At 45.6% G+C, this 128,102-nt stretch overlaps 1 protein-coding gene across 3 annotated transcripts; it reads right to left on the bottom strand.

The window, feature by feature from the left end:
* Window positions 1–18,017: 18,017 nt before the first annotated feature.
* Window positions 18,018–90,541, bottom strand: TNC (tenascin C). 3 transcript variants are annotated; one of them, XM_027750325.2, is made up of 24 exons: window positions 90,243–90,541; window positions 64,479–65,071; window positions 61,442–62,662; window positions 59,396–59,659; window positions 58,241–58,356; window positions 57,992–58,148; window positions 57,136–57,405; window positions 55,963–56,148; window positions 55,045–55,134; window positions 54,108–54,371; window positions 45,957–46,229; window positions 43,753–44,022; window positions 35,760–36,032; window positions 31,240–31,362; window positions 29,870–30,013; window positions 28,656–28,775; window positions 27,905–28,048; window positions 26,610–26,740; window positions 25,494–25,626; window positions 23,334–23,485; window positions 22,390–22,486; window positions 21,015–21,176; window positions 19,388–19,551; window positions 18,018–18,184 (listed from the first exon to the last, which is right to left on the bottom strand). In XM_027750325.2, the coding sequence occupies exons 2-24, from the start codon at window positions 64,939–64,941 to the stop codon at window positions 18,074–18,076; spliced, it is 5,328 nt and encodes a 1,775-aa protein (XP_027606126.2). In that variant the 5' UTR covers window positions 64,942–65,071; window positions 90,243–90,541; the 3' UTR covers window positions 18,018–18,073. The 3 variants fall into 3 exon arrangements, with proteins under 3 accessions (XP_027606126.2, XP_027606139.2, XP_027606147.2); XM_027750338.2 differs by lacking the exons at window positions 43,753–44,022; window positions 45,957–46,229 and having other exon boundaries at window positions 90,243–90,537; XM_027750346.2 differs by lacking the exons at window positions 35,760–36,032; window positions 43,753–44,022; window positions 45,957–46,229 and having other exon boundaries at window positions 90,243–90,535.
* Between the last annotated feature and the right edge of the window lie 37,561 nt (window positions 90,542–128,102).

Raw genomic sequence — 128,102 nt, 5'->3', positions numbered from 1 at the left:
CTCAAAAATGCCGTTACATTAAAAGCAAAACCGGATTTTGGAAAGACGGCGCTTCTGATAAAACTTTCCAGAAGATTAAAAAAATAACTTTACACCTTAATAAGAAAGACACAAGTTCAGCACTTCGGGAATCGAATCATTTCATATTTCTCTAAAAATGACGTTTTGTTTTGGAACACTGCACTTGTTATTATTTTATTTATTCGATGTATTTATTCAGCTCGAAACTGTGGGAAAAATTAAACCCTTTGATCTCCGTGTGCTACGTTGTAGTGACAGAGAAAGGGACTTTTTCTTTGTGATCCATTTCTAGGATATTTTTTTTTCTCTAAGTTATTCTGAAGTTTGCAGCATTATGACCCAAATACAGAAGCTAATTCCTGATGACATATTTGCATGTCTGGTGGTTTTCCAGCGATAGCAAGCTCTGTCAGCACTTCCGTTCATTAATTTGGGAAAATTCCCTCACTGCCAGTCTTACGGATTTCATAACACATTGAAAAAGGATCAGTTTGCTTTGTTTTCTGGAAAAGCCAAGAATTCCTCAGTGCAATAAGGATTGCATGATGATGCACAAGAGGGGGCAGGTGGAAAAAGTAGGTGGAATGTAGGAAGAGCTGGACAAGTGAGGAGTTGTAGCAATAGGGGAGGGATTTGGTGGCTAAAAGATTAAGTTTTCCAAGGGAATGGGGAGGATGTTTGTCATGAAGACAACTCTGCCATGACAAGGCTTAGAGCCAGGGCTCCTACTTCTGCCATGGCTACATCTCACTTGGGAACATTGCCATGGCACAGAGCCACAGGATACTCTGAGCTGGAAGGGACCCCCAGGGATCATCCAGTCCAACCCTCAGCCCTGCATAGGACCATCCCCAAGGGTCACACCCTGTGCCCCAGAGGATCAGCCAAACCCTCCTGGAGCTCTGGCAGCCTTGGGGCTGTGCCCACTGCCCTGGGGAGCCTGGGCAGTGCCCAACCACCCTCTGGGGGAAGAACCTTTTGCTGAGATCCAACCTGACCCTGCCCTGGCACAGCTCCAGCCATTCCCTGGGTGCTGTCCCTGGAGCACAGGGCCCCTAAAGGGATGGCTCAGGATGCACCACACATCCCATATGATCTGCTGCACCACCAGGGACTCTGCTAAGGCAACAGGGGGCTGGGCTGCCTGGCTGGAGAGGGAAGAGCTTGTGCCCTTTGTGAGGCAGCACTTGAGAGTGGCAGAGGGCTGGAGGAGGGAGCTGGGGCATGGCATAGCCACGGGGTGCCTGGGATGAGAGTCCAGGTAGGAATGTGGGGGGCAAACCAAGGATGAAGGGACTGTATGGAAATGGTCCAGAACTGGACAGGATGTAGCAGGGGACTGAAGAGGAACAGGGCATGAGGGTTTTGGGGGTAAAGGCGGCACAGTGGGCACAGCAGGGGCTGTGATCTGAACAGACACTGGCACTGGACAGTAAATCATGTGAGTCATTGTGTTGCCAGAGGATGAAGTTGGAGATGTGGAGAAGACCCAGTCCAGCACTGCTGCTCACCCTCCTGCTTTGGAGCAGCAGCAAGGAGGGATGAACTCTGGCACAGCTCGGACAGTTCCATGGGATTTGGGTATGAGAAGCAGAGCCCATCCTTGCAGGACCCTTCCCCAGGGCATGGAGACAGGCAGAGTCAGGCAGCTCCTCTGGTGAGTACCCCAGCAAAGCAGCAAACAGACGCTGTATTTCTTTGAGAAATTATTTTGGGGACCATTTTTCTGACTAAAACCAGCGGCTGGGATGGTGGTTCTCCGCACAAGGGGGAATTTTCTACGGGCAGCCTTTGAGACTGTTATGTCTCTATTTTTGTAGTGTCAAAATCTAAATATTTAGCCTGACCTACAGCTGACTGTGCAGCAGAAAGGAAAGGAAACCAGCCAGGTGGAAAGCAAAGTGACAGAGCACATGATGGTGGTGAAAATCAAAGCCCATCCCAATTATAAGGAGAGTGCAGAGTCTGCTGAGTTTAACCCTGGTGAATAGTTCACTGGGTGCAGCCACTGAATGGCAATAAATCTGTTGGATTAATTTAGGTGGAGGAGGAGGAGGAGGCACCACAACTGCTCAGGTTACCACAGGATACAGTCCTAGACACAGCCCACAGCCTGTGCTTTCAACACTCCCACGGGGGAATGGGCTGTGATAGCCATCTCTGAGCACACAACTGCCTTCCATGAAGGGCTGGGGCTCTAAAACCGGGACCAAGTGGTTCCATGAATCATCAATTCATTGGAAAAGGCACTTTCAGGTTGACCAAACCTGTTAATGGGTTTGAGCTGGATTTTGCTGAATGGTTGAGGTGAAACCACAAGTGCTGAAAAGCTTTGGAAGTTCTGAAACACCAGAATTAGGCGAAATTAAACAGTGGTTGATGTGCAAGATTAATCAGGTTTATACTTCTGAAAGCTTTTTGATCTTGCCAAAACCTGAGACACGTGAGGGAGACATTGTTCCTCATCCATTAACTGGCTGATTAAGTTACCAAAGTACACCATAATAACTGCAGATATGATCTCCCTCTCTGACTAATTCCAACCACAGTTTTGAGCAATCTTCCCCCATCCTCGAGAAATCATTACTCTTAAATAGCATGCACAAACCAGAATACCATAAACTGAATGAAAGTGGAGGAAAATACCCGATAACAATTCCCTGAAAACTGCAGGTAAAAATTCCCTGTCTGGGACTCACTTTTACAGAATGAGTACAAATTAGAGAAGTCTGTGAATTCAAACCCTTCTGGCCTGGACTCAACAGGAGATCAGCGACCCTTTCAATATTACTTGGGTAAAGATAAGGGTATAACTTTTATTTTATGCCAGGAGCAGCAGCAGCAGCACAGATTTGTTAGATAACGAGCTGGATTCATCTCTGGCTCCACAGCAACTGGGGCTGTTCAGCTGGAGAAGAGAAGGTTGTGTGGAGACCCCACAGCACCTTCCAGTGTCTGAAGGGGCTACAGGGGAGCTGGAGAGGGACCTTTATCAGGAACTGGAGTGACAGAGAAGGGGGAATGGCTTCAGACTGAAAGAAGGGAAATTTGGGGTTGATATATGGAAGAAATTCCTCCCTGTGAGGGTGGGGAGGCCCTGGCACAGGTTGTCCAGAGAAGCTGTGGCTGCCCCATCCCTGGAAGTGTCCAAGGCCAGGTTGGACAGGGCTTGGAGCAACCTGGGCTGGTGGGAGGTGTCCCTGCCCATGGCAGGGGGTGGGATGAGATGAGCTTTAAGGTCTTTTCCAACTCAAACCGACCTGTGATTCTATTACTCTTTCTTTTTTTTCAGGATTTAAAACAGTAAACAGCCCTAAGCCTAGAAACCTGTGGGGGAGGCCAAAGGGGGCAGGAAGAGCTCTCCCTTCAGCTGCTGTGACCTCACCTGTGACTTTGGGAGCCTTCATGTCCACTTGGCCAAGGTGAGACATTTCAAGGCCTTTTTCTTCAGCCAGTCTTGGCTGCTGGACCTTCCCTTTGACATCCAGCGTGGCTGAAGGGACTCAGCACATCCTTATGAAGCTGATCAAGCTGGACTTCGAAAAGCAGGAAACCTAGAGCTGTGGTCCAAATCTGGTCATTTTTGGCCACTTTTCACGTCTGGCAGCTCTTATTTCACTGCTGGCACTGCTCCAGGTGAGTGCACAGTGATAACAGGCACTGGGGTTATTCCTGATTTACTAAGTTGAAGGCTACACACTTTGTCCTTGTAAGACCCACAAGATTATTTTTCATGTCTTTATCTTTCCAAGAGGAACACCATGGTGTTTCAAAGCTTCTTATCCATCTATCAAGAGAAAGAAGAGAATTACACACAAGTGCCTTTCCTGGGAAGAGCCCCAGTCCCTTCCTGCAGTCTGAGGTACAGAAACATCAGCTCAAAGCACCTGATCCTCAGGATGGGGATGTTTGGGAGGCCTCTGGGAGAAGGTGAAAACCCATTGTGTGATGTTGTGGTTGGGACAAGAGAGATGGTTTGGTTCACTGATCATTCAGTGTCATTGGTTCTTTCTCTCTTTCTTTCTTTCCTTCTTTCCTTCTTTCTTTCTTTCTTTCCTTCTTTCATTCTTTCCTTCTTTCATTCTTTCCTTCTTTCATTCTTTCCTTCTTTCTTTCTTTCCTTCTTTCATTCTTTCCTTCATTCTTTCCTTCTTTCTTTCCTTCTTTCATTCTTCTTTCTTTTCTTCTTTCATTCTTTCCTTCTTTCTTTCCTTCTTTCATTCTTTTCTTCTTTCTTTTCTTCTTTCCTTCTTTCTTTCCTTCTTTCATTCTTTCCTTCTTTCTTTCTTTCTTTCTTTCTTTCTCCCTTTTTTCTCTCTCTCTCTCTCCCTCTTCTTTCTCTCTCTCTTTCTCTCTCTCTTTCTTTCTTCTTGCTTTCTTCCACATATGGAAGAAGGTTTTCTTTAAGGAAGAAGCCTTTCCTTATGGAAGAAGCCTTTCCTTATGGAAGAAGCCTTTCCTTATATCTTTGCTTGAATAATTACAGAACAGCAGAACCAGGTACAGGTGTTTTCCATGTGGGCAAGGGGGAACAGTGCAAAATAAGTGTTCCTAATCTTTCCTCTTCCACTAAATGTTTCTTCTCATAGAGAAATCTAGAAATCCCTTCCAATTGGAACCTCTCAGACACACCAAGAGAGCAGGCCCACAATGGAATTCTGTGCCCCTGGGGATTTCCAGCTAACCTGTGTCAAAACCCAAGCACAAGGCACGAAACACCCAGTTGAATTCAGACAGCAAATCACTGCCAGAGCCAAAATCATCATCACCTTCCCCCCCATTGCTTCATGTCCTCAGCTCTCTGCTCCTCCAGGCACAGGGATGGGGATGAGCTCAGCAGGCACACGGGGGCTGCCTGGCTCTGCTGTAAGAATTTCCACGGAATGAAAGAAAAACAACAACAACAACAACAAAAACAACAAAAAAGTACCTCTAAAGGTTTGTTGTTTTTCTTTTTATTTCAAAAATAAAACCTCGAGCCCCAGGGGAACATATGACACAACCATCTCCCTCCTCCTGCTCTTTTCTGCATCATCTTGCACAGCACACGCTGCCCTGTGGGAGGATCTTGAGAGGAATTTGCCACAGGTGCTTGTAAAGTTAACCACATTCTTCTTGCATCCTCCTCATCCACACACCCCAGAACTTCAGGGGTCTCACTGCCCCCCCCCAGGACCCTCAGGGGGGGTTTGTTCCCTGAGCTGACCACGGCAGTGCCACAGTTCTCTGTCCCTGGGTAACCTTTCAGCGCTCAGAGCTGTTTATTGGGGCTCCAAAAGCACTCAGGCAACACTTGTGGGTTTCTGTGAAACGGCAAAACAAGAAATGTCCCCTGGTTCTCAGGAAACCATAGCAAACCACACCAGAAATCTATCAGCTTGAGGTGAGTTCTCACTGCGGCTGCATCTCTGGAGGGGGGGGAACCAACACAGATCAAAGTCAAAACTGACCTGGCAACAGCTGACATGAAAACAAACCCTTAAAGCTGCCTCAGCTCTTTTAGCGAGTAAATGGTGTTTCATTTTGGTTTTTCTTAGTAATTTGGGAACTTTCTGCTCTTGGATAAACCTCCTGCCAAGGCCAAGCAGAGCTGCTCAGTGCCTCCCAGCCGGGGTGCTCCTAGGAAGGGCTGCATCCCTCCTGGTCTCTGGTGCTCCAGGGGGAGGGTGCTCCCGACCCCTTACCAGCTTTGTGGCCTCCTTGGGACTTGCTCCAGCTCCACGAGGGAACTGGAAGGGTTTGGTGCCCAGCCTGCACTCGTGGCCGCTGGCACGTGCGTGTGCTTCGGAAGGATGTTTGCAACAATCTCAATAAAATAATCTGTGGCAGTTTGAGGGGAGGAATTTCTCTTTCCAGCGAAGTCCACTGGGCAGTTTAACCACAAACCCAGCTGTGCCTTTGGGGCCACGGTGCCAGCTCAGAGCCCTGCTGAGCTGCGAAACCTTCGTTAGAAAGAGATGAAAGTGCGGATTTTTTTAATGATTTTAAGAATGTTTGTTTTCTGTGCTTTAATTTTTTCCAGGAAGAGATAACTGAATCTCAGAACTGATGAGCTCCAAACCCTTAAATGCTGGCACTGCTTATTAGCTGCTTGCTCAGTGGAGAATATTCTTCCTTATATAGGTCTTTCAGAAACTAGGTCAGAGGATTAACGTGAGTACCGGGTGCTAAAAATCCTCTTTGACAGCCTGCCTTCCTTTATTATTTTCTCACTTTGCCCACTGCAGACCTGCCACCTCCTCTGTTGATTCCTCCCGGGGTCAGCAGCAATGACCACAAAAGGTACCTCCACTCAGCCCCTGCAAACACCCTTGGCTGGCCTGTCCAAGTGATTGATCCCTTGTCTTCGAGGAAGGAGAGGTTGTTTTTCCCAGCAACGTGGCAGTGCCACACCAGCCCTGGCATTTGGGTGATTTGTCAGTGCAATAACGCCTCAGCAGAGATGCCCTGGTCCCCTGAAGGCTGGCACACAGCGCCCACATTTTCGGGAGGTGCTGTTCCGAGAACAGGGCAGTGGGCTGGGTGCCAGGCCAGGGGTGAGGTGCTCACACAGCCCTCCTGCTGAAGAGCTGCACCTCCTCAGTGGGAGTTTCTGGGAAGCCCTGCAGGACAAATAACAATCACACCAGCTAAAGCCTTCTGTGAAATTGCCCTCCAGGCAGCACCTTTTTTTCACTGCGCTGTTGATGCCTCACACCTTTGTGCTGATGGGGCGTTTCTCACCTCATTGTTTACAGGAGATGGAGAAAAACTGCCTCTGAGACCCTCTGAATCACACAATGGCCTGGGTTGGGAGGGACCTTAAAGAACATCTCATTCCAACCCCTTGCCATGGGCAGGGACACCTTCCACTAGCCCAGGTTGCTCCAACCTGGTCTTGGACACTCCCAGGGATGGGGCAGCCACAGCTTCTCTGGGCAACCTGTACCAGGGCCTCCCCACCCTCCCAGGGAAGGATTTCTTTGGTATAACACCTACATTTCCTCTCTTTCATTGTGAAACCATCCCCCTTGTCCTGTCACTGAATGCTCTTATAAAGAGTCTCTCTCCAGTATCTAGATCTAGATCTACATCCATATACCTACACATACCCACACGTGCAGGCCATCACTAAAAGATCGAAAAACTATCATTATAAACCCATTTGCCTGAAATAGAAGTGATCTACTAGAAGGAAAAACACACTCTATTATCTTGTATTCACTTTATATACACTCGTAATCTGATTCCTCATGTGAGTGCACATGAACACCTATCCCAGGAGATGTCTGAGACAAATCCATGTCTGCCAGTGTGTGCAGACATGGGAGGGCAGAGGATGGACCAGGGGGTGCCCAGCAATGGGGCAAGAGGCAACAGCAGCAAGTGATGCCCAGGAAGTTCCACCTGGACATGTGGAAGAACTTCTTTGCTGTGCAGTGACTGAACAGAGACCAGAGAGTGTGGGGAGTCTCCTCACTGGGGGTATTCCAGGACCTGGACACAACCCTGTGCCATGTGCTGTGGGATGACCCTGCTGGAGCAGGGAGGTGAGACCACATGAACCACTGTGGTCCCTTCCAACCTGTCCCAGTCTGTGATTCTGTGATCTAACACAAAGTGAGATTCTCAGGGAGGGTTTAGAATCTCCAGATGGCCACTCAGTGAGCAGATCTTTGCTGCAGAAACGCAGAACAGCCCCCAAAAATCCGCTGCACCTTCAGCACTTTGCAAATCTGACCACCTGAGAGGGAGCAAAGCCCTCCACACGAGTTGGGCTTGCATCTCACCATGGAGCCTGAAAATGAAACCCAGAGCAGCTGATGTCCCTTCAGCCAGCAACAAATGCAAAGCCCAGAGCTTTTTTTTGCTACAGAAATGTCAGACTCTCTTCATGTGCTGTTTGCTTTGCAGTTGGAATAAAAGCCCCTTGCCAGCCACGTGTTTCCTTTCTGCTGTTCCTTCTCCAGCCCTGTGGTCTAACAAGGTGTACACACAATTTACCCACTTTTCATCTGGGCACTTGCTGTTCAGCCAGCTGAGTGTGCCCAGGATTTACTCCCTGTTTGTTCTGGCTCCAAACAGCCCAGCAGTGGCAGCTGCCTGGTTTTGTTGCCTTTGTGGTGGAGCTGAGGGAAAATCCTCATTTTTCCTGCCTCCCATTTAGAGGCAAAAGTTACTGCCTTGCCTCAGTGTGTCTCCTTTTTGGCTGTGCTGTGACATTCCCTGGGTACCCACACAGGGAACCTGATCAGGTGGTGTTTGTTCAGTGTTCAACCAAGACAAAGAAAACAGATTCTCCAGCAGTCAGGGTGTCCCCAAAGCCTCCCAAAGAATTGCTCTATCGAGATGGGAAGTTTGTTGAGAATTACCAAACTGTAGCAAGGAAAAAAGCTCCCAGGGCACAAATTGTTAAAATTCTTCTGTGGGTGATGCAAAACTTTCCAGCCGGGAGTTTTAAAGCTGGAAATACACAATTACTGCTCCTTTACTTTAATTATGTTCACCACCTGCTCAGGCCTGAGGCATCTGATGGATGGATCCCCCCCAGCACAGACACCTCCCTGCTTCTCCCTTTTTTGCCTTTCCTTAATGTGCTTTGAAGCACTTACAACAGTGAAGGAGCAGGTTGCTACAGAAATCAGAGCACTCCTACTCAGAAACACGCCATAACTAGAAAGAAAATCATGCTTTTGTCACACACTGGCAGAGGAGTGGAAGTTAAACCCTTTTAAAAATATTTGGGAGTGCTGATGATGCCTGTCTACAGTGTGGGGCTGAGGAGGCAGCAATTCCTGTGAGATCCCAGTGCCTGCTGCCACCTGAAACCTCCGTGGTTTCCTCTCACTTTCTAAGCTGCAAAAAAACATTGATATTTATGCTGAGCTGGCAGAACTTTGAGATCTGTGCACCAGTGGTGCTCCAGCCTTGAAACTATCATAATGTTATATAAATATATATGTATTTGTATGTATGTGCTCATCTGCACAATGAACACACCACGTGACAGATGGATGTTGGTCACGGTCCCAAGGCTGCCAGAGCTCAAGGAGCATTTGGATGAAGCTCTCAGGGGCAGGGTGGGATTTTTGGGGTGTCCTGGGCAGGGCCAGGAGTTGGACTGGATGATCCTGATGGGTCTCTTCCAACTAAGCACATTCTATGATCCTATGAACACATAGAGACAGAGATAGTTTTTACATATACACAGGTGCACACAGCTATGCATCCATTCCATCCATCCATCCATATTTCCCACCTGTTGAAGTCCAGCTGACCCACTAAAGGATAAAATTATTTGCACCCCCTGCCCTCAGAGCATAATTTAACCCAAAAGGCAGAAGGCTGGCAGGGTGCAGGATGTTAAACCAGCCCCCAAAGCTGCCGGGGAGAGGCTTTGCCCTGGCAGAGCCACAGCCCAAGGGCTTCTCCAGACCCCCAACCTCTCTCCCAAGGCTGTGCAAGGCAGACAGGAAAGCAAACAGGCTGAAGGGGCTGAGCTCTGCAGAGTGACCAGGGCTGTGTCACCTGCAGGGAGCTGTCACCCCTCCAGCACACAGGATTTCACCAGAGGAGTTTCCAGCCTGAATTCTCCCCTCTCTCTGCTGGCACAGCTGGAGGCACTTGCCCAGTTGTGCCCAGGCACACACACACTTGTGCCAGCTCTGCTGTGGGTGGGAGCTGCACTCAGGGCAATCCTGTTTCCTTTCCTCCCCTGCTACGGTGGGGAAGCAGCACCACAGCCAAGAGCTGCTTCTCACTCCACGGGCAAGTGAGATGAGAAGGTTTGGGAAGGTTTGAGATGAGATGCTGGGATGGGTTGGGGTGCAGCAGGACTCAGAACTGAGGTTTTGCTCAGGGACACTGAAATTTTGGTGGCTCAGAGACCTTTATCCATGTCAGTGAGGAGAGTTCAGAGCACAGGCTGGAGCTGGGAGGGCTTGGAAAGCTTTTTTGGAGAGCAAAGATCAGGTTGGTTGGATGCAAACAGAGCTGTGAAATCAGGGTATCCTCTCCTTAACCCCCCCCAACAATCCATGTTTCCAAATACAACACCAATATTCCCCCAAAAGGCTTTAGAGGAGAATCCTTGGGGCTGATGTGACACTGCCCAAACACAGAACTGCCACCTGCATCATTGGTCCAATGAACTTCTTATTATAAAAAATTGCAATTATTTTGGCTGCTGTGCCAGTGCTGCAGAGTGTGTGTGTGTGTGTGTGTGTGTGTGTTATTTCCAGGCAGTCTGGTTACTAAAAAGTAGAGGATGCACAAACCTTACACTAAAAACTTATAAAAACTGTCATCCCAGGGGTCTATTTTAATTTTTACTAGTTATTTCCTAGGGAAATGAAATGAGCCAACTCAGAATGCGATGCATTTTTAGTTCTGTTTTCAGTTTATCTCACTTCTTGGGTTGGTCATAATGGAGTTGAAACACCTCTGGGGGGGGCTACTTCAAAATGTTCCTTTTAAACCTTTTTCTAGGGAAGGCAGCTTTTATTTTTGTGCCAAGTAACTGCTTTGCAAGCAGCATCCTATTTGCATGATAGCCTAGAACATGTTGTTAATAAAAAAGTCCCGACTCTTCCTAAAGCTGAGACTTTCACAATTGGTGTGATGACAAAGTGGAAATTATCTGAGACCAAACCTGAATGCTTGTGCTCTCTAGTGACACAGCCAGGCATTTTTTCTTTCACTTGCACCAAAACCCAACCTTTTTTCACATTATTTCTCCTCTCACTTTCACAGAATCACAGAAATAGAAGGACAAGGCACTAAGTAAAGTAAAAGTAAAGAGGCAGAGAAAGGGTGGGGAGGAAACGAGTCCTGAAAGTACTTTCAGTTTAAGCAGTGGACAAAATTTCAGCTTAGCTGTTGGTTTTAACAGCTCTCTAGAAGTATAAAGAAGGAAGATTTTTTGGCAAAAGGAGCCACAAAAGTGGGAGTGAAAGGAATGATCTGCAGTGAAACCATCCCGTGCTGGTTTTTTCCCTCCTAATCTGTCGATCTGTGCTGGTCTCTGTCTCTCTTTCCTCTTTGCAGCACAGAATTTACAGTAAAAGCACAGGAAGCTGAATGATTTCCTCTGAGGAAAGTACCTGACAATGAAGAGGTGAAGGAGCAAAATCATCAGGCCCTTTGACTTCATCAATCCCCTCTCAGGCAGAGATGTTATCTCGGAGTGAGACACCCTTGAAGTGGTTTTGACAGGAGGTTTGGATTTTTCCCTGTGGCAATTCAAGTCTGGAGAGTCTTGAATTTGGGAATAACAGCAGCTGTTTGTGATGTTGCTCGTTGTACACCACAAAAACCCTCTTCACCACCAGGAGATGTTGTCCTTCTGCCCACAGAGTGTGTGATTTGGAGGCTCCTCTCTGTCTCCAGAGGCTGCCAGGTTGGTTTTGGGGAGCTGCAATGAGGGGACTGAGGAGGGGGAAGCAGTTTTTTAGCTCCTGTCTCTGGGTCAAAGCTGCCATTTCTCAAATCTAACCCTTCTCCACACCTCAGAAGCCAAAGCTGGGAAAGCCAAACATCAGCACTAAGGAATGTGACTGGGCCTCCTACATTACAAGACCCCTTTTAAAAGCTCAGCCCAGATTTGTGCAGTTTCAGGGGTTTTGAAGAGGGACTTTTACCCTAAAAAAACAAACAAACAAACAAAACCCATCCTTATCCTCAAGGTCACCTGAAAGGGCACAAGTGAGTAACTTTGCAGATGCCATCTCAGTGAGACCATGAGCTCCCCACACTTTTAAAGTGACTAAAGCTAAAGTGGTTGGTTTGTTTGTTTGTTTGTTTTTGGCATGTGTGTGTCTAAATGTAAGTAGGAGTGGAAGGGATGAAGGACAGATGGGTACAACATCAGCCTCTTTATAGTGTAATAACTTCCTCTCCTGCCACCTCCAGGAAACTTTCCTTCAGCTGACAGAGCTGTTGAAATGCAGGTGTGTGGTGATATTTTCCTGCTCTCCTCCGCTTGGGATGTCATTTCCACCTGCAAAAAGCAGCAGGACTGATTCATTTTGCAGAAGGAACAGGATTGATTCAAGCCTGGATGGAGACTCATTCTCAGCCTTGTGGAAATTCCTCACCAAGGCTGCAAGTCAAGTGAAAACTTCTCTGTACAGTCATCAGGCTCTGTGGCTACTCCTAAACTCCTTGGGATGGAGCCAGGAACAGCTTGTGAGCAGCCAAGGATGACCCAGAAAAGCAGAGAGGTTCTTACATCATCTTTCGTTCTGGTTTTTGTTGGCTTTTTTTTTTTTTTCCTGAGAATTGTCTTTCCCCCTCCCCTAAAGCAGCTCCCTCACCTCCAGATTTAAGGTGTGATTAAGATGTGTTTTCACAGGGAGGTTTTCAGCCCTCCCAGAGCAAAGCCCTTCCCTGCAGCTTTGGCTGATATTTTCTCCCAGTCTCTTGCTGACAAAACACACCTTGTTGAGCAGGGCTAACACAGGTTGTACCCACTCAGAGCTGCTGCAGCACTGCAGGCTGAGATTCCTGGGCCTGAAATCACCGAGAAAAAGGCACCTGAATAAAGGAATAAAGGAATAAAGGCTGGAGGCAGGAGGGCTTTGGGGCAGATGTTTTTCAAAGCAAATACTGAACAGGCGCTGTCCCCACCAAGCAGCTTTGGTTTAATTTTTCTTCTTTGGTTTAATTTTACATTATTTTTCCCCACTTCCCATGCAATACATTTTACCTGATCATTTCTGTCAAGTCTCTGTATTTTTAACACGCTGTGAAGGTGTCTCCATCTGCTCCTGAGTTCCAGTCTGCCTGTAGCTCCTGAGAGTGCAGAGACCCAGCAGCACAATCCAAGCACCATCAGAGCAATCCCAGCTCTGTTCCAGAGCCCTGGGATGTTTGTCCACATCCCTGGAAGGCAGAAGGCAGAAGTGGCAAGGTACCCACGAGGCTGATGCCACCACCTTGTCATTTCTGGGTGGGGGATGAAGCTGCTGCTTACTGATGACACCTAAATATTTCTATTCAGCTTTCTACTAATCAGGGGGGGATAGAGAAAGTTCATTAGATTAAGCCTAAAGAGTGCTAAGAAAGAGAAAGAAGAAAAAAAGAAGAAAAGAAGAAGAGAAGAAAAGAAAACGAGAAGAGAAAGAAAAGAAGAAAAGAAAATGAGAAGGGAAGGGATGGGAGAGGAGGAAAGAAAAACAGGAAGAGAAGAGAAGAGAAGAGAAGAGAAGAGAAGAGAAGAGAAGAGAAGAGAAGAGAAGAGAAGAGAAGAGAAGAGAAGAGAAGAGAAGAGAAGAGAAGAGAAGAGAAGAGAAGAGAAGAGAAGAGAAGAGAAGAGAAGAGAAGAGAAAAGAAGAGAAAAGAAAAGAAAAGAAAAGAAAAGAAAAGAAAAGAAAAGAAAAGAAAAGAAAAGAAAAGAAAAGAAAAGAAAAGAAAAGAAAAGAAAAGAAAAGAAAAGAAAAGAAAGAGTACTGTTCCTGCAGAGTTTAACAGCCCTCAGAGTTAATGTGGCAGCCACAAGCTGGTTTTTCAAGGCTGCAATTTTGGAGTCAGGTAGTGGACTGAGACCAAATGGGTGGCAGGGGCAGCCAGCTGGTCACTCCATACTCAATTTCTTGGTTTTCATGCTATTTAACCCCCAATTATGTCCACCTGCTCTTAAAGTAAAGCAAGTCAAACTTGGAATTTTGAATGAAGTGACATCCCTGTACAGGGAAGGTGTTTTTTGTCACAAATCACTGCAATACTTGGGCTTATTCACCAGTGCAGGCTCAGGCAATGTTCCCTGGGTTTGTGGTTACATTTAGCCCAGAAATAGGTGAGATCAGTTCCCACGAATGGCTTTGCAGGGAGGTGAGGGAGCTGCACCCAGAGGTGGTGCAGCAGGGGAGGGTCTTCTCCTGGGGTCAAACTGAGATGATATCAAGGTGTTACTCTGGCAGATGGAGGAATTTGAAGTATCTGTCATCTCCAACAACACACCAGATGTCACTCACTCAGTGTGACCTCACACTTGTGCCTGGATTCAGGAAAAAACACATCACTTAACAGTCCAAGTCTCACAAAAAGCCAGAGGATTTCCTAACTTAAATGCTGCCATCAGCTTCAGCCTCAGTGCCCCAAATTTATCCATCCAGCTGACTTTTTCCCAACTGGTTTAAGCACTCACCTCACCCAAACTTAAGAAATTCAGGCCTTATATCTTGCTGAGACTGCAGTAAGAGCAGGACAGTGACACTGGAGAAGATGCTTTGTCCCAAAAATACCTTATGGACACAGTCCTAACCCTATAAATCCCCCTCATGTTCCCAAATACCTCCTTCAGTGCCTCTGAGACCTCGAATCTCACTGCTTAAATGTTTTTAAAGCCCTTCCTCTCCTGCCCCCTCAAGGCTCCCAAACTGCTTGGTCATGTTAAGGATTAAAACCAGCACTAAGGTTGGGCAGGTTTATAAATGGATTTCAAAACTGAGGGTGTTTTAAAACTAATTCTCACAAGTTACAATCAGGAGAGAGAAAGCAGACAGGGAATATCCATCCATCCCTCCCAGTAGCCCCTGGTGGAGCTGTTGGTACCAAACCAAGCTCGTGGCAGCTCTGAGGGGTGTCTTGGTGTGTTTTACTCCCAGGATGTGCCAGTCCCTCTCTCGCAGTGGTAATTATAAAAAAAATACCAAACGGGGCATCTGTCAGTGAGTAATTACAGGAAATATCATCCTGCTCCTGTGCTGAGTCTGTTCTGGAGAGAGGAACAAACCTGAGCCGTCTCCAGCAGCTCTTGTGGAGCTGCCAAGGTGAATGACACCAGAGCCAGGGACAGGCAGCTCTGGGCTGGGACTGGGAATGAGGAAATCATTTCATAAATGTCAGCTCTTGTCCTGGATGTCTGCAAACAGACTGCAAGAGCTTCCAAGGGCCCAGTTACACGGATTTGGTGCCATTTCCCAGTAACTTGGAAAGCATTCCGAGAGAGGAGCCTGTCTCTTCATTATTGGATTTGTTCTTTTTTATGCTGCCTATCATTTACTGTAATAAACACCAAAGGAGGGCTATTAATCATAGAGAATGAATTTAATACAGTGCTGCAGCTCACACCCTTGCCAGTGCTCTGAAAGGTCAAAGGAGACTTGTGTTCCCTGTGCAAAACAAACAATATTCAGTAGTGCAAATTAAATTGGGAGGAAGGGATGGAAGAAAGAAATTCAAATTACCTGGAATAATATTAATGAAGGAAGTCTCTCTTCGATATTTGCTTTTGCTGTGACTCAGATCCTACTCCTGCAAGCCAAAAATTAACTTCATCTTATGGGTATGCTTGCAAAGCTCCTGCTGTGTGGCCATGGGGCGATGGTTTACAAAATACAGATAGTTTTTCTAACAAAACCACTGTTGCAGAGACACCAAGAGCAGGGAGGGAGCTCAGAGTGCTGGATGTCAGCACGGGGGGAGGCAGCAGCGAGGAGTGGCATTGTCTGGAGCGATGCTGGGTATCCACAGGATTCCCAGGTGCTGCCAGAGCAGGCACAGTCCACACGGACCCCTCGTGCCATCTGCTGGCAGCCGGGCTTAGGATGGAGCAGGAGAGAGCAGGGTTGCCCAGGGATGCTGGAATACTCACTGGATGAGTGAATTCTCCCACTCCCCCAGCCGGGCAGTGCCTGTTCCTAGAGGGTAAATCCCCTGCACCACCCCTGCGTGCCTCAGTCCGGGCTCCCAAAGCCCTGCCCGGCAAAGGAGAGCTGGGCCCGGTGTGAGACACTTCCTGGGAAATGAGCTGTAAATACCTAAAGAAATCAGACATTTCTGAAATGTAGAATCATAGAATCATCCAGGCTGGAAAACACCTTCGTGATCATCAAGTCAAACAAGCATCATCCTGTTCCTTGTTAAATCTTGTCCTCGACTGCCACATTCAAATGGGTTTTGAACATGAATCCGTTGCTGAGATTGATTATTAATAAAGCAAAACACCCAGGTTTTGGGGCTCCTGTTGGCAGCACCTTGTGTGTCCCCACCCAGCAACTCCTGCTGTCCCAGGGCTCTCTCATAGTGAAGAGGGTCCCAGTTACACCCTGGCACTGGGGGAGCACCCACCAGGCTCTTCCCACTGGGGCACTGCCAAGCTTTCAGTCAAGACTGTGAACAGCAGGAGGGTCTTGGGACATGAGCATGGAATCCTGGAATGGTTTGGGTTGGAAGGGACATGAAAGATCATCCAGTCCCACCCCCTGCCATGGGCAGGGACACCTTCCACTAGCCCAGGTTGCTCCAACCTGCCCTTGGAACTTCCAGGGATCCAGGGGCAGCCACAGCTTCTCTGGGCAACCTGTGCCAGGGCCTCCCCACCCTCACAGGGAAGAATTTCTTCCCAATATCCCACCTAAACCTTTCCTTCATTTTAAAGCAATTCCCCTTTGTCCTGTCCCTCCATCCCTTGTCCCAGGTCCCTCTCCAGCTCTCCTGGAGCCCCTTTGGGCCCTGGAAGGGGCTCTGAGGTGTCCCTGGATCCTTCTCTTGTCCAGGTGAGCACTCCCAGCTCTCCCAGTCTGGCTCCAGAGCAGAGGGGCTCCAGCTCCTGGAGCATCTCCATGGCCTTCTCTGGATTCATTCCAACATCCCCAAGATGCTCGGTTACAGCTCAGAAATGTAATGAGGGAAGGACTGCAATTAAAAATAACAACAATATTACAATGAAATATATATACATACATATATATATATATATATAAATTAGGAAGACTGGACCTAAGAGTGAAGGGAAATGATTCCTTCCCTCCTTTGTTTCCTCCCTCCTGATTCTGAATGTTTTTAGTGATATTTTACACAGCACTGAGGAGGAGACAGAAACACTTGTTCTGTTTGAAAAATGCAACCTTGAAGTAGGGCAGAGAGACTGGTTTAAAACAAAAGATCTTTTATTGTCTTCAACTGAAGAGGGTGATACAGAGGAACTACACTTATTTTCATCATATAAAAAAAAAAAAGAGAGCCCTTTATTTACACAAAGTGTTCAAAGCTGCCAATGGTTCCTAACAACAACTCTGTATTTTCCTTGTATTTGTTAGTTATTCCCACCTGGATGGAGCAAACATTGGTCAGTAACACTTAGGAAAACATGTAAGAAGCTTTTGGGCAGGAAAAATAAGGATGATGTTTGGAAAGCAACGGGCATTTCACTGTAACAAACCCACCAAAATACTTACAACCAGTCACTGACTAAAGGAACAGTTTTCAGTAGGGGCTCAGCAGCCTTATCATTCTCAGCCTGTCTTTTATGTCCCCATCTAAATATATCCTGGACATGCACAAACTCAACATGGATGAAAAAAAAAAAAGGTAGAAATTTATTTAAAAGTAATTGTGCTTTTATTTATAAAAAAAAAATTTACAATCAGACACTGTCCTGCTGTGTTTCCCAAAGCATGGTTCTCTTCAAAATGACAAAAATGTAGCTTATTATTATTATCATTATTATTATTATTACTCTGTCTTTATATTAATAATATTAATCTTATGCTTTAGTTTAAAATCATACTGTTTTCCCCTTCCCATCCCCTCCTCTGTGGTACTTGATATATATATATATAAAAAAAGGCTTTCAAACGACCGACGAATTTCCATTATAACTAATAACAATAATAATAATAATAATAATAATTATTAATCTTACACCTTTCTGTGTGTAAAATATGGCTGGTTCTAAAACAAACTACCAACGTACAAAGCTGTTCTCCCTCCCCTCCCCCTGGGCCACCCGAGAGATACTCAGAGAACATGGAAGAACTTTGATCCCAGAGCCTTTCTGGGGGGGGGGAAAAAAAAATAAAAAATAAAAATAAAAAATGAATGACCCCAACATCCAACCCTTGAGATGGTTGTCTTTGGTGTGGAGGACGTCACCGGCGGGCAGCTGGAATGTCGGAGCCGGGAGATTTAAGGCCTGGCGTCGGGAACGCCGCGAAGCCTCCGCGGGGCCGCGGGTCAGCCGTGCCTGGGGACGCTCCTTGGAGCCCCCCCAGCCGTGCCAGAGGATGTCCCCACACCCCCCTGTCCGTCCGTCCGTCCGTCCCCCCCGCCCCCTGCCCTCCCCGGGGCTCTACGCTCGCTTCCGTCGGCCTTCCAGGTTCCGGAAGCTGGAGGGTCTCAGCTTCATCTCTGCAAACTCGATGGAGTACTCGTGGCCCTTCCAGTGGAACCAGTTCACGCCCTGGGGAGGAGAGGATGAAGAGTGGGAGGTCACACGTTCACTGCTGTTGTCGGGTTTGGTGCTTTCCCTTCAGACTGAGGTTGTTTTCTGGTTTGGGCACAACAAGGAGGGGCTTTGGGGAGCCCAGGGAATGTACAACCTGTCCAGACCCACCCACAGGCTGTTATAGAATGGTTGGGGTTGGAAGGGACCTTAAAGGTCATCTTATTCCACCCACTACCATGGGCAGGGACACCTTCCACCAGCCCAGGTTGCTCCAAGCCCCGTCCAACCTGGCCTTGGACACTCCCAGGGATCCAGGGGCAGCCACAGCTTCTCTGGGCAACCTGTGCCAGGGCCTCCCCACCCTCACAGGGAACAATTTCTTCCTAATATCTGCTCTAAACCTCCTCTCTGTCAGTGGGAAGCCATTCCCCCTTGTCCTGTCACTCCAGCACTTGGAAATAGTCTCCCTCCATCTTTCCTGTAGCTCCTTCATGTCCAGAAAGGCCACACTTAGATCACTGCAAAGCTTCTCCTCTCCACGCTGAACAATCCCAGCTCTCCCAGCCTTTCCTCCCAGCAGAGCTGCTCCAGCCCTCTGATCATCCTGGTGCCTCCTCTGGACTCTCTCCAGCAGCTCCATGTCCTCTCTGTGCTGTTCCCCAGGGCTGGAGCAGCTCTGCAGGGGGGTCTCACCTGAGGGGCAGAGGGGCAGAATCCCCCCCTGCCCTGCTGCCCACACTGGGGGATCAGCCCAGGGCATGGAGGGTTCTGGGCTGGGCCATGTCCAGCCTCTCCCTCACCAGCACCCCCAGGTCCTTCTCCCAGGGCTGCTCCATCTGCTCATCCCCAGCCTGGATTAACCCAGGGGTTACCCTGGACCAGGTGCAGCACCTTGAGCTTGGTCTTGTTAAACCTCTGCCCCCCAGAGCTGTCCCTCCTTGCCTGGCTTTCAGGGCAGGAAGAACATTTTGTTTCACATGTTGAAAACTCGAATTGTTCCCTGCACATTGGGATATTCCCTTGGGAAATCAGACAAAAACCATCAATATTTCAACAGCTGATGTTAAATCCTTATTTTGTGAGCAACTGCCCGTATATTTCTCTATGATCCTGGAGAATGGGTTGGTGCTCTGATATCTGGCTGAACCATCAGACAGATCCATTATTGCAATTCTCCTTTTTCTCACGGATTACAGAAGCTTCCAACCCCAGACTCACCTGACTGTGGCTGTTGTCCCCGTATCTGCCCATCAGATTGACCCGGTGGCAGTTCTTGTACCAGAAAGCACCTTTGTATGACAAAGCACAGTTGGTGATGGCAGAATCATGGTCCTTGTCAAAGGTGGAGAAGGACCTCCCGTTGTGGTAGGTCATGGAGTCACCTGGATGGGAGAGGTGAAAGAGCAAGGTCAGTGTTTTGCCTGGTTTTTCATGGGAATGCCCAATCTGGAGCAAATGTTTGGACTGTGCCATGCACTGCCTAAATCATGAACGTGTATTTAAGTTTTTAAAACTGGCCTTGTTTTAATACAGAAGGAAATACACAATTTTTGTCGTCGCAGGCAAATCAAAATATTTTTCCAGGTGGTTTCCAATCCCAAACATATCAAGTGGGTTTTTGTTTTTATGCAGCTCAGTTGGAAGTTGGATTTTGGCCCCGTACAGTGTGGACAGAGCAAGTCACAAGGAGGGAATCAAGACCAAAGGAGTCTCCACATTGATCAAACCCTACTAGCTGTAGCAGCTACTACCAACCTGCACCAGTGTATTTGCCTTAAATCAGAGAATCTTGGAATGGTTTGGGTTGGAAGGGACATGAAAGATCATCCAGTCCCACCCCCTGCCATGGGCAGGGACACCTTCCACTAGCCCAGGTTGCTCCAACCTGGACATTTGCAGGGATGGGGCAGCCACAGCTTCTCTGGGCAACCTGTGCCAGGGCCTCCCCCCCCTCCCAGGGAAGGAGTTCTTCCCAATATCCCACCTAAACTAAACAGACATTAATTCTCCTGCTGCATATCCTTTGTATCTCTACAGTCTGTGCATGAAGTTCCTGTGCTGGTCACAGGGCAGAGCCCACACACATCCCTGCACCAGCAGCGTGAAATTATCTCCTTTTAAGACAGGTTGTGAAACTGGATTTATCTCTTAATCCTCTGAAGCCCTGAAGAGGACTCAGTAAGGGCTGCAGGGTTTGCCCCAGCATGATTACAAAAGGCAGCTGATTTGTTCAGCAAAATTATAAATCATGTTATAGCAGGACTTTGCTGCAAATTCTACTGACAAGGAATGAGGCTGTGCCAAGCTATTATTGGCTGTATAAACGACAGTCAAGATTGGCCAAATGAGATATACTGTGGTTTAATATACTTGTTTAAATGCTGTCACAAGCATGGCATGAAATGTGGCATTGAAATGACTGGAGGATTTAAAATGGAAACATAAAATATACTGATATTTTGGAACACCTAACACAGAGGAGGTACCTGCTGTGATGGTGATTATCATACACACAGTTACCATGAGCCAATGGGGAGAAAATCATAAAGGAGAAGTAAAACAATCAATATCATAGAGGAGAGTCAAGATTGGCCAGATGAGATACATACTGTGGTTTAATATACTTGTTTAAATCCTGTCACAAGCATGGCATGAAATGTGGCACCAAAATGACTGGAGGGTTTAAAATGGAAACATAAAACACATTGATACATCCCCATTTTCAAACACCTCACACAGAGAAAAGGTACCTGCTGTGAACTGATCAACACACCCATAATTACACTGAGTCAGTGGGGGAGAAATCATAAAATGAGAAGGGAAAAAGATCAATATTTGCTCTCACCTGCTGTGCCACTGTACCCATCCACTCTGAGGCGGTACCTGCTCTTGGCATCCCCCACACTGAACCTGTCATAGACAGCATAGGCTGTGTCCCCCTTGTCCCTCAGGTCCACACGCAGCTCGTACTGCCCCTGAGAAGTGATTTTGTGCAGGTTCTCCAGGCCTGTGGACAAAAAGGAGCAGTTTGCTTGTCTCCCTGTGTTTGTTTCTCTGCCATCCTGTCGTCCCACAAACGGGCTGCACAAAGAAGGCAGGGCACAAACACTGGGGAGGGAAGTTCAGCTGGAGGGTGTGGTGTCAGCACAAAAGCAAATAAATAAATCCAGGCTGACTGAGAGACCCCTTCCCTTTCAATAAACAATTCCCTTTCAATAAACAACTCCAGGCTGACTGAGAGACCTCTTAACTTGCAATCACAGGAGCAGGAAGCTCGTTGGGAAAAGCATCCAAAGTCGTGCTGTGCGATCATCGTTGTCTTTCATCGACAATCAAATAAAATGCAGCACAACCTTCAGAAATGTGTTTTTTTTTTTCACTTCTATTTTCCAAAATGTTGGTTTTCTACCTCTGTTTTCTCTGCTTGGCTTCTCTGAATCAGAAGCACAGTTTGTTTGTCCTTCTGTGTTTGTGTCTCTGCCATCCCATAAACGGGAACAGAGTGGGCTGTAGAAATAAAGCAGGTGAGGACTGAACTTTCAACACTGGGGAGGAAAGTTCAGCTGGAGGGGGGTGCCAGCACAAAAGCAAATAAATAAACCCAGGCTGACTGAGAAAGCTCTTAACTTGCAACCAGAGAAGCAGGAAGACCATTGGGAAAAGCAACCAAAATTGTGCTGTCTGATCATCATTGTCTTTCACTGACAACCAAACAAAATGCAGCACAACCTTTGAAATGTGGGGGTTTTACTTCTATTTTCCCAAAATGTAGGGTTTTTACTTCTATTTTCCAAAATGTGGGGGGTTTTTACTTCTATTTTCCCAAATGTGGGGGTTTCACTTCTATTTTCCAAAACCTTGGTTTTCCACATCTATTTTCCGTGCTTGGCTCCTCTGAATCACAGGGTTTTGCTGCTGGGGGTGTCCCAGGAGCACAGGAAGAAGGTGGTTTGCAGTTGCTTCTCAGGTCACCTGTGATTTCTTCCAGAGCACCAGTGGGCACTGGGTGGGTACCTCTGGTGACCCAAACATGACATCTCTGAACTGCAGGGACAGGTTTGGACCTCAGTCCACCTCACAGAGGATCTCCCTGCCCTCCTTCCCCCAGACCATATTCCCCTTTACAAAGACTCTTGCCAGCTAAATGGAAGCTTCTAAGTGGTTCCTAATCTTTGGGGCTTTTTTTAATTAAAAAAAAGAGACAAATGCTTGCCACTCACCTATCCAGAATTCATCCTTGGGATCTCCAAAACCTGCCACATAAGTCTTCCAGTTCTTGTAGAAATCTTCCTTCCCATTCTGACGCCTCAGGAACACCTACAACCCCACATGGAACGAGTGTCATGGACAGACTGCCCTGGGCAGAGAGGGGACAAGCCCTGGGGCTTTTACAAACACAGAACTTCACCCTCCTTCCCCCCTTCTTATGCCAGCCAAAGCAGAGTCTCACTGAAATTACTGAATTATACCCAGACTGTTGGATGTTCCTTGGGTTTTTTAAGTCTCTGGTTTCTCCGTTGGGTTTCTCTGATGGCTTCCCAGGCTCCCATATATGATGTTGCCTTTCAGTTCCTGCTCTCTGCCCTTTTAACAACCTCTTGCAGTTCTGTGTTCCTCAGCCAAGGATTTCTCCATTCCCTCTCTCCTAGCCATGCATTTCTCCAGCTCCTTTTTCCTTTCTGTGCCCTGGGTCCCTCTGGCAGGTTCAGGTTTGAGGATATCAGTATATTTTTAATGCCATTCATTTACTGTCCCTTGTACAGTGGTCTGGGAAGACTTGTTGGCCACCACTCCACGTGCTGAACAAATGTTCCTCCGGCTTGTGCTTTAACCTCCTTCACTCTGTCTCTCATCTAAATAGAGTCAGTTCACCCCCCCCTCACCTTGTTAATTATTTAGAAGGTGTGTATCAATCTAAGATGGTCATTCCAGCAGCCCCTGTAGCCAGTGGAGAGGGATCAGTGCCTTTCCAAGGTGCTGAAAGCACTGATGTGACCCATCCTTTGGAGACACCTCTCTCTCCTCCAACTACAGAAAGAGCTAGTAACCTTGTTTTAGGATAAAATTCCCCAGATTTAGAGACAAGTGAGCCCTACTCTGATCAAATAAACACTCTGAGGGATGCCCCAGATGAGCAGGGTGGGATCTGCTGCCCAATACTCACGATCCATCCGCCCCCGTCCTCGCCCATGTCACAGAAGACCTGCAGAGGTTGAGCCTTGTCCCCGTTCACATAAATTGTGTAGAGCCCAGAGGTGGCTTCTCCATTCAGGAGGGCCTGGGAGCAGTCCTTGGGGTAAGGGTAGAGCAGCCCAGCTGCACACACAAGAAAAGACAGAGCAGTGTTTAAAAAAAATCAGCAGTTACGAGGAATTTCTAATACAGATGAGTCAGGAAAATCCACTGTGGGTCAATGGCACAGCCAGGAACAGAACCTGGACACAGGTTTATGATTACATCCTATAAAACATTCACAGGAAACAGCAGATGATGTAAATTTTTCTTTTGGATGTTCTTTTGCCCATCTGTCTGCACTTTGGGAAGTGCTGGGGATGCCAGGTGAGTCCCTACGAGGAGGGAGTGCATCTCCAGCTAAATCCTGAAATGTCCTCAGCTCTGGTACAGCAACTTCTGGGTTAAACCAAACCCACCAATCCCTGATCACGGGACAGAAAAGGGAGGGGGAATATAAAGACAAGCTTTCAACCAAAAATAAATTAATTGGGAGTATTTTGCTAGCAAGCACAGTACTAAATATGATATAAAACTGAGCTTTAAAAACCCAAGTAAGAGTTGAAATCACAGGGAAATGTTAAGCATTTCTTTCTGACAACGAGCCAAGAGCATCATTGCAGTCAGAACGATTTCTAAACCACAAAAAAGCTTTTGTTTTTTTTCTTTTTCAATTCTCTCAGGCCATTAACTGTCTCAGCCAATGGTTCCATTAAGTGATGTTACACAGAAGAGGTTTTAACTGTGGCTGCTCACACAGTGGCTGTTGGTCCTTTCCAGTGTGTTGCCCTTCCCTGCCTGTTCCTCAGCTACAGAGAATTTCAGAGAATCATAGAATTGTTAAGGTTGGAAAAGACCTTTAAGATCATTAAGTCCAATTGTCAACCCAGAACCACCACTGTGTTCACCACTAACCCACGGCCCCAAGTGCCACATTCACACATTTTCTGAACACTTCCAGGGATGGTGACTCCACCACTTCCCTGGGCAGGCTGGTCCAAAGCTTTACAACCCTTTCCATGAAGAAATTTTTCCTAATAGTGAATCCAAACCTCCCCTGGTGCGACTTGAGGCTGTGCAAGTTCCCATCACTGCTGGGATTTGGAGGGAAGTGGCTCTGCAGGGAGCTGCTTCAGTGCTTCCCTCTCACTAATTAGCACACAAATGCACGTTTAGAGTTTAGGCCAGGCTTAAGCACCTGCCTAAACGAGGCTGACACTGGGTGACATGGGTGAAGTCACCCTGGTCAGTCCCTGCTTGTGGTCAATTTACCAAACATCAGCTAAATAGCCCCAGATTTAATTCTCCTCCTATTTCTGTGGACTGGGGGCTCTTGGTGGAGCTCCTCCTGCTCTACACAAGCAGTGACTGAGCACACTTGGGCTGTGTGACTTTTAGCAGCACTTCATCAGTCCTTGGGCTGAGGTTGGTACAAGCAGGAGGAGGGGGAATGGGGATGGCTGAAGGTCCTGCAGGGCCTGGAAGGCTGGAAACTGTGAAAAGTGAGACAAATGACAGGCAGAGTGTCACAGCTAATACAGAACAACTCCTTTTTCTCAATGTCAGCTGGGAAGTGACCTTCAGAGAAACCAATTTATTCCTGCATCCAGCTCCCTGGAGAGCTGTCCTGTTAGGGCTGGAGCAGTGTGGCTTTGAGACAACCCATCCCAGAAAGAGGAGGACAAACTGCCCAGAAATTCATCTCCTCAGATCACTGAACTCACTTGTGTTCGTGGTTTGCTTCATTTCAGCTCAAAACTCTGATTTGTTTTCACAGCTCAGAGGCAAATCAGGGTGTCAGCTGGATTTTAAAGAGTTCCTTTTGATATTTTCCATGGGAAAGGCAGGATGTTTCATCAGAGAGAGGTGATGAGGGTGAATATTAGTAAAGAATTTCATCCTGCCAGTCTGGGGAAAGCAGATGACAACTCAGGGGGAACTTTAGAGACTTTGCACCAACACTACAAGTGCATAATAAAAATAGGATTGAACTCTTTTAAGAGGTCTGTTTGTCCTTATTGCAGAGCTCAGCTCTGTCCTGAGAGCAGTAATTTAGATTATTTCAGTTGTGTATGTGCTCTAAAGCCCTTACTTGTGGTGAAAACAGTCTGGATTGTTTTGCTCCTCAGGGATCCACTTAAGGCCTGGAGCTTCACTGTGTACTGGGTGGATGGGCTCAGCTCTGCCAGGCTGTAGGAAGTTGTATCAGGATTTAGGATGACTTCCTAGGGAGAGGAAAAATAATACAGAGAGATCTCAGAGAATGAAAAGAAAAGCATAATGACCAGGATAGTTACATATTTTAGGCTGTCACATCATTTTTTGTGGCAATTAGTTATGGTATTTTTAACCATCTAGGTTAATTAGCACAAATCTATCAACACAAAACTATTAATACAAACTTACTCCTCTTAGATTTTTATCAAGCTGACTTTCCCTAAAAGTTCAATAGAAGTTGCCTGGAAATGAGCCTTTTCCATCATAACACACGAGCTGTGTGGTTTAAAAGCAAGGCAGCAGGAATGTTTACATGCCTTGAACGTGCACATTGTGAAAGTCATAAAAAATGGGGAAGAATCATCCTTTAGGACAAGGAAATGTCACACTCCAGTCCTCCAAAGGCTGCTTTTCACTCACAGTAAAAGACTGATGTGCAGTGTGCTTAGGGAATTTGCCTTCCTGGAATTCAGAACTGTCTCTGATGCACCAGGCTGGGCATCCAAAACTGGGTGTTTTTTTCCTTGGAATTCACCTGGTTCATATTTAAGACTTGGTGTAATCTAATTATGTAGAAACAGAATAAAATCATTGGAGAACAAGAGGCACTTCCAAAGGTGATTCATCCTGCCTTAGAAGACCCCAGGGATGGATCCTCCTGAGTTTAGAAGGGGAATGCCATCCTCTGGGGTGTGTGAGTTTATTCCATGACACAGGTTTGGAATGAGGGAAAACCCTTGTTTGTGCTTTTATCTGCATTGTGGAGAGATGAGTGTCAAAATTCAGCTCCTGTTCCAGGGAATAATGTAGGAAAGTATTTAAGCAGGTTCTAAATGCATTTGTGTTCAGTCTGGCCCTGAAAGAGATAATTAACATTTTACTGTATTTAATTTAAGGCACGTGGTTATGGCTCATTGCTGGACACTTCAGAGCATTTCTGCTGCCCAGGTTTGAGGCTAAAACCCCTCTGGTTTGGTTGCCAGTGCTGTACCTTGACTCTGCCATCAATGGACTCGTAAATCAGGAGATACCCAGTGACTGGAGCACGTGGAGGCCTCCAAGACATCAGAGCTGTTTCTGACTGAACCTCAGTGGCACTTAAATCCCTTGGAGCATCCAGTCCTGAGGGAGACACCAGAGCAATCACAGTCACATCTCTAAGGAACTAAACACACTGACTATCTTATGGGCAGCATATTCAAACAGACCAGGAAAGCAAACCTTTCCTCCCCGGAAATTTGAAATTAAAAAAAAACATTTCAACCTAAATTTGGTGATTAAAAAGCGATTTTACCACTGGGGGGTTAAACATAAAGGTATTTGCTGTATCTAAGTTAAAATATTGGCTTGTCCCAGGCCTTTTAGTTTATAAGCACTTGCACTGAAGTGTTCTTGGAAACACAGAGGTGCATGTCATTATTTCACACAAGAAGATAGATTGGTATTGATATATAAATAAATATGTATGTACTTATATAAATTATATACAAATATATATTTATATAGTATATACTCTATATATTATATTCTATAATATTATATATCATGTAATATATAAATATTATGTATTTATATAGTATATACTATAAATATACAATATACACATATACATTATGTATGTGTATATATTATACATATACATATACATTATATATGTATACATTATATGTATATATTATATACATATAATTATGTACATACATACATATATATTATATATTTATATATAATATATTTGTACAATATATATACAATATATTATATATATTTATATAAAGAATATATAAATAAAATAAAATAAAATGAAATTAAATAAAACTTTGGTACTAATGATGACTTTTGAAGAGGAAAACTTTTCATACTTGGTCTGGCTACACATTCCCTTCTCCACTGTGATTATAACTCTAGACTGGGGTGGTTCAGCTCTTGGCTCTCGAGTTAATGCCCTGGGACAAGCCAAGTACAGTCAGGAAAATGAAGAATATCCATGATTTCATTGATGCTCATGGAAAACCAACTGGGCCCCTTCAACACTGGCACCCCAACATCAGCCCCCAGAGAAAAGCTCCTGCTTTGTGTGAGAGTCTCTCGAGTTGGTGACACAAAACCACCTCTGGGCTTCCACCAGAGCAAACGAGACGCAAACGCTGCCAACACCCAGGTTTGCAGTGAAAAAAGCACAGTGTGCTGCCTGACTTGAGGCAGGCAGAGGCAGGTGGGGCTGGCAGAGGTGGCAGGTGGGGCTGGCAGAGGTGGCAGCTGTCCCTGCAGGGGGGTGGGACACACCCGTGGTGAACTGCGTGGAGAGGGTCTCGCTCCTCTGCGCGTCCTTCAGCGCGTGGACGCTCAGCGTGTACTCGGTGGCAGGCTGCAGGCCCTTCAGGTCATACTCCACAGTGTTCCCTGACACCATCTGCGTGACTTCTGGCTCTGAGAAGAAAACACAGAAGAGATGAAGAGAAGAAAATGAGAGGAGAAGCATCATTCAGACATTCATGCCACGCTCAACTCCGCTGGTTTATTCACCGATTTGTTTTTTTACTGGCTGGGTGCAGTTGCAAAATAGTAAAAGCCCAGAGCCCAGCTCTGTGCTGACACCTCTGCTGGCTCTGAATTAACACCAGAGACCTTTATCCAAAAGTATGAGCACTCTCTAGTGTTCACAGGAATTATAACACCACCTTTACTTTGCAGGAATCTCAGTTCTCTCTGTTCGTGGCTAAATTGAAAGTGCTCAACTAAAATGACCGTTTTTAAAATGCTCCCAGCAAGGCACCTCCTTTAAATAACAGCCCCCTGTCATCTGGTTGTGGCCCCAAGGCTGCCAGAGCTTAAGAAGTGTTTGAACAACACTCTCAGGGACAGAGTGGCGTTGTTGGGGTGTCCTGGGCAGGGCCAGGAGTTGGACTGGATGATCCTGGAGGATCCCTTCCAACTCAGGATATTGTGTGATTCTCTGATCTTCCTGGCACCTACTCCTGAGCACACTTTGAGAGCTGTAACCCCCATCTCCCCAGCCACCCCTGACTCTTCTCACCTTCCTCAGAAGCATAGGACACCACATAATTATCCACAGCAGCAATTGCTGGCTGCCAGGTTGCCAGAGCCTCAGAGTCGGTGATGTTCACCACTACCAGGCCTGAGGGGCTGTCCAGAGCTGGAAAAAAAAAACCAGATTGAAGAAATTCGACAAATATTCTTGACTCTGTTGTAAATATATGGTAGAAAATGCCTTGGTGCAGCTTTTATGATCCCCTTTGGAATTGTGGAGCTCCTCGGGGAAGACGTCAGTGCCTATAAAGAGACACCAAAAGCCTCCACTGGAAAGGGAGGTCGATGCTTGGGGAGATGAAACACTGGGAACAGAGAGAACTAACCATGTTCTCAGATCAGCCTCAATACCATCAATCTTAACAGCTCTGTCAGAGCTGACGTATTTCTCTCCACACTCTCAAATCTGGGCTGTTTTTGGAGCAAACTCAGGAGACAGAGCTGGGAAAAATAACTGAAGTGACAATAACTGATGGCCACTGTGACCTTCCAGTAGCTTGCTCTGCAAGTTTGAAATAAATCAATCCCACAGCCTGCCAACCACCCAAAATGCCCCCATGTCCTTCCCTGACTCTTTGTGGGACTCTATTTTTCACATGGGTTTATGCTTTCCCAGAATTAGGATGGATCTCTGCCTCCAGTACACCTGGAATGGGCTACAAATCTCCTGTTACTATCCAGTACTCATAATCTTGCTCCTTGCCTCAGTTCTCCGGATGCTTGTTAAACCCCCAAAAATAAAGAATGAAGGGTGCAGGGAGGGATCAGCAGGAGCAGAGTGGAGCCTCATTTCCTGCAGGGATATTTAAAGCTTCATTGAAGAAAAAAAAAAACCAGGAGAGAGAATGTTTTTATGCTTAAAACAGGCTGGAACATGGGAGATGTGGAGTTTGACTCCACAGCAGAAACTGGTCTCATCGTTGCTCCCTCATCTCAAAAATGGTATTAATTAAACTCCTGGGTTTTTTTCTGCTGAATTAGGACTGTAAATACATGAATTATATTCAAACAAGTTGGTTTAGCACTCAGGAAGTGGAAGCTTGATCAAACTTACAGGTTCTACGCCCATCTAAAATGCAAAGGCACAAGGAAGGAGCAGGCAAGAAGCTTCTCAGGGTTTGTGTGGGCAGCAAAAATGGGATCTCAGTGGGTCTGCAGGTGAGACATTTGAAAACCTGCTCTTTCCTCCTTCTGGATTACCTGTTTTCAGGATGCCAGAGATGGGTTCACTCTCCTCAAAGCCTTTCACAGAGATGATGCTGACATTGTAATCCACACCCGGGACCAGCTTCACCAGCTTGGTCCTTGTCTTGCTTCCATCGACTGTAACAACGTTTGGAGTTCCTGGGAAGAGGCCAAATGCCACGGGATTAGTGACACAACACTCCAGGAAAAGCTTGAAGGATGTGTTTCTAGGTAAAGACTATGCCCTTGTACAGGAAGAGGAGACTTTTCCCAGTTAATTACAATCACTGATGTCCAAGAGCAGCCTCAGAGCAAAATACTGATGCAATAACACCCAAATCTAAGAAATTGGTTTGTGTTCAGGAAGAAAAAAGTGACATTTCTAGTGGAAGTCTCTGCCCATGGCAGGGAGTTGAATGAAATGAGCTTTAAGGTCCCTTCCAGCCCAAACCAGTTTGTGATTTCAGGATTTCTGTTCAGAAAAATCTAATTTCAAAAACAAGGTGTAAGAAGAAAACACAGCACTCTCCACATGGAAGTTCAAGCACCTGCAAGGACAGGACTCGAAGTTTAGACCTGCTTTGTTTCTGGTAAGGGTTGGACATTCCCCCTTTACCCAATTCATTTTGAATAAGGATATATCATATTTTAAGAGGTGCTGTATGTGTGGTGAAGACTCTAGGACACATATTTATTTCAAATTCTGGGTTTATTCCAGGGAAGCACTTAGACAAGTGCCTAACTCTATGACTGTGGATTCCTTTTCTTCTGTGGAACCACTATATATTTAAGATTAAACATGTGATTATAGTTTGTATTGTCTGAAGGCATAAATCTTTAATTGTCTCTGTCAGCAGCATGACTATTTTTTTCCTGACATCTCTAGTGTTTGTTCTTTAGCTGTTTCCCTTTAGAGATGTCCCTAAATTATGCTAAAAATCGGTTTAAGTTTAGGAAGTTTTTAAAGTTGAACACTAAACCAGAGCTATAATGGGTGGGATGAGACAACCCTGAGGAGCACTAAGTAAAATCACTGCGCTGGAAAACTCTTATAACCATGGATTATGATTTCCAAGGGCCATCTTTTCCAATCTGCTCAGCTCATAAAGTGCCTGAAAAGTAATGAGACAGTTTGGAACCAGGAGGAGGCTCAGACAGAGACATTTTAGGAGTACAACCATTCCAGCACCTCCCTCTGAGCTCCCTCACCAGCCCTGTCCATGGGATGTGGGCGCTGTTGGTTACACACCCACCCTCCTGGGGTGCAGGGAAAAGAGGTGATCTGTGTAAAATCCCTTGGGATGTGCACTGAGAGGGGGATGGCAGCACAGCAAACCCTTTCTGCTCCCCCTCTTGCCCCGCTGTCCCTCCTCAGGGTCACTCACCTCCCGTGACAGGGACGTAGGAGATCCTGAAGGTGTCCACGCGGGAGCGGGGGGGGGTCCAGCTCACTGTGGCAGCGTTTTCCGTGATGTCCGAGAAAGAAATTCCCTTGGGAGACCCCACAACTGCCAGAGGAGAACACACCACACACAAAGAGAAGGTAAAACGTTTGTTCATCACTCCTTACTGCTGGAATACTGATTTGTCTCATCCATCTATCCCAAGAGCTGGTGTTACCAACATTCTGTCCTAAACCACCCTAATGCAGGGAGCACCAAACTGCTCGTGGTTTTATCACAGCAACAACTTGTTTGGTCTAAATTCTCCTGTTTTCAGGACCATTGCAGTACTACAGAACTTAAAAATACAACTTTATTACAGCAACAACTTGTTTGGTCTAAATTCTCCTGTTTTCAGGACCATTGCAGCAGTACAGAACTTCAAAATACAACATGTACCTATGTAAAAGTAACAGAGATTTCAGTGTTAGAACAAAACATGGAGGAACATGTACAGAAATGCCATTCTATCACCCAGGAAATACTGTATTTAGTGTTTTTTCTACCTCCGTTTCACTTGGATGGTTTTTAGACTTTCCGTTGAGTCCCAGAGCCGAAATTTTACCAAAGTGACCCAAACTTAAGATGAAAGCAACACATATCTGAAATATTCCACTTTGAGGCTTAATTAAGCTCCTCTAAAACAAGCATGGAAAGGGCTTCTGGAAGGACGTGGCGGAGGGACCTGACACTTCCAAACTTTCCAGCTTTTTTGGCTGTAATCAAAACAACTCTGATGTGTTAAAAAAATTAAATAGCACACACAGAGCAGCACAAAGAGGAGAGATACCAAACATCAGCTACGTTAAGAGGAGTGGAGACAGGCTGAGGGCAGGGGAAGGGGGGCAAGAGGAGGGGAAAAAAAGGGACTGTGCTGGAAATAGCTTGGAAAGAACGTGTCTGAGGGAAAGAGTCAGAGGGCTGTTTGTTCCATGTGTCCCCAAAGCTCCAGCAGCCTTGCACTAAATCAGCTGGAAGGCAAGGAAAGAAAAACAACTGAGCTCTGCAGAGAAATGTAAATTATTCCTCTGGAGCTCACCAGACATGTTGTGTTTGTGGGGTTTGCTCACGTGGAAAAGCCAAGGGAAGAAAAGAATTAAAGATAACAAAGCAAGGTGGGGCTGGAAAGGCTACAGGGCACACAAGGGTGTTCCTGTTTGAAGGGCAGTCTGAAGGAAGCTGAAGAGCACAAAGAAAAACTGGGCAAGAGAGAGAAGTGAAAATCATATTGATTTGGCTTCACATTAGAGGTGCCCTGAGTGGCTGAAGAAAAGTGCTCTTTGGAGACCAAAGAGATGGACCAGCACTCCATTTTCACACACACAGGGAATTCCAGCCTTTCCCAGGAAATGAAATAACCAATCCATCCCACTTGGACTCTGCTGGGCACAGTTCCACGGAGCTCATGAGTGTTTTCTGTACCAGGTGCATAACAAACAGTGGTAAGAAGAGCTTTGACTACGTGAGTTTTCCACAAACAGCAGCAACTTTCCTGGGAGAGAACCTGGCAAAAAAAAGTCCATTGATGGACCATCAGAGCATCAGTCTTGGAATGAGTCCCAGAGATGTGAGAGAGTAATACCTTTGAGCACAGGGAAATTAAAAAGAAGCAAAGAAAATCATCTTCTTGAGCTACCTGAAAGCCAAAATGAAGCAGGCAGAGAAAATGGCCAGTGTGCTTCTGGCTTGTCACTCATAGAGGACCTCAGCTCATCTCTTGGGCAAGTACAGGTAATTAATTACCTTTATCCTCCAGCATCATTCTCCAAGAGCTGTATGAGAGACAGAACCTTCCTGGGAGTCTGCTAAAGCCCCCACGGCTGTTATTCATTAGGGATGGGTTTTGTTAATTGTTATCTCATTCCCAACAAACTAGAGTTTCCTGTTCACTGGCTTTCTTCTCCTAAGCAGCAGGAAGCAGCAGGTTGCATTTATCACATATAAAGAGCATGTGAAGTGTTCTGGGATCACCTCAGATGAAAAATGCTGTCACAGTGTGGCAAACCATCATCAGGAGAAGAGGAAGGTAGCAGCATGGAACCCATATTTCCTACAGAGGATATGAAGTGGCCCACAGCTGGGCTGTGGCCCCAGGGTGGGGGCTGAAATGCACTTTAACTGACATTTTACAGAGGGATTTCTGAAAGACACCAACTGAGAGCAGCAGTGGGCAAATCCCCCTGTGCCACCTTGGTCAGACCCTGCAGGTCTGTGTGCTGCTGCCTTGCACTGCAGTGGTTTTACAATGTTTTACATCACAGGACTGATGAAGGTAAAATGCCAGGCTGCTGCAGAGGGCAGGGACAGTGGGTGTCATCAGCACCCTAAAGAGGATTATTGTCAGCAGCTCTGGGGGGAAACTGCTGCTGTTCATTTTTACACGCGAGTCAATTATGGAGGAAGAACTCCTTGTGATGGGTGTGGGAAGATATTTATTGTCACCTCCCATTCCTAGTGGTTTCCCATCACATTCCTGGTGTGATGGGAGGAAGGCAGATCACCTCAGCCTCCAAGCAAGGTACCAGCTGCAGGACCAACACAAGAAACATAGAAAAATGCTATTTTCTATCTCCTCCACTAAAGCTAAAGATTTTCTAGCTGATTTATTCCTTGTTCACTTCTACAAAGGCCAGAATCAAGCATGGCTGAATACAAGCCTGTTTGAATTACCCCTTCAGGGATGGAAATATTTCTTTGCAACCACACTGGAAATGCTATAAATATACATATGTTCGTGCAATAATCAACTCCTAAAAAAGAAATTAGTTAGATGCCTTGGCAGCCCAACCACCCAAATGTGGTGTAACCTGCAATGTGAATTATTGAGCTGGATTTTTGTGGCTCCAGCTCTATTGTCAATTATCCACGGGCTGTTTCCAGCTGACAAACATCTTTTGGGCTATTGGCTTCAGGAGGTGCCATAAATCTCCCTGAAAGAAGTGAATAAGAATGTAGCCATGAGGAAAATGATAACTCTTGGTGGTTTGCCATAAATATCCTGGAAGTCAGGGAACATGGGGACATGCTGCTCCCAAGTGCAGTGGACTTTAAACATCCCTCTCCATTAAGAGTCCAACTGCAGGAGCCCAGAGAGCAGAGGTTTGTGAGGGATGCAGGTCCTGCTTCCTGTAAATGTCTGGGTGAGTGAGTGTGTGCCCTGGCTGTTTATCTGAGGGATGTGATGGCACTCAGAGGAGCTGGGCACAAATGTGCCTTTCTGTGCTGGCCCCAGAATCAGGGGGAAGCAGGAGGCTGTTTTAGGAAAGGCTGCTCAATACTGAGCTGTTGCTGCCCTTTCCCTGGGTGCTGCCTGGAGTTCTGCTACAGCTGGGAAAATACCCCTTTTAGGGATTCCTGTTGGCTTCCTCACACACTGAACTTTGGACTTAGAACCACATCCTGAGTTGGAAGGGACTCACCAGGATCATCCAGCCCAGCTCCTGACCCTGCACAGACACCCCAACAATCCCACCCTGGCCCTCAGAGCGTTGTCCAAACCCTCCTGGAGCTCTGGCAGCCTTGGGGCTGTGCCCACTGCCCTGGGGAGCCTGGGCAGTGCCAACCACCCTCTGGGGGAAGAACCTTTTCCTGAGATCCAACCTGACCCTGCCCTGACACAGCTCCAGCCATTCCCTGGGTGCTGTCCCTGCTCACCCAGAGCAGAGCTCAGAGCTGCCCCTCATGAGGACGTTGCAGACCCTGATGAGGTCTCCCCTCAGAGACTTGTCCCCTTCCTGTTCCCCTCCTCCTGGAATGAAGCAGATTTGAAATAACCACTTTTTCGTATCAGCAAGCTCAGAATTTTTAAAAGAGTGAATTTGGCTCATGGGACACGGATTCATTTGCCTTAGGTTTAAATATGTTTCAAAATGAAACCATGACTTTGGTGGGGAAAAAAACTGAAGCACTTCATTCTTATGTGCCAAAATGAAATGTTTCAATTATGAACCCAAATCTGACCTTTGATATTGCCAGAAACTCAAGTCAATTTGAATTATTGAGCACACGTTGCTCCCAGTAAGATCAGTCTAAGTTAATGGTGCTTAGGCCTTTGCTGATAAAGGCATAAATAAAACTTCTCAGTGGCTCTGGTAAATTCATTTTGTCATAATTCTTTTCTAGGGAGGTAAATTGTTGTGCAGTGCTGAGATGTAATTAGCCACAAGAAATCCCTGAAAAAGGCTGATGCAGAGACAATATTACTTGGCCCTCAAAGACAACGCTTTAACTGCCAGACTCTGCTGCCTAATTCCAGATCATGAAAGTAATTCAATTAAACCCTGTTAAACAGACAGTGATGAAGCTGCAGAATCTGAGACTGGTTATAAACAACCACATTGAGCCAGTGGATAAGGGGTATGCAGGAGACAGCTCAGGAACAGCACGAGCTGGCTGTGAAAATGAGAGGTGCTGAAAAGAACAGCAATTAATGGGTTACACTTTTCCTACTGCAGAGACAATACCTGTGGTTGCTACTGCATTTACAGGCTGGGAACGTTGTCCACTGCTAAGTCCATAGAGCTCAATCTCGTACTCAGTACCCTCTTTGAGCCCTGTTATGTCCTGGGTGCGCTCGTGGCCTGGGATTATCAGCTCCAGTGGGTCGGATTTCCTCTTGGTATCCCTGATTTTTAGAACAAAACTGTTGAAAACCCCGTCATCTGCAGTCCAGGAGAGGCGGAATCCATCCGGGGTGGCATCTGAAACCAGGAGGTTGTCGACCTCGGGTTCTGCTTCTAAAAAAAGGAGGAGATAGCAGCAGGGAGAAGAAATGGGGGTTTAATGAGTTGATCAGAGACCTGCCTGAGGCCTGGCTATAGCACACTGCAAGAATCCAACCACAGTTCAAAGCAAGGGAAACAATCTGCCAGCTAGTGAAAAAAAAAAAAATAAAAGAGATTATTAGTGTTATAAACATACCAAAGGGGATAAATGTGAGTGTGTGCAGGCCCATTCCAGCTTTCACTCTCCAACAGCAGATCCACTGCATGGACATACAACCTTTGCCTCCAACATGCAAAGTTACACATGCTAATGGTGCATTTTTCCCTCCCTACCTATGTGACACCTTCATGTACAATAAAAACAAGCTTGTTATAGAACTGCAGGCATGCCTGGAACACTGTCAGGCCTCTCTCTGTTAGAACAACACAGAAGCCACTGGAAAGAGTCTTTTTCTCCATGCAAACCCCTTTTGTCATGCACTTCTGGCATCCTTGATGCTTCTGGTCAGATGAGTCCTTTGCTGTTAAACAACTGCTGAAGCAGCAAAGGGGAATCATGAAAATCCACATCCCTCACACAGCACACTTCAATCCAAATGCAAGACCTACTGTCTTAAGTGAATGAACCCACTCAAAAGGATCCCAGGAGCCGTAAAATATTAATTACCTGCAAAGCATCTTTAACTCAATGTGCTCAGGCCTCATTACCTACAGAAATGCTGCTGGAGCTGCTACTGTCTTACAGCATCTCCAGTGCAATTCCTCCTTCCACAGACAGACATTCCTCTTTATTTTCTCACAAACCTCCAACCAGATAACCCCCAGCTTTACTGCTGCACGTGCAGATGAGAACTGATGGTTGTGGGGCCAGAGGATCTGCAAGGATTTTCCGAGGAAGCTCAAGTGCTGCTGGAGAACAGCAGCTCTGATGTGGCTGGAAATGAGCTGCTGTGTGGAGAGAGATGCCAACTTTACAGGTGGCAATGACCACACTCGACAGGCTGTGGGTGGAACCCACACAGAGAGGGAAAGGAAGGAGGCCATGGCAAGAGATCCATGACCTCCTGAAGGTCCTGATGGTTGGTAGGTTGGAGGATGCTGATGTTGTTGGAGAATGCTGATGTGCCCAGCAGCTGCTAACAAGAGGAGCTCCCGTTCTTGTTAACGAGACATGCAGCCATTCTTCTTGAAAGACTTTGGTTAGAAGGATCTGCAAGACCAGACACTTTCACCCCTCGAGCCCCAACATGCTCCTCTGCAGGATCCCTCATCAAACCAAAAGGAAAACAAGTTAAAAGGACCAGAGTTCCCCTGGTGCCCCTGCCAGTCCCGAGGGGTTACGTGGAGCCACGATGCAGAGAAGGATGCAAAAGCCAAGGTTTGCTTTGCAAATGGATGGCACAAAACGTCTCCCACGGGAGAAGGAAAGCAAGAGAGGGTGGAGGAGAACAATTTGTTCACATCAAAATACCTGTGACAGCCAGAGCGCTCAGGGGCTTTGTTTGGTGCCCCTTGGCAAAGCCATAAAGCACAACCTCATAGCCAATGCCAGTTATGAGGCCTTTAAGCTTCAGTTGGCGCTGGGCTCCCGAAAGGAGGAACTCCTGGGGGTCCAGCAGCTTGCCAGAGTCCACCACGACCACCAGAAAGCTGTCAAAGGCATTCTCCGATGCCATCCATGACACTGTGAACCCATAGGGGTTAATGTCAGACACAGTGAGGTTTCCCAGTGGGGGCATGGCCTCTGAAAGAAGGGAAGGTGCAAAAACACACACACACACACACAAAAAAAAAAAAAAAGTGAAAAATATCATGAATTAGAAAGTGTCACAGGTTCCACCAAGTAAAAAACCACATTTTCCCTCAAAGCATGGATTGAATAGAAGTGCAGAGCCAGGACCACAGGATGAGGATTTTCAATGGAGTCTCCACTTAGATGCTCAATTTTTAATTTTCATCAAGGGTGTCTCAGCACCTCAACTCAAGCTCCATTGAAATTCCTTCCAAGCTCGTTTCTCCTGTTAACATGCACTGGGAGACAGTTATGACCAAAACTGCCTTAGAAATGCTGTACAAAAACTTTCATTTCCTTCCAGTTATCTCCACCATCAGTGCTTCAGGGACAAGCCTCAACTTTGGCACTCACAGCTCCTGTATTTACCTCTCTACTTCATATAAATATCCCCAGCTTTCATTTTCAGTGGTGGAGGGGTCAGAGATGCCAGAAGCAGGACATTAATCTGTCAGAGTCATACCTAGCGGGGCATGTTGACAACTTAAAGAAATTCCAGGGAGGGTTTTTTTTAATTTTCACATCAGCATGACTTTAGTCAAAGGTAAAAGACAGGGATCAACTCTTCAAAACTTATCCACCAAGACTCAGGGAAAAAAAAAAAAGGCTGAAATTTCACAAGATTCTCGGTGTATTTTTCTCACTCAAAATCTGACAGGTCAAACAGGAAGATCAACTTGCTCTGCTAAGCCCTGGCCTTGATCCTGCAGCCCAGGCATTGCTTGTGTTTCTCTGCACTGTTTGTCAAACCTGCTCTGCTGGCTCAGGACCTGACTCATCCCATCTTCCAGCCACTCAAATTCCACTCACTTAAGAAAATACCAGTCAGTTAAAGACAGAACCTTCTCCTGAAAAGGGCTTTGGGTTTGGTTTTCACGTTTCACAACCACTGAAACTGATGTCGTTGGAATTTGGCATAAAAATTCCCTCCTGAAGTGTTATAATTTGGAACTCCTCATGTTTTAATATTTACACATTTGGATGCCAGAGATTCAGCTCGAATTCACTCTGTTTTGAGATGGTTTTGCATTTTAATCACTTATAATCGAGCAATCCCAAAGACTCACAGTTTGGGTTTGTCTCTGGGAGGGTGAGTAAACAAATACTGAGCCCACACTGCTGAAATGATTTTCCTGGGGTGGGTGTTGGGTGACACCAACACCCTGAACCAGCAGGTTTCTGTGAGCCACTGGCACATCCTCCTGCTGAGCAGGGTGTCCCATGTTTCCCTTGCTTCCCTTGTGGGAAGCCTCCTCTCTCAATCCCAATTTCCAAATCAGTCTGTGTTTCTATGATTCTTTTCCAGTGGCACACACTGGCCACATGATTCATAGAAGGTGAACTCTGTGATGTTTATTCAATCATTTAGGAGGCTGATCCCAGTCAAAACTCAGGCAAAAATACTCAGACATAAGGGATGTGCTGAGGGGACACCATGGGATAGAAGATCTTCTAAAATCCAAGTCTCTCTGGGATCCTTCAGGTGCAACTACAGATGCAAATTTTCCCCTCAAACCTCAGGCATTAAAAATATTATTAGAGATGTGAGAAAGACTCCAGAGGGCTCTTAATCCAGAATGTTTTGGGTTGGAAGGGACCTTAAAGCTCATCTCATCCCACCCCCTGCCATGGGCAGGGACACCTTCCACTAGCCCAGGTTGCTCCAAGCCCCATCCAACCTGGCCTTGGACACTTCCAGGGATGGGGCAGCCACAGTTTCTCTGGGCAACCTGTGCCAGGGCCTCCCCACCCTCCCAGGGAGGAATTCCTTCCATATATCCCATCTAAAACATTCTCCCTTGTCCTGTCGCTCCAGGCCTTTACTCCAAGCCCCATCCAACCTGACATTTTAACTCCCTTTACCCTAGTACCGCTCCTAGGAATTTTTTTAAGGTCAACATGCCTGGTCTGACCCCTCCTTGCCCTAAGTTTGCAAAGAAACTGGACGGGATGCTCAGCTCTGCAGAGTCCTTTTCATCATCCACAGTGGGATATTCATTTCCTCGAGCTAACAAACAGACTCCAAAGCTTTAAGCAGGTACCTGTCAGGACAAGAGCAGTGAGGGGCTGTGTGTGAACACCCGCCCTGGTGGTGCCTTTAATGTTCATGTCACAGCCAGTGTAATTTAGGGGGCCTGAGATGTGGGTGCTGCGGGTGCCCCCCGACACCGTGAGCTCCCGGGGCTCCTGAGCTGCCTGGGAAACTCTAATGGGAATAACAAACTTGGCAAAGGGCCCATCTCTGGTGGTCCAGGAGAGGTTGAAGCTGTCAGGGGTAACGTTTGTGAGGGTGAGGGTGCCCAGCTGTGGCTCAGCCTCTGAGGGAGAAAGGAACACAGGTGAAGAGACAGTTACGCTGTGAGGGGCTGGGGGAATCAGCACAGGAGGTTCAGAGATGCTCAGAACCTTTTAGCCTTGCTTTGCAGTGGTTGAATAATAATAATAATAATAATAATAATAATAATAATAATAAGCATTGCAAGAGCTGCTTTGTCAGGTTTTGGAAAGAAGCCACTGAAATTAGTGCTGGCTTTAAAATTATATTTTCATTCAATTTTCTTAAATCAACTCAATTTACCTAATGAACTGTGGGCTTGATTTACAGAAGCACCAACAGAGCACAGCTCTGTGGTTAAACCTTACAAATTACAGGAATTCCACACTGGGGATTTGATGGGAATACAAACCCTCAACAATTCCAAAATAGATAAAGTAGATTTCAGGCAGGAATCCTTGAAATCCCAGTTCAGCTTCTGTTTAGTGTTTCTGTTGCCTGGAGTTGTAAATACTTCTATTTTTGGACCCTGAAGTTTATGAAGGGTTTCAGTCCTAACAGTGATTATCTCAGCACTAATCTCAGACCAAAACCTCCCTGGGCTCCACAGATAAGGTGTTCCTCATCCTCTGATCAGGCACAATCAGGGAATATCTGATAGACTGAAAAATAAACAGCCCTGCTGTTGCTCTCCTTTCTGATTCTTCAGTGGTCGCTTCCTTAAGAAGCCAAGACTTTGCTGCAGGAGGAAAGTCAAAATCACATCTCTCCCCTGCCAGGGGAAGAATTTGTCCTCCAGGAGTGAGAGAGCTCCTTACCCATTCTGTTTTACAGCATAAAATCATTAAAGATGCATTAAAGCACAGAGAGAGCACAAACACGACCCAGCAGTCAGATGGTCAGAGAATCCTGTGGCTGCTCTCTGGGCTGAGTTACTGTTTTTTCTCTTGCCAATTGAGTACAAACCAAGAACACCTTGGGAAATGCAGCCAGTGAGACACAGAAAAACAACTATTTAAGTGATTCATGCTGGGAGAAAAGCCAGAAAGATGCATCCCACCAACAGAGAGAATGAGGAAAGAATGAAATCTTCTTCTTGACTAAAACATGAACTGCTGCAAGATGTTCCAACTTTTACTCCTGTCCCTCATGGCAAGACTTTTAAATAATAGTCCTCCTTCTTCCCTGGAGTTTTGTAGGAAGAGGTGAGTGCAAGTGGCCCCGATTAAGGACACATGCAGAGGTCATGCTACCAACCAGTGACCATCAGTGCCTTCATGGCTGACAGGAAGGTGTCACCATGGAAGCCTGGTACTCCTGAAGACAGAGGGGATGAGAATATCCACAAGGCAAACAGGGTTGGGTGGAGAATCCATGGAAACCGGGCACGGAGCCCTCACATGCAGGTCAGAGAGGGCAAACAGAACCTTTCCAAACTCATCCTGGCACGGCCACATTCCTTCACATGCCACTTGCATCCGGTCAGGCACGTTCCCATCATGGCAACCTGACTCCAGAGAGTGCTACATGCAACACAAATGGAAGTTATCTCTTCAGGCAAGTCTTAGTGATCTCCTGCCATGTGGAATCACCACGGGAAAAGCTGTGACATCCAGTGGGACAAGACAGGTCACAGAGATTCAAAGGCAGCAATGCAAGTGAGAGTGGTGGGATGACCATCAGGAAAGGGAGACCTTGCTTTTTGAGCCCTGCTCTCTTCTGGGAACACACAAAAATACTGGGCAGAGAAGAACATGAGAACCAGAACCACTCCATGCAGTTTTGGTTGGTCATCTCACATGCTGCATGAAACTCCCACAAGAGATGCAAATGTCTTGGGAGACATTTGGTTTCAAGAAAGAACAAAAATGACATGCAGGTGCCTCTCCAGGCTGAGAAAGACATGAAGGCCTCCCACCCACAGCAAGGCAAGTGAGGGTGGGATGAACAGCAACTTCATTCAGGATCAAGTGCAAAGATGCTCCATGAAAAACATCAACTGCCTGGAGCAGGTCAATTATATATACACAGGACTTGCAGAGAAGTGTATATATAAGGAAACCAATCATGATTTACCACTCTCTTAATGCTGGGGGCACTTTTTCAGCCTTTTCCATTGCCTCAGATCTCTTTTTCTGAGCATTCTCAGTGTATTTCAGAGCGGTCTCCCTACAATTTACCACAGGAACGATGACGAGTTGGAGCCACGTTTTAGAGCAGTTCGGTGGACAGCGAAAGAAAGAAGAATGAAAAGCAAACCTGGAAGGTGAAACAGTGAAATACCTGTGGTTGCCAGTGCTGTCAGGGTCTGCCCACCTTGCCCATCAATTACACCATGGAGCTGGACAGTGTAATTAGTGGCAGCTTTGAGGTTGGTCACCACATAGCGCCGGGAGGCCCCCGGCACTGTGAGCACCAGGGAGTCCAAAGGGAAGTCAGAGTTCCTGACCTCTAGGATAAAATGGTCAAAGGCATTGTCCTGTGCTTCCCACGTGAGTGACAGGCTGTCTGAGGTAGCATTTGATACAGTGAGTTTGCTAAGGAGAGGTTCCTCTACTACGGGAAGAAAAACAAACGGAAATGTATCGCAGTTATTAAAAGCCAAAGCAACAAAATAAATTCATATAGAAGCTTGAATTTACATGACCAGTGGTCACAAAGGTCAGCTAGCCTTGAGTTTCTCCATGTTTTTTATATCATCACCCCTGCAGTCACCCTGAACATGCCACCCATCATTCAGTGAGGATGTTCCCAGTCTGCTGACGCTGGAAACTCAAACTGCCTTACCTGATAGCTGAGATGTGATATTCTGCTTTCATCTACCACATTAACCTATTGCTGTGACAAATTGCCATGGTAACTTTTCCTAAGATCATGTCAGCAGGCAAAACTTGGCACAGATATGAAATGATCCCAGCATGAGCTCTTATCTGCCTATACAGTGAGAATGCACCTTCTGTTCCTGCAGTCCAGCCTCTCACACTGTCCTTGGCTAAAGCACACTGAACGTTTGACTTCCCTGTCTTTTCTGGAAAAACTGTCAGCTGTAAAGCCTCGAGCTGTGCAGTGTGCCAACAACTAAATGCCTGCCTATTCCAGTCACTGACATCAAGTCAAATGGACTTTTTCAATCTCTCCTCCAATGTAAACGGAACACTGAAGCTGAATTCAAGCAGTGAATGTGCCTTGCAGGATCCTGCTGGCACAGACTGAAACGTGCCTGACATCTATTTAGAGACTCAGGATAAAAACTGTGTGCAGAAATCAGCTTATTTGAGACAAATAGTGTCTGCTCTGGGCTGTGTGACAGATGCAAACATGTGTTGAAGGGTGAATATAATGAATCATCTCCCTCTTGGTTCTTGGGAAATGTGTTTTGCTTCTCATCTGCCTCGGAGGTTGCCCCAACCTCAATGTTTGAACAACCTTATCGTGTGACTCAAATCACAGCACAGCGTGACTGACTGACTTTGCTGGATGGATTTTGGTGGGTTAACATTCAAAAAATTCAAAAGGTCCCAGGCTGGTCTTCCTTAGAAGGTGTCAATCAATGAGGTAGAGAGTTTGGCAGTGGATTGGTGGGGGAGCTGAGGGCAGGGAAAGGGGCACAACCTGTAAGGAAGAGTTAGAAAAAATGAAGTTAGCAGCGAGGGAGGTTCATGTACCTGTTGTAGCTGCAGCACTTATTGCCTGTGTGCGGAAACCACGAGAGATCCCAGAGAGGTAGACAATGAAATCAGTGCTGGGAGAAAGCCCTGAGATATGAGCAGTCCTTGAATTGCCTGAGAGGTTGAACTCCATGGGCTCCAGCAACCTGTTAGAATCAATAATTTCAATAGTAAAGGCGTCGAAGGCCCCGCTGGTTGTCCAGGAAAGGTTGAAGCTTTCGGGAGTAATGTCGGAAACCATGAGCTCACCAACTTCGGGGTGCTCTCCTGAGGAGGGAAACAACACTGGTCAGAAGGGACAGCCCTGCACCTCCTCCTGCTGCTCACAAATGCTCCTCTCTGCCCATGCTGGCAGCACTCCAAGCTGGACAACGGGGGGTGTGAGTAAAAGCTTGCTACAAGCAGATGGGTACTAAGGGGAAGAAATCAAATGAAAGCAGCACAAACTGTTAAATAAGACTAAAAAATAAAGTAAGCTTTAAAGCCATGGCTGTTCCCCCTATCTGCAGGAGCAGCCATACATCTTTGAGGTCTGAGCACGAAAGCAGATGCAAAAAAACTTCTCTGAATCCATTTAGAAAAGTCAGTTTTAGGAGAAGGTAAAACTGGAGGTACTGCTTTATCCAAAGGAAAAGGTTGGGGTTTGTTTGCCACTTCCCCTTTCAGGTTAAGCCAGTAAAAGCTGGTTTGTAATTTTGGAGCTGGAGACAAAATGCAAAACAGGGATAGCTGCCTTGGGGTTTCCTCCTCTCTGTGGACATCCCTGTAAAGCCACAGGAAGGGGCAGAAAATTCTGATAATTGGAAGCCCCTAGAAGGGAAAATTCTGAAAAGCCTGGTGCTGAGCAGACCCAGAAAGGGAAGGGAAAACCTCAGCAGGGCATCCTCTGCTGTTTTCACTGGTTTAAGAGAAAGAGAGCACTTTGCAGATTTAAGCAGGACACCCATGATGTCTGTTCCTTTGTTTTTCCAGCCAGGCTGGTCTGTTTTCAGTGGGAATCTGCCACCAGCTCCCACTCAGGACCCTCAAAGCACAACACTTCTAGTGGGACACAGCCCAAGGCAAGAGCCTGGTGCCAGACACATCTCTGCCTAAAGCACTGTTGGAACCATCCAGCTCTGCTGCATCTCATGTTTTAATTCTGATTAGTTCTTACATGGACTTTCATCCCCTTCTGGGCTGGGTAATATGTGCTTGGAAATCAAGCATGAGCCAGCTCTGGCTGTCTCACAATGACAGGAGGTTGCCAAGGTCTGTAAGGAAGCCCAGAGGCAGAAGATGTTGTCTACAAGAAATTATCTGAAGGAAGAGCCACTGGTGCTCCTTTAGTGCCAATTAATTCATGCTCTGTTCATTAACCATGATCAGAACACCAGGAAGGAGCAGTGAGCCACGAGGATAAATGGAAGTAGATATTTACCTCTCACAGTCCAAGTTCTCATTTAAAACTGCTGCCTTTCACAGGAACAGCCAGGAAATTATTTTTGTGGCTCTTGGTGAGCTTCAGGCAACATTCTGATAATGAAAGGATGGCCTTCCTTCTTTCAAGTCACTTTTATACCAGGGTAGTTCTGAATTTGATCTTCTTGCATTATATTTGTTTCAGCCCAATCAGACTGTTTAATGACCTTAGATGACTTAATATATGATACTACTCTTAGTAATAATTAATTTGTGTTCTTTTCTATATGAGAACACATAGAAGATGTTTGTCCCTGCCCTTGAGGCAGATACACACACTATGCCCCCCTGAGTTCAAATTTACACAGAAGCTACTGCAAAATTTCAGAGGAAGCTTCTGAAGGGAAAAAAAACTAAACACACTCCCTGGCTTTGATAATCTGGGCTGTAGAGAAAGGATTTTTATAATTTTACCAGGCAACCTGGGCTTTTCCAAGCATGTACAACAGCCAGCTGGGTTTGGTGTTAGTGCCAACCAGCAGGTGAGTGAGCAAAGGGAACAAAACAAGCCATTCTGAGCTGGGAAGAGGGAAAGCATTCCTACAGGGGAAGGGCTGCACGAGGGCACTGACACTCTCGCTGGAAAGTCTGACCTTGAGACCTTTCCACGCCAGAGATGTTCAGCCAGGCTTTAAGGAGCTCAGTGCCCCCATGCAGAGCCAGCCAGCAGCTGGAATAGCTCTGGCTCCCATCCCTGGCTGGGAAGAACACGGGGCTGGAGGAGCGACTCGGAGAGATACCTGTGGTGGTCTCAACAGAAAGGGGGGTGGTCCTGCGGCCTCTGATCACCCCGTGGAGTGTGATGTTATAGGGGGTGTTGGCCCTGAGGCCTGTGACATTCCCAGAGCGCAGCCCCCCCGGGACTGTGACATTCCGGCTCTCCTCGGGGTTCCCAGCCTCCTGCACCTGGATGACAAAGCTCTCATAGGCCCCGTCGTCTGCTGTCCAGGTGAGCTGGAAACCATCCCAGCCAGCCTTGGAGACTGACAGCTTCCCAAGCTCGGGTTCCTCCTCTGGATAAGGACAGAGAGTCAATCTGTTACTCGGGTTACAGGGCAGGGGTGATGTCGGACTGTTTAATGATGTTCTGGGTTACTGCATTTCACAGAGATGCCCTCACACACATTTACATTCTCAGCTGCCCCAGATAACTGTGAGTAAAGTCTCTCTGGAGAGAACTACAAGTAAAGTCTCTTTAGAGACATGGTAAAATAGAAAAGTAAGAAAAGAACTGCAATAATTAATATTACCCACATTAATACTAAAAGACTGCTCACAGAAACCACCTTACACCTGCCAGTGTTTTGCCAACAACTCCCTATGAGACAAATATTACTGTAATCACTCTGCTACACTCCTAACAACTCAATGTTTGCCATTCTGAAGTAACTGTGGTGTCAGGACAGGAAGACACTGAGTTTAGAGCAGTTGGGATTCAGATGTTTATGTTTTTAATTGTGTCCACATGAATGATGCTGTTTATGCTTCCAAACTATTTCTATTACAAAACAATAAAGAGGAGGAAAATTCCCCCGTGTTTGCACGTCTATAAATGGATTTGTCTTCCTTATATCACATTATTCTGTGCACAAAACACTTCCTGCAGGCACAGGAGGTTGGATTTTCAGAGTTCCTGCTATTAATCTAAAATTGAAATGTGCATTCACAGCGATGAACATTCTCAGAAGCCACCACGGGGGTGGCCAAGGAAGTTGGGAACCATCAGAGCTCTTAAATCTCTGATGCTGTTAAATCTGAAAGCTGAGCTCATTTTCTCAGCAAGAATAGAAAGTCCTTTGTTCCAAAGGAAATACAACTGACTTCTTAACATCAGCAGTGACATGGGGCAATGACAGAGTTATATCTGTTTTTTTCTACTTGAGCTATCACTGACCTGAGGGTTACAAAGACTTTCTAGCACATTTCTTATTTATTTGCATTGTTGACACATAAACACTATAATAAGAACAGAGTCTCTCTGAATAATCCCATTTTGCTTGACTAAGAATTTCAAGAAGTGCTGCATGAAGGGGAGTGGATCTGATTTGCCAATTGTAAACTTCAACTTAAGCTTTCTGCATATTTTATGACAGGAGTTAAAGGAGCTCTGGAATAAATGAAAATCAGGCTCAGCAGCATCACTCAGCTAAATTTGCTCCTTGTAAAAACAAAGTGATTATTGTCTGACTGCTCAGAGGCAGCTGGGGTTGGATTTTCAGAAGTTGAGCAGTCATGTATCACAGTTATATTCAGTGAGATTCATTAATAAATCAGTAAATTGCTACGACTCAGGAACATAGAAGTTTTGATGAGTTTTTCCCATCCTGCTAGAAGGAAAGAGATTGTTTATGAAAGAACAATGATGTTCAGCAACAAAAAAATGCATTAATCCAGAGCTGTCTGGCTTTACAAGGAACAGAAAGAAGATTCACTGAGGTAAAATATGAATCCTGTCAAAATATCACTGTTATCTGGAAAAGAGAAAGCAGGGCAACAAAGGAACTGGTTATCAGAAATAATGATCTGTTGGTGGCAACAGAAACAAAGAAAACAAACACATTCCCTTAAAATGAAAATGAAACAAAAGTTACAGTAAGGCTAAATCTTGATGTTGATTATAATGAGTATATTATCAGTATATTATCAGCACAGGTTAAAACAATTCAGGTTTCTCTGAAGAATGCTCATTCTTCTTCAAGATGCAGAGTCCCTTTTCCTCCCATTTGTTCCTCATGCACATCTGAGACAGAAGCAACATGACCCCCTCATGCTCTCTAGGCACCAAGAGATTCTCACATGAAATCATGAACCAATCTGGAGACCTCCAAAAGCCTCATTAATTACAGCATCCATTAGAGATGACAAAACACCCACTGTCACAAGAAATAGCGAGGGATGATGTTTCTTACTTCAATAAAAAAAAAAGAGAGAACAAACCATTGAGAGATGAGGCTGTTGTGGCCTTGTAGTTGGTGGGAAATGATCTGTGTGTTTCCATGTAAATATTTTACCTCCTGTTGGCAGTTTGGGTTTGAGAGATGGACAAAGGCAGTCATTAGTCTCCAGATCTGAACTTACACACTGGTACTTTGATGATTATTGATCTCAGCCCTGTGTCTATAGGTTTAATTCCTCATGAAATTCACATAATGAGGTAAGAGGTGGAAAAAACGTTTTCAGAAAGGTAACTCCCAATGTGTTACAATCTTTTTTTTTTCTTCTCTGACATCGCCACTTCCATGCCAACGCTGCAAACTGCTTGTAATCTTTCTTGTACTTGAACCACATCCCAGACAAACACCTGCAGCATTTTGCTATTCTCACATGCCTTACCAATAGCAAATGCATCAAAATCTCTCTTTACATGCAATTTGAAGAGAGATTTGATGCTACATCACCTTAAAAGCTGAATGGGGCATTTTCTGCATCACTCAAGGCTCTCATTCCATAACAAGAAGAGTTTTATCCCATGCAAAAGGAAGAATAAACCAACTAAGAGGAAATGCATCACTCACAAAGCCCAGAATCTCTGCAGTGGAACAGCCACATGGAAATGAAGGTCTGTATTTTAAAGCAGCAAAGGAACACATGGCTCATGAATCCATGGAAAATACCTGTAGTAGCTATGGCTTCCAGGGACTGAGAGAGCTGGCCTTGAGTGCTTCCATGGAGGTTAATCTGGAATTTGTGCCAGCTGGGAGACTGGGGATTTCTGTTTCCTTGATGGTTTCCCAGCAAAAATATTCCTGTGTTCTGTTCAAACTGCTCAGGTCTTTCAGAGTGATAAAGAACTGATCAAATCCCTCACACCCTTTCAGGGGGAAACTTCTGAAGGTCTTGGGAGTTATATTGAGGTAATGAAGAGCTCAGTGACTTCTGAGCTGGGCAGGTCAAAGGACACCAAAACCAGAGCAGGAGAATCAGTGCTGAGGGTGCTTAAATAACTGAGAGGATTAAATGAGGTTGCACTGATAGATTCTCCAGGTGTGACTAGAAGGTAAAACACAAGTTGAAATTTGCTGATGATAAACACCCAAATAAACCAAACTACATCTGCTTCAGCACAGTTTGTGTGCTTTGCATTGAGGAGCTCCAAGAGCAGAGAAAAAGGAGGAGTTCTCCTTTTCTTGGAGACTGAATCCAGGCCAAAAGCAGAGGCAGCATCACCAAGCACACCATGGTTCTCCCAGAACCACAATAACAGCAGGTCCAGAGCAACAACCAGAGCTGAGCTCAAATGCTTCCAGCAGAGAAAGGGCACATCCTCAGTTGATGTAAATCAGTTCTCTTTGATGAGAGCAAAGAGCTTTGCTAATTTACATCGGTGAGGATTTGAACCCTCAGCCTCAAACATGCCTTTTGTCTGTACTGCAGCCCATCAGTCACTGCTTCTGCCACAAACCAGGAGTGAATCCATGCCAACTATCACAAACACAGCCAAAGGCAGAAATCAGCCACAGCAGAACCCTGTTAAAGATCAGTTAAAAACAGGCATTGGGATACATGCAGAAAAAAGTGGAGGGGGACACACAACCTTAGTTAAACACTAGGGCAGAAAGAACTTGAGCAATCTTTCTTTACAGAGATCCCAAGGAAGGGAAAGGGAAAAGCCTTGGCCTTCAACATGCTGAATGATCCCTGACTTATCCTGTAGCACAGCCAGATTCTGAAAATCTGAGGAGTGTGGAGTCACAGAGAACGTGTTTGTGATCACAGCCCCAAGGCAAGAGGCAGGTGACTTCTTTGACATGCAGAATTATCTCCTCATTAGTGGAAACCCACATCATTTCACACCTCAGTGACTTCCTTGCTTTCATGCTCCACTTGCATTCAATTAAGAGAGAGCAAGTCATCCAGCACCATCAATCAGCTCAGCACAAATATGTACTCAGGATTCATTATCTGTCTCCAAATGAACACATTTATCAGAAAGAAATATATTTTCAGAGGAGTAAAATCAACTAGAAATGTTCTCAAATAAAAGGAGAAATGTTATCTTGAAAATATACTTTCAGGGCAAGCACAGATGTAAAAACATTGTTTTCTGCTCACCCCAGGAAGGAGAGAAGCCTGTAAGGCAAACAGGGATTTATGTTCACATGTATCATTGATATTCTTGAATCAGGAAAGGACTGTCCTTAAATCACCCCAGACATGATTAGAATCAGGCTGCAACCTGGAGACAACCATGTTCTCATCACACCACCACACATGTGACACATGATGGTATTTGCATTCTTTTCAGACTCCTTTGTTAAACCACTTTCCCCTCTCTCAAGTAATTAAAGTGGGCTAACAGTGCCTGTGCACCTCTGAATTTCATGAATAGGCCACTGCAGCACCAGAAACCAGAAATACCACAGCAGCTACCACGAAAATCCTCCTATGGGAATCAGGTTCCAGGTACTCTCAGCTGAGAAAATGGACCTTCTTCCCCGGCAGATTTAGTTTCCCAGTGGTCAGCACTGCAGTTTCCCGTGGGGCTGGTTCACCTAATCACTCTTCCTAATGTTTCCCTGAGTTTGTATAGAAAAGGGTGGTGCAATCTAAGAGCAGAGGAGCCAGGAGAGGAAGAGGGACTGACGCACAACACAGACAAGGGCCTCTGGTAAACAGCATAAATCTGCCTGAAAACATTCAGCAGAATGGAAAAGTTGCTTCTCCAAGCCATGCTCGGCTGTGCAAACCCACTTCCAGAGGCAGGAGAGTATCACATCCACGATCCATCAACAGTTGCTGCACAATCTGGGTCCCTCAGCAGAGGAATTCGAGCTTGGCTCTTGGTTTCTCTCATGTTCACTCATTTGTCTCCCTGGGCCTCTCATGCCTGATGGATTACCATCCCTCCTGCCCCAGGCCCCACATTGTGCTCTGCAGGCAGAGCTCCAGAACCAGAGCAGGGGAGAACAAAGCTGCAGTCTGGCTGCTCAGCTTCCTCCGAGCTGGGTGACGTGCTCACCCTGCAGATTAGCTGGAGACCTGATGGAACATTCTCAAGATGTGCTGCCACAAAGGGCCTTCCAACGAGTAAAAAAGCTCATTTCTGAGTCAGGTCTTAGTGCTGGGTGGGGCCTTTGTGATACCTTCATTAAGAACAGGAAGGAGGTACCCGTTGGAGCCACAGCTCCAGAGAACAGCTCTGTTCTCCAGCCAACCCATACACCTTGATTTTATGGGAAGTGTTAGCTTGGAGGCCAGGGATTCCCTGGGCAGGAAGGTCTCTGCAGTGGGCACAGCTCCAAAACTCCACCCCAAAACCAGTGCAGACTCCTGTATTCACACAGCACGAGGCACTAAAGCTGTGGTCTCTTAGCCTCGAGACCTCGAGGTCCTTCAGCACATCTCCTGAATCCCAGATGCCTCTGGAGCAGGAAAACTCCCAGAGAAAGGAAGCTCCTCTTGGTCAGGACTCACTGCCTGAATTAGGGTTACACTATATAGAGCTACAGGAGACAAACAAGCAAGTGGCAGAGTGAAAGGTTTAGTCTTTCCTTTCCAACAAAATAAAATGACATTTTGCCATCCCTTGAATGCAGAATCATGGATATCAGTTAAAAAAAAATATTTGTCACTTGAGCTGCACTTCATCCACATGAAGAGGCAGAAGCAACAGACATCTGCCATCCTACAGTATAGAAGATTTTGTGACATGTCCTCTGCTAGAGGTTCATGAGTCCTGAACATTTCAGCTGCCTGTGAGGGGAGAGCTGATGTTCACAAGTAGGTAACAGGGAGAATGTGAGAGGAGAGAGAAGTCTCCAAGAGAAGATTTTCAGCTCTGGAGTTGAAAGAAGCTTTAAAACGCTATAAAATCCACTGTGCAAGCAAATAAAAATAAGATGTGGGAAGCTCCTGGATACCTGCTGGCAGGGAAGCCTGACTGAACCATCCAGAGGATGGGAAGAATATGAGGTGAAAACCTGGCAATTTGCAGGAGCAAAGGAAACCCAAAAGAAAAACTGAGCCCTTTTGCAGCTGCTGGCTCCCTTGTTCAGCAGGGGTGGCACAGACCCTATAAACAGCAGGATTGCCTCCTCCACCCATGGGGAAGAGCCAATCCAGCCCTAGCTGTGCTGCTGGCATTGCCCACTTCAATCATCCCTCTCTCTCTCTCCCCCTGGTTGCTCCAAGGACTTTCCTCAGCAGTGCAAAGGATCTGAGGTCCCCCAGGGCTCTGCAAGAGAAACAAGTTTGTTTGGCTCAGCCTGAGGACTCCAGGACCTCCCAAGCGCTGGAAAAAGAGGACTGACTTGAAGGAAGATGGAAAAGCAAACTGAAGAGCCCACTTGTGTTGTACTGCTCAGGCTTCCAGAGCACTTCTGCTCCCCGTGCTCGTGTTTGCATTTGTCCATTCCTACGTAGGAGGGAGGTCACAGAGACAGGTTATTCAACTGCTGCTCCGTTGCAGGGAGCTCTGTGTTTACTGGCTGCTCTGAGCAAAGACATAAAACAAATGCACTGGCCAGATGAAGGGATTTCTAAAGAAAAATAAGAAAAAAAATAAAAAGCCAAACCGGGGAAAAGCAGCCACCTTGTGAAGCTTTGCAAGCTCCTGGTGGAAAGAGCAGACTGTGAAATTCCACAGCAGGTTGTTGCTGCCTTTTCACCATCTGTGCAGAATTCTTTTGAGACCTCTGAGCCTTCAGACAGACAGGGAAACAGAGAACTTTGGGAAAACTGCAGCCTGCTCACTCCTGCCACATAAACCTTCAGATCCTTTTGTATGTTGTGCCTCAAGACTTCCTAATTTTTCCCTGCCTTGGACTGGATTTCCCTGCCTGCCTGAGGCATCAAACGACTAATTCAGTGCTGATGGTCTCCTGTAGTTTACACCACACCATACAACCCTCTGCTGTGCTGGATTACTGTCTCTATAAAGCATCAGAGGTAGTGCTGGCATGAACTACCAGGGAATATGAGCCTAGTTTTGATCAGTTCAAATAGTTATTATATTTATATATAGTTTATTTATTTATAATAATAGTAATTGTGTATAGTATAGTTAATTAATTTGTAAAATCCACAATGTCTGGCATGTGTTTACCTCATAGATGGTGTTTGGGAAGAAAAGGATAAACACCTTGATATCTGCTAAAGACAATAATTGTAGCCCAGCTGATTCTGATTTTAGTTAGTCTCTGCTCACTTAGAGCAGTTCAAGCTTTGCCTCACAGAGTTTGAGGTGAAGGCACATAAAGATTCAGGATTTATTTGTGTTCTGCACCGAGGTGTAATTCTGTGTGCAACAAACTTTGGGTCAAAATGCTTCACAAAGAATAAAACCTTGTTCAGTGAGTCCACTGCCACTGGTCAGTTGGAGTGGTTTGGACAAAGAGAGATGGTAGAAATGGACCTCTTTTTAAAGATAAGTCACAGTATCCAGTGGAAATGGTGGCTGGAACCAGATTTAGGGCAGTCACCTTTCCCACTTTTGGATGAGAAAACTGAAAAAGGGCAACATCAGAGCCCTGCTGACCCTGCTGAAGCATGATGGGTGGAGGGATGCTGTGAAGAGAATTCATTAGGCAGGAACAAGCAGTGTTAAACACATTCTGGTTGCTCTTCCTCTCAGATTTTGGCTGTAGAAAACAAAGCAAGTTATAACACACAAAAAACCCCAGCCTCATGTAAAACAAAGTAGGAGCTCTGCATTTCATGCAGGACCAGTGGCTGTCCTTTGTGAAACCTCTCAAAAAATAAGCAAGAAATCCTTGAGAACATGAAGCTAAACACAGTAGGCAGGGAAATGCACAGTTATCCCTCAGTGTGGCATGTTAAGCAGAGTTAAGTCTGAGGCAGATTTTCTAAGCCTCAGACACGGCTTAGAAAATCAGGTGAGGTTGTCCTTGGGCTGGTCCTGTGCAGGGCACCCACCAAAAGCTGTTACTCACCAGTGGAACCCTTGACAGTCGTGGGTTTGCTTTTGTGCCTGCCCTTCTCTGCCACCAGGCTGATGGTGTACTCTGTGCCTGCATCCAGCCCTCTGAGGATGAAGGAGGTGCTGTCCACCGGGATCTCCACTTCGCCCCTCTTGCCAGAGGGACTGGTGTAAGCGAGGCGGTAGCGGTCGAACTTGGCCACCGGTCTCCTCCAGCGAAGGGCCAAGGTGGTTTCAGTGGGGTCACTGACTTCCAAATCCTTGGGGTTATCAAGATCTACGAGTTGAAAAAAAGCACAGCTGAGATGTCTCTGAACTGCCCTGGGACAGGCACAGAGAGAATAACATCCCCACTGGGTGTCTGGGCACAGCTCAGGGTCTTATCCACCTTCTGGAGTTTGTGAAGCCCATGTGGGTAGAGGGTGATGAAGTTCTCTTTTACAAACAAACCACACTAGGGCAGATTTCCCCCACTGACACTCACTTCACATGCAGGAGAGGAAGAATTAAAGCCTTCAGAGAACTTACCTGGGAAAAGGGGGGAGTTGTGAAAAAAATTATGGATTTGAAGGTCAGTCAGGACTTGCAACCACCAAGGCTGCACTCATGGCCAGATCAACATTTTGGCCATCACTACCTGCCAGAAATCCTCACAACTAGAGGATGGCCAAATCAGTGTAAGCATAATTACCACCGAGGAGCTCACCTGGAGATGAAAATCCCAGACCACTGAGAAATCCTCGTACAGGAAAAAGAAGCCACACTCAGAGGTCAAGATCTTTAGGGGAAAGATTTTTCCCTTGAGGGAAAATGCCCCATTGGGAGCAAACTGAAATAAAGAACTTTCTAAAATAGTTTTTACTGCATCATTTGGAAATGAAAGAGTGGCCCCACAGGACTTGGTGCTTCCTCCAGAGCAGAAAGGGGGGTCAGGTAGGTCAGGTACTCACCAGTGCCAGCGTTGATGGTAGCGGGGGCACTTTCCCTGTCGTTCCTCACTGCTGTCACTCCAATGCCATATTCAGTTCCAGGCCTCAAACCTAAGAGGTGAGGAAAAGGAATATGAGTTCCTGTGCATGGAATACACCTACAGGCATTTGTTTTAACAAGGAAGGCTCAATGTGTGCCAGGTAAGATGGATGCTTTCCTGAGTATGCAGGGAATCGAGGTTTCAGCTAACCCTGAACTGATGTTAATAAATCTTTATTCCACTTATATATCAAAGGATAAAGATTATGGCTGACTGACATTGCATTTTGGACACTGCAAGTGCACAATCAGAGGCAGCCTCTACTTTCCAGAGCTCACAGTGGGAGTAGCTCTGCCAAAGAAAAGCAGGTTGGCACCCACACAACATGGAGGAAGAACCACGACTGGGAAAGCAACTTGCAGGTACACAGAGAAGCTGCAGACTGGCACCAGTAAATACCATCCCTGGCACATGCAAACACCTTTGGAACTCAGGGTGTGAAGCCCCCTCCACAGAGATGTGGAGCTGCCCAGAACTCAGGGAACTGCCTGGTGGGATTGAGGGATGCACGTGGAAGGGAAATGGCTACAAACCCTTCTGCTGGCTGGTTATCCACCTGCAGGCATGGACAGACACATCCCAGGGATTTTAATTTAACTGGGTGCACTTAAAAATCAGAGAATCACAGAATGGTTTGGGTTGGAAGGGACCTTAAAGATCATCCAACCCCCTGCCATGGGCAGGGACACCTTCCACTAGCCCAGGTTGCTCCAACCTGGCCTTGGACACTCCCAGGGATGGGGCAGCCACAGCTTCTCTGGGCAACCTGTGCCAGGGCCTCCCCACTCTCACAGGGAACAATTCCTTCAGTACATCTAATCTAAACTGTGTGACCCACCTGTGAGTGTAGCTCTGGTTGTGGCTTGGTTGCCCTTTGGCACCGTGATCTCCACGTGGTCTCCACCAGAGATGGGGGCAAACTTGATTCTGTAGTTGTCGACGTTGGCGTGGCTGTTCCTCCACTCCAGGGTGATGCTGTTGTCTGTCTGGGACACTGGCTTCAGGTTTCTGGGAGCATCCAAGTCTGTAATCCATCAAGCAATAAATAAATAAATAGGAATATTTCTCTTATGACAACAGTCTCTTCTAATAATACTTTTTAAAAGGTGAAATGACCCACAACACTGAAGTTAAGTTTCTCTTCACCTGATACGACTTAACTACACCAAGCAGATTTCTTTTGGCATAAAATGGAGAGTTCAGCAGCTTTGGAGAAAACATCACTTCAAGAAATTAAACTTTTATCTCCTCAGACTAAAATAACATTTTCAATAGTAATAAATATTTTTTATTACAAAATAGGCTTGTGGAAAAATGTATTTGGATGAAAACACTATTTTCCTTTTTAAATGCCTCAGCTTTCAAAAGGAAAAATGCTGCTAAGAACAAAGAACTGATCATTTCTAGAGTTTCTGTTCAGTAAATATCTTGCATTTGTGGCTGAAACTCTGAGTCTCAAAAAAAAGGTGAATATTATGTAGAAATTCAATGGGCTCTTCACTGTTCACACTTCAAATCCTGCTCTGAAGGAACAACTGTATTTTAGGATGAAAAAAGAGGTAATTCTCTCTGTACCATTTTCTCCCTTAATGCATCAAACCTTGATAACATGCTACAGGACCCACACTTTCATAAAACATTCCCAGGAGCACTGAGGAGCAAAGTCAATTTATAAAAGCACAACAGAAAACATTTGCAGAACTGGAGAAGGAAAAAAACCCAGTTCTTTGTTAATCTGATACATATTTAGACAAGAAACAAGGCCTTAGATGGAACAGGAGCCATGGAAGACCTTTAGCTCAGCAGACAGAAAAATAATCCAGAGGAACTTGTTTCTGAGAGATTAAGGGTACGAGACACAATAACCTAAATCCCATTTTCAAAATATATTTAGATTTTCAATATTTTGTCGAGCCAGGAAAGCATATGAGGCACAGACAAAAAAAAACATTCTCCACTTTCATGTCCCTCTCTAAACGTGCTGATTCCATGCTGGTCTCCAGCCTCCTACCTGTGACAAACACTTCTTTCACAGGGTCACTTTCCATGTCCCCTCGACGAGAGACAAGTGTCACTTCATACTCTGTGTGCGGCCTCAGGTTTCCAATGGAATATTGATTTTCATCTTCAGAGAGCTCAATGGTTGTCCTGTCCCCTGGGATGTCCTTGGGGCCATAGGTGAGCTCTATGTCTTCAACTTCAGCCAGGGGTTTGGACCATGTGATGAGGGCTGTGGTGTCCGTGACGTCTTTTGCCTCGACCTGGCTGGGGGCATCAAGCTCTGTTATAAAAAAAAAAAGAGAGAAGAAAAAGGTGTTTTTTGAAAGAAATCTTGCCATAAAAAACACAGACATTCTTATGCTTTTAATTGCTGATTCAGAGCAAAATTGAAATTAGTGACTTTGACCAAGTTTTATTATTTTTGTTTACTCTCTTCCAACAGGTTTAGACTCCAAATGGAATAATTCCATCAGAAGCAAATTCATCAACATTCATTCACATCGGAAGCTGCCAGAGGAAAGGCAAGCAAGAACCCTGAGAGCTTCTCCAGCTCCATACAAACATCACCAGGATGAAAAAAATTTTAGTTCCTGTTGATGTACATTTTGAAAAAGAGTAAAAGTGCATTCTGCCTGCTCCCTTCTAGCTGAACATAAATTTCCTTTCCTCTGTAGGTAATTTGGAAAGGAATTAAATCTCCTTCACGAATTAATTTTTCATTAGCAGCTCCACTACTTCCTTTTCACCCCTATGAATTCACAGGATAGAGCTTGGGTTTCTCTCTGTTTAAAAGTTTGGTTTTAAAAAAAAACAACAATGTTTGCTGTTGGCCAACAAAATACAGGCCAAATACAGGTTGTCCTTACTTGTTGTTATCACTTTGGACAGTCCAGGTCCTCTGGTGTTGTTTTTCACTACATGAATGGACACATTGTACTGTTGCCCAGGTGCCAAACCTGGCTGCATGTAAGATGTCTCTGGCCTTTTCAAGCTGCTGGTTATATCTCCATTATCATCCTTTTTCTGCAACACATGGAACAATAATCTGTCAGTATAACAGAAAAAAAGCCAGGATTTTTCACTCCACATGAACACACAGGAAGCTGCTTCCTCACCATGTTGTGGAAGACCAGCTCCCAGCCATCAAAGGAAAAGTTCAGAGGGTCCCACTCCACCTGGACGGACGTTTCTCGAACAGATTTGAACCTCAAACCCTCTGGAGCAGGGAGATCTGGGGCAGAAAAAAGGGAAATCCTCACATGAGCAACAAGTTCCCATAAATAGGGCACGGGGTGGGACATCTTTCCACCACTAGAAGTATCTGCCGTGTAGGGAAGTGCAGCTGAGCTGGTCAAACCACCTCCCAACCAGTTATTCTGTCTTTGGAGAGGCTTTCCTCTGAGCTGGTTTGGATGTCACCCTAAAGTAAAATGAATTTTGACCTAGAAACCTCTTTTTTGTGCCCTCTTGACTGTCCCTGGTGTGGACATTTGCAGGCAGGTGAGCTGAATCCTGCCCCAGGTCTCTAAAAACGAGCTCAGGGACAGAAGTCAAAGAGCACCTTTTGAGGCTGTTTAGATATGACTGTGATGTGCACAAAATATAGAGGAAGATGAACAACAAAAGGACAGACAGGCAGATAAAAGTCTAGTTGTGGTAAAACTAAAGATGCAAAAAAAATATAACCTCCTTTTAACCAAACCAGTTTGAATTCAAGTGATTTCATATTGCTTTTCACACACTGTACATTTTTTATCAGGTTTTTTTCAGGAATAATGACCAGAATTTTAAAATGTACATAATAATAGAGAAGCCAAGGTTCTTAATTTGCAAAGACCCCATGGTGTTAATTGGGAGGCACAGCAAAGAGCAGAAGAGCCTGTGAACTGTGTTTTTAACACAGTCATTGGCACTGGAAAAGAATAGAAAATGAAAGTGCAAAAGGCTGTCTCTGTCCAGAACAGATGAACTGAAACTAGAAAATACAAAAGAAATAATATCTCCAAGAGAAGGAGGCAAATCAATACAAATAAATTGCAAATAGAAGTTAAAAAGAAATAAAGTTCCCAAAAAGGGAGGCAAATCAACATAAATGAATTGAAAATAGAAAATAAAAAATAAACAATGTCCCACAAGATGGATGTGAATCAATACAAATGATTTGAAAATAGAAAACACAAAATGCATAATAATACCCCAAAATAAGGGGTGCAAATCAATGCATGCCATGGAATGGACAAAAGGATGGATCGAGGGAATGTTAAACTCACATGTGGCTACCCTGGCACTGACTGGGATACTCTTCTTGTTTTTAAGGATGGCAAAGACCCGGATAAAATATTCCACCCCCGGCTCCAGCTCGTGGATGGTGGCAGCTGTCTGGTTTCCTGGCACAGTGAACTGCATGTCCAAGCCCCCGGTGCTGGTGGGGACGTAGGTGACCAGGTACTCATTGACAGGATTCTCGTGTTTCCATTCCAGGTTGACAGTTTTATCCGTCACGTTGGTCACCGTCAGCTCGGTTGGAGGAGACACTGGGAGCAAGGGGGGGGGAAAGAAAATAAAGTTATAAGAAGTTTTCATGGCTCGGAAAATAACGACTTCCCCAGTTTTCCCATTTTCCCAGGGATTTCATGAGAATTATCTAACAGGGGCTGGGGAAGCCACGGCCCACAAATTGACTGCTGAGGAGAGGAATGTTCGGCTGATGGAGACCACAGACATTTCCAAAATCACGGGGCCAATTCCTACCCTCACACTCGCACACAACCTCTGGCTGACTGTGTTCCAGCTCCTCCTCTCGTGGCTGCAGCACAAGACTGTTATAGCTGCGTCCCCAGGGGCTCAGATGGTTCATTCAACTGCCAGCAACACGTGATTGTAGAGCTGCAAGTCCTGGGATTTGCGCAGATTTTCCAAAGTAAAACCAAACATTGTTATTTTAGTAAATACTGCCAATAGATCTCCACGTGCAAGAGCACAAAATGGAGCTTAGGCCTCTTCTGGAAGGAGGAGATGAAAGATGGGAAATTTCTTTTTAAGGGTATTCATTGTCTTTTATGGTGTTCTCAACCCCAAAGCATTCTTTGATTACCCTACAAAAATTTAGTTTCCAAATTTCTCCCCTGGGATCTACTAAAGAAAACTACCTCATTTATAGTGTAAAGCCTGTCATTATCCAACTGCCAAAATTCTCTATCAATTTCCATGGAGTAAGTGGTAGTGGGAAACTCAGCATGGGACTTTAGAGCTGAGTTTCCATTCCAGCCTACTCCATGATTTTCCTCTAAGCTTCTGTCAGCTCTAATACACACTCCTCCATATAAATATAGAAATGTATATATAAAACCTCCATATAAAAATAATAAATAAATTATATATATAGAAATAAATAAATATAAATATAGGTATAAAACAAATATATGTTATATATAAATCTATATGTATAAATAATTACAGGTATAAACAAATATATATATATATATATATATATATATATAAAATACACACACATCTGTGTATTAAGAAGACTCTGGATACATCTCCCTCTCCTCCATAGCTAAAACAGTTTCTTTCAGATGCCCTTTTTTTTAGCATCAAGAGGTACTATGAGAAGGTGAAATATCATGGTGACAAATCCCAGGCAGGGCTGGTTACAGCTCCAGTGACATTGTGGTGGGAGCAGAATCACAGAATCAGCCAGGTTGGAAAAGACCTCCGAGATCATGGAGTCCAACCTGTGACCCAACCCCACCTTGTCACCCAGACCATGGCACTGATGCCACATCCAGGCTCTGCTCAAACCCCTCCAGGGACGGGGACTCCACCCCCTCCCTGGGCAGCCCATTCCAAGGGCTGATCCCTCTCTCTGCAAACAACTTCTGCCCAATGGCCAACCTAAACCTGCCCTGGGGCAGCTCAAGGCTGTGCCCTCTTGTCCTGCTGCTGGTTCCTGGCAGCAGAGCCCGACCCCCCCCGGCTCCCCCCTCCTGGCAGGGAGTTGCAGAGAGTGAGAAGGTCAGAAATGAATGATAAAGTCTCCAGAAATGGAGATAACAATTGCACAGCAACACCATTATCATTCTGTTGTCTTCTGACCACCTGAAGTCGCCACAAACTACCACACTGTGTAACCCTGACAATTAAAGGGTGTCATGATGTTGTTACAACCCTGAGTCAAGTGTCTGGACTACACTGAAGAAAAGCAGCAACAGGGCCCGGCTTTATGGAGAAGATTCACAGAACCTCCAAAGCTGCTGGATGGACACAGGGAGTGTGTGCATCCGAGGGGAAGTGGTTCTGACATCGCCACCTACCATCAGCGCAGTCCTCGCCCATGTACCCGTCCTCGCAGACACACCGCCCGTCCACGCAGCGCCCGGCGTTGCTGCAGTCGCTGGGACAGGCCCGTTCCCGGCAGTCCTCGCCCACGAAGCCCTCCTGGCACACGCAGCGCCCGTCCACGCAGAGCCCGCGCTGGTGGCAGTCGTTGGGACAGGCCAGCTCGCCGCAGTCCTCCCCGGTGAAGCCGTTGTCGCACTCACAACGCCCCTCCACGCAGCGCCCGCGGTGGTGGCAGTCCTGGGGGCACCGCAGCTCCGCGCAGTCCTCGCCGGTGAAGCCCTCGTCGCACACGCACTGCCCGTTCGCGCACAGCCCGCGGCCCTGGCAGTCGTTGGGGCACCGCAGCTGCCCGCAGTCGTCCCCGGTGAAGCCCTCGTGGCACTGGCACTGCCCGTTCACGCAGAGCCCGCGGTTGCTGCAGTCCTGGGGGCACCGCAGCTCCCCGCAGTCCTCCCCGACGAAGCCCTCGTCGCACACGCACTGCCCGTCCACGCAGCGCCCGCGGCCGTGGCAGTCGCTGGGGCAGCGCAGCTCGGCGCAGTCCTCGCCCAGGTACCCCTCGTGGCACTGGCACTGCCCGCCCACGCAGCGCCCGCGGTGGTGGCAGTCGTTGGGGCACCTCTTCTCGCCGCAGTCGTCGCCCACGAAGCCCTCGTGGCACACGCACAGCCCGTTCTCGCAGCGCCCGTGGCCGTGGCAGTCGCTGGGGCAGGCGAGCTCCCCGCAGTCGTCCCCGGTGAAGCCCTCCTCGCACAGGCACGTCCCGTTGAGGCAGCGCCCGCGGTCGAAGCAGTCGTTGGGGCAGATGAGCTCCCCGCAGTCCTCCCCGGTGTAGCCCTCCTCGCACACGCACTCGCTGTCCACGCAGCGCCCGCGGCCGTGGCAGTTGTGGGGGCACAGGGGCTCGCCGCAGTCCTCGCCGGTGAACCCCTCGTGGCACAGGCAGCGCCCGCCCACGCAGCGCCCGTGGGCGCCGCACCCCCAGGGGCAGAGCTCCTCGCCGCAGGCCGGGCCCGTGTAGCCCTCGAAGCACACGCAGAGCCCGTCCACGCACTTGCCCTGGTCGTTGCAGTCGGAGGGACACGAGGCCTGGCTGCAGTTGGGGCCCTTCCAGCCCGGCTCGCACACGCAGCCGCAGATCTCCACGCTCCAGTTGCCGTGCCCGCTGCAGTAGGGGGTGGTGTCCAGGCGACCTGTAGAACGAGCCAGAAAACCCATGTGGGGTGAGGTGCACGTGGGTACCCCCCAGAAATGCCCGAGGCAGCGGAAGGAATCCCGAAAAGGTTTGTTCTGAAGACGAGAACGGTAAAAGCTTCCAAAGGAAAAGCTGCACCGGGCTGCAAAGCAGCACCGGGCCTGAGCAACACTCACCTGCTGGTCCCTCTTCCCCCCCCAGCTCTCCCCACTGGCTTCAGAGTCCTGCAACATCTGCTTATCTCTCTGCATGCCAGAGACACAGAGCTTTTCAACTGTCTCTGGAATACAGAAGGGAAAGGAAATAAAACCCATCTAATTCCTTTGAGAAAGGCACTCTCCAGGTAGGGAAGACTTCCTAGGTGACACCTGCCTCCTTGAAGTGAATTCTTCTGGCAAAAAGGGTGTTTACCCTCACAACCCATTATTCTCTTGGCCCTGGGATGCCTTAGGCCGGCGTGGCACACAGGACCTAAAAAGGCTCTGATTTTCCTGACTCCTGATGGGAAAAACTGAAACTTCATTCACAGTAGCCTGGAATGGCCAAATAAGGAACAATACAATCTTAGAGAAGTCCTCGAGAATTAGATAAGGGATGTAACTCAAACAGACAGGATGTAAACTAAGCTCTGTGTGCCCAGATCAAGAACAAATGTTACAATTTTGGTGAAGAAGCACAATGATGCTGTGGTTGCTCAAGAACTGAGGTCAAGACAAGGAAGATGACCAGGAAGGACTAAAGAAGGACTTCCAATAGGGGTGTGACTGTGTAAACAAACTAATGAAAATGTATAAAGCAAGGAAGAATATCTAATGACCATGTAAAGAGTATGTGTAATAAAAAGCCCTGTCCATCTGTCATTTGGCAGCTTTGATCAGAGGAGCTCTCCTCTGAACGTCCAGCGTGCTGAATAAAGGATGCCCTTTTTAACCCCTGCAAATTGGTGTTAAGAAGTTTGTTTCTGCTGCTTTTTTCTCTCCCCACAGGACATAATTTCCAGAATCACCAAAGTTTTTGAAAGAGACTATCTCTTTTTTTCTCCAGCAAGATTTGTTTTACCGGGAATCCCTTAATGCCAGGGAAGAGCCCCTGCCAACTGCTTGGTAAATGAGCGTGCTGGATTCCTCCTCCTGCCTCAAAATCCTCTTCCACTGACTGAGCAGCTTTCCTGACCACTTCATTAGGGAATACACCATGAAATGTTACTCATCCATTCACTCCAGAACATAAAAAGCCAGGCAACCGTCAGTATCAGCAGCTGTGAGAGCAGCTCTGTGCTCAGAGCGACATCACTCCTGAGAAGACCTGTGTTTCCTCTCTTGTATGACCAGACTTTTCCCTCAGTTTAAAAACCAGTTGGACAGACACCTTTTTTCCTGCTTCTCTAACTATTTGTGCTTGTCTGCTGCCTTATGTCCTGCCGTATTTTTATTGGTCTCTAATAAAGAAAACTTGGAAAGGAAGATGGTTACATTGGCAGCTTCCTCAAGGGGACAAAACCTGGAGCCAAGAGCTTGGACTGTGTGAGTTTTAATCTCGACTCAGGCTGTCACCGTGCCCAAGTGCTGTCCATGCTCAGTGCCACAGCTACAAAGTGTCCCAGGCCAACTTCTGACCCACAGATCCACAAACCCGTGAAACTGTGAATGAATGTTCCCTGCACGCGGGCCAAACACATTCCCAGTTTTGATCATGTTTCAAATTTAACAGGTTGACTTGTGCTCATTCTTTAAACAGATTTGAGTGTCTACTCTAAACAACTTGGACAGCCAGCACGAGAGTTTCCCCAAGAGCAGCTCCCCGGCCTGCCTTACCTTCTGCTGCCTGGGAATTGGGACAGCATCCAGCGCCGCTGGCACACTGCTCCCGTAGGGAGGATACCAGCCCCTCCAGCTCCTCTAGTCTGCTCAGCAGATCCTTAATGTCTGGGGCAGCTGCACAGCCACAGGCCCGCCGGGGAATGTTAATCCGGTGCGTGAAGACGATCTGGTTCCCCTCGTTCACCGTGTGCTCCTCGGAATTCCTGACCGGCTCGATTTCCGCCTTCAGGTCCGCGTCACCGCTCGCCGCGTCCAGGTCCACGGAGCAGAGGGAGCCCATGGGCAGCTTGATGTTGTAGACGTGGTTAAAAACCACGGGCTGGTTGTCCTCCGGCAGGGTCACGTTGAGCCCGGTCTCCCGCTTGTGCCGGATGATTCTCTTGATGAGCCCCCCCCTGACGTGCTGGCACAGCAGAGCGAGGATGGCACAGGCCAAAACCCGGCTGGGCAGTGCCATGGCGCTGCTCGGGTCCTGTTTCCAGCTGGGAGAGTCTTATGTCTGTTTGGCCTTTGTAATCTGGAGCAGAAATTGGAGAGCCACTTCAAGCCAAGCTGGGTATCCTTTTCTTTGCTGGCACACTTGGTCCCTAAAAGAAGAAGGAAGAGTGTAAGGGGTGAACCACAGCTACACCACCCAACCTGTGACACTGCTCATGTGCTGCACCCTTGGAGAACAGGGCTGAGGTGCTGTCCAGAGTACCACCCAAGCTCCCCAAAGCTGCTGAGCTTGCTCTTATATATAATAACAGCAGTTTATATATAGTAACCTGGTTTTCCAGCATCTCAGTGTGGTTGTGAACAAAACATCACCAGACATGGAGAAAACTACTGTTATATCAGGTTTAGAACATATTGAGTGGATTACAGAAGGTTTAACTGCCTCAAGCAGAAGACCAAGGTGAAGAAGCCTGCTGAGCCTCATCTCCATTCAAAATACTACTGTCAGACTGTGGTAGGTAAAATAAATATATGTTCTGTTAAGATACAACTGATGACAAATCCTGCATTTGTTTCACCCATCAGTTCACTGCTTGAAGGCTGCTGGAGGCTGGATCATGTAAGAAACTCAAGTCGTTGTCAAAAGGTTTATCAACACCACAAAGCTCATTCCATCCCTTTTTAATGTGCTTTAAAGACAGCAATTGCTTGGGAATCTGAACTCCAGGCCTTGTAGCCCAATAATAACTTTTGCTGTCCTGATTATTTATGTACAGCATGAAGGCAAATGGATCTCTCTGGAGAGCTCTGCAGGCTGAAGGTTCTGGTGTCAGTGTTGTATCACAGCAACGTTTTAGCAGACAGGTAGTGAGACATAAGAAGAAGAGACTCCACCAAGGGAGACACACAACAGAAACAGCAATAAAAATGCATGTGTGGAAATGTCTTTTCAGCAGCCAACACACCTTTTCTCTAGGCAACATTTCCCACTGTCTGATCTTTCCTCAGCTGTACCACAACCTGCTTATGGTCACAAGCTGGCTGGGCTGTACAGCTCTTCCTGAAACCCATTCCTTTCATTAGCTTCAATCTTTCCTCTTCCTCCTCAGCCTGTACGTGTTCCTTTTAAATGGAATGAGCCAAGGGAGCAGAAATACAGCCACTGACTTCCATGCAGGATCAGTCCTTCAGCACGTAGAGCGAGAACCCCGAGCAGCAAACGGACTGACTGAACAAGCACACCTAATAAATGTCATCCCAGCATTTGTTTTCCTTCCTATTCCCAGCAAAACTTGGTTAAATGGTCAGGCCAGTGACTGTAAGGTAGTGAAATGCCAGTAATGGGGGAAACAGCAGTTTATTCTCTATACAGCCCTGATTTGATGATAATTCATTTGTCAGATGAGAGACCAGCTTCTCCCACCCTTCTGCTTCCTCCAAAGCATAGAGATCATTTTTCCCATGCTGCCCCAGCTGCTTTTGTGGGAGAATGACAACAATACATCAGACACTTCACTGAAATCGGTGTTTTTTGTAGACAGTGCTGAGCTCACAAAAAGCAAACTTCACCCCTTTTTACTGGGGAATAAATCAGAAGTAAACAAGCAGCAGGGAAGGCTTTTTTCTTGTCATGGAAAAGTATTCAGCTTTAAGCTATTTCTAACACTTACCCCATTTGCTCAGATATGTCTGCAAGCCCTGTCTGCACCAGAAGAGATCACAAGGTTGTTAATAAAGAATAATAGAGACAGACATGGCCCAGGTCTCGTTTGCGACTCAGGCCAATCTCTAAATTGGGTTGCCAGCTCATGAAATATGTTCAGGGCTATATTTGAAGTGGGATTTTATTCTCAAATGCTCCCACTTGGGGTTTGCAGATTGATTGCCATGAAATGGGATTCCATGAGCTCAAGACAAGGTCATAGAGCAAAAATGGTCATACAGCCTAACCCCCGAGCAGGGGACAGGCTGCTTGGCAGATGGATCACCAGTGGAAAGTGGAACAAACTGGAAGCAGCTCTGCATCTAATTCTCACTGAATTTTAGTGAGAGTTGAGCATCGATTTCCTTATGGCTTTTGTAAATCCCAACCTACAAGAATATGGGCCTTGCCCAAACCAAGAAAATGGATTGCACTTTTTCCTGCTGACCGGTGTGTTTACAGATCACTTAATGGTGGCACAAACTGTTATTTCAGCCTGGAAAATGAAGAAACTGCTTCATGCAAGTCATGCCCTGCCACTGTTACCTTTGCTACTGATGAAAGCCACAGGAACACCAGGATTTTTCCTGGATACTCCCTACATTAGAAACAGCCAAACCTCTCAGCTTACAGATGATACTGGAAGAATTAATGTCTCTTGGCTGACATCCTTTTGGAGTTTATGAAGAAGCATTGTGGTGGTCTAGAGGCAGCATTCATGTCTGCCCTGTGACCCCTGTGTTGTGACACCTCCTGTGATGTCTGAGCTAATCCATCCAGATCAGGTGTTTCTCATCTGACCTGCCAAGGACCCAGCAGGATCAGCTGAGCTCCGCTCCTGGATCTGACATCTACAAAACAAGACAGCTTCAGGCAATTATTTATACATTAGCCATAATTTTGGCTGGAAGAACAAAGATGACAACCTTCTTTCCAACCCCAATTCCTCAAACAACATCTAAACAACAGCTCAGGCCACAATGGACCACCCTGGAGCAGGTCCTGGAGAGAAATGGAAGCCACAGCAACTGTCAGGCTCTGTTATTCCTTCATTTTCCCTCACCTTCCTTTCAGAACAGCCCATGTAGATTGTATTTTAAACCTCTCTATATTTTCTTTGTAGACATCAGCTGCTGGATAATTTACAGGCACATAAAAGCCTTTGAGCAAGGGTTTGCAAAAGATGACCCTTCTCAGCCTGAGTTTGGCCTTGTAGGATATCAGAGGAGCTGGGTGAGGTCTGTACCACATCTCTCAGGTATGTTGAGAGGTTTGGATGACCAGGAATGTGTCAATTTTTTACAGGCAGTTTGTCTAAGACAGGATATTACTCATCCTAATGATCTGTGCCCCTCCTGCCACCCTGACTACAACCCAACTGCTTCAAAAAGCTTGGCAGTGACTGTGTGGTTGGTCTGCAAAATGTTCAGCTTGTCATGCAGAACAATAAAGTCTCGAGCTCATGTTCTCCCCATCTGGTCATTGGCATCTCCCCACAGCCATCACCCTCCTTGGGCAACACTTCTCTCTTGCTCTCTCCTGCTCCCTGAGGCACAACCACAATATAAAGAAGAACAAAAGGTGCTGTGGCCTCTCACACATCTGAGATTTCCTGACTTCCTGCAGGGCTGAATTTTGCAGTCCTGTCACTTGATAGTTGCTTATGGGCACCAGGTAAAAAAAAATAGACCCCAGAGTGTATCTCTTGGATGCACCAGTTGACATTGTAAGAGTACTTTCAAGTTCTACTTCTTTTTTTTTTTTTTTTTTTTTTAATTAAAATTAAAATTACATTTTAAATCTTCTTCAGAGCACACAAACCTAAGGAGTGATATATCTGACACAGATGCTCAGGACAGAGGTGTCAGGCTCTCCCTGATAAATATTTCCATATCAATGTGACATGGAAAGAGGATGTTTGGCAATGGCTCAGCCACTGAGGTATTGGAAGTTTGGAAGCTCTGCAGGGAGAGCTGGGTTCAAGTTCAAGTCAGAAAAGTATGAAGATAACACACATATTTTCATTGCAGTCTCCTCTCAGTCCTGGCTGGCTCAGAGTATGTTATTCTTCAATTTAGACTTTCTTTGGACTATTAAAAATTAGATACTTTGAATTGAGAAGCAAATCATGGCATCCCTGCAGCAGATGGGGCAGAAGGAGACTCAGGTAAAAAAAATTTCCTTGTATAGACACTAAATGCAAAAGTGAGATGTAACCAAAGAGAAGGAAAAGACTATTTCAGGAAAACTCTCCTTAAAAACTTGATCAGTGGCTAGTAATACTCTTAATAATAAGTGGTGGGAATAAGATGGCCTGTCAATAGCACAAAGGGAAGGAATAATTTTCATTTCCACTACAGCCCTTTCATCTGAGGATCTGAAAACATGTCAGAGTCTGGCTGTCAGAAGCTGCAAAAATGTTATTAAAAAGGGTTATTTCTTTGTTCAGACATTCCCCCTTCCCCTCGGCCTCCCCCTGGCATCAGAACTTTTTAAAGACCTTCCCATTTAATTTGAAATTTGTTTCTTAATAGGAAATTTTTAATCAATCCTAAAAAAAAAAAAACAACTCCAGTAATTCTGACTCCTGGGGAATACTAAGGAAAGGTAATGTGTGAATATTTTCCTTCCCTGAAGACATATTTACTGGAAACCAGCAGGTGTGAGAAACTAAATTAACGTCTGCATAGCTGAGAGTCCTGGTGTAGCACTTTAGTCTGTCCTGAATATTGAGGAGTGGCAGAGCTGGGAGATGATTTCTGGGTATGTGGAGTGATAAATATGCAGATGAGAGCCCTGTGCAATTTTAATCAAAACAGATTGCAGCAATGAAGAAATGGAGGTGTTAAAGAGGATCTCAGCTGTCCTTCTCAAACGAGGCAGAAGGCTGATTAGATTTGCTCAGACAGCCTCTACATGTCAGGACTTGGAAATTAGACTAAAAAGAGAGAGAAAAAAAGGAAACAATTCTTCTCTAAGCAGATACTTCCAACATTACAGCAGGAGGGGATCAAATATTGTCAGCACATATTGGATTCGAGCACATCTTGTGTAAAGTCTGCATAAAATAGCAACGGGCTGGATTGTGACAGAGAGGAAAACTCAGCTGGAGAAGAGCCAGGGCCCTCCCTGGAGAACACAACGAGGAGCACTTTGAGGTTTCTGAATTGCTGCCCCCAAAATAGTTTTCTGTGATCTGGTAACTGAAGGAACTTCAGAGTTTCCACCAAGGCCTGATCTGCCCATCTGCTCCCTCCAGCCTGGGGAGCCCAGCAAGGCACGTGGTCGTGGTATCACAGCCCTCCTCTCTTTATCCCCTGCCATACACACAAAAGGGCCACAGCAGGGATGAGATCTGACCTGGAATACTCTCTCCCTGCAGAATTGGTGCATTTGCTACAAGGAATACAAGCAGTGCCGTTACACAGGATTAATAAGTTAAAACCGTCTGCCAAAGTGCGTTTTTACAAGGCAAGGCTTCAAAAGATGCAACCTTTTAAAGCAAAAGTGCTCGTGTGGCTTTGCCAGGAGCATGTGATTCCTGAGGCTCCGGGCACCTTCTCCAGCAAAAATGGATTAAGTCTGAAGTAAATTGAAATGTTCTCAAAGAAAGAATCTGGGGGGGTGGCCCTGAAAGTTTGGACACGGCAGGACAAAAACACCAACAGTTCTGACTTCGTCGTCTTTCACTGCTGTTTCCACACATTCATAACTGCACAAAATCATTTTCTTTCCATCCCCAATTCCAACAGGGCAAAGGAATCAGCAGGGATACTCAGTGTAGGTCAAACTACATTAAATCACAGCGGAGAGCAGAAATTCATAACAGTCCTAAACCATCAGTCCTGAATCTTTTCAGCAGAAATGATCAAAGCCAAACTGTGGCCTTATTTTTCCCCCTTTCTTTATTTACATTGTATTCATTCTAAGGAGAGGAATTTTAAGGCAGCTTGAATTCAGAGTAATTCAGAAAATCCATTGTATTCCCTGAGGCTCCTGGAGAACACGTGTGCAAAGAAGTGTTGGAATTGTTTCACCCCAATTAGACACCATAGATATGAAATAAAGGCCCTTAGGGTGGGAAGCTCCAAAGGGAAATTTTCATAATTCAGAGATTTTCTTCGAAGTCTTAAATTCATGAAGAGGTGAAATGAGGGTCACAACTTTCAAAGAAGACAGAAAGAAGGTGATTACCTTCTTCCAACAGATACAGTGCAGTGTGATAAGCAGGAATCCACCCAGTTACACTGGCAAGACTCACCTCTGATCTACAGTCAAACAACTTCACTTCCATCTCCATGGCCAGGTCATAATGGAAAAACATCCTGCAAATACTCTGCAGTTTTCTAGATGAGAAATCCCCCATCTGGAAATCCCACAAACAACTTAGGATCCAGACTGGGTGACCCTCCTTTAATAAATAGCAAAATGCAAAGGCACTGATTTAAAAGACTTTGCCACCTCACCCTGCTCCAGATTTGCAGACTGAACCTGCTGCTGGAAGTCAAAAAGACAGAGAAACATTAACCAAAATAATCTTGTTGTCTGTGGAAGTCCAATGCAGTGAAAAAGAGGGGGAAAGCACCCTCTGGAACAACTGCATGGAGAAAGAGGCAGAGAGGAAACAAGTGGGAAGGAAGATTTAGAACTTCTGTTTAACTACAGAAGTAGGAAGTCCCAAGGTCCAAGTTACACAAATCCACTTGCTGTCACAGAAGTGGCTCAGTGATGCCCACAGCCCCAGAGCAAGAACTCCACGGTATCCACATGTGCTGGAGAAGTGCAAGGAGCCCCTTCTTCAAAAGATTTTGTAATTATAGTGGACAAACAATAGTGGAGCCATTCCTCCACTTCAAATTTGGAAAACTGAGACATGGAGAGCCTGGCACTGAGTCACAAGCTCGCAGGAGCCCGTGCCTTTAGGCAGAGGTATTTTACCACTGCAAGGCTGTGGAAGCTGGTCCAGCTTTGCCGAGTCCCACCACAGCAGTTCAAACCCCAGCACCTCCCAGAAGGCATTTATAGCACTTCCAGCAGCAGACTTTCCTCTGGATGTGTCTGCCTTTATGACTTCAGTCCTTTCTGTTCCAGGGCAGACTGGCAGTTTGTGTTTGATGTGGGATGGAAGCCCCTGGAGCCACCTGTGTTTCATCTGCTGCTGGCACTGCACGTTTGGGAGCTGCCCTTCCTGGGCCTGAGAACAATCACAGCTGAGGGCACTCTGAGTGCACAGAAGGGAACTGGTTTGCACAGTGAACTCATGATTGATTTCTCAGCTGTCACAGATTAGAGTTTTCCAGCCCAGATTGCATCCATCACCCATTCCAAAGGCCTTACCCATGCCACTGGAATTAGTAATGAAAACAAAAGAAGTTTTAGATCTCAAATGAACCCTACGAGAGATCTTGGTGGTCACAATTGTGATCACATTTCTCCCTCAGACCCTTTCAAAGAGCAGCAATTAAAACAAATCCATGGATATTTTTTGCCCCATCCAGCCCCTGAGGTCCTGCATTAAACATCACTCAGCTGAGCCTGAACTCTTCACTCCAGCTCAGTTTTCATCTTTGGCTTCAGCTCTTAGATGATATTCCTGCTTTGGGGAAAGTGGATAATTTCTGGTTCACAGATCCTACTGTACATCATCTTTAAATAAAACCATTTGGATGCATTTTAGCCTCCACCCATCCTACCTTGGCTGAAAAGCAGCACATACACGGGGCTTTGCCAAGGCTGTTTTGGAAGGAATTTTAATTAATTGCTTTGTGTACAATTTAGAATTTAGCAAAGGCTCAGATTTCAAAGCCACCAGCATGACAGTGCCACAAAGGGGAAGGAGAAATAACCCACTGAAGCCAACATCCATAAAAATGTGAAAGAGCTATGGTAAATTCTGAATGATAAGCATAAAAGGAGACCCATGAGAGACTAAACCTTCTGTTGTACAGTGACTATTTTGAGTTAAATTAGCATGATTATTCCATTATAAACGACTTTGTTTCAGAAGTTTTGTGCTCTTAGCCATGGAAAATCTCTCCAGGTCTATCCTTGTTCAGGATCTCAGGGAGAGAACAGACCTTTCCAAGCTAAACAATGAGTTTGGCTGTTTTTCAAAGCAGAGTAAAAGTTCAGGGATCAGAGGTGGTCTTCTCCCAGTATCAGTAACACCTTTGATCAATGAAGTATTAAATATAATGAGCAAATCTCATGAATCAAATGAAAAATTAAGTCAGCTGGCAGAGATACAGCTGGGAGAAAATGACTGCTGAAAACATGCAATAATTAAACAGAAGTGAAAAACAGATTATGTGATGAGGTGCCTGCAATAACAGGATATTGAACTCAGCAAACAAGAGGTGCCTTCCAGTTCGTGTGTCCCACAGGCTCTTTTGATTTATGTTTCTTAGGAATTACCTGGCTGCTGATGAGAAAAACAAAGAAATTCTGCCTAAACATACCATTGCTGTTGCTGTTCCATCAGGAGCAAAGGGGCAAGAGCTCAGAGGAGAGCCAGGAGTGTGGGAATGGCAAAATGCTGGCACCTGTGGGATCTGAGATCATCCCTCAGTTCTGACATTACAGCCCAGCCAGTTATCACCCTGATTTCTAACAAGTCTATGGGAGATTTTCACCCTAAGCAAAGTAAAAATAACCAAACTAAACTTCCTATTTCTTTTTATGCTTCCAATAGTTTCTCTAGAGAGAGATTCTTTAGCTCACCCCTGTGAAAATGCTTTCCTTGCTCTCAATTTTCCTGCTCAAATTCTATGATCTTCATACTACAAGTTGTATCTTAATGCTTTTCTACAGTACCTGTATTAGAGGAAGACCCAAGTGTGTTAAACAAGAGGAGCCAAGTGGCTACAGCTCTTAGTAAGGTTTAATCACAGTCACCTTCTAATCAGGCTACAGGCTGACAGGGTTGATGGTGAACAGGCAAATGAGATGCCTTTGGAAATTGTTCCATCTGGCTGGAGCTGAGCTGCTCTGGAACAACCACTGTGTTGTTCAGGGCTGTGGGTATCAGAGATGTTTGTTAAGGCCTTACCTACACACTTATCAAAGAATCATAGAATAGTTTAGGTTGGAAGGGACTTCAAGATCATCATGTTCCTCCTACTGGCATGGGCAGGGACACCTTCCACTAGAACAGGTTACTCCAACCTGGCCTTGGACACTTCCAGGGATCCAGGGGCAGCCACAGCTTCTCTGGGCAACCTGTGCCAGGGGCTCCCCACCCTCCCAGGGAAGAATTGCTTCCTAATGTCCAACCAGTTTGAAGCCATTCCCCCTTGTCCTGTCGCTCCAGGCCCCTGTAAACAGTCTCTCTCCATCCATGGGCTCCCTTCATGTCCTGGAAGGCCACAATTAGGGTCACCCTAAAGACTTCTCCAGCTGAACAATCCCAACTCTCCCAGCCTTTCCTGCCAGCAGAGCTGTTCCAGCCCTCTGATCACCTTGGTGCCTCCTCTGGACTTGCTCCAGCAGCTCCATGTCCTCAAACCTCAAGAACAAGGATTTCCAACATCTGTTGTTCCATCAACAGGTATCACAAGTGTTGTGCAGAATTCACATTTACAGGATCAGACCCTGAGGAAGTGGCATCTGCTAAATCCTAGGAAATCCCAGCTTCTCCTGGCCTGTGTCAGAGCCTTGCAGCTACTCAGGCAGTTGTTTAAACGAGAAGCATCCAACATGACACTAGGTAAGTTATATATATCCAACCATCCTCAGGAAGAGACCCACCCTAAAAACAGGAATCAAAAGCTCTGAATTCATTTTTGCTACACCAGGATTAATAAAATTACCCAAGTTATAAAGGAACGAAGGTAATTGCTGAGTGACTTAGATGTGTAATGCAGAGTTAATCAGACCATGCTCATAATGTGCTGTTTAATCTTTCATGTAATTTACTGCTAAATGTGCTTAATCAGAAATAAATACATGCTACATCTCAGTGGGAGCTGCAGATGTGTCTCCTTCCAGCATGGTTATGAGATCCTGGCTGTGGATAATGTGAATTATATTGAATGCATGTCCAGCTTGGGATTTGACAGTTAATTTTAGTTAATTCTACTTCAAGAACTGCAGGAGCTTTTCCTGCAGGAGAAGGTCTCTGCTGCTATACTTGTCCAGCAAAAGTGTGCCAGGGTGGGAAGAAACACAACCTCAATAAAAACTATGTCTTGGCACCCAAACTGAGATCTTCAAGTTGGAAACCCACCAACTTCCCGAGAAGTTCCTACCACAGGGATACCCTGAGGAAAATAATGCTGTCCTATGTTTGGTGCTGAGAGCATCCAGACAATGAAATGGTGTCACTTCTTAGATATCAGGGAGGGATTTGTGCCCTCTCCTGGCAAAGGGTTGGTTTGGGGAGTGCTGTGTGTGACCTCACAAGCTTTCCCAGAATCAGCTCCAGCTCCCAAGGCTCTGAGCACCCAACAAAACCCAGGCAGGCAGTGGGAGCTGGGAGTGAACACCAGCCCTGCTCCATGACTGCAAACCTGTGCCAGAGCTGGCCAACACATCCTCCTCTTCATCCTAAGGGCCATAAAAACTGTCTTGACACCCAAACTCAGATGTCCAAGCTGGAAACCCACCAACTTCCCAAGAAGTGCCTACCACAGGGATATCCTGAGGATATTGATGCTATCCAGTATTAGGTGCTAGAGGCCCTCAGAGCACCAAGACAACACAATGGTGGCACTTCTTATACCTTAGGGAGGCGTTTGTGCCCTCTCCTGGCAAAGGGTTAGTTTTGGGAGCCCCCCAGGCATTTGCAGAGTCAGCTCCCAGCTGCCAAGGCTGTGAGCACCCAACAAAACCCGGGCAGACAATGGGAGCTGGGAGTGAAAACCAGCCCTGCTCCACGACTGCAAAGCTGTGCCAGGGCTGGCTGGTGCCAGGAGGGCAATGGCCCAAAGGCAGGGCCAGCCAGCAGCTTTTGAGGCTGTTTGTGACCAGGAAAATCTGCCTCTTGTGCTGAATTTCCATCCGTGTTTAATCCCAGCGACCGAGGAAGACGTTGGCAAAGCATATGGAGGTGGATAAAGGCCTTTGCTGCCAACAGAGCCCAACATTTATTTTGGGTGTGCTGTGGAGTCTGAATTCATGTGATAGAGTAATCCTGGGGATGAGGTCATGTGTTCCCTGAAGGGCCCTCTTTGTACCCCGGGTTAGTTAGCAACGCTTTTTCTCTTATCAAGCATCTGATTAAACTCACAAAAGAAGGGGCTCTAAAAAACAGTCTCAAGGCAGAATTGAGAAGTGAATAAATACATTGGGTTTGGGGTTTTTTTTCCCCTCTTTCATTTTACCCCACAGGAAAAGGGGAGAGGAATAAGATGGGAAAGGGGCACAAAAAAGGGGTTCATTGTTCTCAGATGACAGGAAAAAGTCTTCATCTCTTTTCAAATTTTCTACAGAGCCCAACCCCAGGGCAGGGACCAGTTATCCACATCCATGGGGCAGATATCACCTTGGAGGACCACAGTGTACTCTCCAAATAGCACAATCCTCCTAAAAGCCATCCCATACCTCTCACTGCTGGAGAGATCCAGTGCCCACCTTCTGTAGGAGACAATTCCTTCCCCAAAACACGGGGCTTTTGGTCCATTAAATAAAATAAAATGTGCCCCTAATTTTTATTTGACTTGAAGAAAGCCTTGGCTGGTTTGCACTGATTTATCTGCAAGCATTCCAAGATGCTTATAAATACCTGTACTTACTAGAATTACATTATTTCAGATGAGTTATTTGGTGGCATCAGTGATCCCCTATATTTAAAAACAAAACCAAAACAAAACATTAAATTGCTTCCTCTCATTCTGGATTGTTTCATTGAGTTTTTCCCTGTGTTTTCCACTGGATGTCTGAGTAACCAAAAATACTGTATCAAGGTTGTCTCTACAAAAGAACTGTGATGATAAAGTAACAGGTACAAGTGGTTGAAAGTTTTTACCAACACATATTTAGCCATTGAAAGATGCCCTTTTTCCTTTGATTCTGAAAACTCAGCAAAAAAGAAAACTAAGAGAGGGTCAGCAGCATTTCAGGAGTTCCCTTTCTCAAGGAAAAAAAAAAAATCCCTGACAAACCATTTTGAGGAAATCTTTGAAACCAGTAATGGCTTGCTTTGAAAAAAAGTGGCCTATTTAAAGAATAACCACCTCAATCATTTCTTCAGAGGATTTCTGCTCCTTTTTCTAATAAAATCCAGAGCTGGACTTCAATTACTAAGTGAAAAGTCATGCAAGTGAACCCACAGTGCTGGTTCTCTGCTCCACCCCAGCACAGGAGGAGAAAGAATTCATCTTCTGTCCACTCACACCTCTCAAAGTGCAGAGTTGTGCCTGTGGGGGAGCCAGACACGTTATTTCAGTGCATTTAAAACACCAAACTGAATTAGTCAGGTAGCAAAATACTTCCAAAATAGTGGTCCAAGAGCCAAAAAGCTTCTTCTTGATGTCTGACTGTCCAATGACCAATCCTGAGGACACAGATTCTCCTGTTCCCAAGGAGCATGTTAAACTATTATTATTATACTATATATTATATATATATATTTATACCCTTGTGTCTATTATGCACAAAACTATTGTAACTACAGATAAATAACACTCCCCCTGCACCCCACAGAATGTTTGGCTGGAAACCATCCTGGCTGGAGATATAAAACAGCTTGAAAAGACTGGGAAAAGAGAGGAAAGCAGAGCTGGGGAGGGGCAGCAGAGGGGACAGACACCAAGATTTCCCAGTTTTCAGATTTGATTGTGCTGTTGGGGGTTATTACCCAACTCCACTTTCTCTTCTCCTCCAAAGCATGTTAGACCAGCTGGTGGATTTGACCTGTGGCACTGCAGGGATTCACAGCTAAAAATATGTCTCTTTATTATTATATTTTTTTTAAAATATGGCTTTTGTTGGAGGCAAAGTAAAGACATGACCATGTAAAATGAGGAGTTCAAGGCAATAACCCAGGCTGGAGCAGTAATCTCTTGCATGGTTTGTGTTGCTGTTTCTTAGAGGTGCAAAGGCCAGGAAATGAAAAAGCTGCATCTATAAAATGCAAAGGGTTTTTCTTACAAATTAGATTTATTCCCTTAAGTGTGGGAAGAGGTGAAACTCTGGATGCTGAGCTGAAAAAGCCAAATAAATGCTCATTTGGAGTAATCTTATTTTTTAAAATATATTTTAGCTAATGTTTCCAGCAGTGCCATGTATGTTGGTGTGATTTGGGTCCTGCTACTCAGGCAGCACTAGGAAAGGAGCAATATCTTCTGGAATAAATCCTGGATTTGACCTGCAGGGCCACGTGGAAGGTGATGGCAGGTAAGGGAGTGCCCAGCTCACCTCTGCTGTACCACAGAGCCCTGGTTTGTGGGGCTGGGAGGATGGACCTCTGTAGAGAGGACAAACTCTCCTCTATGAAAACTGGGAATACAAACTGCCAGGTGGAAGTCTGCTGACTGATGGGAAATTATAAAGGAAAATAAAGTCTGGGGTGAACCAACACATAGGGCAGGCAAGGAATGTGTTCACCTGGGAGTTAGAGTTCAGTGGAATGGTGAGACACAGACTTGGAGTGTCGTTGCAAAGTGGGAAATGAAGAGGTTTCACACTGAATGGACTCCCCAGACCTGGAAAAACGACATTTCAAGAGTAGCTGAGACAAAATCTCCCTGACCAAGGGTCTGCCATATCCAAATCTTCTGAGCCATAACGAGAAAAGAAGCTAAATGAAGTTGGGCCCATGGAGTTCCCACAGAAATCTGTGCTCTCAGCAGACTCCAGAAAGTGCCCACAGCCTTGGGATTAATAGTGTGGCCTCGTGGTAAGGACTGAGGACTGAAACTCAGGCTGAAATTATTTTATAAATCATCTGCTCTGTCTCAGATTAACCACTGGTTAAAACCTCACAGAGGGAATGGAGGTCTCTGTGAATTAAGTATTCCAAGGACCTCACAGGAAAGGTACCGTCAAATCCTCATTTCCATAATTAAACCTCTTCCTGAGGAGTGCTGTAAGATTGTCAGAAAATACCTAATCAAAAAGCAAAGAGCTGGAGTGTTGCCCCCTGCAATGGGAGGGAGAAAGTGAATCCCAAACAGGGGAATCTGCAGAGCTGCTCCAGCCCTGGGGAACAGCACAGAGAGGACATGGAGCTGCTGGAGAGAGTCCAGAGGAGGCACCAGGAGGATCAGAGGGCTGGAGCAGCTCTGCTGGCAGGAAAGGCTGGGAGAGCTGGGATTGTTCAGCCTGGAGAGGAGAAGCTTTGGGGTGACCTGATTGTGGCCTTCCAGGACATGAAGGAGCAACAAGAAAGATGGAGAGAGACTATTTACAGGGGCCTGGAGTGGGACAAGGGATGATGGTTTCATACTGACAGAGAGTAGGTTTTGATTATATATTAGGATGAAAATCTCCCCTGTGAGGGTGGGGAGGCCCTGGCACAGGTTGCCCAGAGAAGCTGTGGCTGCCCCTGGATCCCTGGAAGTGTCCAAGGCCAGGTTGGACGGGGCTTGGAGCAACCTGGGCTGGTGGAAGGTGTCCCTGCCCATGGCAGGGGGTGGAACTGGGTGATCTTTAAGGGCCCTTCCAACCAAACCCTTCTGTGATTCCCTGATTCTCTGAAGTATCTTTTGCTCTGAAGCAGAAAGTCTGACCAGATGTGCAGCACACACACACACAGAGCTGCACAACTGCTTGAAATTCTAGGGTAACAACAGAAAATTGCAGACTTATTCTGAAGCCAAACCAGAGGATGTGCCAAGCTAATTACCAGAATAAGAAGATGAATCCATGGAAATAAATTATAAGGTTACCAAAACCCACAGAGAAAGACGCCAGAGAATTCAAAAAAATTCTGCAAGTGACCCAAAATACAAGAGTCCAGCTAATTATCTTATGTCTGCAGATTGGCCTTTCATCTTGAACAGGCTCTAGAGGTTTCATGAAATGAGGGGAATCATTCACACACACATTTGCACAGCATGTTTGTGTAGCAATGTCTCCTGCTCTTACACAACTCAAGTGATTCACTCCTGCAGATGGGAAGTGAGAAGAATCCAGCTCAGAGCACAGCAGGGTTTTCATATAAAGCCTGGTTATTTTACAAGGGGAATTATTCAAATGCGTTACATGTAAACTTAAAAAGAGAAACAGCATTAGAAGAGGTAACTATGGGAGAACAAGCACCAAGCCCATCTGTCTAGCAGTGACTGAGCTGAGGCACAAGTTAACAGGGAATTCAGCCTGTCCTTGGAGCTTGGTTTTTTGTTCAGAGCTCCTACACTTGAGCATCAGTTTCTGGAAATGGGAACTCGGAAAAGAGAAACAAAACAAGCAGGTCAGCGGGGTGCCTTTGAGCTGCATTCAGGCTCCTGGCAGGGGGCACAGCAATCAGCCAAGTAGAGCAATTTGCTACAAACTCGGGAGGGAAAAAGAAAAGACAGGACTATGCATCTCCTAAGTACTGTTTTCTCACATCTGCAAGGCCATCTCTGGTTTTGCAGCAGCTGTCAGAGGGGCTACTGCAAAAAAAAGTAGAAGAAAAAGAAGAAAAAGCCACGAGCAGTAACAGCCCAGACAAAACCTGTGGCCTAGGAACAGCAGGACACAGCAGAGATGGGAACGGCAAAGGCGACAATGGGTTCAGAAAAACTCGCTGTCCTAAAAACAGCAGCAGAGCTGCGGAAATGGGTCATCTCTGAGGGACTCCAGGGAAAGCAGAAGGGATGGTTCACACCTTCCTTTCACTTAGTTTCTGCCTGAAACCCCTGTTTGCATTTCCAGCACAAAAGTGGCTTTCCCCGCTTAGTCTCTGAAGGCACAAGAACTCTGGGCCATGGACACAGAAGCCTCAATTAGTGCTTTTACCAATATAAAAAAAAAACAACAAAAAAACCTCTTTCACAGCAAAAGCAACTTCTGTGCATAATCTCACAGCAGAAATCACTCCTGCCTCTTCAGTACGTCCTGTACCTTTTAATAAAGCCTTTCCTAATAGCAAAAGCATTCGCTCGGGCTCTTGGCTCTTCCCTCCTCCCGCCAAAGACGCGGAGCTGGAAAAGATTGATGGTTTTCTAAACTCGCCTTTGGAAAGTTTCTGTGCCAAGCTACACTTTGTCGGGAGCTCGTTATTTTCTGGGTAGGCTTCACTTTGAAATGTTCTGAGGGCTTTGCTGATGCAGCCTCAAACCATGAGGTTTGTGTGCTCTCATGAATCACAGCGACTCGTGTTCGTGCCACGGGCAAAGCTCGGCTTCGGTTCCAGGCCCTTCCCCGCAGCATTTCTTCCAAAACCACCTATAGGTTTTCCAGAGCCCGTTTCACAAAGTTCTAGATGGTTTTGTGATGAGATGAGAAGAGCAGAAATTCGGGACTTCTGGGTTTTCTTCCCACTCTTTTCGTGCTGAGCAAGATTTCTGAGAACAAAGCAGCTCTGGAGTCTGGAGCTTGGACAGTTTTATTTGTCCCAAAAATTCATGTTTGAGGTATCAAACATCAGATAATGAGGGGTTAGAAATGAGCCATCAATACTCTTGATAAATACAATTGAACAGGTGAATAAATAAATGACCTGCCATAAAAAGCAGATGTCAAATTAATGTATTTACCAAAAATATTGGTGAAAACTGCACGGCAGAAATAAGGAACTTTTGTCAGAACCATAAATTACTGACATATTAATAGTGTAAGAGTGAATGGCACGGAGACAGCATCTCTGAGGAAGTTGTTTTTTCAATTTCTCCTGGAGGTCAGGAGGAGGAGGTCAGCCAAAACTCTCCCCCACACACCCAGCACCACACTTTTCCATACTTGAAATTATTTTAGCCAAAGGAATGTCACGTCCAGAGGCGAGTGATGTGGAATTCTTCTGTTTTAATGACTTTACTGTAACTAGGAGCATGAACAATTTACATTGATATTGGTGTGGAATAATAAAAAGTGTTGAAGGGGTATGAACTGCTGCAGATGACATTGGTCAGCAGGCAGCAGGATACTTCCAGAATTAATTATGGACATTTGCATGCGTTTATAATTTTAATTTGGTTTAACAATATACTTATTAAAGCACTGAAATGACATCTCTAAAGACACCTCAGAACTCAGCCATAAAAACTTGCACTATTCTTGGGGACCAGAAATATTATTACTGGTTATGAGCAGACTTAGATCATCCCTGTTCTAAAAGAAGCTGAGGAAACATATGGGTGACCCTTCACCAGGCAATCCTTTGCTTTTAAACCAATTATTAGTTTCCTCAGGCGGCTTTTCCTCCCTGCTGGAACTCCTCTGTCCTTGGTACTAACACTCAAAACACTCAGGAATGTGCACATTTTTAAGACCACAGAAGGAGTTCCTTGAAATCTGACTTCCAGTAATCGCCCCCAGGCTACAGATCTGCCGTGGCCTAGTTCTGTCACATGTAGTAGCATCAAGAATTTGCATCTTTGGCAACCTGGGGTAGCAAACTCATCACAGAACAAAATATGTAATGAAGAGAAGACGGAATAAAATCAATCTTGGCGAGACAAAATGAAATAGAAATCAGATTCGCAAAATAGGAGACAAATTGAGAGCGAGGCATTTGGGAAAAATAAAGAAGAGAGAGTGCTTCTGAAAAGTCCAGTCTGAGGGTGTTTCTCAGTGGTCTGATGTAAAGCAGAGTATGTAATGTAAACTTATGTAATGTAATGGAAAATACAGCCATAAACACAGCCCTGAGCAAGTGATTAGTGGCAATGGTGACTGAACTCGGACAAAAATCCGAGCTGCCGCTTCAAACGTCAGCAAATTGGGCACTGTCACACTAATGGGAGGCTCAGGAGACCTCCACCAACATCTGACCTCGTTCTCTTAACCCACAGTGACTTGAGACCTGCCTGAGCTGACAGCAATTGGAGCCCTGGAATAAAAGCAGGGCTGTGGAGCTCAATTATCCAGCGGCGGATCCCCGGTGAAATCAATGCGATTGTGTCACACGGGAATTTGGCTGCCAGCCCCCGGAGTCTGCACGGGAGAAACCCATCCCCTCAGCAGGGCCAGCTCAAGGGAAGGGGACAGGGAACAATGCAGACAATGAAGTGCCACTCTGTGCATGAAAAACGCTCGCTGGGTTCTAATTCCCCCTCTGGCACACTGGGTCTATCCCCAGTTACTCCATGAGCAGCACTCCTGACCTATATGAGCACAGACCAAACTGGATCAGGCTGAGGCATCCTCTGCAGAAAGAAATGGCTCTGCTGGATAACTCAGGCAATGCCAAGCACGTGTACTGTACGTGTACTATATGTATATTTGATACCCTATATTAAAGGGAATTAATAATTGTTCATGCAAGCAGAAAAATTTCTTTCCCCAGGTGAAACCATTGGAGTTGGACACCATAAACTCAGTTTTTATTTACAGTAAGGCCCCCTTTTTTTGTTTTTTAGTGATAGGACATTAGGATTCAGGATTATAGGATATATATAGGGCATATATAACCCAGGCAGGCATATGCCCAGGTTGCCCAGAGAGGTTGTGGACTCTCTATCCCTGGAAGTGTCCAAGGCCAGATGGGATGCGGCTTGGAGCAACCTGGGCTAGTGGAAAGTGTCCCTGCCTGTGGCAGGGAGTTGGAATGAGATGATCTAAAAGTCCTTTCCAACCCAAACCATTCTGGGATTCCATGATTTACAATTCTATTTACGGGAATTGCACTTTTCTTACCTCAAGTGGGAGTTTTATGTATATACACAGCAGCACAGTTTAAGGGTTCTTGCACGTGTTCTGAGCAGCATAAACAACACAAAAGAGGCAGGACACAACCTGGAGAGCACTGTATTTATCCAGGATCAGTTCCCTTCTCCTATGGGTGAGACTTTGCCCATTTGAATGATGCCAGTGGGACCATCACCCAAATCTGGAGGGTTCCAAACCAAACCAAAGCCAATGAACTGTGTGTCCAAAATGACCTTCCCTCAGCATGGGGCTTTTGGGAGCACAGGCAGGACAGTGGCACTGAGCTCCCAGAGATGCCAGAGCCCAGGCACCACAGCCAGGGACGGGGAAAACATGGATAGACACACCTCTGGCTGGTAGTAAACTATATTTCCTATTTGACCCCTGTCAAATCCCAATTGCTAAGACAAACAAACAGTACATGAAATAACAGCCTGAGAATGACAATAAAGCACAAATAGTATTAATGCAGTTGAGAATGGCACTGTCTGGGTGCTGCAGTCTTTCCATCCCGCCTGGAAGTGCAGCACTTGGAGCGCTGGGTCCCTGTGATTGACTTGCTAACCTGTAAAGTGTGTGAGTCTACATCATAATTAACACTTGGCAGTGGAAATAAAAATCCCCTGGCTTGTAGATGGTATATCCTCCTATAAACACTCTGCTTGGCCACCAAACTGGAAAAATAGATAGGACATTCATAAGGAGTGCTCTCCATGGGAAATGCCAGCTTTTTTTTTTTTTTTTTCCTGGAAACTCTTTCCACTGCCAAAATATTTCAATAAGAAAAATGATCTGGGACCTTTCCCTTAATATGTATCCTGTTCTCCTCTGACTTGTAGCCCACAGTGTGCAGCATTCACTGGGAGTCAGCCCTGAATTACTGTGGTACAAGCAATGCAGGAGGGAAGTACAAGCCACAAGTAAAGGGAAAATATGCATTACACTGGGTCTCACTAAGAGGAATGGGTTGCCCACACATCACAAGCTACCTTTATATCTTTCTTGGCACAGACCTTTGTCACACAGCACAGAGAAACCATTTAGAAGGATTCAGCACATCCAAAGGAGGTTGGCTTTCCGAAAGGAGCAGGAAAAACAAAGAGCCCGAAGCAAAGTGGCCACTGAGCTCCTTTGGAAAGCCTGACAAACTGGCTTCTGCCAAGATGAAATCATGCCTGGCCAAGAGGGTAGATAACCACCGAGGGCTCGTGCTGAAGTGCACAGCACACACTCAAAGAGACCCTTTCCTGTCCAAATAAAGGCTTTTCATCGGACCAAAGAGGCAGAAAACCACAGTCCCAAGAGTGTTCAGCTCCCAGCTGCCTCTTCTCACCTGCTCACTCTGCATCCTGCGCCTGAGATAAGCTCAAAACTCACTGAAAAAGGTCTGTCTGCTTCCAGTTCTTTTGATTTTTTGGGAGTGGAAAGTTACCTCCTTTCTTGGAAATAAAGCTTTTTATAGCCCCTTTCCAGCAGGAGTTCCTTAATGGTGGAAATAACTCTTTAGCCAGTTCTGATGGGCGCACAGGGAAACGGTCTCACAGTTGAATTTTCGTGTATTTTCAGAAGAATTTATACCCCTTTTTAGCCTTGTGCTGCCAGAATGGTGTAAAAGAACATCAATTTCAGGAAGAACCGTGACAGTTTAGATTAATATTATGGTAAATATCTTAATTTGAAATATACCCCAATTACAAAATTAGCATTTGTGATTTTAAGTTTATGGATTTGTCAAGTTCGGGTGCGTGTTGGGCACAGTTAAAGGAAAACCATTAAAGTGGAATTTCCCCAGGCTCTCCATTTCAGAGCCCTGGGAGTATCCTGGCCAGTATCTATGCACACATATAGTCAATGCCACAGCCTGGCATGGGAAGAGCCAGCCCACTACAATAGACCTTTGTTGTGCCTGTGATTCAAGGAATTGTTTTGAAAATCTGTATTAAAGATTTCTGTCCTGCCACCCTGCACTTTCGGCTCAATTACTAAAAAGAATATGTTTTCTAAGCATGAAACAATATCATTTTTGTGGAGAGTTTGGAAAGGGAGCGTTTCTGTGAATTGAAGAAAGGTCCCTTTCTCTTGCCTGGTTTGGGGGAAAGGGCTTTCTGTGTGAGTAATCTTTCTAAGTAGGAAGCAGAGCTCCCCCATTGCTAGGGAAGAATGGACCTCCAGTGGGCTAATATGTGATGGATGACTGAATGCAAACTTGGCAACCTTGTCCCCTGCTGCCCAAAGAATACAAAATGCCACGGGCTATTCGTGCCCTGGGACGCTCCAGTTGGAAGTTCTGAAAACTTGGCAACATCCCACCTTGGTTTAATTGAAGCTACAGACAATTAAGGATGTGAATCTGGAGAAATTCCTTGCGACGAGATCAGCTCAGGGTGGATTTATCTTGGGTGAGTCGCTCATGCAGAAGCCAAACAAAAATCAGAAGTGGAGAGTTATTCCCATTGACTCCATGAGCTGAGCAGCAAAATCTCACACTGGTTTGTGAGGGGCATGCTATGGAATACAATTCATGTATTTATATTAACTAGTATTCTTTAAATTCTACATCTAGATATCTCTAAGGTGGGGATTTTTTGCTGCTGTTTTGCCAGCAACAGGATAGAGAGGATATAAGAGAGAGAGAAACGATACATAAAGAAATCCAGAAAATGTTATAGCGGGGCCATGTCTAGTTATAAGGGTGCACATATCATTCATTCAATGTCCAAAAGAGACATTAAGTGATTCAAACTTCCTTCTCTCAACGCCCAAACTCTTTCTGCAGGACCAAGAGCCATCCCTTGACAGGCAGGATCCCTCCCTGACTCCTCCTCCCGTCTGCCCGTTCCACGCCGCTCAGTTACATCAGCCATTGAAGGATTTCAGAAGGATTTCAGTAGCTGGAAGAATGCCCAGTTTCTAACTTTTCCCACATGTGGAAGGTACTTAACTTCAGCTCAGACTGGACAGAGGTTGAACAGATGAGTGGACAGCGAGCACTGAGTGAGGGGTTGGTTTCACACTTGGACAAACCCCAGGGCTCGGTGGAAACCGCGACGGCTCAAAATTGTCTCTTGGGGTTGTTCATTCTTCTGCTTCTTCCTCCTTTTTTCTCTCCACTGTGCAAAGAACTTGTTTTGAAATAGCTAATAATAGGAATTGTAAGCTCTCTGTGGCAGGGAGCATCACTTATTATGTCTAAACTTCTAACAGAACAAAGCCCTAAAATGCTGAAGTAACATTTACATCAACACCTCATAAACCCCTGCACAAACCAACCAAAGCCATGGACAGCAAGTCCACCTTGATATCAAGCAGTTTAATTAATTAAATTGCACCTTATACATTCATAAGTAATCTGTGCACGTGCCTTATTTTTCAGCTCTTGAGCTCAAGTTATGATGTTTTCTGTCCAGAGCTCACTAGTCCTACAATTGCACTAGTTTTGCAATTTCTGAGCCTGGATGAGGATCAAATACTCAATTCCCTCTGATTGCTGTTTTCCTTAGTTTCCTACTTCAGCATCAATGATTCTTCTGCAATATTACATCAGCAAATTCCTTAAAACAACTAAGGGGAGCTATTACATTTCACAGTAGTTTCAGACTCCTGTAGTTTATAACCACGGGGTTTGGTCCAGAGCTCAGTCTTTGAGAAGGGTGTGCTAAACTCACACCAGAAATTAAGTCTGAGAAAGTGCCTGTTGGTAAATCAGAGCCCAGTTTTAAAGCCCTATATCTCAAACTGCCACTGTTCAAAACAAATCCCTTTTTATTACTGGAAAGCTGAGATTTCTAACTTTGCAGTGATGTAAATCAGCCACTCCTAAGCCTCGAGTTTTATGAGCCACTGGACCTTAAAACTGTCAATGGCCCCTCAGCTCAGCAGACTGTGATGGCACCAGTCCAAAGACAAATCTATCAACCCACAGGCTTCAAATTAATCTGTTTTTCAACCAATCTGAATTTCTCATGCTTCAATATATGTCCCAGAGTTAGGAGAGGTAAATGTGTAGCTGATAACAAAGCAGACACCACCCTCCCTGCATTCCAGCTTGTTTCCAAATTCAGTATTCAACCACAGACACCAGGGTTCCCTAATGGAAATATCCCACTGAATGGGAGCTGTTTCTCCCTTATAGGACAACCATTTACATCAGATACTCCTTATACAATCCAGTACCATTAAATTTAGCACCACTCAAACCTCTGGACACAAAGCTGGATGGACAGAGGTACCTTTGGGTTGTACCAGGAAAATAACCACAGAATTGCCCAAGAAGGTCTAGTTTTCCAAATGGTTTTACCAGCAGGGATGAAAGGGTTAAAATTCTGGCTTTAAACATCACTGTTTCACTGCACATTTGCTTTTTGGTTCTGCTTCACTTTTGAAAAGGATGAAAAAGTCCCGAGAAGAACAGACTCTGCCATTTAATCTCATTTTCTTATCAAAAAGCGAAACAATACTCAAGAACAAACTTTGACAGTCTCTTTATAGCAAGTCAGAACATCTTGATACATGAATAGACTTTGGTTTTTTTTAGATATTTTATAAAAAGAAGTGATATGAAAAATAAGCCACCTGAGCTGAATGTCAAAGCCTTTTAGAAATGCTGTTATAGCAACACGATAGCTAAGTTTAAGTGAACACTGAGGAGAAATGCTAATGATCAAAAAAGAGAATAGATTTCCACTAACAAAAAGTCTCCAGCTAAGTTGCTCAGAATCCGTGAAGCACATTTTAGGTTGTGCTTAGGGATATTCCCAGTAAGTTTTAGCATCTTTAGGCATCATTATTTCAACAAGGGGGATTGGGACCGGTTGGTTCTCTCTCCCTGTGACCACCATGTACCTGGAAGAGATTTCTTTAGCAGAATTTCTGCTTGCTCTCCAGCTGAGACATGAAATTCTCATCTGCAGGCTGGGGGCTTTTCAGCAGATCCTTTGGCTTTCCCTCAGCTTTGGAAATGCTGATAGAGTAACTGTAGTTAGAGGATTAAGGGCTGGAACTTGCAAAGAATTTTCTCTGGGCTGAAAGGAGCCAGAGGATAAAATTAATGAGGAAAAAATATGGGAAAATAATGCTAATTTTGCTGCTTGAGGATAGTGAGTGTGACAGGTCAGTGAGGGGGGCAGGCAGTGCCTCTCACTCTGCCTGTCCCTGCCCAGCTCAGGTGAACATCCTTCCCTGGCTACCTGGGCACAGGTGCAGCACCTGCACTGGCAACACCCTGAGAACTCTTCCAGCCACTTTCCAAAGTCACTCCCAGAGAAGATGAACTGCCCACAGACCAATTCTCCTCCTTTGGCTAAACCGTGTCGTTTGATCAAAGTCCATTTGCTTGGATTTGCTCCTGAGTTCCCCGTAGCAGTGAGGAACACCCCAAAACACACCACAACACATTTCTGCAAGAGTTCCAAGGATTCCAAGGGCTGTCACTGGTCTCCACTGTCCAGCTCATTCTCAGACCACAGCCCACCCTTAAACTGTGCAACCTGGTCTAGGTCTAGTGGTGTCCCTGCCCATGGCAGGGGGTTGGAGCTGGAGGAACTCTAAGGTCCCTTCCAACCCAAACCATTCTATGGTTCTATGATTTCACAAATCATAGAGAAAACTCTTTAAAATCAAGTCTCACAAATCAAGAGAAACGTCTTTAAAAGGCAAAAGCTCAACTCCAGCACAATAAAACAAACCCCAAGTATAACATTCATCAGGAAGCGTGTAAAATGAATCCCCAATATGATTAAAAAAAAAATAAACTGGGAGAGGAAACCAACACAACAGCTGGACAATATGGCTTTTACCCAGTCTACAGAATCACATCCACCTCATTGGTTTATAATTTTTTATGAAGAAAAATTTGATAAGTATCTTTATTATGCTTTTTAATTTTACAACGTCTCCACTGGCCAAGAGGACACGTCACCATCATTTCAATGTGAACATATCACTCTCCTCCACTGTATCACACAGACTTTACAGAAGTTTAGAATAACTGCCAAAAACTCTCTCTCCTGGTAGCCAGGAGAGGAAATCAGGCAGGGAAAACTCTGCAAAGGTGATGTAACACGAAGTCTTCAATAAGTGGGCTTAGCTGCTAAATGAATCTGCGTGTGCTCACCTTCTCCCAGTCAGCTTCTCCTTTTTAAGCCAATTTGAGCCTGAGTGGTAAGTGCAGACACAGTCATGCAGAAAATCTCAGAGCACCAGGGAGCAAGTAGCCAAGACATAAAATAAGTGTCTGTTTTTCCACGGTGATGGGCAATTCACCCTCCCGCTCCCAGAACCCACCCGGTAAAGTACCGGCAATAAGATACCAGTTGAATCTTCCTTTGTCTTTTGCTCCCCACTCCAGGCTGATGTTACCGGAGTTTTAAAAGCAACTGGAGCCCCGAGGGGGTGGGGAGGAAGGTGACAAAGGCTTCGGTGAAAAGGAGTGTGCAGAGAGTAAATTAACACAGAAAAGGGCCCGACTCTCATCCGGTCACAAAGAGCTCAGCAGGAAGAGTTACCTGGGAGTGAGGACCTGCACGTGGCTTTCGTCTGGTTCATGAAGCGAGGATGGGGGAAATATTTCTATCACTCCAGCAGCCAAGAGGAAACCCCAAATCTGCTTTCCTACCCTTCCTGATAATTAGGTTTCCCTCTGTATTTCTGTGGATGTCCAGCACTGATCTAACTCCTGCTCCATTCATTCATTGGATCAGACTGGGACATTTCTGACATTGTTACACCGGACAATAAAGACAAACTCAAAGCCAGGCGTGCTCCCATTCCAAACCATTCCCTGAGAGGATCCCTGACGGTTCAGCCTGATGGGGGTCATGACAGAACACTGGGTCACTGGGGGAGAAGAGCTCCTGATTTTTTGTTATTCAGGAAGGAAGCAGACTTACCTTCCAGCCTCTGCCGGAGCTTAGATCCCGCTGGGCGCAGTCTCCATGAAATAAATAAGATGTTCAATCAGCTCCCGGCTCCCGACTTTGTTGCCGTCCTGTCAAAACTCGGCGAAGTTGCGCTGCCTGATGCCGGGTGCGAGCGTGTGAAGCACGGAGAGCTTTGACAGCAAAGCAAACTGGTCACATCAGCCCGATCCTGCCGGGTTTATATAGCTGAGCTGCAAATCCTGATCCTTGGCTCCTTCCACTGTAATAGGACGCCTGAAGGCATTTTTTTTCTTTCGGTGTTGCTTTAAAGGAACAGCCCCTCGCTTTGGCTTTGCTTCTGAAAGAGGCACACGCACCCTCCCAGACACACGCTGTCATACACAGCACACACACACACAGAAAAAGAATTTGCATGCAATTTATGGCTAAAGAAGGAAACCCCTGAACCATTCAAAGGGAAAGTCAGCTCAGGGCGAATGACTCAGAAAGCAGAATATTTTCCTTACGGCATCAGCAGAGCACGTTAGCAGGAGTTTTAATCCCCCTCATCCCCATTATTTTAGCGTTGTGAAATAGTAGCGAATTTACATCAAACCAGGGGAATCACAAGCAGGGTTTAAATTCTAGTAGCTCCTACACAAATTAGTGTGTTACGTTTCATGTGCAGGTTTTGGTTAGGTTAGTGTAAATTGACCCCACTCCACTGGAATCAGCTGAAAAATCCAGATTTACACAAACACAAGGTCTGGCATATCCCCATCGTTTCAAACCTGTGATCTCCTTTACATCCTTTTTTACTCCATAGGGAGAAGAGTGGAGAAATCAAGAGAAAAATCTAGTGAGCAGAGTTGTAGCCTGAGTCTTTGTGAAGAAAAAAAAAAAAAAAAAGGAAAAGGAGAGATAAAAGCCTGAAGGGAACACACAAGAGGGATTCCCTTTCTTCTCAGATCTGATAAAAAAAGAGATTACTTGGCTGTCCGTGTGTAAAGATAACCCAACACTTTTGTGAGGCTCCTGGTTTCCCTGCTTCCCATCCCAGAGCTGTCAGTGACACACAGAGAGCTCAGCTGGGACCTTGGCAGAGCTCTTTTTTGTCTCTGTCTACCCTTGAACCTCAGGCTGGTGGCAAAAAGAAAAGATCACAGTGAAAGGATCCTCATTAACACCGGTTTCCCTCCTACCTGACACTAAAAACCTGCCTCTCCCTTGCCTGCCCCCCACTGCTGGGTTCCCTCGGAGTTTTTTTAGTTGTGGGGTGGGTGGCACAGGGGGAGAGAGGAAGATGAATCTTTAACTTTCAGGTCTGTCTTCTAGATAAAGGATGGAATTGCTCTGGTGTTGGATGATTTAGAAAGCAAGGTTTTCCCTGAGGACACTAAAAACACAACCCACCACTCCTGGGATCCTACTCAGGAGCAAAGATGCTCATAAGGATAAAAACTGATTGCCTGGGCCTTTTGGATCATTCATTCTGAAGGAATCTCCTCCCAGCTGGCCTTTCCCAGGCTCCAGGGGCTCACACAGCACTTCATGAGGGGATGGCACAAAACTGTGCCAGGGCAGGCTCAGGTTGGATCTCAGGGAAAGGTTCCTCCCCCAGAGGGTGGTTGGCACTGCCCAGGCTCCCCAGGGCAGTGGGCACAGCCCCAAGGCTGCCAGAGCTCCAGGAGGGTTTGGACAACACTCCTGGGATTGTTGGGGTGTCCAGGAGTTGGATTTGATGATCCTTGTGCGTCCCTTCCAACTCAGGACATTCTCTGATTCCGAGGTTCAGGATTTTTTCCGTTTTGCTGCTTCACAAGCCCAGCACTCCCAGGAAGGTTCGGCCCATCCTACACATTTAGAAAAGGATGGAGGAGTTCCTGGCCCTGAAATTCTGACTCACTCTTTCAGAATGGTTATTTTTGGAGACCGTAAATTGTAGAGCTCTTTTGCCCACTGAACTCCTTAAATTTTCTTTGCTGTGGCTTTCATTCATAACACTGATCCCATGTGTGCGTTCTCTTATGTCCAGCAGTATCTCTGAGCTCACACCGAGCTCCCTCCCGCAGCACATGGCACAAATTTCACTTATTTCCAAATATGAACGCTCATTTCCAATTTCTGTGTTAATTTTTTGCCATGCTGTGTTTCATAACATTCATGCCCTGAGAGAAGAAATGAGCCTGTGGTGGAGAGAGGGTCAGAAATGTTTCCTAATTCCTGGTAAAGGTTTTGGACCCTCTTGGATTGCTGATTTCTTACAAGTACATCTTGTTCCCGACGTGTCCACCACTCTCACGTGTAATGGGATTATTGAATGGAGTCATGAGTAAGTCTTCAAATTTTTGTGTGTAATTCTCAGAATATTCTGCAGCTGGTCCTGGAACCAGCCTGTGTCACCTCTGCCCCAGTTCTAGAGTGCTGTGGAACACCCCTGGGATGGTTTGATCCCACAGGGGCCATTCACTGAAGAGTTGGACTCGATGATCCTTGTGGGTCCCTTCCAACTCAGAGTATTCTGTGATTTAGGGGTGATTTATAATTCAGTTAAATGTGTACTCGAGACCAAAACCTGCACGTGAGATGTAACATAATTTTTCCAATAAAAGCAGAATGGGACTCAGGAAAAGACAGTTCCTCATCCTGTAGTTCTTTCACAAACAATTGCAAAACAAACAATTGCAAAACACTTAATTTCATTGTCCACACAGAAGAATCTACACAAAATACTTGGAGTGAAACCATGGAGAGCAACCTGTGGGCTTTATTTTGGGAGCATTTGCTAATAACAGCTTTTCTGCCAAATCTTTTCTGCCAGCAGTTGCTGAATCAAAATTTAAACTATTTTTTTTTTTCTCCAAAAATTCTCCACCCACTTACCTGCCTTAAAAAAAAAAAAAAAAAAAAAAAGCCATAGGAGATGAGATTCAGGTAAGAGTTCAGGCCTGTTCTTGTTTTATCTTTTGGGGCTCACCCATCCTTAATCATTGTCTGTGGCAAACACTGAACCATACACTGAGTCACAAGCAAATGGTGACAAGAAAGAACAGGGAAAATGTATTTTAATCAGACAGATGGCTTCAGGTTGTGATCTCTAACAAGCAGGACCAGAACTGGATTCTGTGCCCTGTGGTGCTCTCTTTCATTAGATAAATGTGGATAGCAATTGATTTTTTTTTTTAAATGAAAGGAAGAGGGGAAAATTGAACACTGAGCTTCATATGCTGGAGTTTATTGCTGTGGTTTTATGGGCTTGCAAACCAATATAAGAGGTGAAATTCAAAGATGTACAGAAGATCAGAAGATCAGAACAGAGAAATAATTTAAGGAATATATTGATATTTATGAAAGCCTAAAAGAGACCAATGAAATAAATATTATTAAATATTAAATAAATATTATTGAAATGCAAAAATATGCTCATTATTACAAAATTGTTACAACACAGGTAATTAGACTTAGTTCCAATTTAATACCTGTGCTGGCTCACCCAGTCCTAGGAGTAATCTCCTTTGAAGTATTTGAGAGTGAAAACTGCCCTGAATGTGAATTAACACCGTTAGTGGAGCCCGAGGAGTCTCTTGCCATGCACAGAGTGCAGCCAATTTTGACAAGCAGCAGATGGGAATGCTGGAATGTTCCAGGGAGCCACTGGAAAACAACATCTGAAACAGAAACACTGCTTTGGAGCAGGGAAACACATTCCTGACTGGGACAATTTTAGCAGTTTTCACAGGGCTGATCCTTAAGGAGACTTTAAAGATCCTTTCCATGCTCTTCTCTTGTGACTGATGATTTTAGGTCATCATTTCCAGATCCTTTTTCACTGGACATCCTTTCCCTGCATTTTCTGTCTTTCAAGACCATGTTCACAAGATTTCACTGATACAGAATCAAGATCAAAGTATTTTTTCTTCCCACTTTCATTGCCCTCATTCCTTTACATCTGTAGGCAAAGACATTTCAGCTAATTGTAGTTCCCATGCACTTGTAAAGGCAGGAAAGTTGAGGTCCCATAATGTCCATTAAAATATTAACTAGCACGCCATGACTTACAAAAAAAATCCCCCACTTGAGAAATTTGAAATTTTTAAGAGAGAATCTCCAAAAAAAAAAAAAAAAAGGAAATTTCCTCTATTATTTGTATCTATCATTTTTATCAGGGCATTTCCCAGGGGTTGCATTTATTCCCTAAAATGAAGAACCAGGAAGCAGCTGTTTAAGGGCAGATCCACGAGGTTTGTGAGCTGCCTGGACACGAGGAGATGGTTGTGACAGAGGCACATTCAGCCTTTCCTTAAATGCTTTTTGAAGAGCTAAGTGTGTCTTGGCAGTATTTGCACAGCCTGGGAAGACCAAAAGCTTAATGACAAACAAGCTTTGATTGAGCAAATATTGGTGGTTAATAACATTATTTCAAGTGCTCTTCTCACACACAGTGGGAAAAAACGTCGTGAGAGTGGAGCCCAACAACTTGGGTGCTAAAGCTCTGAAATGATGATCTGGATTGTGCCTGGAAAATAAATGTCCCTTGAAAAAGAGACATGAACACACTGATAATATCCACCAGACAAGAGTTTGCTGTTAGTGATATCACAAACACGAGAATCCAGAAAGCTCCACGCAAAGTTCCCCCAAGAAAAATCAAAGAAGAAAAGAATAAATAGGCAACGACAGCTATGCCAGTACATAAATATTTTCCATGTAAACTGCTGGGGTCAGGCTCTGGGACACAGGGTGACTTCCAGTGTTCATAAATATCTTTGGTTTTTATCATATTTGCAGCAGAATTTATTAGAAGTTTATGAGAGAAAATATGGCTTTGGCTGTGTATCAAGGTAGGAAAAGTTAAAGGGGAAACTGCAGCAAATTGCTGAGGACTGAGGGAGAAGTGAAGCTCTCTGTGGGATGGCATAAAGATTTATGAGCATTTTAGCAATTTTCCTAAGTGGTTAATCTATGGATGACACAGGGAAAAGAACTCAATTGTAAAGGTTTTATACTGTGCCACACTAATTTGTATCCTCTACGAGCCTGAGTTCATAAAAATGCTCAAGCACAGGTTTCTCTCCATCCCAAAATACTTCCCTGCACTTCCCTGGCATCATGATTTTAAGATTATTGATGTCAAAATTCCAGCTAATCATGTTAAACACATCCTTAAATGTCTCACGGGCACAGTTTCCCTGCTGGAGCTTAAGTAAGGAAAACAGCAAAGCAAGAGGTTGTAGTGCTTATCTATCCTGTAAAAAATGTGTTCAACTAGAAGTCATTCTCAGCCCCACAGGAATGAGGATTCCTATTGCAAATTCATAGAATCTCAGAATGGTTTGGGTTGGAAGGGACCTTAAAGCCCATCTCATTCCACCCCCTGCCATGGGCAGGGACACCTCCCACTAGCCCACATTACTCCAAGCCCTGTCCAACCTGGCCCAGAATCAGTTAAGGGAATCTTGTCCAACCTTTAAAGTAAAAAGTTGGTTTTATCATGTGTCTTAAACCTAAAGCAAAACCCTGACATGGGAAGACACTGTAGAAGAATGGGACAGAGGGTTTTCAATTATATACCCTTCAGAAATTAAATTAAAGCTGCTGTTTAGCCACGTTTATAAATGTTATATCACCACTGGAATTCCCATGAGAGAAGGTGAGCAAGCATAGAGACAAATTAGGATTTATGATATATATCCAATCAATGTCTTATCAATATAATCCATAAAAAAACCACTTATGGATAAGCAGCTGTGTCCATTTTGCACAGTCTGACTGGTTTTTATGAAGACAGTCCTGATTCACTGACAGGAGAGAAAGGGGAAAAAATATTTTCACAGGAGAATGGAGTGACAGGACAAGGGGAATGGTTTCACACTCATAGGGCAGGGTTAGATGGGATATTGGGATGAAATTCTTCCCTGTGAGGGTGGGGAGGCCCTGGCACAGGTTGCCCAGAGAAGCTGTGGCTGCCCCATCCCTGGAAGTGTCCAAGGCCAGGTTGGATGGATCTTGGAGCAACCTGGGCTGGTGGAAGGTGTCCCTGCCCATGGCAGGGGGTGGGATGAGATGAGCTTTAAGGTCCAATCAAACCTAACCATTGTGTGATTCTATGTTTTCTACTCAAAGCACTCTGATAAGAGCAGAAGAGACCTGTCTGTCTGTCTGTCCTTTCAGCCAAAAAAAAAAAAGGAGCTCTCCATGAGGAAAGCTGAAGGAATCCCAAGGTGTGGTTGAGAAGACAAAGAATGTCCCAAAATAACTAAAATCACTGTTTGTGTTGGCCCTGGACACTGAAGTCTTCAAAGCATATCCTAAAATAGCTTTAAACTAATAAATTGTGGTCACAGATTAGCAAATAGAGATATTTAACCTCCCATGGAGCTTCTGGGGATGAGCAGCAGAAAAAGCCACTGGAGAACGTCAGGAATCTGGTGAGGGAGAACCTTTGCTCTGTAATTCTGAAGGTGAAAGGGTCACAGAAATCCAGAGCCACGAGGCTCCAGCAGAGCTGTTGGACCTGCACAGCACCTGTACAAGTGTTTTAGGGTGAGAGTTGCAACTTATCTGCTCATTTTCCAGGAAGAACCAAATTTGGACGTTGAAGAGTAATATCCCAGGAGCAGAGGGAAGGGGTTGGGAAGTCCAACAGAGGCACATCATTGAAATATGATTCCAGCTTCCCCAATTACTGACAAAGAGGTTTTTGCAGCTACATTGCCTATTTATTGCCTCACAACTTGATAATACAACAAAAACCATGGTCAAGTAACAGCAGATGTGGGAGAATTTCCACTTGACTCCCCAGCTCCAGGCTTGATCTTGCGTGGAAAGTGCTAAGAAGTGTCTCCCTTTCCTGTTTTTTTACCCAGATTGTCCCCTGACCAGATGGGGTATCATATCCACATTGTCAAAGGCTGGCAAATCCTTGCAAATGTGGAGAGCTGATCCAGCTGCTCATCTCCAGTTTGCCCCCAGGCACAAAGAGCTGCAGAGTTTTACCAGCCCAATTCCTGGTGCTTCCCACCTTATCCAGGATACCTATGGACACAGCAAAGGGGTGGGAACAGGGAGAGGAGCTCTGATCCCATTTCTCTGCCAGTGAGGGGGAGCACAAGCTCTGCACTGTCACCAGTGAGGTCATGTTAGAACAGGACCAAAGGAACAGAGGGAGGCCTTTTTTCCTTGCCTTCTTTGCCCCCAGAATTTCCGGAAGGAGCCCGTACACCTCTCCTCATATCCTGCATTTGGCTTCTTCGGGGACCAGAGGGAAACCTCAAAGCAGATGGGATTTAACTTACTTGCATTCTCTATAGCTAACTCAGATTTTATTAAACCCAGCTGTAATCCCAGACTCCTTCAGAAGCATGAGCTCACTGCTGACGCTGCTCCTGGGCCTTTGGAAAGGCTGAGCGAGGATTTTGAGGAAAAGAAGGAAAGAAGAGAGACAGAGAATTCGTCACGAATTTAACAAAAAATTGGAAGCTTGTAACTGAGCCCAGACCAATCCTTTTGTATTTCCCAGCTCATCACATCCACCCCAGACTGGGACTGGAGCCCAGCAGATACAGCAGGAGCAAAATCAACACTAGACTAAAACAGGAGAACTGACTTCTCCTTATCCCAAGTGCCTCTCCTGCATTCCCTAAACCCCAGAAAACCCCTGCGAACTCCTCATAATTTTGGGGCTCTCTCAACATCAACAACAGAAGAGCTAATTCAATTTAAACATTCTCTCTTGCCTGTAACCACCTTTCTTAACTCAGATTTAAAATTATCTCCCTTTCAGAGCTGGCAAACCTCCCCAACTGAATAATCCAAATCATTCCATTTTTAAATAAAGATGCTTGTAACCTATTTATGTGACAATACAAGAAAAATCCTGTTTGCTGCTTTTATTCTGAACACAAATCTTTTATCCTATACTTTTTGAGTGCCAGTTGCATGTTAATATTGCACAAATACTCCCCCTGAACTTAATAACTTCATTTACAAAATTGAAGTTTCGTTCCCAAAAGGACAGACATTTCTTTTTATTTTCACTGCTGGTATTGCCCATCAGGATCAATAATTTAACAGCAATTTTTGAGAACAACAAAGAGCAAAAAAGTTTTGTTGCTGTGTACAGGGGTAAATTCAGCTTTTTTATTGTCCCAAACAAATAACTGCTGCCTGTTATACAGAATGCACAGAAGCACACAATTAAAATAAGGATCTAACCAAGAAAAACAGGGTTCCTGCTCCAGATCTCTTATTTAATCTATCATCTCCAGAACAGCCCTGATTTTATTAGGGTAAAGCCAAGTTTCACTCATCTAAAGCAATTTTTAAGGGCAAACATTTGCATGAGGAGAGTTTTTTGTCCTGTTGTTGTTTTAAACCTCATTTATTCTGGCCAAGGCTGAGCTCTACAGCTGATGCCTGGAGAACAGAGGGAACTGAGAACCTCTCTAGATATCAAATCCCAAATATTTTACTCCCTCTCTAAAGGCTTTTTACAGCCCCCATTGTGCAAGGAGCTTTAGAATTGCTCATGTAATAGCTTTAGTGTCCCAAAATGCTCATGTCCAAGATTGCTCATTACAGTTGGGAAGTGATTCCATCCTGTGAAGCCAACAAAAGACACTCCATGTCATCAGTTCCAGTCCATTATAGCCAGACTCAGCCCAAGTCCTCCTACTGTAGTTTTCCACAACCTCAACGTGGTAACAGTAAAGTTTGTCCCTTGCTACTTGTTGCTAAATAAAAAATAAACTATAAAAAAAAAGGAGCAGTGGGGCGGGAAACTCAGAATTCGGGACATCAAACATCTTGGATTTCAACCTGGCCTTTGGCCAAGGGGCAGGAGCACTTGGGGGCTTCACACATATTTCCCTCATAGTATTATGATTCCTCTCTTTATATTTTAATTTTATTTTCACCTTCTGTCTCCTTTAGTGGTGTCTGCTCCCGATTTGCTGCGTAATGAAGTGACACAGGGTTTAGGAACATCCCCTGGAACAAAGCAGCCACCCCCACCTCTGTCTTCATGGAATAACAAGCCCAGAGCTACTGAGGCAGCCCTGGCACAACCAAACCCCAACCAGACTCTCTGTGTCTGCCCAGGGCTGGGGGGGAAGTGAGTGAGGACAGATTTTCCACCCCAGAGCCAGAGGCCCATCTTACGGGAAATTTCGGTCAGTAAAATGTTGCTGGAATGTTTCCTGCCTTGAGCCTGCCTGGAATTTTTTTTTTATTATTATTATTATTAAGTTTGGAGAAAACAGGTGTGAAAAATTCGTCTCCATCCCGACTGGGCTCGTTCAGATGTTGGAGATTGTGTGGATCCAGGGCTTCTGTCTGGCAGAGTGACCTGCAGACAAATTCCTGTTCCTAATTATCCACGGGTGTCCCTCTGCCTGCCCACCCCAAGGCCAGCCAGGAGGAAAACATTTAGCAAAAATAGTGATATTGTCTCATAAAACAAGCTGCCAGATGGGGCTGGGTGCTTGGAAAGGCAATGCCATCCTCCACCTCTGGAATTTGGGTACCATAGGGCAGCTGAGGAAGTGAGTTGGAGCATCCCAGTCCTTGGTGAGCAGCCACAACCAGCTAAATTGTCCTCTGGAGGCAGAGGATGCTCAGCCCCACTGGGAAACACCCTCTTAAATCCCTGACTGCTCTTCCTTTGGGAAGCACAGAAAGGCTCCCTGGAGCCACAAAGGATCTTTCCTGCCTGTGCTACCTCCCCATCCCTGTTCCCCAATCCCAAGAACTCAAGAAAGGGATGCAAGTGAAATATTAATATTGATTCTTCCTGGCACAGAGCCCCATACCAACAGTGTGAATGCAACATTCCTCGTTTCAATAGTCACATTTAGGAGGCTTAATATCAGTTTTTAATCAGTCCATAGTGTGAGCAGGTATAAGCAAGACTTAGTGGAGGTGTCACAGCCTTACAACTCTGAAAAACATTAAGATAAGAAGCTCCTCAGCAGGCAGCCAGACAAGAAACTGGGAAAAAAATGCCCTTTTAATTCTATAGAACTCTCTGTTGTGAGCTGTGTATGTTTAAAGTCACATTACAAGTCAGAAAGGACAGTGTAACAGAATTTACTCCTTTCAGCAGCTGGCTCAGACAGCAGAGACACGGGGTCTCAGATCCAGAAATACAATTTAATAAGTACAAATTTAATAAGTACAGAGAGAATAACAAGCAATGCCTCAGTGAAGCAATTTGCATCTCCAGGCTGATGGACACTTGAGGAAGTTATTAAGATCTAATCTTGGAAGTGACTCCTGGCACCTGTTTCTGTTCCAGCACTGTGGTACAGATGAATAAAATAACCAGCAGTGAAAGAGGAAAAAATTATTTCACATTCTTTACATTGACTGACAGACCAAAGCAAACAGCCCAGTAACGAGAGCAAGGAACAGACAAAATGTCCTGGATTTTCTAACTGAACTCATGTCCTTTCCAGGAGCTGAGTGCAAGAGATGCAGTTGATGTAAGAGCAATATAGAAGGGGAAGAACAGATATTTTTCAGGATTTCCCTTCTGAGAGCAAACCAGGGAATTAACGCTTTTTACACTTTGTATAAAAAAATAAAACAAAACACACACAAACCACCAGAACAACCAAACCCAAACAAGCAAACAGCGCCCCAAAACAAACACCCAAACCAACAACAAACACCAAACCAGAAACAAACAGCAAAACTCTCGTGCATAAAAGACTGAGATGATTAAAAGCCCTGGGATTTGCTCTCAGAGGCCAGGGTCAGATCCAGCCCCTGCGCTGTGAACTCCTCACAGCTGGTCCAGAGCAGGGTCACTCTGTGCTGCCAACCCTGCCACCGTCAGAGACCTGCCCTGGCCTGTGCCCACGGGCTGGACAGAGAGGTCAGAGAGGCACACAGTGCTTTGGGTTGAGGGGGACCTTAAAATTCATCCAATCCCACCCCCTGCCACGGGCAGGGACACCTTCCACTAGCCCAGGTTGCTCCAAACCCCGTCCAACCTGGCCTTGGACACTTCCAGGGATGGGGCAGCCACAGCTTCTCTGGGCAACCTGTGCCAGGGTCTCCCCACCCTCACAGGGAGGAATTCCTTCCCAATATCCCATCTATCCCTGCCTTCTGGCAGTTTGAAGCCATTCTCCATTGTCCTGTCGCTCCATCCCTTGTCCCAAGTCCCTCTCCAGCTCTCCTGGAGCCCCTTTGGGCACTGGAAGGGGCTCTAAACTCTCCCTGGAGCCTTCTCTTCTCCAGGTGAGCACCCTCAGCTCTCCCAGCCTGGCTCCAGAGCAGGGAAGCTCCAGCCTTGGTATCAGCCCAACCAGGAGGGTGGTGGTTCAGGCAGATGCATCCACACACATCTGATTGTTCTGCTCACAGACCACAAACATCTGCTCTCCCCTTCCCCTTTTTGCTTCCAGTTCTTACACTGATGTTTCATTTCAACGCACTTTGCAAAGGTGAGAGCATACAAGATGCACTTCTTACAACAGGAACTTTGTCTCCAGATTCTGACAGAGCAGCAGCACTCAGAGTGAGCTGTTTGTTCCACAATTAACCATTTCAGAGACTGCTGTCTAGACCTGGTCTGGCAATTCCCATTTCCTCACAGAGTTAATGGAGCTGCTCACGTATCACGGAGCTTTTATTTCATTGTATTTCTTTAACCATGAAATTAAATCTCTTACCTCATTAAAGAAGAATCTGATGAAAGGCAGATCTATTTCAGAGCCAGTTGATACATTTACCACAATGGTAAAGGACTGCCTGACCTCCAGGTTGCTGTGGATTTAATGTGGGAGCCTACAATAACTTCAATGTTTTAACTAGGCAGGAAGAGGCTGAGAGGAAGGAGAGCACTCAGGAGCAAATTCTGCTCCTAAAGGGGTGTAAATCTAAAATAACTTCCCAGAAAAACAAACAAAAAAAGAGTAATTACTCAGGTTTCGATGGGTGCAAATGAGTTTTGGCTCCTAAATGACAGGTCAAAAGTTTGATGTCTTAGGCTGGAGGAGAGGAAGTGGTTAATGTTTCACTGCACTGTAAAAATCCAACTGTGTCAATAGGCTGAATTCCACCTGGAGACAGAAAGTTTCTAACTGTGGGCAAGTTTGACATCAGAAATGCAAAGGTGCAGCCTCCTAAATGGCATCAGGAAACACGAGGCGAGACACAAAACGTCGCTGGAATATTTTCTTTACCTGCAGAATATGAATAATGCAATGGTGGAAAACGGGGGCTTGGGGACCCCCAGGCCTCAGGGTGTGCAAATCTCAAATTCCTCCCTGGGTTAATAGGCCTGTTTGGAGAAATGTCAACAATGTGGACCCCGTTCTACAGAGCTTTCTCCAAATGCCCCATGTCATTTTGGCTTGGGAAGCAGGCTGAGCACAGCAGGAGCCCCAGCTCTCCTCAGAGACTTGCTAAGCGTCATTTAAATGGTTTCTTTTCGCTTGTTAAGTGCAAAAGCTGCACAGGAGGATTGGAGGATGTAATAAACGTGATTAGAACTTATTTATTTTTTTCCATGAAGTTCATTGATGGAGGTTCCTGATCACAGACTCATCCTGAAACCTCCAAACCAACAACTTCCACTTTTTAGACCAGGTGGGTAAAGGTTAAGAAGTGCCACCACCAATGTCATGGGTCTGAGAGTGCAACATATTAAAAAAGCACTTGGCTCTTATTATGACTTGGATAATCAAGAATTATCATATCATATGACTTAACCAGCTGTCCCTCTCACCAGATCATGGCAGATATTATCCACAAAAACAATGTTTACTGGTAACAAACACCTAAAATCAAAATGGAAGTGTTAAGGAGGCCTTAGAACTCAAATTTCCTCTCATCCTCAGGACCCACAGCTCACTCAGCACCCCTGGACCCTTGTGCCCAGGAGAAGCCTGTCCAGCACAACAGACACTAAACTGCTGCCAAAATCTGGCTGGAAAAAACTTCTCATCTCCCTCATTTCAGATTCTTTGCACAGTCAGACCCCTCTGACTCCTCACACCTGCAGTGGAAATTCCTCCTCCCTCACCCTGAACTTAGGATCCAACAGAAGGCTCACAAACACCTTGTAAAGATGTTTTCTCCTGCTTCATAAATTCCCCCTGTACCACACACAGCTCTTGCAAACAGCTTTATCTCCTTTAGAAAACACGTCACGTGGTTTGACATCCAGACAAATGGCAAGTTAAAAATTGTGAAAGCAGCTCATGCCAACTGGTTCTAGGCTGGAGGGCAAAGGCAGCAATGGGTGTGAAGGCACAGAAAAGCAAGTTTCCATCTAGACTGTTTACTGACAGGTTGTCTCCCATCCCAGATGACACTGAAGGTGTGTTTCAGAGTCCCAGGATGGTTCTGAAGCCCTGTTTGAGCCCCACAGAATTAGGAATTTTATGTGTCTACAGCTGAGACAGCTTCAGCTGCTCTGACAGCACTGACCTGCAGTACAGACATGCCCAAAGGGGCCATGTACGTGTCTGGCTCTTTCAAATAAAAACAGAAAATAAAAGATAAAGATACTTGCCAAATACCAGAGACTCTTAGCAAATTAAATATCTTCTGGGGTGATTTTTGCCCTGTGCTTTCCCCTTTTGACAGAGGTTCAGGCTGCACCTGAGCAGGTGTTACAGTGAAGAACAGCCCTGCCCTGGTCACACCGTCCTGTCTGACTTTCCTCAGCAAGACATCCAGGGATTTTCCATTTTCCCTTTCCCAGGATCATTCCTGCCTGGTTGTAGTGACTTCCCTTGAGTTAATGAGCACTTTAAAATACACTTCAAGCACAAAAGAAAGGAACATGACAGCTGAATTGGGAACTGCTAATAAATATGGATTTTTTTTTGTAAAGCTCTGCACAGATTTGTAAAACTCATCCCTTTATATCAGTTAGGAGAAGAAAATAACAGAGTAGCATAATTTTGCTAAAAATCTTCGCTGAGGAAGAATTTGCAGAGACTTTAAAACTCTCTGTGTTGACAGTCACTGAGTTCTGTTGAGACCTCTAACATCAACTCCTTTACAGAGTTAGCCCTGCCCTAGAATAACAGTGATTTTTGGCCTTGCAGCTGTGTGATGTCTGCTGAAGAGGTGCATGTTCACACACTCTAACACATTTTTGGGATGCAATTGTGCAGCAAAATGTAGATGCAACTTGTGTTGCTCTCACTGTAGCGGCCAAGCTTATTTGGAAATTCTACCTTTTTTTGTTCAGTAGCTCTTTGTTTTCCTGGTGATGTGTGAGGGCAGAAAGGACAGGTGGATTCTGAATGAGTTCAGTGCAGGCTCCTCTCAAAGCAGTCGAAGATCCCTGAAATTATGGCACAAATGATATCCATAAGTTCTCTACCTACAGAGTCTTCATGGACTTGTAACACAAGATAACAGAAATAGCTCAGTCGTTTAAGTGGGTAATGAATCAGAGAATCACTGGCTGGTTTGGGTGGGAAGGGACCTTAAAAATCATCTTATTCCATCTCCTTGCCATGGTCAGGGACACCTTCCACTAGCCCAGGTTGCTCCAAGCCCTGTCCAACCTGGCCTTGGACACTTCCAGGGATGGGGCAGCAACAACTTCTCTGGGCAACCTGGGCCAGGGCCTGCCCACCCTCACAGGGAAGAATTTTTATCTAATATCCCATCTAACCCTGCTCTCTGGCAGTTTGAAGCCATTTCCCCTTGTCCTGTCACTCCAGGCCCTTGGAAACAGTCTCTCTCCATCTTTCCTGTAGCTCCTTCATGTCCAGAAAGGCCACAATCAGGTCACCCCAAAGCTTCTCCTCTCCAGGCTGAACAATCCCAGCTCTCCCAGCCTTTCCTCCCAGCAGAGCTGCTCCAGCCCTCTGACCATCCTGGTGCCTCCTCTGGACTCTCTCCAGCAGCTCCATGTGCTCTCTGTGCTGTTCCCCAGGGCTGGAGCAGCTCTGCAGGGGGGTCTCACCTGAGGGGCACAGGGGCACAATCCCCCCCTACCCTGCTGCCCATGCTGAGGGATCAGCCCAGGGCACGGGGGGTTCTGGGCTGGGCCATGTCCAGTCTGTCCCCCACCAGCACCCCCAGATCCTTCTCCCAGGGCTGCTCTCCCCTGTTTTTCCTCCAGTGGTGACCCTGCAATGACTCTCTAACTCACTGAAAATTCAAATATACTTAATAAACATGGCTTTGGCTCCCATTGCCACTGTCTGGCCAGCACTTAATTCAAACCAGCATGTGACAGACAATCTTGTAGCATCTTCAGTTCAGAGTTTCTTTGCAATACAGAAGGGGGATGTGAGATTTAGTTGTTCCTACACCTTGTCAGCTCCAAAGCAGGATAAATCCCGGTGGTGTGTTGCTCAGTGTCACTGTGTTAAGCAGCAGCAAGCAAAGTGATCTCACCAAGTCCATTTCTTGGAGATATTTGGATGCAAAGGTTTTGTGGGGGACTGATTTCATTTGGTAGGAATCCCAGCTATAAACAGATTAGCAAATTCTTGTGACAGACAGCGAGCCCTCCGTGAGAGTGTTTATCACTGACTTCCACAGGCAGGGACTGGCCAAACCCACCATCCTGAGACACCAGCAGTGAGTGGAGATTCCAGGAACCACACTCTGCTCAGGAGGGTGCTACAGGACAGGCTGGGAACTGGAGGATGGCTGTGGGGGTGATGTTCTTTCCAGGCTCTCATTGCAAGAGTCCAGTCTGGAAGCCAGAGGACAGCAAGCCAAGGAGCTCAACACATCTGGGTCTGCAGAGGTGTTTGCCAGAAGAGCCTGACAAATGGATCTGTGCCTCCAAACCAGGCCCCTGAGGTGCCAGGCTGCAGCTGTGTGAGTGAAGATAATTGGTTTGAGCTTTATCTGCTTCAGATTACTGTGGCTGTTTTAGCCCTCATTAAGATATCAAAGTATTAGAGCTGGAAATACTTGTATAGATAATTTCATAAAGGAGAATAAGTAAGTATTCCCTGGCACAAATCTTCTTCTCGGTATAACAAACCACATAAAATCCTTTTGGGCATAAGTCAGGGCTAAGTTTGGAGGTTGAACCTGAAAACCTGTGAATTGTACACTAATACTGTTCTCTGTTTTTCCAAAATCCTCTCCCTGATGGGCCACAGGGCCCGTCCCAGGGACACAGAGAGGGGTTCACAGAAGCAGCCAGAGCTCCCTGCACCCAGAAAGATCCTCAGCCAAACCAAATCCTCCGTCACTTCTCAAGGCTGCAATGGAATGTGTGGCTTCTGGGAAAGGCAGAACTCGAAGGAAACTTGCTTTGGAATGGACGTAGCTGGGAAAAAACCAGTTTCGGCTTTCCAGAAAGGAAAAAACCCAGCAGCCTTTTCCCAACTTTTAATTAAAAGGTTACTTTTTCCTAATGACTCATGATAACAGTCAGACCCTGAGCTTGCAGACTCACACTCACCTCCCAAAATCTGTTTCATTAGTGTCAGATTGGCTCACTGGGCCCACAAGCATGAGGTTGAACGAAGCTCATGGGTCATTAGAGCCAGCAGGGAACAAACACACCACTGAAACCAAACTTCTGCCCACTTCTTCTGAGATTTTAGTACAGAATTATCAATACAGGGATAATTCTTAGCCTGAAATGAGCATCTGCACCTCTGCAGAGCCGTTTGCCTGTCTAGAGCTCCAGAAGGGTATCAAAAATCTGGTGAAGAACACATAAATTTCCCTGGCCCCAGCTGTGCCCCTCGAGGCTCAGTCATGTTTGCCCTTTTCATTCTTATTAACAGTGCATTCCCTACCAATGATGGCCCTGTTCATAAATATTTACAACAACTGGCTGAATGAAATCATACTTTGTTCCATCCGCCCATCTACACTTAAGTGTGTCAGAGAGCCTAAACTATTGCCCTGCCAAATACAGAGATTCATGAAATATAAAGCACTGTGCTCCAAGAGAGTTCAGCCAATTTTCATCAGCTGCAGATCTGTTTTTGTATATCTTTTACATTTAGGACCTCCTAACATCACTTGTTTCCTTGGTGTGCTGGGAGACATCCAGTCTACCTGGTTTGTCTGCTCTGGTTGCTGAGGTTTCTCGTGGTTTAGTTGGGAAGTCCCTCCTGAACTTCAGAAGCTTCAGGGCTTCACACACGCCCTCTCACACTGCTCCCTAAATCCCTCAGCCTCACTGTGCTTCCTGGGTCTGATTTGCCAACCTCATCCATGAGGATGGGGATGGGCTCTTTGGTCTGTTCTTTCCTGACCCAGTGTGTGATAAATTCAGCCCCAAGAGCTGTGTCAGGGCAGGGTCAGGTTGGATCTCAGCAAAAGGTTCTTCCCCCAGAGGGTGGTTGGGCACTGCCCAGGCTCCCCAGGGCAGTGGGCACAGCCCCAAGGCTGCCAGAGCTCCAGGAGGGTTTGGATGATCCTCTGGGGCACAGGGGGTGACTCCTGGGGATGGGTCTGTGCAGGGCTGAGGGTTGGACTCGATGATCCTCATGGGTCCCTTCTAAAATTCAGCATGTTCTGTGATACAAAGTGTGATGAGTCTCAGCCCTCTGACAGCTCTTATTCCTCTCTATTTGTCCAGATGAGTTGGTGCTTTCTCTAAATGCACCACACTGGATTTGGCTTTTTGGCCCAGGGCTTTGGGTTTTTCCACAGATTATTTGCAGGCTGAAGAAAACTTTCAGATGGAAAGAAGAAGGCTCTAAATCCACCCTCATTTCATCTTCCTCACAAGGAAAACCCAGACCTTTGATCCAATCCCTGATTCTACTGCAGTAGTAACAGGCCAGTTTTTTTCTTACAATATCTCTTTAGAGACAACAAGGCTCTACCCTTCTCAGTTTTGCCCTGTATTTCTATTTACTAGTAAGACTGGATTATTTTTTTTAATACAGCTATTAAATATAAATAGACTCGTGTAATTTCAGCAGCTTTTCTGGTTGCTGCTCTTTTTTTTGCGTTCCTGCCCACTGGCCACTGAAATTGCAGTTTAATGAAGGTTTTGGCTTTGCTGCATTTACCCTCATCAATCCTGAATATAAATAAAGTTTCAGCCTGTTGGATCCCAGTTTGAAGTGTGACACAATGTCCTATTTCACAATATTCAGAGACCAGGGGGCAAAAAGAGAAATCGAAAAAGCACCGAGCCCTCAAAAAGATCAGCGTTGGAATTCCCTGAACCAAATATGCTGCTTTTCCAAGGAAAAGCTTTGCCCTAAAACAGGCTGCTCCTTTTCATGTGTATATATCCCTTGCCTTATCTTGTCTTTTACATAAAAGTAATTGTATGTTATTCCCTGTAGTGGTAATGCAGCTTCCCAGGATTTAGATGAAAGGGCCCTCAGAGGATCCACGCTGCACCTTCAGTATACAGATTTTATACATTTCAGGTTTACTTGTGGTTTCTTTGTTGCTTTTCCTTGTTAAATCAAATGGGAAAAAAAATCAATAAAAAAGAATATATTAAATATGATCAAAGTTCAGGAGGAGGAGGAGAGACAGCCTTGCAATAAGTGCCCTGATAACCCCCAAGACACAGACAGATCATTTCATATTCTCTGTGCCTGAGTTCCCTCACCCACTGATACCTCTCTGTCCTTTATTTCTACCAACTTTTCTGGTCCCCTGCACATAACAGAGCAGATAAAAGCAGGACCTGTTCTAAGCCAAATACCAAGTAAAACCAATGCAATTCAGGATAAAATTTGACCAGGGTGCTCAATGGATTGCCCACCCCTCCCCTCCAGTTTTAACTCAAATCAGAATTAAGTTCAGTGTCAAAAAGAAAGCATCCACTACATAAACCCACACTTTCCACAAACCTGGAATGTAGTGACATATTCACAAATGATATTAAAGGCAGGATGGTACTGACTGAACATGTAATTCCAGCATATCCCTGCAATGGATCTCTTGGAATAGCTCCTCAATGTCCAGCTACTGTGAGGAATATTTATGAGGCATTCTGAGACGGGTTAAAGAGCCAAGGAGGAGGAGGCAGCAAACCAGCTGGCCTATCACACCTTCTCCATGGCTTTCCTGTCCCTATTTGGAGGGAATGTGAGCTTCCCAAATGCGTGTAGGACAAGCTATAGGTCCTAAACCTCCAGCAGTGAGCCGAGCTGTCACCCCCTGCCCTCCCAGACACAAAGTGGTGGGAACCCAGTCCTGCAGGACCTGCTGAGTTTGTTGTTTGCTCTGCAGTGTTTCAAAGTGCTGTGAGGAAGGCCAGGGGATGTTAAGCAGAGCCGTTCCTTTCCTGTCAAAATGTGTAAACATGAACAAATATGGGGCCTGTCTGGAGAACATCAAAGTCAAGTAACACTTAGCCCAGTGCAACACCCCAGAGCTGAGGGGGACGGAGCGTGAAAGAGTTCTTGTCTTGCATAGCTGCTGGGGAACGTCACCAGCCCGGGCTTGGAGCATGTGCTGGCTGTGTTTCCACACCCTGAACCTAAAGTCCTTCTTCTTCTATCTGCCTGGAGCCAGATTGTGTCAACCTTTTGTTTGCTTTCAAGTGTCCTGTCCTGCTTTTCTTGTAGCATCCCACGCCCCGAGTGCCAGATGCTGCTCGTCCAGCACTGACTGGCTGCATGTTCTGGCCTCGTGGAGAGTGGAGGAATCATTCCTTTGGTGTCACACAGAACAGAGACAAATGATGTGGCCACACAATCCTCCCAGACTGTGTGGGTATCCACACAGAAACATCTGCTGCTGTCTCAGCCACAGCCCCCAAACACAGACTTGCTCTGCTCTCTGAATTGCACAGGTATGGAACTGTGGGGCAATTTCATCCTCAAAAAAACATGAATAATCAGATCCCAAGTCCTGTGTTTATAGATTGTTTATGTGAGGAAGATCCACAAGAAAAACCTCTGCTTGGATTTAAACTTCAGAAGGATATGACATCCCGTAGGCCAAGTGTGCTGCACACGGATTTGTATTCAGGGCCAGGTCTCTGCTCTGATGCAGCACAGCAGATTTTGGTGAAGTCATGCTGAGTAACAAGCTGGTCTTCCCTCATTAGTTCATCATTTTGGGTTGCCCTTGCTGTTTTAAAAGACCTGCCTGGGATTTCCCATCCCAAAGATGACCTCCAGGCTGCCCTTCCTCTGTGATGACACAATGATCTCTAATTGCAAGCCCTTGAGAAAATCTTGTAAGAAGATTTTCTCAAGAAAGAAGAAATTGTGGACCATTTTTGATCAGCCCTCCCCTCACCCAGCTCAGGTTCAAAACAGTTGGCTGAGTGATTCAGCTGCAAAAATCAGCTAGAACACTGCACAGCTTGTAATTATAACAGAAAACCAGGATCCACACACCACATCTTCCCTCCAGATGGGGGATTCCTTCTCCAAAAAGCTCTCTTTAAAGTGTGGACTGACTGTTACTTTATAAGAGAAAGAAGAAACTGCTTTCCTTTAATTGTCTCTAGAAAAAAAAATAATTTTCTCCCCCAGTTTTGGTGGGCTGCTGCATCTATAGCAGGTATGCCTGGAGATCAGTAATGTTATTAATCCTCTGAAGAAGTCCAGACCCTCTGACTGAAGACTCAGGCTCTCTGCAGATCCCAGAATTCCTCTAGGGGTAGGATGGACAGAAAAATCAACTCTGACAATTTTTTCCAAAGCTCTGTTAGAAGAGCTGGATCTCCTCCCACATAAAATAAGTGTTTCCTTTACCACTTACTCTACTGGGAATAAAAAATGCTTTCACCAGGACACAGAAAGGAAGGCTCTTCTTGCATCTTTTGTGGATCTTTCACTGGAGAAGTTGGATCACCAGAATAAACTCACTGAGAGACAACTAATGATCTGTAATTCCATGTGCAAAGCCCTCCTTCTTTCAGCCTGGAGAAGAGAAGCTTTGGGGTAACCTAATAATTGTGGCTTTCCAGTGCCTGAAGGGAGCCTAAAAGAAAGATGGAGAGAAACTATTTCCAAGGGCCTGAACTGACAGGACAAGGGAGGAATGGTTTTAAACTGAGGTAGAGTAAGATTAGATGGGATATTAGGAAGAAATTCTTCCCTGTGAGGGTGGGGAGGCCCTGGCATAGGGTGAAGCTGTGGCTGCCCCATCCCTGGAAGTGTCCAAGGCCAGGTTGGACAGGGCTTGGAGCAACCTGGGCTAGTGGAAGCTGTCCCTGCCCATGACAGGGGGTTGGAATGAGATGATTTTTAAGGTCCCTTCCCACCCAAACCATTCTGGGAGTCCCTGATTCTATGACAGTTTACAGACAAGGGCAACCCTGGCAGGTCACAAACCAGCAAAGTTCCACTGGGACAGCCCAGCACTAAACCCAAACTGATTTTTCTCCACATCTCCTGGGATATCAGGGCTGTTTTCACACAGATTCCAAGTTCCTGGGGCACATGTGCCAGCTCAGAGCTCACCTGCAGAGGTCTATGGCCACCTACTCCTTCCTGCACAGCCATTTCCAGGCTTACCTCCATCCCAAACCTGCCTGGAGCCACTCAGAAGGTCCATAGGAGGATTTACTGCAACAAGAAAATAAAAGAAAGAGCATGAACTTTCCCAGCAGTAGTTATTCCCTGATGGAATAGTTATTCCCTCATCCTGAGCTGGTTTGTTCCCTGCTCTGCCCCAGCAGCCAGGCAGCAACAAACTCCTTTTCCCCGTGCCAGCTCTGCAGCTCTAGACCAGGTCACCCCACAAAACTACTTGCAGCAAATCCTTATGAAGGCATCAAACCCCAGTTACACTAAACCTGAATTTTTTTCTGCTCTGCACAGCAAATTCCCCCCCCCCACCACAGATCCATGACCTAATTCAGTCTCGAAGGATCCGGCAGGAGCACGCGGAGCAAAAACCAGCGAACAATCTGGAATGATGGCACCGCATCCCTCACCCAGGATTTAAGCCATTTCATCCCTGATATGTTTTTGTTACTCCAGACAGCTCTGCATGTGATTTGTGGCACGAGGCAGCCACACAGGGAACGGCTGCTGCAAATGTTGTAGCAACAACTGAACAAATTCCTGTTCAGGGAGATCAAGGCAACATGACATTTGCAGAGAGCAGGATTAAGCTGCTTTTGTGTGATGCTCCAGAAGGCTTAGGAGCTCTTGACAATTGTTTGGAAAAGAGGGACGATTTTTTTTTTTTTCCCTTCCCCTAGAAACAGATTCTTAAGGAATAAAGTGTGTTATCTGCTTGTACAAAAACCAGTCAGGCAGAAACGTCGCTGACGTTACAGGATTCTGGATGAAAGAGGCAGTAATGGGAGGCAGATGCAATTTTGGGTGATTCAGGAGGCCAATCCAGACCAACAAAGTGGGTACACTTGGCAGGAAAGGAAGTGGAAACATCTCCCAAAAATATTCTGCTCACTTGACTTCACATCTGTTGGTGGAACTTATGAAATCTTCGGGCAGGGCCTTCGGGTTTCGTGGAGACAACTCTGCTTGATGGTGAGACACAAAGCTGGCTCTCTGCACCCCATTCTATTAAAAAAAGTGTCTAATTAATTTTTTTCATCTTGCTGTGCAGCTCGTTCAGCTTCTTGATTTGAAAGACAGAAGAGGCTGAATGAAAAGCTGTTGTTCTTGTGTATTTTAGGAATCCCTTTCCTGCACTTCCACTTCCCTGACAGCCCCCAAGAATGTAGATTCCCAACATTCCTCATTAAAAGAAAGCAACTTGGCTTCAGCAAACGTATCAGACACAGGAAAACTAAGATCTAGGTATTTTGATGTTGACAGAATTTGACCATCTCAAACTAAAAAGCTCCTCTAAATTTGTTGCTATTGATGCTTTTCCCAGTAAAACTCATTTGATATCTAAAATCCTGGGTTTTTTGTGTCACAGGATGGTTCATTCAGCTCATGTGCTGGGAAGGGCTTCACTGTGCCCCCAGTGGGAACCATCCATCTAAAGCCAGTTAGGAGCAGAGAATTAATCAGCCTGGCAGAGCAAGGGTGTACATAATTTATGCACTTTATATTAAGCAGGAATTGATGCAAATTTAAATTTTTGAAGTAAAAAATTGGGATAATTCTATCAAATGAATAGAATTACATCTACTTAAGGAATTACCCACTCCCTGGCATTCCCACCACTCTCATGAGTGAAAGGCTGTAGAGGAATATTGTGACCTTTCAGGTGACAGACAGTTGTTATCCAACAGCCTCTGAAGGGAGAAGCACTAAGGGATAACACTGCACTGGTAGAAAATAGGTGTGTCAAACTGGGCCAAAATATCCTGAATTTTCTTCATCTTTTCTCTTTTTTTCCATCTGACTCCCTGCTTGAAACCTGAACGTCCTTCCAAGAGTTTAGTCTAAATCAGGCATATATATAAAGGTTAATATATAATGATATAGTACAAACAATAAAGCATCAAAAGACATTTGTAACTACCAGCACAACCAACTCCTGAGTAAATTTGAAGTAAGCAATGCCACAGCCTTGGCAACCAAAGCACGCTGATGGAGACTGAAGCAGAGAGAAGCACTTTGATTCTGAATTAGAAGCACTTTGATTCTGAATTAGACCCGCTGAAAATTTCATTTTTAGCCACATTGTTTCACCTGATCATTTTAATGTTTTCTGAATGCACAAATTGTCCTTCACTTACAATTTCTCTATTGAATTCTATCATCTATAGATCTATAATTTACATAGATCACTGAGATGAAACAAGTAGATTTCCAAAGAAATTCTGCATCACAGCACGAAATAACTACACAGCCTTAGAGAATTCATGTACATCTGAGAGTTGAGCTACATATTTCATAGTGAGCTCTAAGTGCCACGAAGCAATTCATGAATCCTATGGAAAAGACCTCTCTGTTGGGCTGTTTTTCCTCCCTGCCAGGCAAAGGGACCTTGTGAGAAAGCAGGCCCAGGAGGTCTGTGCCAGACCACCTACTGCCCCGTTCAGCACATGCCAGGAGCTGCAGGATGCCAAGTGGGCCAGTGGGTTTCTCTCCCCAGATGAACTGTTTGTGTCCTGGCAAGGGCAACAAGTTCAGCCCCAAGACAAAGGACCATTTCATTTCTCCTGCTTTCCTGTTCCACTTTCGTGGCTGCCTCTGAGTCTCTGTTGTTAAAAGCCAATGATTAATTGAGCGCTGGGGAGCTGTCAGGATTATTTTTTTTAACCAGTGGACTATCCTCAACTCAGCTGGTAAATACTTTGAGCTGTTTGGTTTTTACCCCCTGAAATTTTATGCTCCTGAGTGCACAGTTTCCTCCTGGTTTGGTTGGGTTTTAGGGTTATTTTTGTGAGGTTTCATTAAAGATTCTTTATCAGAATTTGCACTTGACGAAGCCCATGAAAACACAGGGAGCCCTTGCAATGGGCTAATGAGGCTACAGCCACTCCTCTCTCCCTAACTACAGTATAATCCAAAACAATTCTTTTTAATTCTGCAGAGAAGTAGCAAAATTAGGTACTGTGGCCTAAATTAAAGTCCCATTAGTGCTGCTGCAATGTATCTCTGCCTGTGGTGGGGGGGGTGGAACTGGATGATCTTGAAGGTGCCTTCCAACCCAAACCTTTCTGTGATTCTATGCTGGGCAGGTCACACCACCAAGGGGTTGTTTTAGCACTGAAAAAAACATCAAAATCTTGGTTTGGACACGGCCTCTCCTCAAGGGACAGGTGGGGACAAGGTCCATCACATGCAAACTGCTTCTTACCAAACTTCTGAGCATTTCCAAAAGCTGAATAACACCTCAATGAGCCACGTGGACTTTTATTCCCCAGCCACACGTACCTTTATTTCCCTGCCACACCCTGGCACAAGGGAGAGCTTCAAACAGACTCAAGGTCTGGGTATGTGCTGCCATGGAAAAAAATCTTTCCTGCTCACTCCTTCAAATCTGCCTTATTTCAGGAGCTACAAGCTCTTCAGGATGGAAACAGATGCTTCTTGTACACACGGGCCGTGTTTGGAAGCGCCCCTGGAATTCATCAGCACTATGGGTAACAGAGCCTTTTGAAATGTCCCTTTAGCCCTCAGCCAGGAGGGGCAAAGCACAACTAAAAGCACAGAAGTGAAGTTCTCTGCCTGCAGACATCAATGGGAATGTTGTCCTCGACTTCACTGGAGCCAGGCTTTCATCCAATGTATTTGTGCTGTAGGTTTCCCGTGGTGAATAAATAGAAATGAGGAGCTGAATCCTGGCACCGGGGTTGTGAGTCAGACAATCAAGAATGTGCACTGTGCATTTCTGCAGGAGAATCAGGCTTTTAGGGCACTGCTGACTGGATACACAACCATGTGAAATTGTGCAGCCAGACAACACTTCTTTAGCAGGGGCAACAACCTCCTGCCTGTTTGCTTTTGTAGACAGGAAGCCAGCGGGGTTATCAGACCCCAAAGAAGTTTTGCAGATCCAGAGTTGCTCTGGGAAGCACTCAGGGTTGTTGGGAACGCTGGGGAAAAAGGGATATGAAAAGAACATTGTCAAAGCCGGGACAGCCCCTGTCAAAACCTACTGTGCAAACACAACAGGCCATGAAAGGGGAGTTTAATATTTTATAACCCCAAGGGACGTTTGGTCCCAAGTGAGAATTTTCCCCCATAACTCAGCTGAAAAATTCTGTCTTTCATAGGAACTTACTCTTTCTTCTTTTTGGAATAGTGGTTTATTTCCACCCCAATTTTTACAATTGTTAATAGTTCTCATGCTTTATAACCACGTGTTTGTCACTTTGGAATTACTCTTCACGTTCATTAACTGGGAGCTGTTTGATGCTACGTTGCCATTTTCCAGTAGGAACATCTGACTGGAAAAAAATAATCCAAGCTGTGTGAGGTGAGTATTAAAAAACATATCTCCAAATCTTTTATGCTGCTCCTTTCTGTGGTTTGATCGATCCTTTATCTGTTACATATTGGAAAAATTACACCACCCCTATTACATTGGGGTTTTTTTAAAACACAGATTATGTGGTTTAAACATGTAATTTTGACTGTATAAACTGCACCAACCATCCCAGTTTTGGGTATCCAAAATCACTGATCATTTTGGAAAAAAAAAAATAAGTGAAAAATTATAACCAACGTGCAAAGAAGGATTTCTGGGATCTGTATAATCAGAACATTCTTCTAATTGCCTTTTATAGCTTATATCTTCTCACATGCAAAACAATACCCATCTGCTTTGTAAGATGGATGAAAGACAGCATGAAAATCAGGTTGTATTGGCATCCAGTGGTTCTAAAGACAGGGGGTTTCCTCTTTTCCCTCTGTTTTTTGGGTTTGTTTGGTTTTTTCTTTAGTAAATCACACACTGAAGGTCTAGTTCTTCACAAAATCACAGGTCTGTGGCACACAATCCTTTTTCCATGTGTCTTTGAACATCACCAGTCACCTGGGAGCCACAAGGGCCATTCCAGAGCTGCATCCACGTGTGGATCAGCACAGCTCATGGATACCAAGGGAGGGCTGGAGGAGCAAGACCTGCCCTTAAACTCATGGGGTTTACTGATGCCACCAGGAAACCTCCTGTTCTCCATATGAAGCAACATGATGTGCTGCTTTAAGAGCCTTGAAGGGAGATGAGTCCAAAATCCTGGAGGTTTTCCTTCTTTGGATCATCCTCACCTCCCTTTTCTTCTCCTCTTCTCCGCAGGGAACCTGGGGTTGTGGTGCACAGACTTTCCATGTCTGCAGTTGCTCAGATCCCCTTGTTGTGGTTTCTTAGGAGCATTCCTGAGCTGTGAACTCGTTCATTCTTCCAGATCCTTCCAGCGGGGAATCAAGTCCAAGTGGCTGGTATTCCCCCCTCGAGGTGGACAGGCAGAGCTCAGCTGGTTTGCATGAGGAGCCTGAGCTCCAGAGGGTGGCTGAGGCTTCAGGCAGCTGCTGATACTGCCTGGATCACAGCAGGATGTGCAAACTGCACATTTCCATGGAGAGACATCATCGTTCTGGAGCTCCCTGAAACAATCCCAACAGCTGCTTTTCTGGCTTTGTTGACGCAGATACCCCGGAGTGAGATATATGGAGGCCTGTGCCCTTTCCCTTCCTCCAGACTCCTTTTAATATCCATTTAATCATGTTTACTGTTTTTCTCTTTAATCCAAATGATGATTTCAAGCAGCTCAGTCAGCTGCATGCATGACTTTGAGGGAAAGATATGTATACACACGGTTAGGAAGTTGTTCCCTGCCCAGCTTGGGGCTGAACAGCCACTGGACAGTGAGGAAAACACAGCTCAGAGACTGATGAACCACAGACAGGCCATAAACTTCAGCTCTTTGTTGATGTGCTGACATCCAGCAGGCAGGCAGGAGTTTGTTCTACCTGTGTTCGGGTCAGACAGAGCTTCAACATGAATGTACTTTTTAAAGAATCCCAGACTGGTTTGGGTTGGAAGAGACCTTAAAAATCATCTCATCCCACCCCCTGCCATGGGCAGGGACACCTTCCACCAGCCCAGGTTGCTCCAAGCCCTGTCCAACCTGGCCTTGGACACCTCCAGGGATGGGGCAGCCACAGCTTCTCTGGGCAACATGTGCCAGGGCCTCTTCAACCTCACAGGGAGGAATTCCTTCCCAATACCCCATCTAACCCTGCCCTCTGGCAGTGGGAAGCCATTTCCCCTTGTCCTGTCACTCCAGGTCCTTGTAAATACTCTCTCTCCATCTTTCTTTTAGTCTCCTTTCAGGTCTTGGAAGGCCACAGTTGGGTCACCCCAAAGCTTCTCTTCTCCAGGGTGAACAATCCCAATCCTCTCAGCCCTTCCTGCCAGCAGAGCTGCTCCAGCCCTCTGATCATCTCCATGTCTCTCCTCCTTTTGCCCAAATCAGTGAGGTCTGCAGAGATATGACAGGTACTAGTTCAGGCACAGACTCCTACACAGTCCTGTGTTTTTTTGGTCAGTTCAGTGCATGTGCTAAACCAGCTCACATTTGCCTCCAAAAATTCCACGTAGACATAACCTTAAACACCCAAAACCTGCAAACCAGCTCCTCGTTTTCCTCAGGCTGACAATTTGAAGGTTCCTATTGTTTGTTGTGACGTTGCTATGGTGATTACCTGGGCAGGTGTCTGACTCAGATGACTGAGTTTAAAACTATTAGCCCAAGGTAACACTATATTCTCACCTACAGTTACTGTTTGGAGCTGTGCTTCCCGGGTTTCCAGCTGTGTGGAACCTCCTGAGCTTCCCACAGACCTCCCAAGCTCCCAGGCAGGTGCTGCAGCTGCCAAGGCCGTGGGCAGTCGTGGCTGTTCTGATGGAGACGCTGAGGCTGATGCATCAGTTCTGCCTGAATGGATTTTGATTAGATGTTAGGACACCAAAAACTCCCTCAAAAAGGGCAGGGGAAGAACAGAAGATGGAAAACTCGTAGGCTGAGATAAGGACAGGGAGATCACTTAGCAACAGCAGCCACAGGCAAAACAGACACCTTAAAGAAAATAATGTATTGCAAATCAAAATATGTTGAGAAAATGAGAAACAAATTGAAACACCTTGGCCTACCCCACCCCTGTCTTCACAGTTTCACTCCTAATTCCTCTGTTTTCCCCCCAGCCCTGAGCAGTGCTGGGAGACAGGGAATGGAGAGTTATGGACAGTCCATAACTCCTCCTGATGCTCTTCCCTCCTTACGCTTTTTACCATGTGGGTCCTCCAAGGTCACAACTCCTGTCAGAAAACACAAAATACCCTCCTGCTGTAGCCTGGGCTCCCTCCAGGGCTGCCCTGTGGGTCCCTGCTCCCCTCCATGGGCTGCAGTGAACACCTCCTCCCCTCCTCCTGCTGACCTGGCTGTTCACAGAGCTGCTTCCTCACACTTTTTTCCTCCCCCTCACTGCCTGTGTGACATTTTGCCTCCTTTGAAACCACACTTTTCACCGAGGCAACACCAGTGTAACTTACAGGCCCAGCAGTGAGGAACCTGCAACAGGCTGTGCCAGGCACGGGGCAGCCCTGGCCTGTCCTCACAGAGACCCCCACACCCTCCCCAGGCCAGAAATCTGGAACCCCAAACACCCAGCACACACTTTTATAAGCTTTACTCAGCATGTTTGGGCTTTTCTAATTTTTAACAGCTGAATCTTTGCCCACAAAAGTCCATGGAAATGCCCTTGTTACAATGGCAGAACAACCCCCACGCGGCGGGTCAGACACCGAGCGGCACGTCCAGCCTCTGACCCAGACTCTGGCTGAAAGTTTTGCCAAAGTTTGTTCCTGTTGCACAGGAGCACCGACTCCCTGCTCTGACCCAACGGGAAGCAGGAGGTGTGGATTCCTGCAGGCACCCACGGACACCTTGTGATGAATAACCCGACGTTCATCTCCCCGCGGAGCAACCCCGGGGTGAGTCAGCATTCCAGGATGTCCCAGGCTCCTGTTCCAGCAGCACATGCTCACACAATTCCACTGCTATTTAAGGTCATTCCTTGCTGCTGCAGGGCCCGAGGCCAAATCGTGTTGGCGGGGCTGGAGCCAAGTCCTCCTCCGAGACACTCCCGTCGGCCGCCGCTCTGTCACATCCTCTGCACGTCCTCCCGGCTGGGGTGGCTTCCTCCTCCTCCACCACCTCCACATGGCACTGCTGGGGCGACAGGGGACATCTCTGTCCCAGAAGCACAGCTGGAGCTTGGCTTTCTGGCCTGTGGAGCAGGGAAATCACTCACCAGCACAGCTGGGGCTCCGCTCAGGCCGTAGATGGGGAGCTCAGGGCCTCGTTACACGGTTTCCTCGAGCATTTTAACAATTGTTTTCTTGTGACTGTGCATCCGGGATGAAGCCTGTGGCACATGGTTCTTTGGGACAGTGCAGTCTCTTGTGCCTCCATAAATCACAGAGGATTTCTGAGTAATCCTGCCTGGGTGAATATAGCAGCCCTGAGCCAGGAATGCTGCCCGGATGCACAGGATGGAGGTTTTCCCCCAGTACCTCATTTCGTTGCAATGAAACACATTTGAAGACACAGGGGGACCTCTCCCATTCCTCTTTTATGAGGGTGGAGGTAGATGGAGTTTTAATGTCACATCTTTCTTGCTGAGAACACTTTGTGTTCGTCATCCGTTCAGTGATGTCCCAACTGCTGACAAAATTACTACTGAGCAAAGAAAACCCAACCCTAAATCCAACAATAACTTGAAATAATAATAAATAACTATAGGAGTGGTGGAAAACTTCACCTGAGAAAGGACACTAACAGCAAAGGATTCAGCTTTGCTTAACCTTCATTGATTTCTCTTCTCTCAAATATAGAGCCCTTGCTCCAGAAATGGAGGGGTTAGAAATAAGGGTGCCAGCTAAAGATGTGTATTCAACAATTTGCCCCAGCCAGAAACCCTGTGTGATCTCAGGTAACGCACAATCCTTAATGTCACTGTCCCCCACTTGGAAAATCCCAACCTCAATCCTGCCCTTACAGGGGTGTCACAGAGCAAGATTAGGAGATGCTGCTTTAAGATCAAACCCAATGAGATTTATATTCTGATTTCAGAGCAGGAAAATCAGACAAATTTCTGAGCAAGCCTAAAAATAGCACTTTAAATTCCACTTCTGTCTCAGTGATACTTTTTAAATTCCACTTATGTCAACACCTCATTTACCCCTAATCTATTCACATCTCCAGTTACAGCTGAGGTGAGAAGCTTCACATTTAGAATAAAAACCTTCAAAGGACTAGGTAAATAAGGACAGGTTCTTGATCCCATGCCCAGCCATTTGGGATTACTCAGTAATGCAAGCACTTCATTAATTATCACAGTAACAAAGGAGGCCTCTCATAGGGCTTTGCAGGAAGACACCAGAATATTGAGTGGCAGATTGGTCAGATACTAAAAATTACCAGGTGAGGGGTGAAGCCTGAAGGAAATCCAGGGTTAAATTTGAGACTGAAAGGAGATGTTTGTCTCCAGAATGGTCTCACAGTGCAGGTGAATCCCACCTCACACAAATCCATGAAGACAACAAGTTGCGCTCTTCTCTTCATCTCACACCAACAGCCAAAGCCATTTAGGGTGAAGGAGACTCAGGACCCAGACCCAGCTTGCTGGATTTGGATCAAGGATGGGAACCCTGGAGTCCAAGCTCCCTCAGCAGTCACTCATTACCCGCTGGCAGCCTCTCAGCTGCTCCTCATGAACTTGCTCTGCTTTGTGTCACTGGCTAAACATTTCTTGGAGCAAGGGCAGGAAGCTGTTCCCATATTTTTATCATATTTTATATCAAGTGGAGCATTTGGAATGGGAGAGCAACTCAGCCCAGATGAGCTGCTAGAGAAAAGTGAATCCAAGTCTTTAAGCCAGGCAGAAGAATTTAGTAGAGAAACCCTGGGTAGAACAGGGAACACTTTCACCTGAAGTTTTTTCCCAGGAAATCAGAGCCCTCTCTAAGTTCAGCTGCTGAATCAGACACAACCTAGAGAAGGCAACATCCCTGGTGTGGAAAGTCCTAGAATTTAGCTGTGAAAGAGCTGCCAACTACATTAGTGTTGTTATGGATGAGCACAAATGAGCAGAAATTTAATCACTGATTTTAGGAGTTAAAATTAAGATTCAGAGATCTGGGGAAATCAGGACAAGCTGAGTGAGAGCACAAAGAATAACTGCAGGACCTGTGCAGTGAATTTATGTGTTCAGGGGGACAGCAGGGCACCCAAGGGCCTGTAGACAACCTTCCTCTCCTGCCTGGAAATGTCAAATCACATCCTCTTGGATGCATGTAGTCAGCTTTGTCAAGATCACACTATTCCATGTGTTGTAAGAGCAAAGGAATAATCTCTCCTAATTTTAACCATATCAAGATTCTAAGAAATATTCACCATGAATAGATTTTTAATTCATATTTCAGATGAGAATTGAAGTGTGAAAATTGCATCCTGGGAGCCATCCAAGACAGAACAGGTAAAAAAAAGGATCAGAAAAGTTTTCCTGTCATGAAGTTCCCTCTTTTATTTTCCTCCTCATTGCTAGAAAAGGATGATGAACTTCCCTGGAGTTTGTAGCACCTCTTTGTACCACCACCTGGAGTCTGGGCACCTCTTCAGAAACAACAAAGCAACAATAAAAGCTGGTGTATGACAATATGCTTGCTGGATTTTTATGAGGTTTATTTCTTAACAAGATGGTGATTCATTTGTAAATTCAGAGCATGGTTTGTTGTGTAACCTCCTTTTACATGTCAGTCAAACATCAAATGGAGAAAGTGAAATAGTGGCGTTCTTACCAAGGAGAAGAGATCCTCTTTCTGTCAGAAGAAAGTTGTTTTGTCTAAGGATTGATTTCTTGTTGTTTTTTTTTTTCCAAGCATATCACAAGTGTGCCAAGAATCTATAAATAAAATACAAACAATATGTACTTCAGAGAAATAAAAAGCCAAGATATGGTTTGAATTTAGGACAACTGCAAAGAGGTGATGCTTTCTGAAGCAGTTATGTAACTCCAACGAGTTCCACACTTACCAATTACAAAAGTACTCTGGTTTCTCCTGGGAGACAGTTAATTTTCCTTCTGGTAGCTGGTGCAGGGTCTGGTTTGGATTTAGGATGAGAATGATGTTGGTAACAGAGGGATGTTTTAGTTGTTGCTGAGCTGTGCTTATACAAAGTCAAGGACTCCTCAGCTCCTCACGCTGCTCTGGCAGAGAGGAGGCAGGAGGGGCCCCAGCCAGGAGAGCTGACCCCAGCTGATCCCAGAGATATTCCATACCATCTGTGTCCTGCTCAGCACACAGAGCTGGGGGGGTTGGCTGGGAGGTTCCTGGGGGACCAGCAGGGCCTCGGCTGGGAGAGCAGTGAGTGATTGCACTGGGCAGCACTTGCTTTAGATATTCCTTTAGCACTCTTATTTTCCCTTCCTCTTCTGTCCTATTAAACTGTCCTTATCTCAACCCAGGAGTTTTACTTTTTTCCTAATTCCCTCCCTCATTGCCCCAAAGGGCAGTGAGGGAATGGCTGTGTGGTGCTCACCTCAACCCCTCCTCAAACCCCAGAGAGCTGCACAGACTCCCCTTTGCTTCCACACTCGGGGGAAAATGGAGTGACAAGGAGATCAGGCACTTTCCCTGCTGTCAGGCAAATCCTTTTTTCTGCCAGTCCTTATTTTACAGAGAAAACAGCATCAGGCTTCAAGTAGAAAAAGCCACTTATTCAAAACTTGCTTCTTTTGTTTTTGTTCCCCCAGTGCTGGTCCTGAGGAAGGGGCACAGCTGGAAGGCTGAGCTGCAGGAGAACTGCAAAACTGCTCAAAAATGCAAGAGGATTTTAAAGAGAAAGATGGTGGGTTTAGATCAGATGTTAAGAAGAAGTTCTTTACTCAGAGGGTGGGTAGACCAGGTTACCAAGAGAAGCTGTGGCTGCCCCATCCCTGGAAGTGTCCAAGGCCAGGTTGGACAGGGCTTGGAGCAACCTGGGCTAGTGGAAGGTGTCCCTGCCCATGGCAGGGGGGTGGAACAAGATGATTTTTAAGGTCCCTTCCCACCAAAACCAGTCTGTGATTCTCTGATTGTAAGATATACAGTGAAAGTTTATGATGAGGTGTAAAAATCTGCAAATTGTGGAAGAGGGCTCAGCAAAACCTCTTGAAGGATTGTGAAAACTGGCTGAGTTTCTTGTAAACTTTTAGTCTGGTTGAACAGAAAAGCTGACAGAAAGAAAAATCAGCATACTGGGGAGAAAATGTTAGCTCTGAAAGAATGAATATGTTGCAAAATAACAAGTTTTTTCCCAGGGAAAAAGAAAAAACATGTGGAAATCTTAGTGACACGAGAAGGAAAATGGGTAGCAGAGCTCTCTGCAGCACCTCCCACCTGCTGGAGCTGTGACACTCGGGGTAATTAGGCAGAGCAAACCACTGCAAGGAATGGAGGAAAACATGGATTTCAGGAAGCAGAAAGACAAAGTGATCTTTATCACTCCTAAATTAAACCCTGAGCCCAAGGGGTACAGCAAAGTGCACATTCAGCCTGGTTTCTGTTCTCACAGAAGTGGAAATAATTACTTCCAGTGAAGTTTTCCTTTAAAAGGGCTGGTTATGAAAGTCACTTTTGTGAAGATTAATCAAAGGCTGCCCCTACTATGACTTGTTCTCCTTTTCAGGAGCCTGAGGTCTGTTGCTGCTGGTTGATCCCATTCCAATGACCCCATTAGAACTCAGGAAAGCAGAACTCACCTCCCTTCTCATTCACTGCTGATGCTGTTCAAGAGCTCACAGACCATTTACATTTATAGTGACTGTAAATAATGCAGTGTTTTGGTATGAGGGGACAATCCTAAAACATTTCTGAAATAAGATATTATTTTTTTATCCACTTATATTTAGAAGGGATAACCACATCTTCCTCATATTGTCCCTTGTGGCTGCTAATCCTTCTCCAAATATTGCTTTTACACAGGAATGAACGTGCAGAGAAGCTCTGGCATGACTGTGCACCAAACCCTCTTCTCCTAAATAGAATATTCTTGGTTATTAAAGCAAAAAACAGTCTTATCTGAATCATTTGCCCTCATTTCTATTGGTTTTCAGTTTGGTACATGCAATTTTCCAGCAAGGCATGCACAATCCATCTCAATTTTAATTGAACCCATATATTCAAACAGAGCATTTTTCACCCCCAAACTATGCTTCAGGACTGATTATTTTTTACTTCTGGAAGAATCCTTCTGAGTTTTCTTCTCCTTGCAGCCCATTGCTCCCTTATTCACTGGCTTTTTTTTTTTTTTTTTTAAGACTGTGTTCTAGAAACAAAGTTCTGAGCAGAAAACCCTCCATTTCTCCTGCCTTCCCTTCTGTGAGACACTTGAGTAGTTTTCCTGTTTCATAAAAACGGTGTTAAAACCAACAGCTCTGTTGCGACACTTAAAAAACATCCTGCCAAATACCTCAGACCCTACAAATATTCAAAGCAGATCAGTCCAACTCTCATTCCCCGAAATGTTCTGCTCCTTTCTAGTGCAGAGCAGGAGTTTGGCCCGTTGTCCCACACGAGGAATGATTTGCAGGGACAACCCACGTCACCGGGAATGTCTCAGAGCCCGACTCAGTCCTAAACCCGGGCCAACAGGAGGATGTTTGACACGTTACAGCATCGGGGCTAAATCCAATCACTGCTGCATCTGCACAGGGATGGATCTCACTGGCTCGGGAGCTCTTCTGGGAATGCGAGTGGGATGCTGGAAGGAGGGAAACTCGTGTTTGTCACCCACGTTCAAACCACTGACATGAGGCAATCCCGACGCAGACGACAGTGAAACACGAGGCCTCGTGTTCCAGTGGTGAAATCAGAGCATCCTGGGGAGAACAACCACTGCAGGCAGCACAGGGACTGCCAGACCTGTTCTTTTGGACAGTGAGGTGGATTCAGAACAGGTCCCAGGGGTCATAATCGGTGGCACGGGGTCTGGTTGGGGGCCTGACACCAGTGGTGTCCCCAGCGTTCAACACTGGGCCCAGAATTGTTTAACTCACCCAGCAATGACTTGGATGAAGGGGCTGAAGCTCCCTCAGCAGGTTCACAGATGACACAAAGCTGGCAGGAGGGGCTGAGCAGGGACCAGATGAGCCCAGATGGGCACCAAGATGATCAGAGGGCTGGAGCAGCTCTGCTGGCAGGAAAGGCTGGGAGAGCTGGGATTGTTCAGCCTGGAGAAGAGAAGCTTTAGGGTGACCTGATTGTGGCCTTCCAGGACATGAAGGGAGCCTGCAAGAAAGATGGAGAGAGACTGTTTCCAAGGGCCTGCAGTGACAGGACAAGGGGGAATGGCTTCAAGGAGGGAAGGTTTAGGTCAGAAATCAGGAAGAATTCTTCCCTGTGAGGGTGGTGAGGCCCTGGCACAGGTTGCCCAGAGAAGCTGTGGCTGCCCCATCCCTGGAAGTGTCCAAGGCCAGGTTGGATGGGGCTTGGAGCAACCTGGGCTGCTGGAAGGTGTCCCTGCCCATGGTAGGGGGTGGGATGAGATGACCTTTAAGGTCCCTTCCAACCCAAACCATTCTGTAATCCTATGATCCCCCAGAGGTCTGTGTAGCCCTCCAGAAGGACCTTGACAGGTTGGAGAGATGGGCAGAGAAGAACCATCTGAAATTCCACAAAAGCAAATACAGAGTCCTGTACCTGGAGAAGAACAACCCTATTCACCAGAACAGGCTGGGGGTGACCTGCTCTAGTCACCATATTCACCATATCCCACATCCTCACATGTTCTCTGTAGCATGTTCTGGACTTTGCAGCAACATCAGAACATTTCATTACAAAGGCTGGTTGGAAAAAAAAAATAATGATCCATTTTATAGAAAAGGTAAAACTTGAAAGAGATTTTTTTTTTCATGCCACATCAAGATGAAATCAAACCATTTTCATCCCCTTCAGACAATGAAATATAAACCCCAAGAAATAGCTCAGAAATGAGTGGCCATTGCACTGCCAAGAATTGTGCTAAAGTGGGCTTAAGTTGCTGCTCCAAGGGTCCCCATGTCAGGAGAGCATCTGAATCAGGAAGACAGTAAATCTTTCCTATCAGAGCTGCACCACTTTTAGATAAGGAGCTGAACAGAGGTTTGGTGACCTGGTGACCCTCCCAAGCAGGACTGAGTTGCCACAATTCACCTCTCCAAAAAAGGGATGACCCGAATGTGACTTCACCCGGTCCAGCCTGGGACACTTCCCTCCCCTTGATTTCCACCACTGATTCCAGTCAGGGAGGAAAAACCCTTCCAGATAAGGGTAATCAGAACTGCTCCATTTCCAAGAAGAGTTTTGGAACCCTACCAGGGTTTTAAAAAATTCCCAGTGACCCGCTCAGCCTTTTCTGGTGGTTAAAATGACCCCTTGCACCAAGTTGAACGTGGAGCTTTTTAGAGAATCCTGACAGTGTTTGCAGCTTGGATCTGGAAAACTGAGCCCTGCAAACACCAGCAGCACGGGGGATTTTTGAAGATGATCCTGCCAACAGGAAGAAACCATCAAGCAAAACAAACCCCTTGGAAAATCCCATTTCAGGAGGCCAAAGAACAAGTGTGGCCATTTTCACATCCAAAGACCAATAAGAGCCCTGTGGTTTGTTTTTTTAATTATTATTTCTGTTTGGGGTTTTACCGATTGTTTCTTTGGAGGTGATTTGGTGTTGTCAGTGTTTTTTGTTTGTTTGTTTGTTTTTAAAACATCTTTTTAGGCCTCAAGAACCAACTCTCTGTCCTCTGAAGGTCTTCAGTGGGTGCCTTCAGCAAGGGCAGCTATGACACTAATATTTCAGATCAGAGCGTCCAGCAAATCCCTCCACTTGGAGAAATCCAGTTTCAAGAGGCCAAAAAATAAGTGCTGAAAGCTTCACATCTGAAGGCTATCAAGCTGCTTTTATGATGATTTCAGGTTTATTTTATTTTAGTGTCTTTAAAAGAAACGAATCTCCTTTGTCACGTAGTAAATATATTAAAGTCATTGTGAAACAGTTCATTACCAAAACAAAAAAGACATCAAAAAGCAATCAAAAGCCATTTGTACATCATCTTCCCCCGTGAATTTAATGCTCTTAATTGCTATTTTACATTGATCATCATTTTTTTTCCACTAGCAGAGAAGGAAACAAGTCTCATTTGTACCAGCAAAGTTGATCTGAACATCTAAACCAGCTACAAGCTCTTACACACCATGGGATCAGATTTGTTTCATTTTCTTATTTTCCATTGAAAGAGGAAGCTGGAATCCATGGTATTTTTCACTCCCTGGATTTAGAGCGTCTCCCCGGGAACGTCTGTTATCTAAACATTTTGCTTTGCAAATAAACAATTTCCGACTGCAGAGTTGTTTGCACTCCAGTAAAAGAAATGAATGTTTCGAAGCAGAGTCATGTGCTGAAAATAAAACCCACCAAAATATAAACAGATCCATATTCACCCGTTGGGCCATTAATTCTTCTGTCAGCAAACACTTGTGGGCACAGACATCACTCGAGAAATTCACATTTTAGGCTAAGCCCTACCTAAGTGTCTTTAAGAGCTG

The sequence above is a fragment of the Pipra filicauda genome, unplaced genomic scaffold, assembly GCF_003945595.2.
Source record: "Pipra filicauda isolate LSUMZ 115617 unplaced genomic scaffold, ASM394559v2 scaffold510_size705862_pilon, whole genome shotgun sequence".
In the NCBI taxonomy this organism is placed as follows: Eukaryota; Metazoa; Chordata; class Aves; order Passeriformes; family Pipridae; genus Pipra; species Pipra filicauda.
The sequence above is the reverse complement of the archived record's forward strand: the minus strand, read 5'-3'. Positions and strand labels throughout refer to the sequence as shown.

What these genes read in the sequence shown, in the direction of transcription:
- TNC (XM_027750325.2), bottom strand. Translation starts at nt 64,941, where the DNA reads ATGGCACTGCCCAGCCGGGTTTTGGCCTGTGCCATCCTCGCTCTGCTG. An exon ending in GGGCGAGGACTGCGCTGATG is followed by an intron (nt 59,660 to 61,441) that starts GTAGGTGGCGAT and finishes CCTTGCTCCCAG; the next exon opens with TGTCTCCTCCAACCGAGCTG. An exon ending in CAAGGATGAATTCTGGATAG is followed by an intron (nt 21,177 to 22,389) that starts GTGAGTGGCAAG and finishes TTTTGTCCACAG; the next exon opens with GCCTGGAGAACCTGCACAAA.